This window comes from Coregonus lavaretus (genome assembly GCF_964263955.1).
Source record: "Coregonus lavaretus genome assembly, chromosome: 9".
NCBI lineage: Eukaryota > Metazoa > Chordata > Actinopteri > Salmoniformes > Salmonidae > Coregonus > Coregonus lavaretus.
The window spans coordinates 6,962,666-7,092,432 of NC_139996.1; the positions used below are offsets into that span (position 1 = coordinate 6,962,666).

At 44.7% G+C, this 129,767-nt stretch overlaps 4 protein-coding genes across 13 annotated transcripts; 2 read left to right on the forward strand and 2 right to left on the reverse strand.

Annotated features, from left to right (window-relative positions):
• Positions 1 to 13,391: 13,391 nt before the first annotated feature.
• LOC311135104 (transcription initiation factor TFIID subunit 3-like) lies at positions 13,392 to 24,140 on the reverse strand. Of its 4 annotated transcripts, none has more exons than XM_084168979.1 (7): positions 23,786 to 24,140; positions 22,779 to 23,030; positions 20,719 to 22,538; positions 20,440 to 20,522; positions 17,102 to 17,351; positions 16,102 to 16,208; positions 13,392 to 14,927 (listed from the first exon to the last, which is right to left on the reverse strand). In XM_084168979.1, the coding sequence occupies exons 1-7, from the start codon at positions 23,949 to 23,951 to the stop codon at positions 14,813 to 14,815; spliced, it is 2,793 nt and encodes a 930-aa protein (XP_084025105.1). In that variant the 5' UTR covers positions 23,952 to 24,140; the 3' UTR covers positions 13,392 to 14,812. The 4 variants fall into 4 exon arrangements, with proteins under 4 accessions (XP_084025105.1, XP_084025104.1, XP_084025107.1 ...); XM_084168978.1 differs by having other exon boundaries at positions 17,087 to 17,351; XM_084168981.1 differs by lacking the exon at positions 13,392 to 14,927 and having other exon boundaries at positions 16,130 to 16,281.
• Positions 24,141 to 24,192: 52 nt separating this feature from the next.
• On the forward strand, positions 24,193 to 49,411 carry LOC311135123 (rab GDP dissociation inhibitor beta-like). The gene is made up of 11 exons (XM_084169017.1): positions 24,193 to 24,362; positions 24,858 to 24,965; positions 25,567 to 25,666; positions 25,783 to 25,917; positions 27,190 to 27,388; positions 28,098 to 28,229; positions 28,507 to 28,606; positions 32,146 to 32,317; positions 32,645 to 32,789; positions 47,848 to 47,902; positions 48,052 to 49,411. The coding sequence occupies exons 1-11, from the start codon at positions 24,318 to 24,320 to the stop codon at positions 48,205 to 48,207; spliced, it is 1,347 nt and encodes a 448-aa protein (XP_084025143.1). The 5' UTR covers positions 24,193 to 24,317; the 3' UTR covers positions 48,208 to 49,411.
• On the reverse strand, positions 48,649 to 77,930 carry LOC311135101 (uncharacterized protein). 7 transcript variants are annotated; one of them, XM_084168968.1, is made up of 23 exons: positions 77,707 to 77,767; positions 77,269 to 77,487; positions 76,468 to 76,616; positions 74,351 to 74,446; positions 74,052 to 74,124; positions 66,856 to 66,947; positions 66,244 to 66,381; positions 65,768 to 65,892; positions 65,618 to 65,634; positions 65,393 to 65,492; positions 65,046 to 65,140; positions 64,538 to 64,641; positions 64,349 to 64,421; positions 64,182 to 64,253; positions 61,267 to 64,092; positions 59,732 to 60,602; positions 59,083 to 59,548; positions 55,012 to 58,959; positions 54,698 to 54,823; positions 54,417 to 54,570; positions 54,057 to 54,162; positions 50,638 to 50,819; positions 48,649 to 49,376 (listed from the first exon to the last, which is right to left on the reverse strand). In XM_084168968.1, the coding sequence occupies exons 2-23, from the start codon at positions 77,297 to 77,299 to the stop codon at positions 49,276 to 49,278; spliced, it is 9,945 nt and encodes a 3,314-aa protein (XP_084025094.1). In that variant the 5' UTR covers positions 77,300 to 77,487; positions 77,707 to 77,767; the 3' UTR covers positions 48,649 to 49,275. The 7 variants fall into 7 exon arrangements, with proteins under 7 accessions (XP_084025094.1, XP_084025097.1, XP_084025098.1 ...); XM_084168971.1 differs by having other exon boundaries at positions 77,211 to 77,487; positions 77,707 to 77,744; XM_084168972.1 differs by having other exon boundaries at positions 59,732 to 60,044; positions 60,225 to 60,602; positions 77,269 to 77,744.
• A 40,565-nt stretch (positions 77,931 to 118,495) lies between these two features.
• On the forward strand, positions 118,496 to 128,138 carry LOC311134843 (ankyrin repeat and SOCS box protein 13-like; the record flags this gene model as incomplete). The annotated part of the gene is made up of 7 exons (XM_084168622.1): positions 118,496 to 118,511; positions 124,614 to 124,676; positions 125,690 to 125,889; positions 126,446 to 126,596; positions 126,953 to 127,087; positions 127,396 to 127,587; positions 127,902 to 128,138. The coding sequence occupies 7 exons, from the start codon at positions 118,496 to 118,498 to the stop codon at positions 128,063 to 128,065; spliced, it is 921 nt and encodes a 306-aa protein (XP_084024748.1). The 3' UTR covers positions 128,066 to 128,138.
• Between the last annotated feature and the right edge of the window lie 1,629 nt (positions 128,139 to 129,767).

Below are 129,767 nucleotides of genomic sequence, written 5' to 3' on the forward strand. Positions count from 1 at the left end.
CTCAATTAAGGGGCTTTATTGACATGGGAAACATATGCTTACATTGCCAAAGCAAGTGAAATAGATATTAAACAAAAGTGAAATAAACAATAAAAAATGAACAGTAAACATTACACTCACAAAAGTTCCAAAATAATAAAGACATTTGTCTATATACAGTGTTATAACGATGTGCAAATAGTTAAAGTACAAAAGGGAAAATAAATCAACATAAAAATGGGTTGTATTTACAATGGTGTTTGTTCTTCACTGGTTGCCCTTTTCTTTAAGGCAACAGTTCACAAATATTGCTGGTGTGATTGCACACTGTGGTATTTCACCCAATAGATATGGGAGTTTATCAAAATTGGATTTGTTTCCGAATTATTTGTGGGTCTGTGTAATCTGAGGGAAATATGTGTCTCTAATATGGTCATACATTTGGCAGGAGGTTAGAAAGTGCAGCTCAGTTTCCACCTCATTTTGTGGGCAGTGTGCACATAGCCTGTCTTCTCTTGAGAGCCAGGTCTGCCTACGGCGGCCTTTCTCAATAGCAAGGCTATGCTCACTGAATCTGTACTTAGATTTCCTTAATTTTGGGTCAGTCACAGTGGTCAGGTATTCTGCCACTGTGTACTCTCTGTTTAGGGCCAAATGGCATTCTAATTTGCTCTGTTTTTTTGTTCATTCTTTCCAATGTGTCAGGTAATTATCTTTTTGTTTTCTCATGATTTGGTTGGGTCTAATTGTGTTACTGTCCTGGGGCTCTGTGGGGTCTGTTTGTGTTTGTGAACAGAGCCCCAGGACCAGCTTGCTCATGGGACTCTTCTCCAGGTTCATCTCTCTGTAGGTGATGGCTTTGTTATGGAAGGTTTGGGAATCCCTTCCTTTGAGGTGGTTGTAGAATTTAACAGCTCTTTTCTGGATTTTGATCATTAGCAGGTATCGGCCTAATTCTGCTCTGCATGCATTATTTGGTGTTTTACGTTGTACACAGAGGATATTTTTTGCAGAATTCTGCATGCAGAGTCTCAATTTGGTGTGTTGTCACGGTTTCGGCCGAGGCTGCCTCTCTTCCTTGCTCGGGCAGGCTTTGGCGTTCGTCGTCTCCGGAATACTAGCTGCCACCGTTGAATGTTTCTGTGTTCGTTTGCTTTTGTCTGATTGTTGTACACCTGTTTCTCGTTTAGTGTAATTAGTGTCCTATAAGTTCTCGTTGTGTTTTGCCTAGTGTTGTGTGTTATTGTTTCCACTGTCTTGGTTGTTGCCAGACGTATTGTGCATTTTGCTCGGTTGAGCTGTTCCTCCATAGTTTGGAGTGTTTTCGTCGCACCTGTTTGTGCGCGCGTATTTGTTTCGCCTGCGTGCGGAGTTTCGCCTTCGGGCTAGTTAGTGTTGGTACTGTGAGTATTTTCACTAAAGTCTTTGGAATATACTTCTGCGTCCTGCGCCTGATTCCACCACCACACCCACCTACTACATCCTTGACAGAATAACACACCTTTAAGTATGGAATCAGCAGGAGCCGCAGCAGCCCAGGCGACGCTGGAGGAAAAGGTCCGGGAACAGAGGGACCAGATCCTGCAGATGGGGTCCGCCCTGCAGGAGGTGATCACCACCATCCGAGGCTGGGGAACGCCTCCACCGCCATCCTCTCTGCCAGCACCATCGGCCAGTCAGCCCGTTCCCGCTCCGGAACCCAGGGGAGTTCGACTCTCGCTCCCGAGAGCCTACGACGGGACCGCGGTCGGGTGTCAGGGATTCCTTCTCCAGGTGGAGCTGTACCTGGCCACCGTGCACCCGGCGCCCTCGGGACATGAGAGCGTGTCCGCCCTGATCTCCTGCCTTTCCGGGAAGGCGTTGGAGTGGGCCAACGCGGAGTGGAGGAGGATCGACGCGGACACCATCACCTACGACGAGTTCTCCCGCCGCTTCAGGGCGGTGTTTGACCATCCTCCGGAGGGGAAAGCGGCGGGGGAGCGTCTGGTCTTCCTCCGGCAGGGGAGGAGGAGTGCCCAGGAGTTCGCCCTTGAATTCCGTACTCTAGCGGCGGATGCAGGGTGGAATGAGCGGGCTCTCATCGATCACTACCGATGTAGTCTTCGCGAGGACGTCCGTCGGGAGCTGGCCTGTAGGGACACCAGCCTCTCGTTCGACCAGTTGGTCGACATGTCCATCAGGCTGGATAACCTACTAGCTACCCGCGGACGTTCCGAGGGGGGCCCGTCCATTTCACCCTCCAGCGCCTCCGAGCCGTGCCCCATGGAGCTCGGGGGCGCTGGCGCTAGAGAGAGGAGGGGTCGGCTTACAAGGGGGTCCATCTCCTGCACCAACTGTGGTCGGGGAGGACACACCGCGGCTAGGTGCTGGGGATGGCCTCCTAGGGGAGACAACGACAGGTCCCGCACTGGGGATTCCTTCCAGGTGGGTAGGCGCCCCACTCACCCAGAGCTCTCTGTTGCACATTTCTGTATACCTGTGCGTTTTCCACAGGTAGCACCTCATTCCCAGCATAAGGCGCTGGTAGATTCAGGCGCAGCTGGGATCTTTGTTGATAAGAAGTTTTGTTTAGCCTTAGGGATTCCCCTTCTCCCTGTTGATGTCCCTTTCCCCGTTCATGCCCTAGATAGCCGTCCGTTGGGTGCGGGCTTGATCAGGGAGGTCACTGCGCCACTTAGGATGTGTGCGCAGGGGGGTCATCAGGAGATGATTCAGTTATTTCTAATCGACTCGCCTGCGTATCCGGTGGTGCTGGGCATGCCCTGGTTAAGTACCCACAACCCATCTATTTCGTGGCGGGAGAGAGCTCTGATGGAGTGGTCTGCCCAGTGTGTGGGTCGATGTTTGGGCGTTTCCGTAGGGGCTACCTCGGTGGAGAGTCCAAACCAGGTGCCCGCATTGCACGTTCCTCCTGAGTATGGGGATTTGGCTATTGCATTTAGTAAGTCGAGGGCGACGCGGTTGCCGCCCCATAGGCAGGGAGATTGTGCGATAGACCTCCAGGCAGGAGCTGCGCTCCCACGGAGCCATGTGTATCCTCTGTCTCAGGAGGAGAAGAAAGCTATGGAGACTTACATAGACGAATCTCTGAGACAAGGATACATACGGCCTTCCACTTCCCCTGCGTCCTCGAGTTTCTTTTTTGTGAAGAAAAAACGATGGTGGTTTACGCCCGTGCATCGATTATCGTGGTCTCAATCAGATTACGGTGAAGTACAGTTATCCACTCCTGCTGATTGCGACCATGACTGAGTCATTGCATGGGGCGCGTTTCTTCACTAAATTAGATCTCAGGAGCGCGTACAACTTGGTACGCATCAGGGAGGGCGATGAATGGAAGACAGCCTTTAGTACCACCTCGGGCCATTACGAGTATCTGGTAATGCCATACGGGTTGATGAACGCTCCGTCAGTTTTCCAATCATTCGTGGATGAGATCTTCAGGGACATGCAGGGGCAGGGGGTGGTTGTGTACATAGATGACATTCTCGTGTACTCGCCTACCCGTGTCGAGCATGTGGCCCTGGTGCGCAGAGTGTTGCGGAGGCTGGTGGAGCACGACCTGTATGTTAAGGCAGAGAAGTGTCTGTTTTTCCAGGAGTCGGTCTCCTTTTTGGGGTATCAGTTGTCTGCGTCAGGGGTGAAGATGGAGGTAGACCGGGTGTCGGCCGTGCGTAATTGGCAAACACCAACCACTGTGAAGGAGGTGCAGCAGTTTTTGGGGTTTGCGAATTACTACCGGAGGTTTATCCGGGGTTTTGGACAGGTGGCAGCTCCCATCACGTCTCTTTTGAAGGGGGGTCCGGTGCGTCTGCAGTGGTCGGCCGAGGCGGACAGGGCGTTTGGGAGGCTGAAGGACCTGTTTACCTCGGCCCCGGTGCTGGCGCATCCGGATCCCTCTTTGCCGTTCCAGGTAGAGGTGGACGCGTCAGAGGCCGGTCTAGGAGCCGTGCTTTCACAACGGTCTGGCGCGCCACCTAAACTCCGCCCCTGTGCTTTTTATTCTAAGAAGCTCAGTCCGGCGGAGCGGAACTATGACGTAGGGGACAGGGAGCTGTTAGCCGTGGTACAGGCCCTAAAGGTGTGGAGGCACTGGCTTGAGGGGGCTCAACACCCTTTCCTCATTTTGACGGACCACCGTAACCTGGAGTACATCCGGGCAGCGAGGAGGCTGAACCCTCGCCAGGCAAGATGGAATATGTTCTTGACCAGGTTTACATTTAAGATCACGTACATCCCTGGGTCACAGAACGGTAAGGCAGATGCGCTGTCTCGGCGGTATGACACGGAGGAGAGGTCCGTGGAGCCCACTCCCATACTGCCGGAGTCGTGTCTGGTGGCACCGGTAGTGTGGGAGGTCGATGCTGAACTCGAGCGGGCGTTACGCACCGACCCTAGTCCACCGCAATGCCCTGAGGGTCGGAAGTACGTTCCGCTCGAGGTTCGGGATCGATTGATCTATTGGGCTCACACGTCACCCTCCTCTGGACATCCTGGTATCGGCCGGACAGTGCACTGTCTTAGTGCCAAGTACTGGTGGCCCACGTTGGCGAAGGATGTGAGGGTTTATGTTTCCTCCTGCTCGGTGTGCGCCCAGTGTAAGGCGCCTAGACATCTGCCTAGGGGTAAGTTACTACCCCTGCCCGTTCCACAACGACCATGGTCTCACCTCTCGGTGGATTTCCTTACTGACCTTCCTCCTTCACAGGGGAACACCACTATACTGGTCGTTGTGGACCGGTTTTCTAAGGCCTGTCGTTTGCTCCCCATGCCGGGCCTTCCTACTGCCCTGCAAACCGCCGAAGCACTATTCACCCATGTGTTCCGGCACTACGGGGTACCCGAGGATATTGTGTCTGATCGGGGTCCCCAATTTACCTCCAGGGTCTGGAGAGCCTTTATGGAGCGGTTGGGGGTCTCGGTGAGCCTCACCTCGGGTTACCACCCGGAGAGTAATGGGCAGGTGGAACGCGTGAACCAGGATGTGGGTAGGTTTCTTAGAACATACTGCCAGGACCGGCCGGAGGAGTGGGCAAGGTACGTTCCCTGGGCCGAGATGGCCCAGAATTCCCTACGCCATTCCTCCACTAACCTAACCCCTTTTCAATGTGTGCTAGGTTACCAGCCGGTTCTGTCACCTTGGCAGCAGAGCCAGATCGAGGCTCCTGCGGTGGATGAGTGGGCGCGGCGCTCGGAGGAGACATGGAACGCTGCACATGTCCACCTGCAGCGGGCCCTCCGACGTCAGAAGGCGAGCGCCGATCTCCACCGCAGTGAGGGACCGGTGTACGCACCTGGTGATCGAGTCTGGCTCTCTACCAGAAACCTGCCCCTCCGCCTGCCCTGTCGGAAACTGGGTCGGCGGTTTGTAGGGCCATTTAAAGTCCTGAGAAGGTTGAACGAGGTGTGTTACAAATTACAACTACCCGTTGAATATAAAAGTATTAAGCCCTCGTTCCATGTGTCTCTTCTCAGGCCGGTGGTAGCTGGCCCACTCCAGGAAAGTGAGATCAGGGAGACTCCTCCGCCCCCATTGGACATCGAGGGGGCACCGGCGTACTCCGTGAAGTCCATCTTGGATTCGAGACGTCGGATGGGGGGTCTCCAGTATCTAGTGGAGTGGGAGGGGTACGGTCCGGAGGAACGGTGCTGGGTGCCGAGGAGAGACGTTTTGGACCCGTCTCTCCTGACGGAATTCCATCGTGGGCACCCGACGCGCCCTGCTCCGCGTCCTCTTGGTCGTCCCCGAGGCCGGAGTCGGCGCACGTCTGGAGCCGCGCGTCAAGGGGGGGGTACTGTCACGGTTTCGGCCGAGGCTGCCTCTCTTCCTTGCTCGGGCAGGCTTCGGCGTTCGTCGTCTCCGGAATACTAGCTGCCACCGTTGAATGTTTCTGTGTTCGTTTGCTTTTGTCTGATTGTTGTACACCTGTTTCTCGTTTAGTGTAATTAGTGTCCTATAAGTTCTCGTTGTGTTTTGCCTAGTGTTGTGTGTTATTGTTTCCACTGTCTTGGTTGTTGCCAGACGTATTGTGCATTTTGCTCGGTTGAGCTGTTCCTCCATAGTTTGGAGTGTTTTCGTCGCACCTGTTTGTGCGCGCGTATTTGTTTCGCCTGCGTGCGGAGTTTCGCCTTCGGGCTAGTTAGTGTTGGTACTGTGAGTATTTTCACTAAAGTCTTTGGAATATACTTCTGCGTCCTGCGCCTGATTCCACCACCACACCCACCTACTACATCCTTGACATGTGTGTCCCATTTTGTGAATTCTTGGTCGGTGAGCGGACCCCAGACCTCACAACCATAAAGGGCAATGGGTTCTATAACTGATTCAAGTGTTTTTTGCCAGATCCTAATTGGTATGTCGAATTTTATGTTTCTTTTGATGGCATAGACTCTCAGATTGTTCACAGCTTTGTGGAAGTTACCTGTGGCGCTGATGTTTAGACAGAGGTATGTATAGTTCTTTGTGTGCTCTAGGGCAACGGTGTCTAGATGGAATTTGTATTTGTGGTCCTGGCAACTGAAACCTTTTTTGGAACACCATTATTTCTGTCTTACTGAGATTTACTGTCAGGGCCCAGGTCTGACAGAATCTGTACAGAAGATCTAGGTGCTGCTGTAGGCCCTCCTTGGTTGGTGACAGAAGCACCAGATCATCAGCAAACAGTAGACATTTGACTTCAGATTCTAGTAGGGTGAGGCCAGGTGCTGCAGACTGTTCTAGTGCCCTCGTCAAGAGGGTGGGGCTTAAGCTGCATTCCTGTCTCACCCCACGGCCCTGTGGAAAGAAATGTGTGTGTTTTTTGCCCATTTTAACCGCACACTTGTTGTTTGTGTACATGGATTTTATAATGTCGCATGTTTTTCCCCCAACACTACTTTCCATCAATTTGTATAGCAGACCCTCATGCCAAATTGAGTCAAAAGCTATTTTGAAATCAACGAAGCATGAGAAGATTTTGCCTTAGTTTTGGTTTGTTTATTTGTCAATTAGGGTGTGCAGGGTGAATACGTGGTCTGTCGTACGATCATTTGGTAAAAAGCCAATTTGACATTTGCTCAGGACATTGTTTTCACTGAGCAAATGAGCTAGTCTGCTGTTGATGATAATGCAGAGGATTTTCCCAAGGTTGCTGTTGACGCATATCCCACGGTAGTTATTGGGGTCAAATTTGTCTCCACTTTTGTGGATTGGGCTGATCAGTCCTTGGTTCAAATATTGGGGAAGATGCCAGAGCTAAGGATGATGTTAAAGAGTTTAAGTGTAGCCAATTGGAATTTGTGGTCTGTATATTTTATCATGAATCTCTCTCTCTCAGTCTTTCTTACTCACTCACATGCTCATCATACCCTAAAGTGACAGGGTCAGTCTGTCTGGTGATTTCATGTGTTCACTAGCACTGCAGGTAAAGTAAAATAACTACCAGCAGCTTTACCTTTCTACTAGTGGGTGCACTTTCAGATGGATCTGTTTCTGAAAACACATTCTGAAACTGCTGTCGGTCTGTGTCTTGTTTTCCATTGCTTTGTGGAAATGAAAGCTCCATCCATAGGTATTGGTTCTGGGTATTGGTAGTTTTTTGATAAATAAACCGGCTTTGAATTACGCTTTCATTGGGTCATTTAAACACCCTCAGAGGAACAATTTATGATGGAACAGATGACCCGGCAACAAGACCCGGCAACGAGCTGTGACCGTATGAGACTTGACACCCAACAGCACGGGGGGGAGAAAGAGGGAGACATCTTAACTACCCAACACCATAAGAGGCATTTGGCTAAGATTATCGACAGGACTGAACAGTCATTGTCATCACGAGAGGAGGTCAAGCATTCCGATAACCTCGTTTCTCCTGACGCCTCCATCTCCCTGTAGGTCTAAGGTCTCACATATCACACAGGAGAGGATACGGTTTGCTTGTAAAAAAGGATTTGCTCGACATTTGACATTATTCTTACATTAGCAGGGAAGAGCTTGTACAAGTCCAGTTCAATTTCAAATGCCAAATTTGTTTACAAAATGTTTACGCTACTCTCTCTCTCTCGCTCCCTCTGTTTACACTTTCGGTAACAGTGACTTGACTTAAACCCTGCACATATAATGCTTCATGGGTTTTTATAAGCATGTATGAGCCTACCACACTTTCTAGAAAGAAAGGCATTTGAAGAAATTGTTACACGTTCAATGATCTATGTATTGTTCAATGAATGCATGTTGTATAACCTGATAAAGCTGGCAGAGAGCCGCCATGAAAACACTTTTATTTATCTGTACAAACCAGTTGGTTAATGACCTTATCTTGCAAGAGAACACTTTTTTACTTCTCTTTTTCCTGTTTCGCTTCCTCTATGATTTCTTCACATCAGAAGACTGTCTCTTTCCTGTTCGAGGACCAGCTGTGGCACACACACTTTCACTCTTTATCTCACAACACTCGCTATATGCAGAATTACATTTTTAGAGCACTCACCGACACTATCCACCCACCCACCCACCACCCATACAACACAACACAGCCCAAGCATGACAGTATAATGCATCAGTTCTGCTTTCTGCCTGGCCAAACATTTCAATTTACTGTGAAGATTTCAACAAGATTTGGAGCCCACATCATCTGACTCAAGCAGTCTAAAATAGACCTAAATGAAACGCCCAGCGTGAGCTGTACCGGGTTGTGACAGACAGGCAGGCAGACAAACTGGCAGAGAGACAGACAGGAAGGCAGAGAGAGAGACAAACAGACAGAAAGGCAGAGAGACAGACAGGCAGGCAGAGACAGACAGACAGGCAGACAGACAGGCAGACAGACAGACAGACAGACAGACAGACAGGCAGAGAGACAGACAGGGAGGCAGACTGAGACAGACCGCGAGACAGACAGACAGTCAGAGAGACAGACATAGGTAGAGACAGAACGGAAGGCAGACAGAGAGAGAGACAGACAGGAAGGCAGACAGAGAGACAGACAGGCAGAGACAGACAGACAGGCAGAGAGACAGACAGAAGAAAGGAATAGTGTAGGTGTCTCCTTAAAGGTGCAATCTGCAATAGTTAGTTGTTCAATGGCTATTTCAATTAATTATATATTATATACCCATTGGGAGTACAGATTACAGATTCTGGTTTTAAATGTCATCAAGATGCAAGTTACAAACCAATTGCCTAACTAATGGAGAGACATGATATTTAAAATACTGCCTGTTACTATGGTGATGATTTCGCTGCTTGCATGGTGTTGCTATTCCTATTATATACTGTATATAAAAGGATTAGATATCTGGAGAGCGAAATGTAACATTAACATGAATCCTATTAAAGACTGCAAAACAAAAACCCAGGTTTTTTTCATTGCTCTTTTCAATCAAACATTGCTAACAGCACATGCCATTTTTAACTACAGGCAGAAGAGTAACAACATGAGGTAGGCCTCATTATGGTCCGATCAGAAATCAATTTACTAGTCTATTATAATCCCGTGGTACCGGTGGTTTGTTGAGTCATGGGAGAAGAAGAGACAGACGCTACAAAAGCAACTGGACTTTCATGATTACAGTTCAAAGGCAGAAAGTGAAGTGGTCCACATGGGCCAAACTATTCACCAGAGACGTTCTTTCCCGTTTCTACATTCATTATTTGGGAGCACATTATTTTTTTTTTTGAATGCTGTGCACAAAATGAATTCCACTTCTTCACGCCCCAGAATCCAAAACATTGGATAAGAGCTCCTCTCTCAATGTCTTGGCATGTGAAGAAGCCTGCCAGTTCCTGCATTAAGAATGACACCATGTGGTCATATGGAGAAATGCAACATTTTCAGAATTGCTGTGTAATGGAACATGTACCTGTGCTGCACAGTACCTGACAAACCTTTAAATTGGCAAAAAACTAAATACTATGTATTACCACACCAGGAAGATATTACTTCTTAAACATTATACCTACCCTAGGCTTTTTAAGTCTTATAAAAATACTTTATGAAGGTTCATACATGTCTATAACAAGTAATAAAGCGTTTTACCTGTTGTGTTTTTATTATTTACCTGGTCGGCTTTAAGTAAAGTGTTACCGGATAGTTTACAGTAGGCTCTACTTAAACGTTCTGCGCTAGATAGTACTACTTGAACATTCTAGTAGGCTCCACTTGGGGCGGCAGGTAGCTTAGTGGTTAAGAGCGTTGTGCCAGTAACCGAAAGGTCGCTGGTTCTAATCCCCGAGCCTACTAGGTGAAAAATCTGTCGATGTGCCCTTGAGCAAGGCACTTATCCCTAATTGCTCCCGTAAGTCGCTTTGGATAAGAGCGTCTGCTAAATGACTAAAAAAAATAAAAGACAAAAAAATTACCTTGAGCATTCTACATGAGGTGTTTCTTGAATATTATACACTAGGCTATACTTATATTATACACAGCAGTCTGTTTCATCTCTTTGCCAACTCCTTATGGAAGGGGACTGTGGACCTACATAAGGAGTTGGCATTACTTGAACACTTCTTTTTGGCTTTTTTATGACTCCATACTCCTCAGACAATACAAATCCAATGACAGCAAAAATGACACACTGCTTCTTCATCCAAACATTTCAGAGTAATTTAACAAATTCAACTTCACTGTTTTGTTAAAATATTTCCACTGTATTTTCATGAATTAAATGCATCAAAACAAAACAAACTAAATAAAAATTATCTTAGGGAAAAAGGGTGAGAATTGCACACAGAACAATCAAAGTAAAAAATGAACGAAGGAAGATAGAAGAGGTAAATGATATCAACCTGAATCATTACAAGGATAGATGTGTACAGATGAAGATGACCAACTACACTTTCCATTTTTTGGATGGCAATGAGATTAACAGACTGTTAGGCTTTAATAGTTGAAATATCAGCAAAATTAGATACCTTTACAACGAGCACAGCCACAGTATAACTCTGATCGGGAGACAATCTATATGAAGAAAAAATTATAATACAAACTTTCATTTAAAAAAATATACATAAATTACAGAAAATCATTCAAGTTAAAAACCAATAATCTGGAAATGGATTTAACAAATCAGAATACGAGTCCTAAGAACAAAATGCATGTGGCTTGGTTGGAAGTTGGTATTTACATACAAAGGCAGTCACCTTTATATACAATCCCCCATGTATTTATTTGGACAGTGAAGCTAAAACTTTTAATTTGGCTCTATACTCCAGCATTTTGGATTTGAGATCAAATGTTTTCTATGAGGCGACAGTACAGAATGTCACCTTATATTTGGGGGTATTTTCATATATCTGTTTTACCATTAAGAAATATAAGCACTTTATGCATTTAGTCCCCCCATTTGAAGTTGTCATAACAAGTACAGTATTTGGACAAATTAATTTATAGTGTATTACATTTAGTCAAAAGACTGACTCTACAAACTTGTTGGATGCATTTACAGTTTGTTTTGTTTGATTTGGATTATGTTGTGCCCAATAGAAATGAATGGTAAATAATGTGGTGTCATTTTGGAGTCACTTTTATTGTAAATAAGAATAGAATGTTTCTGAACACGTATACATTAATGTGGATACTACCATGATTACAGATAGTCCTGAATGAATCGTGAATAATGATGAGTGAGAAAGTTAAGAGGCATAAATATTATACCACCTCATAAAATGCTAACCTCCCCTGTTTTTGTCAATGGTTAGAGGTTAGCATGTTTTAGGGGCATGATCTTTGTGAATCTATAACTTCCTCACTCATCATTATTGACAATTCAGTGATGATTATCCGTAATCATGGTAGCATCCACATTAATGTAGAATATTGTTATTTACAATAAAGGTGATTCTAAATTGACACAATACATTATTTACCATTGATTTCTATTTGACACAACATAATCGGAAACAACCAAAACAAACTGCAAATGCATCCAAGAAGTTTGTAGAGTCACAAGCTTGATGTAGTCATTGTGTGCTAGAAATATGGGACCAAATACTAACCTTTTTAATAAATGTAATACACTATAAGTGAATTTTTTCAAAATACTTACGACACCTTCAAATGGGCGGACTAGATACATAAAGTGCATTAATTTCTATACAGTAAAACAGATATGTATGAAAATACCCTCAAATAAAATGGGACATTCTTCACTGTCACCTCATATACACTACCGTTCAAAAGTTTGGGGTCACTTAGAAATGTCCCTGTTTTCGAAAGAAAATTATTTTTTTGTCCATTAAAATAACATAAAATTGAGCAGAAATACAGTGTAGACATTGTTAATGTTGTAAATGGCTATTGTAGCTGGAAACGGCTGATTTTTGATGGAATATCTACATAGGCGTACAGAGGCCCATTATCAGCAACCATCAGTCCTGTGTTCCAATGGCACGTTGTGTTTGCTAATCCAAGTTTATCATTTTAAAAGGCTAACTGCTCAATAGAAAACCCTTTTGCAATTATGTTATCACAGCTGAAAACTGTTTTGCTGATTAAAGAAGCAATAAAACTGGCCTTCTTGAGACTAGTTGAGTATCTGGAGCATCAGCAATTGTGGGTTCGATTACAGGCTCAAAATGGCCAGAAACAAATAACTTTCTTCTGAAACTCTTTCTTCTGAAACTCGTCAGTCTATTCTTGTTCTGAGAAATTATGGCTATTCCATGCGAGAAATTGCAAAGAAACTGAAGATCTCGTACAACGCTGTGTACTACTCCCTTCACAGAACAGCGCAAACTGTCTCTAACCAGAATAGAAAGAGGAGTGGGAGGCCCCAGTGCACAACTGAGCAAGAGGACAAATACATTAGAGTGTCTAGTTTGAGAAACAGACACCTCACAGGTCCTCAACTGGCAGCTTCATTAAATAGTACCCGCAAAACACCAGTCTCAATGTCAACAGTGAAGAGGCGACTCCGGGATGCTGACCTTCTAGGCAGAGTTGCAAAGAAAAAGCCATCTCTCAGACTGCCCATCTTAATCTTTTCTTTTTATTGGCCAGTCTGAGATATGGCTTTTTCTTTGCAACTCTGCCTAGAAGGTCAGCATCCCGGAGTCGCCTCTTCACTGTTGACATTGAGACTGGTGTTTTGCGGGTACGATTTAATGCTGCCAGTTGAGGACCTGTGAGGCGCCTGTTTCTCAAACTAGACACTCAACCTAATGTATTTGTCCTCTTGCTCAGTTGTGCACTGGGGCCTCCCACTCCTCTTTCTATTCTGGTTAGAGACAGTTTGCGCTGTCCTGTGAAGGGAGTAGTACACAGCGTTGTACAGGATCTTCAGTTTCTTGGCAATTTCTCGCATGGAATAGCCATAATTTCTCAGAACAAGAATAGACTGACGAGTTTCAGAAGAAAGTTATTTGTTTCTGGCCATTTTGAGCCTGTAATTGAACCCACAATTGCTGACGCTCCAGATACTCAACTAGTCTCAAGGCCAGTTTTATTGCTTCTTTAATCAGCACAACAGTTTTCAGCTGTGCTAACATAATTGCAAAAGGGTTTTCTAATGATCAATTAGCCTTTTAAAATGATAAACTTGGATTAGCAAACACAACGTGCCATTGGAACACAGGACTGATGGTTGCTGATAATGGGCCTCTGTATGCCTATGTAGATATTCCATTAAAAATCAGGCGTTTCCAGCTACAATAGCCATTTACAACATTAACAATGTCTACAATCTATTTCTGATTAATTTTATGTTATTTTAATGGACAAAAAAAATGCTTTTCTTTCGAAAACAGGGACATTTCTATGTGACCCCAAACTTTTGAACGGTAGCGTAAAACATTTGATCTCAAATCCAAAATATAGTATAAAGCCAAATTACACATTTTAGCTTCACTTTCCAAATAAATATGTAGGGGAGTGTACATTACATATTTAATGATACTGCAGCAGAAAACCGGGAGGGGGGATTTTAAACAGGCAGAATCTGAATCGGTCATTCAGTTTGATATTATTGACCTATGTGACAATACTAGCCTGGTTCCCAGATCTGTTTGTGCTGTCTCCAACTCAAGCCAATAGCCATAGGAATTGGCAAGACAGCACACACATATCTGGGACCAGGCTATGACAATACTAATGAAACAACAAGAATAATGTGGCAATGGATGAATGTAGACTTTTCTCTATACCCTGCTCTCTTTGACAACATTGAACTCAACAGTTATCCATTTGTAGCCATGATGATTGAAAAGCATGATCTCCGTGATGACATCGGAGCACCTGAACATTCCTTCCTGAACGCTGGGCTCCCACATCAACAGAGGCTGCGTCCCAATTATCTACCCTTCTCCCGAAGTGGGCACTTGCACAGTCCCTTTCGTGGATTGAACAATCTCCTGGAGCACCTTTCCCCATCATGGATTTAACAAATGGTTGAAACTCCTTTCAGCCATTGCTTACACCAATCCAAGCATTTTAAATCCATGACGTGGAGGGTGCTAGTGCACACCGGCAGAAGGGTAGAGAACCAGGACGCAGCCTTAAAAGCCCCCCCCCCCCCCCCCCGAAACACTTTACAGAAGGGAGGGGAAGGAAGCATAGTAACCATGGAGCCCACAGGAGAACGGAGGTTGGATATGTGCTGGTTAAAGAGTCTGTTTTTCTTTTCTTTTCTTTTTTCTTCTACAGAGTCACACACGGCGCTATCATATCATTGGCTGATCATGTCAGTCACTAAAATCATCAGGAGGTGTGAATGTCCCATCTGTCATGTTGATTTACTTCTTTCTTTGTTTGTTTACAGCAGTGCCAGGAGTGTTCTAAAAGGATGGTTTGAAGAAGCAGACAGTCCAGCGAATGAAAAGTACCAAGTCCAAAGTGAGCTTTGTTTTGCAAAGTCTCTCTCAATGCACTTTGTGTTTCCTCTTCTTGTGTTTTTTGTCCTTCTTCTTGCCGGCACACTTCACACAGAACCACTGCTGGTCCTCGGGAGGGGCTGAGACCATCCCGACACAAGGCCTGGGGGGAGAAAGACGGAATCAGTGAGTGATAAAAAGAAGGGATCAAAAAGGGATAGTTAGAGAGGATCAGCTTTCCCCAGCGTAGGAACAGTGGCTAGTTACTGCTGTAGAACCATAGTGAGGAACATTGACTAGTTATTACTGTAGAACCATAGTGAGGAACATTGACTAGTTATTACTGTAGAACCATAGTGAGGAACATTGACTAGTTACTGTAGAAACATAGTGAGGAACATTGACTAGTTACTGTAGCGTAGCTGTAGAACCATAGTGAGGAACATTGACTAGTTACTGTAGCGTAGCTGTAGAACCATAGTGAGGAACATTGACTAGTTACTGCTGTAGAACCATAGTGAGGAACATTGACTAGTTATTACTGTAGAACCATAGTGATGAACATTGACTAGTTATTACTGTAGAACCATAGTGAGGAACATTGACTAGTTACTGTAGAACTATAGTGAGGAACATTGACTAGTTATTGCTGTAGAACCATAGTGAGGAACATTGACTAGTTATTACTGTAGAACCATAGTGAGGAACATTGACTAGTTATTGCTGTAGAACCATAGTGAGGAACATTGACTAGTTACTGCTGTAGAACCATAGTGAGGAACATTGGCTAGTTACTGCTGTAGAACCATAGTGAGGAACATTGACTAGTTATTGCTGTAGAACTATAGTGAGGAACATTGACTAGTTATTGCTGTAGAACCATAGTGAGGAACATTGACTAGTTACTGCTGTAGAACCATAGTGAGGAACATTGACTAGTTATTGCTGTAGAACCATAGTGAGGAACATTGACTAGTTACTGCTGTAGAACCATAGTGAGGAACATTGATTAGTTATTACTGTAGAACCATAGTGAGGAACATTGACTAGTTATTGCTGTAGAACCATAGTGAGGAACATTGACTAGTTATTGCTGTAGAACCATAGTGAGGAACATTGGCTAGTTATTGCTGTAGAACCATAGTGAGGAACATTGACTAGTTATTGCTGTAGAACCATAGTGAGGAACATTGACTACTAGTCAATGTTCCTCACTATGGTTCTACAGCAATAACTAGTCATATCAGCTGGACTGAACCAGAGTAAATGAATGAATGAATAAACAAATGAATGAATTAATGGATGGATGGATTAATTAATCCAAACCTCTCTCTTACCAGTGGTACCAGTCATCGCAGTCATCACAGCCGATCATGGGACTACCGTCGTCACGTTTGTTACAGCCAGGACAGATCCAGATCTGGTTTCCCCACTCATCACGGATCTACAGGGGAAACAACATCTTAGCAACAACACACTCAGGAGTAGAATATCTGGCTTCCCCACTCATCACGGATCTACAGGGGAAACAACGTGTTAGCAACAAGACAGAATATGCATCGCATAAAATAAAAATGTTTATTATGTATGCCTATGTATACTGAGTGGACAAAATATTAAGAACATCTGCTCTTTCCATGACACTGACCAGGTGAAAGTTATGATCCCTTATCGATGTCACTTGTTAAATCCACTTCAATCAGTGTAGATGAAGGGGAGGAGACAGGTTAAAGAAGGATTTTTAAGCCTTGAGACAATTGAGACATGGATTGTGTATGTGTGCCATTCAGAGGGTGAATGAGCAAGACAAAAGATTTAAGTGCATTTGAACGGGGTATGGTAGTAGGTGCCAGGCGCACCGGTTTGTGTCGAGAACTGCAACACTGCTCAACAGTTTCCTATGTGTATCAAGAATGGTCCACCACCCAAAGGACATCCAGCCAACTTGACACAACTGTGGGAAGCATTGGAGTCAACTTGGGCCAGCATCCCTGTAGAATGCTTTCGACACCTTGTAGAGTCCATGCCCCGATGAATTGAGGCTGTTCTGAGGGCAAAAGGGGGTGCAACTCAATATTAGTGAGGTGTTCTTAATGTTTGGTATACTCAGTGTATATCCATTACCTGTTACTATCCGGAGCAATGGAGAACACTCTCAAGACTATGTATGCTGCAGTTGTGCTCTTCAATAAAACATATTTCAAACAGATAGGAGTAGATAGACATGAGATATGCATGAGTGATAAAGGGGGTCTGGGACCCTCAGGAATAGACAGAATAGTCAAGAGAGATAGATGAGTAATGAAGTGGGGTGGGACTCACCACGTATGTACTGACAGTTTCAGTGACCACGCTGCGTACAAATGTTTTGCCGGAGGACAGCATTGATGCAGGTGACAGCATGGCAGGGGGAGGGTTGTCAGGGGGAAGATGGGATGCAGGAGGTGCCAACGAGGGTATCGGGGGGAGGATTGGAGGAGGTGGCGGCAGCTGAAGGCGACTGCCGGGAACAGATTTGGTGGTGGGGGTCTTGGGTGCTGGAATCTTGGGCGGTGGCTCGGAATTCGGAACCACCTTGCTGATAACTCTGGAGATGGAAAGAGAGAGAGAGAGAGCGAGAGAGAGAGAGAGAGATCAGAGCCAATGAGAAATGACTTCATGCGAGTAAAAAATACAGAGGCCCTGAACCACATAGGACCAGACACAGCACTTGTTTTGTACATCTATGTATGTAGGTGTTCCTGTGTCAGTGTGTGCTGTACATGTTTGATGCAGCTGTATGCTGCAGCCAAATTAAGTTAAAGGTGCAATATGTAGAAATTGCTCAGCCATTTCCTGGTTGCTAAAATTCTAATAGTTCACATAATTTCAAGCAATGTATAGTGTAGAGAATCATTGTACTATCTAAACCGCTGTGAAATATATTTTCAGTAACCAAAAATATTGTATTTTCAGCTGTTTGAAGCTTGTGTACAAAATCGAAAGTAAAAGACGCAAAAACGAAACTTAAGAACAGGAAGTATAGAAATAGCGCACATAGAACATATCTACCGCTTCTTAGACTCGCTCAATGCAAATGACAGATGTACAACTCACATTTCAATGGGAATTTGGTCGGGTCGCCCAAAAAGGGACATTTACAGTATTCAGACCCCTTGACCTTTCCCACATTTTGTTTTGTTACTGCCTTATTCTAAAATGGATGAAATCATTTTTCCCCTCATCAATCTACACACAATACCCCATAATGACAAAGCAAAAACAGGATTTTTTAAATTTTTATTTTTATACGGAAAGATCACATTTACATAAGTATTCAGACCATTTACTCAGTACTTTGTTGAAGCACCTTTGGTAGCGATTACTGCCTTTGAGTCTTCTTGGATATGACGCTACAAGCTTGGCACACCTGTATTTGGGGAGTTTCTCCCATTCTTCTCTGCAGATCCTCTAAAGCACTGTCAGGTTGGATGGGGATCGTAGCTGCACAGCTATTTTCAGGTCTCTCCAGAGATGTTCGATCGGGTTCAAGTCCGGGCTCTGGCTAGGTGTCTCAAGGACATTCAGAGACTTGTCCCGAAGCCACTCCTGTGTTGTCTTGGCTGTGTGCTTAGGGTCGTTGTCCTGTTGGAAAGTGAACCTTCGACCCAGTCTCAGGTCCAAAGCACTCTGGAGCAGGTTTTCATCAAGGATCTCTCTGTACTTTGCTCCGTTCATCTTTCCCTCGATCCTGACTAGTCTCCCAGTCCCTGCCGCTGAAAAACATTCCCACAGCATGATGCTGCCACCAACATGCTTCACCGTAGGGATGGTGCCAGGTTTCCTCCAGACGTGAAGCTTGGTATTCAGACCAAAGAGTTCAATCTTGGTTTCATCAGACCAGAGACACTTGTTTCTCATGGTCTGAGAGTCCTTTGGGTGCCTTGTGGCAACTCCAAGCAGGCTGTCATGTGCATTCTACTGATGAGTGGCTTCTGTCTGGCCACTACCATAAATGCCTGATTGGTGGAGTGCTGTAGAGATGGTTGTCCTTCTAGAAGGTTCTCCCATCTCCACAGAGGAACTCTGGAGCTCTGTCAGAGTGACCAAGGCCCTTCTCCCCTGATTGCTCAGTTTGGCCGGGCGGACAGCTCTAGGAAGATAATTGGTGGTTCCAGACTTCTTCCATTTAAGAATGATGGAGGCCACTGTGTTTTTGGGGACCTTCAATGCTGCAGACATTTTTTGGTGCCCTTCCCCAGATCTGTGCCTCGACACAATCCTGTCTCGGAGCTCCATGGACAATTCCTTCGACCTCATGGCTTGTTTTTTGCTTTGACATGCACTGTCAATTGTGGGACCTTATATAGACAGGTTTCTGCCGTTCCAAATCATGTCCAATCAGATTAATTTACCACAGGTGGACTCCAATCAAGTTGTAGAAACATCTCAAGGATGATCGATGGCAACAGGATAACCCTGAGCTCAATTTTGAGTCTCATATCGATCATAGCCTACTGCTGGAAAAACGTATGTGATATGGCTTTACACCCCCTGCTATAATGTGGATAAAGAGTTACTTGTCTTAACAGAACACAGAGGGTGTTCTTTAATGGAAGCCTCTCAAACATAATCCAGGTGGAATCAGGAATTCCCCAGGGCAGCTGTCTAGGCCCCTTGCTTTTTTCCATCTTTACTAACGACATGCCACTGGCTTTGAGTAAAGCCAGTGTGTCTATGTATGCGGATAACTCAACACTATACACGTCAGCTACTATAGCAACAGAAATAACTGCAAAACTTAAAGAGTTGCAGTTAGTTTCGGAATGGGTGGCAAGGAATAAGTTAGTCCTGAATATTTCCAAAACTAAAAGCATTGTATTTGGGTCAAATCATTCACTAAACCCTAAACCTCAACTACATCTAATGAATAATGTGGAAATTGAGCAAGTTGAGGTGACTAAACTGCTTGGAGTAACCCTGGATTGTAGACTGTCATGGTCAAAGCATATTGATACAACAGTAGCTAAGATGGGGAGAAGTATGTCTATAATTAAGCGCTGCTCTGCCTTCTTAACAACACTATCAACAGGTCCTACAGGCCTAGACTACTGTTCAGTAGTGTGGTCAGGTGCCACAAAGAGGGACTTGGGAAAATTGCAGTTGGCTCAGAACAGGGCAGCACGGCTGCCCCTTAAAAGTACACGGAGAGCCAACATTAATGACATGCATGTCAGTCTCTCCTGGCTCATAGTGGAAGAGAGATTAACTTCATCACTGCTTGTTTTTGTAAGAGGTGTTGACAAGCTGAATGTACTAAGTTGTCTGTTTGGAATACTGTTTTATATGTAATGTAAGTGCTTTAATATGTTTGGACCCCAGGAAGAGTAGCTGCTGCCTTGGCAGCAGCTAATGGGGATCCCTAATAAATACAAACAGCAAAGGGCCTGAATACTTACATAAATAAGGTATTTATGTTTTTATACATATGCTAAAATTTTAAAAACTTTTCGCTTTGTCATTATGGGGTATTGTGTGTAGATTGATGAGGATATATATATATATTTTTTTTTAATCCATTTTAGAAAAAGGCTGTAACGTAACAAAATGTGGAAAAGGTCAAGAGGTCTTAATACTTTCCAAATGCACTGTAAATGGACTAATAAAGTTGTATTGATTTGAATTGAGAAACTTACATTTTGTCCTGTCCAGCCCCCACCCTCAGGGTCAGCCTGGGGATGACAGGAGACGGGACAGTCACTGGAGTCTCCACCCTCACCTAGAAGAAGAAGAAGAAGAAGAAGAAGAAGAAGAAGAAGAAGAAGAAGAAGAAGAAGAAGAAGAAGAAGAAGAAGAAGAAGAAGAAGAAGAAGAAGAAGAAGAAGAAACGTGTTATTGTGTGTGTGTGTAAGATGCTTCACTAATGTTTTATAAAATGCTACACTACAAACCAATACTGGGAAAAGACAAGTTACCTTTTCTAGCCTGATCCTCTCTTTTTCCTTCTCTCGCTTCTTCTCCTCTTTATCTCTCTCCTTCTCCCTCTCCTTGTCTTTATCTTTCTTCTTCTTCTTCTTCTTGTCTTTCTTCTTGTCCTTCTCCTTGCTCTTCACATCCTTGTCCTGGAGGATGGGGGGAAGAGGGGGCAACATGGAGGGGATGCGGAGACACGTGGACGGGCTGAACCGGACAGGCATGTCACCCAAACTGAATGGGGTGAGGGAGGATATCTTCTGCCTGTCCTTACCTTTGTCCCGCTTGTCTTTGTCCTTCTTGCTCTTCTCCTTGTCCTTCTTCTTGTCTTTCTGTTTGTCCTTCTCCTTCTTGCCGCTGCCATCCCCTCCATCTCGGGACTTGATCTTGATCATGGATCCTTCCGGACTGCCGAACCCTGACCTCTGACCCTGGAAGTGTTCCCCGAGGTCGTCCTTGTTTCCAATGTCCTTCCATGGCATCTTGGCCTCTTTGGAGAAAGAATCTTTGCTCTTCCCCCTGTTCTTATCCTTGTTCTTCTCTTTCATCTTCCCCCTGTTCTTATCCCTCTCTTTATCTTTTGGTTTCTCTCCTTTATCCTTCATCTTTGTCTTGAGCTCCTTCTTCAGTTTCTTCTTGATGTCAGCCGAGGAGACGAGCTTGTTCTTCTCCTGGTACATCTTGAGGAGGGGTTCCGGGGTCGGGGGCGAGGCGGACGCTGAGGTGAGGTACGATTCGTCCTGGGGTTGTCCTGCCGAGGGACCCCCCTGGTTCACCTTGCGTATGACCTCGTTGATGGAGTCGTCCATGGTCCAGTTCCCGGGGCCGCCACCTGTGCTGAGTTGTAGTGGCGTGGACGTGTCTTTACCAAGGCTGTTGGCATCCAGTGAGAGCTTAGGCGTTCCTCCTGGCTCCATGATAGTGAGCCTCCGGGGAGAGGAGAAGCCATCGCTCTCCGACTCGCAGCCCGACGAGAAGGCGAAGGGGTCGGGCTCCCGCTCGGCGCACGCCCTGGCGATCACAGCGTCGATGGAGTCGTTGATATCGGCGTTGTCGGTGCCAGGTTCGACGAGTTTACCTGAGATGAAACCCGCCAGCTCGTGGTCCTCCAGGCTTTGTACGTGGATGTTCTCCTTCCCCATCCTCTCGCTGAGGGCTGACAGTGGCAGCCTCTGTAGGCCAAGGGCCTGAGCCTCCGACTTGCCCTGGGGGTGAGACCCAGACTTGGCTCCAGAGCCCATCTTGGGGCTCTTGGGACTTTTAGGGCTCTTGGTCTGGCCAGGGGACTTTTTCCTTTCCTTGGAAGATTTAGGCGAGCAGATGGGGCTGCCTGACATAGCCCCACCAGCATTGACCCCCTTGGGGGACTTAGTCCGTGGCCTGCCAGGGGATGAGCCTTTTGGCCCTTTGCGGCCTTGACCGCCATGAGACTTATGATCCGAGTGTCTCCCGGGGGTCACCGGCTGGGGTCTGAATGACGTTGGAGGCCCAGGTGTCTCAGGGGACAGAGACATTGAACCCAGGCTGTCATGAGAGTGAGAGGCCATCATGCCTGGAGGAACACGTTGGGGGTTGAGGGAGGTGAGGGGCTCCCTGGGCTCCATGCTCCAGTCGGGGCTGAAGCCAGGGTGCATGCGAGGCCTCTTGGAGGTGGGCATCATACCCATGGCAGCGTCGGGGCTGTCCAGGTGTCTCTTCACAGGGTGGTTCTCATCATTCACTGCCTCGTCATCATCCATATCCTCATCGGTATCGTCCAGCGGGACCTGCATGGCCTCGGCAGAGGTGCCCATGTCAGCCAGGGCTTCCTCCTCCTCCTCTTCTACAGGTGAAAGAGAACACTGAGTTAATCAATCACTCAGTCTTCCAGGGTCTGATTGGCATTGAATTAAAGGAGGAAGATAAAAACCATCTGTCTATCAAAACCCCATTAACACACAAATACAAACAGAAGCATACACACACTCCCTATCTCATGACATTCTCTATACACTGCACAACTGTTCTTCATAGAGGTAAGTTGTGCCACACAAACACACACACATAATGCTACAGCCCTTACCTTCCTGTAGTGAGACCAAGGGTGGCATATAATCTGGAACGTAGTCCTTCCTCTCCTCTGCGTCCCCCCGGAGCCCCACTCCAGGCTGAGGGAACTGCAGCACGTTGTTCTTGCTTAGGGGGAATAGGGGCGTCTGCTGGGCGAAGCCTACAGGCTCCAGGTTGTGGACATAGTCCTCCAGCTCAGACAGACTCACCCCCAGCAGCCTGAATGCCTGGCCTACGTCGTCCAGCACTGGGTCTGTTCGCCCATCTAGGAATAAACAGGAGTATGCATGAGACATCGCACCGAAAGGTCTTCTTTAACATGTATCTTACTAAGGGTCAAACCCAAGGAGTGAGACTGAATGGACAACAAGGATAATTTCATGCAAGGACTTACATACAGTATATCCTTTGTCATATGGATCATCCTCTTTCTTAATCATGGTTTGATTGAGCCAAAATGAAGATTAGCTAAACCATTAGCTATTATGTCTTCAGCAAATAGTTCATTTTCTGTAATTTTATCCCCAAGGGAAAGACGTGACAATTATTGACAAACCTACTACATTTCTAGGATAGTATTTTCTTAAAAGTCATTTCTAAATGAGATACCACACTGGGTTCCTTCTCTCCCATGTTGAACACTCCCCTATGTTGACATCTGAGCTAACCATTTCAGACACAGCATGACCGGTTTCAACTGAGAAACACAAATACACATGGCCAAAACATACAAAATGTACACAATTGAGCTAACTACACAGATACATACATGCAATACTTAGAAAATGTATACTCGCAAACATAACTAAGTCTGGTCATTGATTACATCATGTGGCTAACTAACATAGTTGGTTAGCAGCTAGGCTATCTTTACTGTACATGTCTCTGACAAGCTATTAGCACTAACGTTAGGCCTCGATTGGAGGGGGCGCTAGTCACCGAGCCGGGAATAAACAACGTGATCCAATACCTAGCCAGATCACTCACGTCAAGTAGACATGTCGGAAATACAGTACTTACAGAGCTCCGAATATCGATGACAACCCCTGGCCAACTGCTGGATATATCTGTGCAGAACATCGGAAAGCAGGTCGCAGGCGGTGAGCTGCACCGCATCCCAGCCCAGCGCTTGGCAGATCTGCGCCACCGACACACGCAGCAGCGAGCGGGCATAGCTCTCACACATCTCACTGACTTTAGTAACGGTCCTTGCTTCGTCAATCCCTACTATAAAACATCATCCTGTTCTTCATGATGCATGAAATACATGCAGGTCGCGAACAAAACGCTCGATGAGGGTTAATTTTGACATCTATTCGTGTAAATATGTTGACGCTCTCGCCAGAGCCGCCATCTTGTTTCCACCGACAAAACCATCCTAGAAAACGTTGATTAGACATGCGCAAAAACATGGGACAACCCACTAAACAAGGGTACGTTCGCAGGGATCACTACCTGCCCTGCGCAGCCGGAAAACTTCTCAACTATCAAACAGCCATTCCATTTTCACTGACAGAAAGAACCGTAGGAATAAAGTAAAGGACACTCAGCTATGGATGAAGAATATGATGTTATCGTTCTCGGGACCGGCTTAACGGTGAGAAAATGGACAAAGCAATAGTACGAACTTCCAATAGTCGAAGCATGCTCATGCATGACATTTCACAGCTAGGCGTGTAGGCTAATCTGTAGGCTGTCATGGCTAACTAGTGCTAAATTAGCTTGCTTGCTCTTTTGTTAGATATCCATTTTAAGTTATTTTCAGAAATGTGTGTACTTTGTTTCTCATTAGTGTTATATGTGTGTGGTGATACTTTCCACAGTCTGCAACAAGTGACAGCTCACATACAATATCTAGTATTTCCTGTTATTTTCCCTAGAGTAAAATGTAGTTAACGTTAGCTAGTTGGCTACGCTATGCAGCTAGTTGGCTACGCTATGCAGCTAGCTAGCCAGTTTAGCTAGTTGTGTTGTTAGCTGTTATACTGTTTACATTGTTCTTTAAACATCTGTCTAAAACATACAATACCGCCTTTATACATCTCTTTTTGTGTAACTAACTTACCTATCTGACTTCTATTTATTTCTAAAGGAATGCATTCTGTCTGGCATTATGTCAGTGAAGGGGAAGAAGGTGCTTCATATGGACAGGAACTCATACTATGGAGCAGAGAGCGCTTCCATCACACCACTAGAAGACGTAAGCAAAGGCACACAAGATTACCTTTTTCATACTATCACGCCTGTTCTGTTTTCTTTTTACATCTTCCCTTCAGGCAACTAGGGTCAATCCTTAACTAGGCCAGCCCAGTAATTGGCTCAACTCAGATCAGTAGTGTGGAAAAGGTATTAACCTGGGGTGTGTTCATTATTCGAATTCCGTTGCAAAACGTTTACTCTAGGAAGCAACCGGAACGAAACGGGGAGGAACGTACCTTGAACTTGTCCAATAGAAACTCGTTTCCGTTGCAAAACGTTTTCCGTTTGTAGTAAACAAAATGTTTTGTAATGGAATCCAACTAATGAATACACCCCAATGGTTGAAAAACAGCCCCTATCATGTGGTGCTATCACACAAATATAGAGTAACATGTTATATTATCCATGTTGTCACACAGATATAGAGTAAGTAACATGTTATATTATCTATGCTATCACATCTCATTGTTATAGTTGAGGCACAGCTGAGTTTGAGCTACTCAAAAACTGACAGCTCTATGTTTAACTGTCAAAGAAACTAAGTAATGAATTACATTGAATGAAGTAATAAAAAAATGTTTTTTCTTCTTGTCCCCCTCCAGTTGTACAAGCACTTCAGCCTTCCAGGTAAACCTCCGGAGTCCATGGGAAGAGGCCGGGACTGGAGCGTGGACCTCATCCCAAAGTTCCTGATGGCCAATGGTAGGAAAGCAATATGGCATTCTAGATATAATACTGAGTGCAGGGTTGTGTTCATTAGCCACGGGGGTGTCATTGCATGCCCTAATGACCATGACCCATGTCTCTGCTCTACCCAGGTCAGCTGGTGAGGATGTTGCTGATCACTCAGGTCACCCGTTACCTGGATTTCAAGGTGATCGAGGGCAGCTTCGTCTACAAGAAAGGAGCCATCTACAAAGTGCCTGTCACTGAGACAGAAGCACTGGCCTCCAGTGAGTATACACGAAGTGGACAAAACATTATGAACACCGGCTTTCCATGCCATAGACTGACCAGGTGAACGCTAAGATCCCTTCTTGATGTCACTTGTTAAATCCACTTCAATCAGTGTAGATGAAGGGGAGATGACAGGTTAAAGAAGGATTTTTAAGCCTTGAGACAATTGAGACATGGATTGTGTGTGTGTGTGTGCCATTCAGAGGATGAATGGGCAAGACAAACAATTTAAGTGCCTTTGAACGGAGTATGGTAGTAGGTGCCAGGCGCACCGGTTTGTGTCAAGAACTGCAACGCTGCTGGGTTTTTCACGCTCAACAGTTTGCTGTGTGTATTAAGAATGGTCCACCACCCAAAGGACATCCAGCCAACTTGACACAACTGTGGGAAGCATTGGAGTCAACATGGAACAGCATCCCTGTGGAATGCTTTCGACACCTTGTAGAGTCCATGCCTCGATGAATTGAGGCTGTTCTGAGCGCAATAGCAGGGGGTGCAACTCAATATTAGGAAGGTGTTCTTAATGTTTTGTACACTCAGTGTATAGCAATGGGTTTCTCAGATGCTTATTCCTATAATATATGCTATGCCATTAAGCAGACCCTTTATTCAAAGAAACTTACAGTACAGTGAGTGCATAAATTTTTTTGGTATGTGTATGCTATCTTCTCAGTTGCTTAATGTGGATGACCTATGCTCCCCAAGGAGAAAAGGTTTTAAGTCTAGTTAAAATATAATAATAATAATAATAATAATATGCCATTTAACAGACGCTTTTATCCAAAGCGACTTACAGTCATGCGTGCATAATTTTTTTTTTTGTGTATGGGTGGTCCCGGGGATCGAACCCACTACCTTAGCGTTACAAGCGCCGTGCTCTACCAGCTGAGCTACAGACAGTGAAGTCCATCACATCCTGGCCCAGGCTGAACTTCTTGTATAGGTCACGCATCGTCGACTTGTTGGGATCGACACCCTCCATGGTTTTGGGATCGTTCAAGTCGTAGTTGGCAACGAAGATCAAGAAGTTCCTAAAACTATTAACTTATGCTATGTACCACTTAACCAAAGCTTTAATCCCAAGCGATTTACAGTATTAGTGAGTGCATCAATTTTTTTTGTATGTGTATGCGATCTCCCATAGGAATTTAAACCACAATTGAACCCACAACCTTTCAACTGAACCAAACAGGACCACATTCTTAGTCTCATTTCAGACAACAGCAGCCTTTTCTATTTCTGTCTCACTGACTTTTCTGCCCCCTCAGGTTTGATGGGGATTTTCGAGAAGAGGCGTTTTAGGAACTTCTTGATCTTCGTTGCCAACTACGACTTGAACGATCCCAAAACCATGGAGGGTGTCGATCCCAACAAGTCGACGATGCGTGACCTATACAAGAAGTTCAGCCTGGGCCAGGATGTGATGGACTTCACTGGTCACGCCCTCGCTCTCTACAGGACAGACGAGTAAGTGGCTTTGTCTGAAATTACCCTATTCACTATATATAGTGCACTTCTTTTGACCAGGGCCCATAGGATGGCAGATAGCCTAGCGGTTAGAGCGTTGGGCCAGTAACCGAAATGTCGCTAGTTCGAATCCCCAAACAGACAAGGTGAAAAAATCTGTCGATGTGCCCTTGAGCTGTTGATAATGGCTGACCCTGGCTGTGAACCTATTTCCCCAAAAAACATTTCCAATTCAAAAGTGTATAATACACACTTGTACATGTGTGAAATAGGACAAATATAAACACCCACATTATTATAATTATATAGGGAATTGGGTGCCATTTCTGACACAGCCAGAGACTGCAGTCGTCACCACCACTACTTGAGTTGAGATGTCACGCAGGCCTTTTCACTCACTCTGCCACTCGTGTATCAGCATTACTATATATATGGATGTTTCTTGTGGTTTTATTTATTGTTTTCTTTAGTATTATTTATTGTGAGCGCTCGGACGAGTACGATTTTTAAATGTTTTCTACACTATTGGAAACTTGAATGATGGGAATTAATAGGATGGGTGACTGTCCACTGTGTTCAGGCAGGTACAAATACTTCAAGAAGTGTCAAATCTAAAATATGTAACATTTATAAGCATTTTTTATGGCTTATTCATAAACATTTTAACAAAGTAACCGTGTTACAATCTAGTATTTGTTTGATCCCTCAGCTACCTGGATCAGCCCTGCATCGACACTATCAATAGGATCAAGTTGTACAGTGAGTCTCTGGCCAGATACGGCAAGAGTCCTTACCTCTACCCTCTCTACGGCCTGGGGGAGCTGCCACAAGGCTTTGCCAGGTAAGATGACTTTGTCCCCGCCCTGCTATTATGTAATTGTTCCTGATTAATCAGGAATTCCTGCTTTTCTGACTCTGTCCTCTTCAATACATACTAGAACTGAAGTTTACCTACTCCCAAACCAATATCCTACTGATTTCAGTTGTCCTGATCATAGAAATAAAATCTCATTCTAGTTCTGTGATGCTGATTTGACTGTTTTTAGCCTTATGCTTAATTAACCTATCCCATGCTCCACTATTCACCAGTGTCTTTGACTTGACCTCTCTCCCTCTAGGTTGAGCGCTATCTATGGTGGGATCTACATGCTGAACAAGCCCATAGAGGAGATCGTTATGGAGAATGGAAAGGTGGTGGGGGTCAAGTCAGAGGGAGAGGTGAGATTCTATCACATTTTTGCCTCCTGTTATAATTAAGCAATAAGTCCCGAGGTGGTGTGGTATATGGCCAATATACCACGGCTAAGGGCTGTTCTTATGCACGACGCAATGCAAAGTGCCTCGATACAGCCATTAGCCATGGTATATTGGCCATATATCACAAATCCCCGAGGTGCCTTATTGCTATTATAAACTGGTTACCAATGTAATTAGAGCAGTAAAAAAAAAAATGGTCATACCCGTTGTATATGGTCTGATATACCTTTGGTCATGTAGTATATGTGGACACCTGCTCGACCAACATCTCATTCCAAAATCATGGGCATTAATATGGAGTTGGTCCCCCCTTTGCTGCTATAACAGCCTCCACTCTTCTGGGAAGACTTTCCACTAGATCAGGGGTGTCAAACTCATTTTAGCTCAGGGGCCACATGGAGGAAAATCTATTCCCAAGTGGGCCGGACCGGAAAAATCATGGTATATATAACTAAAAACAACAACTTCAGATTGTTTTCTTTGTTTTAATACGATCAACATACAACATAAAGCTGGAGCCTGAGGACAGTGTGTCCAAAATAGTACAAGCACAACATCACTATTAATCATAAAACACGTCAAGTTTATTTGAAAATTCTAAAGAAAAAGAACACACAAACACACAATGCCTCAGTGATTAACAGAACTGTTTCACAGATCACAGAACTATATCAGGGGGTCATTTCTCAGGCAGAAATGTAGATACAAAGAATGAAATCCTGTTCCCCAAACAAGTGCAAGAACCACAGAGTCAAGAATAGGTTAAATATACAAATAAAATAAAAACAATTAAAAACAATAGCACATCAACATAAAAACATATAAACATAAAGCTGGAGCCTGAGGACAGTGTGTCCAAAAGCACAACATCACTATTAATCATAAAACACCTCAAGTTATTTGAAAGTTCTGAGGACAAAGAACACACAAACACACAATGCCTCAGTGATTCACAGAAGTATATCACAGATCACAGAACTATATCAGGGTGTCTCATGTAGCACTTTAAGTGGGGTTGCATAGTTTATTTGACTCCTGATACCTGGCATCTTTTAGCTTTCACCAGCGCATCAATATCAGGCATCACATCCTGAGTGGCAGCCAACTTCAGGATGTGATTCAAGTGCTTGTGCGTGAGCCTTGAGCGCAGCTTTGTTTTATTTATGCTCATTACAGAGAACTTGCTCACAAAGATATGTGGTTCCAAACATGCACAACAGTTTTGCAGCGAGGGCTGTCAAGTTGGGGTAACCTGGCAAGAGATTCTGATTAAATGTGTCCAAGCCAGCTGCGGCAAATTTGCCCTTCAAATCCGAGTCACACTGCAAGTCTATTTCAAGTTGGATGCTGACGGGCAGATCAAAGGGATTCACAGTGAATGGCGAGCAAAAAACGTTGGAAGTCTTTCTCCAGTTCACCAAAAATCTGAAAGCGTTGCTCAAACTCCCGTAACAGTCCCGTTATTTTATCTTTGAACCGCTTCATGTCTGCCACATGTTGGGTCGCGCACACATTTTTCAGACAGGGGAAGTGAGCTGCATCACCACCGGCAAGTTGCGTCTCCCACAATGACAGCTTCAACTTGAAAGAACGTATGCTGTCATAATACTGCGTGACAACTTTGTTGCGCCCTTGCAGCTGTTTGTTCAAGTTATTCAGGTGCTCTGTAACATCCACCATAAATGCAAGGTCCGGCATCCATTCTGCGGAATGAAATTCTAACACTGGTTTGCCCTTTTCTTCCATGAACTGTTCACTTTCTTCTCGTAAATCAAAGAAACGCCTCAGCACCTCGGCTTAACCATCTTACCTCAGTGTGGTATGGCAGGCCATAGATGTGGTCTTTCTCTCTGAGAAGGCTGTCAAACTGACAGTGATTCAGGCTTCTGGATCGGATGAAATTAACAGTTTGGATGACCACCTTCATGACGTTATCCATCTTTAATGACTTGCAACACAAAGCCTCCTGGTGCAAAATACAGTGAAAAGTCCAAAAATCACGTCCTCCATTTGCAGATTGCACTTTCTCTCTGAACTTTGTCACAACGCCTGCTTTTTTCCCGATCATTGAGGGCGCACCATCTGTAGCCAGGCTGACAGCGCGGGACCAGTCCACTCCGACCCTGTCCAGCGCGCCGACGAGTGCGGTAAAAATATCAGCTGCTGTCGTTGTATCTGTCATTGGCACCAACTCCACGAACTCCTCGGTGACGGTCAATGTGTCATCAACTCCGCGGATGAAAAAATGGCCAGTTGTGCAACATCTGTAATGTCCGTGCTTTCATCAATTGCAACCGAAAACGCAATAAATGACTTTACTTTTTGCTTCAACTGGCTGTCCAAATCCACTGAAAGATCGGAAATCCTGTCTGCAACTGTGTTTCTTGTCAGGCTGATATTTGCAAAAGCCTGCCGCTTTTCAGGGCACACAATCTCCGCTGCCTTCATCATGCATGTTTTTACAAATTCACCCTCACTAAATGGTTTTGAAGCCACTGCGATTTCATTAGCAATGAGGTAGCTAGCTTTCACTGCAGCGTCACTGATGTCTCGGCTGTGAGTAAACACAGACTTGACTTACTTGCTCTGCCCCGGTATAAACAGTTTGCTTGCTTAACACAATTGCTATTGCGCCATCCAGTGGACGCAATTGGAACAGCAGTTTATTTTATTGAAAAATTGCAGCGCATTTTTATACTTTACAAAATCATCTCGCGGGCCGGATTAAAGCCGTTTGCGGGCCTGATCCGGCCCGCGGGCCGGACGTTTGACACCCCTGCACTAGATGTTATTGGTGTGGGGACACATTAATGAGGTCGGGCACTGATGATGGGCGAGTAGGCCTGGCTCACAGTCGGCGTTCCAATTCATCCCAAAGGTGTTCGATGGGGTTGAGGTCAGGGCTCTGTACAGGCCAGTTCTTCCACACCGATCACGACAAACCATTTCTGTATGGACCTCACTTTGTGCACGGGGGCATTGTCATGCTGAAACAGGAAAGGGCCTTCTCCAAACTGTTGCCACAAAGTTGGCAGCACAGAATCGTCTAGAATGTCATTGTATGCTGTAGCGTTAAGACTTCCTTTCACTGGAACTAAGGGGCCTAGCCCGAACCATGAAAAACAGCCCAGACCATTATTCCTCCTCCACCAAACTTTACAGTTGGCACTATGCATTCAGGCAGGTAGCGTTCTCCTGGCCGAATCCACTAATTTGAAGGGTTGTCTACATACTTTTGTGTGTATATATAGTGTACCACGGCTATCAGCCAATCAGCATTCAGGGCTCGAACCACCCAGTTTATAATGATTTGTTTTCTATCAGTTCTTCATGGTGAATGTCTAATGGCAGTGTATACAACTGACAAAATTTGAATGGTTCCAGATGGCGGTTGGCTAACCATGCCTTACCCTAAACATAAACTTAACCCTTACCCTAACCTAACCCACCCTCACCTTAATTATAACCCTAAACTCTACTATCTCGCCTTTCCTCTCCAGATAGCCCGCTGTAAGCAGCTGATCTGTGACCCCAGCTACGTCATGGACAGAGTCAGCAAGGTCGGCCAAGTGGTCCGTATCATCTGCGTCATGAGCCACCCCATCAAGAACACCGGCGACGTCAACTCCTGCCAGATCATCATCCCTCAGATCCAGGTCAACAGGAAACATGGTGAGACCCCTCGATACTAGGGTATCTAGCCTACATAAGGACTTCGTAACACATTCATAACCCATACATACAACATACATAAGCGTTTCATAAATTCTTGTGTGTGAAATGAAGTTGCCACTGTTGTGACTTTTTGAATGGCTGTGTTCATTAGGCACCAAACGGAAGAAAACAAACTGGGAGCGACTACCTGGAAGAAACGCAAATGTTCTGCTTTTTTCAGTTTTCAAAAACGCTTTGTTACTTTTTACGCCCTACTGAACACAAGGCAGTGGAGCTTAGTGAGGGTGTATGATATGACACGGGTCTCTTCTGTTTTTATGGCAGACATCTACGTGTGTATGATCTCCTCGGCCCACAACGTGGCAGCGCAGGGCAAGTACATTGCCATCGCCAGCAGCGTAGTGGAGACCAACGACCCAGAGAATGAACTCAAGCCGGCCCTGGATCTCCTGGAGCCCATTGAACAGAAGTAAGCCTTTGATTCTATGTTGCTGTGCTGTACTGTACTGTACCATAAGATACATGTTATACTACTGTACTGTTATACTGTTACACTAGTGTCTAGTAAAGGGTCTTCACTGATATTTTCAACCTCTCCCTGACCCGGTCTGTAATACGAAATTGTTTTCGAGTAGACCACCGTAGTCCCCGTGCCCAAGAACGCCAAGGTAACCTGCCTAAATGACTATCGCCCCGTAGCACTCACATCTGTTTCCATGAAAGGCTTTGAAAGGCTGGTCATGGCTCACATCAACACCATCATCCCAGACACCCTGGACCCACGCCAATTCGCATATCGCCCCCAACAGATCCACAGATGACGCAATCTCCATTGCGCTCCACACTGCCCTCACCCACCTGGACAAAATGAATGTCTATGTAGGAACGCTGTTAATTGACTACAGCTTAGCATTTAACACCATAGTCCCCTCCAAGCTCATCACCAAGCTCAGGACCCTGGGACTGAACACCTCCCTCTGCAACTGGATCCTGGACTTCCTGACGGGCCGCCCCCAGGTGGTGAGGGTGGGCAACAACACATCTGCCATGCTGACCATCAACACGGAGGCCCCTAAGGGGTGTGTGCTTAGTCCCCTCCTGTGCTCCCTGTTCGCCCACGACTGCAAGGCCGCGCATGACTCCAACACCATCATCAAGTTTGCGTCAGGACAACAAACCTTCCATCAACATCAGCAAGACAGAGGAGCTGATCGTGGACTACAGGAAACTGAGGGGCGAGCACGCCCCCATCCACATCGATGGGGCTATAGTGGACCGGTCAAGAGGTTCAAGTTCCTCGGTGTCCACATCACTAAGGAATTAACATGGTCCACACACACCCACACAGTTGTGATGAGGGCACGACAGCACCTCTCCCCCTCAGTAGGCTGAAAAGATTTGGCATGGGCCCTCAGATCCTCAAGTTCTACAGCTGCACCATTGAGAGCATCTTGACTGGCTGCATCACCGCTTGGTACGGCAACTGCAAGGCACCTGACCGCAAGGCTCTACAGAGGGTGGTGAGTACGGCCCAGTACATCAATGGGGCCGAGCTCCCTGCCATCCAGGACCTTTATACCAGGCGGTGTCAGTGGAAGGCCCCAAAAATTTTCAGACTCCTGCCACCCAAGCCATAGACTTATCTCTGCTACAGCACGGCAAGTGGTACCAATGCACCAAGTCTGGAAACAACCGCTGAACAAGACTGCTAAATAGCTAATCAAATGGCTACCCGGACTACCTGCATTGACCGTTTATTTAAATTTTACTAACGCTCTTGCACTGACTCTAAGCACACATACTGGACTCAACCAACACACACGTACATACTTACACTGACACCCCAACACACGCGGACATTAAGTATTCATACCCCTTGACTTATTCCACATTTTGTTGTGCCTAAATTCTAAATGGATTAAATAGATTATTTTTTTACCCATCTACACACAATACCCCATAATTAGAAAGTGAAAACATGTTTTAGAAATGTTTGCAAATTTATTGAACGTGAAATACAGATATCTAATTTACTTAAGTATTCACACTTTGTAGAAGCACTTTTGGCAGCGATTACAGCTGTGAGGCTTTCTGGGTAAGTCTCTAAGCGCTTTTTACACCTGGATTGTGCAACATTTGCCCATTTTTATTATTTTACAAATAAGCTTTGTAGTTGAGGACTTGGTAGACTGTATATTCTGTAGGGTTAGGTTTTACTTAGCACTATGTGTTCTCTCCCAGGTGCTGGTAAGGGCACAGACGACAGACCGGTATGATTCCAGTTGAAGTTGTTTAATGACGCTGATTCACAGAGCAGTGATGGCACAGCACAGTACAGTGTATGGCTTGACAATTGTGTTAACCAAGAGTTTGTGTGTGGTTCTGAAAAAGGGGAAATTAAATACAATAGTAAACGGCAGGTATAGGCTTAATACAACCTCCAATTACATAAGCTATACATAATATGGCTACAATAGGTCATCTGCTGCACAGGGCAATACAACATGGCTGTGACTTCACTAATGAATGATCAGAGGAGTGCAACTAAACAGAACTACTGAGCAGCACCATCATCCTCACACAACTGCATGAACTTTGCTAACAAAATACCCACATAATTTCTACAGAATACATCCAAATAACCACAGGGCATATAAGACTAGCCACTGAAATGCTAAATGTCTGAAATGAGATTACAAACTCGCGGCAAAAACACTAATTAGCATAACAAAGGAGTGCGTCCACAACACATGAATTGTAATAAAATATGAACTCACATTTCTGAAGGATGCACACTAGCCTTGACTAAAACAAAGAATGCTAACTAGAGGTAATCACAGGAGATGGCTGGAATTTATCACGGCTTGTGTACTTTCTCTAGTTATTTCCTTCTCCTCAGTTAGAGATCGCCCAGCATGCTGTGCTCCACATCACCGCTGGGCGGAGCTACAGCGCTCCTATGATGAACTGATATTTACTCTCAATAGTCTTTCGTACAAGCTCTTTCAAATTGGTTAATGATAATTGCTAGACAACCATTTTCAGATCATGGCATAGAGTTTTAGTTTTTTTAAATTTATTTTACCTTTATTTAACTAGGCAAGTCAGTTAAGAACAAATTCTTATTTACAATGACGGCCTACACCGGCCAAACCTGGACGACGCTGGGCCAATTGTGCGCTGCCCTATGGGACTCCCAATCACGGCCGGTTGTGATACAGCCTGGAATCGAACCAGGGGGTCTGTAGTGACGCCTCAAGCACTGATATGCAGTGCCTAAGACCACTGCACCACTCGGGAGCCCAATTGTCCTGCTGAAAGGTGAATTTCTCCCAGTGTCTGGTGGAAAGCAGACTGAACCAGATTTTGCCAGTGTTTAGCTGGTCCGCCCAGGCCACAGGCTTGGTCGAGGATAGCAGTGGTCGATACGCAAATCGGGTTCTCGGTAGGTCCAGGTCCAACAGCCAACAGGTTAGTCCAAACAATCCAGGTCATACACGGTAAATCCAGCCGATTTATATATTGTCACTTTTCTCTTTTCTTGTGGTTCACAGATCCACAGCCACTTCCTCTCTCTCTCCCTTCCTGGTTTGTCTTGACCCCTCGTATGTGGGTCGGCCCCACCTTGCAAGCGTTCCCCTTGCTTTTGGGGATTGTAGTTTTTGGCGTTCTGCCATTTTGTGATCTGTAGTTCTTGTCGGGGTGGCCATTTCAGTGAGAGGGCAGAGCCCGTTTATTAGTTCTGCCCTCACATATCTGCCATTTAACACTCTGCCCCCTTCTTTGCCACACATCTCCCCCCCCCCTAGCTTCGACCCCCTAGGTTGGGCTACCGCAGCAAAATAGGCATGCATGCGGGATAACCCATCCACATTTCCCATTTCCTTCCCTGCTCTGTGTTTTGAGTCAAAGTGAAACGGTTGGAGATTCAAAAACCACCGCATCACCGAGTGTTCTTCTCTTTAGCCCTATGCATCCAGGTGAGTGGGGCATGGTCACTGATGAGGGTGAAGTGGCACCCTAGCAGGTAATATTTCAGGCTTTCAAGAGCCCACTTTACTGCCAGCGCTTCTTTCTCAACGACTGAGTAGTTGGCCTCCCGTGGTTCCAGCTTCCTGCTTAAAAACAGGATGGGGTGTACCACCCCTTCTAGCTCTTGGGAGAGCACGGCTCCCAACCCGACCTCTGAGGCATCCGTCTGAACCACGAACTCGCGCTCGAAGTCTGGTACCACCAGCACTGGATTAGAGCAGAGAGCCTCCTGTAATGTTCTAAATGCTTTGGTGGCCTTTTCATCCCATTTTACCATGTTTGGCCCTCTGGCTCTAGTCATGTCGGTGAGTGGGGTGGCCACTGTGGCATAATTTGGGATTAATTTCCGGTAGTAACCTGTCAACCCTAGGAAGGCTGGTTTACTGGTTTTGGCCATCCTCTAATTGCCTCAACCTTCTTCAGTTGGGGTTTGATTAACCCTCTTCCCACGGTGTATCCCAGATACTCGGTTTCCTCTAACCCCACATTTCCTCTAACACTTGGCAGGGTTCTCTGTGAGCCCTGCGTTCCTAAAGGCGTTTAGCACTGCCTGTACCCGGGGTAAGTGGGATTCCCAATCTGGGCTGTAGATCCCCCACATCATCTAAATAGGCTACGGCATAAGCTCTGTGCGGTTTTAGGACCTGGTCCATTAGCCGTTGAAAGGTGGCTGGGGCCCCATGTAAGCCGAATGGCATGACGGTGTACTGAAACAAACCGTCAGGGGTTACGAAGGCTGTCTTTTCTTTGGCTTTGGGAATTTGCCAGTAACCTTTTGGCTAGGTCCATGATCGTAATCTACCGAGCTTTACCAATTTCCTCCAATAGTTCATCTCCTCAGGGCATGGGGTAGGCATCAAACTTGGAGGTTTCATTTACCTTAGAAAATCATTACAAAACCGCAAAGACCCATCGGGTTTGGAGACCATCACAATTGGGCTAGACCACTCACTATGTGACTCTTCGACCACTCCAGCTGCCAACATTTTCTCAGTATCTGCTCTAATCGCGGCTCGGGTACCCGATATGGCCTCATGCTCACTTTTCTCTTTGGTAGGGAAACAATATCATGAGCCGTAACCTCAGTTCGTCCTGGTATCCCTGAAAACACATCTGTTTTTCTGGATCAGGGTCTTTACTTCCTGTACTTGTGCTGGGGACAGAGTAGGTGAAACATGCACTTCGGCTGCCTCCTGAGTGGGTGTGGGGTAAGTGGCAATTAGTGTTTCTGCATTTTACATATTTAGCGGACGCTCTTATCCAGAGCGACTTAGTTAGTGAGTGCATACATTTTTTCATACTGGCCCCCCGTGGGAATCGAACCCACAACCCTGGCGTTGCAAGCGCCATGCTCTACCAACTGAGCTACATGCTTTTAACAGGTTTATGTGATAGATCTGTTCTGGGGGCCGACGACCTGGCTGTCGGATCCGATAATTAACTTCTCCTATTTTCTCCAGCACTTCATACGGTCCTTTCCATGTGGCTAGTAGTTTACACACAGTGGGGACCAGCACTAACACCTTATCTCCCGGTTGAAATTCCCTCAGGGTAGCCTGCCGCTGGTGCTCTTGTGCTTGCCTCGTGCTCTCTGACAATGGGCGTGACTGTGGCTATCCTGTCTTGCATTGCCGTGACGTGCTCTATAACACTAGTGTAAGGGGTGGCCTGGTGCTCCCAGGTTTCGTGGACGATGTCTCAGATTCCCCGGGTGCGCCTCCCATATAATAGCTCAAAGGGTGAAAACCCCAGCGAGGCTTGGGAAACCTCTCTAATGGCAAACATCAGATACGGCAACATGAAATCCCAGTTTTTTTTATCGATTACCTTCCTGAGCATTGACTTCAGGGTGCGGTTGAATCTCTCAACCAACCCGTCCGTCTGAGGATGGTAAACCGATGTCCTCAACTGTTTCACCTGCCACAACTTACAAAGATCCGCCATAAGGCGGGTCATAAAGGGGGTCCCCTGGTCAGTAAGGATCTCATTTGGAATCCCTACCCTGGTGAACAAAAGCACTAACTCCTTGGCAATATATTTGGAAGCCATTATCCGAAGGGGAATGGCTTCTGGGTAGCGAGTGGCATAATCTAGGATGACCAGAATGTATTGGTGCCCTCTGGCAGATTTGGGTAGTGGGCCCACTATATCCATCGCTATCCTCTCAAATGGCGTTTCGATTATGGGGAGTGGCACTAACGGGCTTCTAACAAATCAAATCAAATCAAATTTTATTGGCCACATGCGCCGAATACAACAGGTGCAGACATTACAGTGAAATGCTTACTTACAGCCCTTAACCAACAGTGCATTTTATTTTTAATAAAAAAGTAAAATAAAACAACAAAAAAGTGTTGAGAAAAAAAGAGCAGAAGTAAAATAAAATAACAGTAGGGAGGCTATATATATACAGGGGGGTACCGGTGCAGAGTCAATGTGCGGGGGCACCAGCTAGTTGAGGTAGTTTAAGTAATATGTACATGTGGGTAGAGTTAAAGTGACTATGCATAAATAATTAACAGAGTAGCAGCAGCGCAAAAAGATGGGGTGGGGGGGCAGTGCAAATAGTCCGGGTAGCCATGATTAGCTGTTCAGGAGTCTTATGGCTTGGGGGTAGAAGCTGTTGAGAAGTCTTTTGGACCTAGACTTGGCACTCTGGTACCGCTTGCCGTGCGGTAGCAGAGAGCACATTCTATGACTAGGGTGGCTGAAGTCTTTTACAATTTTGAGGGCCTTCCTCTGACACCGCCTGGTATAGAGGTCCTGGATGGCAGGAAGCTTGGCCCCAGTGATGTACTGGGCCGTACGCACTACCCTCTGTAGTGCCTTGCGGTCGGAGACCAAGCAGTTGCCATACCAGGCGGTGATGCAACCAGTCAGGATGCTCTCGATGGTACAGCTGTATAACTTTTTGAGGATCTGAGGACCCATGCCAAATCTTTTCAGTCTCCTGAGGGGGAATAGTCTTTGTCGTGCCCTCTTCACGACTGTCTTGGTGTGTTTGGACAATGATAGTTTGTTGGTGATGTGGACACCAAGGAACTTGAAGCTCTCAACCTGTTCCACTACAGCCCCGTCGATGAGAATGGGGGCGTGCTCTTTTTTTCCCTGTAGTCCACAATCATCTCCTTTGTCTTGGTCACGTTGAGGGAGAGGTTGTTATCCTGGCACCACACGGCCAGGTCTCTGACCTCCTCCCTATAGGCTGTCTCATCGTTGTCGGTGATCAGGCCTACCACTGTTGTGTTGTCGGCAAACTTAATGATGGTGTTGGAGTCGTGCCTGGCCATGCAGTCATGGGTGAACAGGGAGTACAGGAGGGGACTGAGCACGCACCCCTGAGGGGCCCCGTGTTGAGGATCAGTTTGGCAGATGTGTTGTTACCTACCCTTACCACCTGGGGGCGGCCCGTCAGGAAGTCCAGGATCCAGTTGCAGAGGGAGGTGTTTAGTCCCAGGATCCTTAGCTTAGTGATGAGCTTTGAGGGCACTATGGTGTTGAATGCTGAGCTGTAGTCAATGAATAGCATTCTCACGTAGGTGTTCCTCTTGTCCAGGTGGGAAAGGGCAGTGTGGAGTGCAATAGAGATTGCATCATCTGTGGATCTGTTGGGGCGGTATGCAAATTGGAGTGGGTCTAGGGTTTCTGGGATAATGGTGTTGCTGTGAGCCATGACCAGCCTTTCAAAGCACTTCATGGCTACAGACGTCAGTGCTACGGGTCGGTAGACATTTAGGCAGGTTATCTTAGTGTCCTTGGGCACGGGGACTATGGTGGTCTGCTTGAAACATGTTGGTATTACAGACTCAGTCAGGGACATGTTGAAAATGTCAGTGAAGACACTTGCCAGTTGGTCAGCACATGCTCGGAGTACACGTCTTGGTAATCTGTCTGGCCCTGCGGCCTTGTGAATGTTGACCTGCTTAAAAGTCTTACTCACATCGGCTACGGAGAGCGTGATCACATAGTCATCCGGAACAGCTGGTGCTCTCATACATGCTGGTCGGGGAGCTGTTAACTGGCATTCGGGGCACTCTCCACAATGTCGAGCCACCTCAGCCTGAATTCCTGGCAAGTAAAACCTCCTCACAATCCTGTCTCGGGTTTTATCGATACCAAGGTCCCCCCCCCCAGAATATGCCCATGAGCTATGTCCAGTACTGTTCTCCGGTACCGGGTGGGGACCAACAACTGTTCCACCACATCAAACCCTATTTTTGAGACTCTGTACACCAAACCCTTTTTCATGATGAAGTGGGGGAAACTATTAGGCATCATCCCATCATTTATGGGGGTACCATCCACGACCTGCACATCTGCTCTGGCTTGCTGCAGGGTTGGATCCTGGGTCTGGGCCGTCCTGAAATTAGGGACCCTGCCAGGTCTGTTGGTTCTAGATAGTCGCCCTCTGAATCCGGCCCCACTAGTACTGGGCTGCTCATTATTGACGGGGTCTGCCCCTTCTTCCTCATCCTCCCCTACTAGCACCTGTGAGGTTGGCCCCTGAAAAAACTTCTATTTTCTTGGCTTTGGTTGAGGGCTAGATGCTACTTCCTGCTTGGTCAGGAAGTAGCATCTATATATCTATATAATATGCCTTTCTTTTGGCCTAACCTCGCAAAGTTAGGAAAGTATCTACCCAGTATTACATCATACGGCATCTTCGGGACCACGCCGACCTCATAATCCAGCAACCTGTCCTCAGTTTGTATGCTCACTAAGGCTGTGAGATACGGACAGGTATCCCCATGAATTCACGTAACACTGACATCCTGACTTTTATCCAGTTTATGAGTCGGCACTAGGTCTGCAACGACCAAGGTTAACATACTGCCGGAATCAAGCAGGGCTGCAACCTCTTTCCCTTCAACCCTCACCATGCACATATGTTCGTTTCTTGGTCTTTCAAGTACAGTGGTTACCACAGGACATGCATACCATATATCAGTTTCTTATTTTCCACCGAGGTTACATTGCATTGGCTCTTCTTTAATAGGGCAGCAGGCCGCAATATGTCCCGGTCGATTACAATTGTAACAGATAATATGGTTTCGGGTGGGGGGACCCCCTCAACCCCCTGTTCCGGTTTTCGGCTTTTGCCGGAGTGTCTCACCCCCAGTCTGGTTCTTTCCTCACAGCCCCACGCTGCTCTCTTCCCCCTCCCAATGCTGGAACAGTCTTACCCGGTCCGCTGGTTCGCCTGGGCCTGGGAAATGGGGATTTTTCCTCCTGTGCCTGCTCAGCTGTTTCTGCCGTACAATACCGTTCAACCAAGGCCACGAGATGGTCGGCGGAAAGTACTTCGTTCTGGCCAACCCATCGTCGAACTTCTCGGGGTAGACCTCGCTGAAACTGGTTGAGTACGACGGTCTCGACGACCTCGGCGGATGAACGGGTCTCCGGTTGCAACCATTTCCGTGCCAGGTGAATCAAGTCGAACATCTGTGTTCGAGGGGGTTGTCCAGGTCTGTAGGCCCACTGGTGGAAGCGATGTGCCCTCACGGTATCGGTCACTCCCAGTCTAGTCAGAATCTCTCCCTTTAGTTTATCATAGTCCTGTGCATCTTTCAACTCCAGGTCGAAATACGCTTTTTGAGCGTCCCCTGTCAGGTATGGTGCCAGAAGCCCTGCCCATTCTTCTTTCGGCCACTTCTCTCTCTCTCTGCCATCCTTTCGAAGGTGGTGAGGTATGCTTCCACATCATCCTGCTTTGTCATCTTTTGAAGAAAATGATTGGCCGACCTCTGGGTATTTGTAGCTGGTAACTGAGCTCCAGTTTGGGCCGCTAGCCCCTGCAGGCCTTCTCTTAACTCCCGGGTGTTTCTCTCTTGCTCCTCTCTGAGCAGCTGGTTGGTGTGGTGCTGGACCTGCAGCGTGTCCTGATGCATTCGTATCGCATCCTGATGAGCCATTTGTTGAGCTCTAGTTGCCTCTTGTTGGGCTAACACTGCTTGTAACAGTGCCTGTATGGCTTCTTCCATACTAATTTTCCCAGAGCGAACTGAACGAAACAAACAACCACAAAAAAAAAAAAAACTGACTCCCCTTCGGAGTGCTAACTGATATTATTTTGTATTTTTTTTGGTACCTAACCGGCGGTATGGATTGTCCATTTATCCGGTTCAAACGACAATGTGCCAATTCTCCACCACGTGTGACAATCCTCTTCAAGGTTAGGAGAGTTTGTACACAAATTCAGCGGGAGACCGTCACCAAAATCACCATAGAGGGAGTTATTTTGAACAGGACAGTACCTGTATGTTGGTTTCTCTGTCCTGGTCCGCCCAGGCCACATGCTTGGTCGAGGATAGCAGTGGTCGATACGCGAATCGGGTTCTCGGTAGGTCCAGGTCCAACAGCCAACAGGTTAGTCCAAACAATCCAGGTCATACACTGTAAATCCAGCCGATTTATAAATTGTCACTTTTCTCTTTTCTTGTGGTTCACAGATCCACAGCCACTTCCTCTCTCTCTCCCTTCCTGGTTTGTCTTGACCCCTTATATGTGGGTCGGCCCCACGTTGCGAGTGTTCCCCTTGCTTCTAGGGATTGTAGTTTTTGGCGTTCTGCCATTTTGTGATCTGTAGTTCTTGTCGGGGTGGCCATTTCAGTGAGAGGGCAGAGCCCGTTTATTAGTTCTACCCTCACATATCTGCCATTTAACACTCTGCCCCCTTCTTTGCCACACACTATTATTGCACACAGAGTGAGTCCATGCAACTTATGTGACTTGTTAAGCAAATGTTTTCTCCTGAACTTATTTAGGCTTGCCATAACAAAGGGGTTGAATACTTATTGACTCAATACATTTCAGCTTTTCATTTGTAATTAATTTGTACACATTTAGAAAAACAACATATTTCCACTTTGACATTATGGGGTATTGTGTGTAGGCCAGTGACAAAAACATCTACATTTCATCTATTTAAAATTTGTCTGTAACACAACAAAATGGGGTGTGAATACTTTCTGAAAACACTGAAAATCTTTTGTCTTGCCCATTCGTCCTCTGAATGGCACACATACACAATCCATGTCTCAATTGTCTCAAGGCTTAAAAATCCTTATTTAACCTGTCTCCTCACCATCATCTACACTGATTTGAACTGGATTCAACAAGTGACATCAATAAGGGATTATAGCATTCACCTGGTCAGTCTATCATGGAAAGAGCAGGTGTTCCTAATGTTTTGTACACTCAGTGTGTCTATCTAATCTCTTTAACTCTGCATTGTTGGAAAAGGACCCGTAAATAAGCATTTTACTAACCACGTTTCCATCCAGTTTTTATGCGAGTAAAGTCATACAGTATTTAAAAAATATGACGGAAACAGGACGTTTCGGTACAATTTTATAAATACAGACACAATTTATTTATTTGACATGGTGGAATCTTTTTGTGTCTGTATAATTAATTATGCGAGAAATGTTGGTTGGAAATGCCTTTTTTATGCGCAAATATTGGCGCAGCGGTCTAGGGCACTGCATCTCAGTGCTTGAGGCGTCACTACAGACCCCCTTGTTCGATTCCAGGCTGTATCACAACCGACCATGATTGGGAGTCCCATAGGGCGGCGCACAATTGGCCCAGCGTCGTCCGGGTTTGGCCGGTGTAGGCCGTCAGTGTAAATAATAAGTTGTTCTTAACTGACTTGCCTAGTTAAATAAAGGTAAAATAAATAAATAAAATATCGAAGTAAACTTAACGCGATAATATGGTGTGTGGTCCTCCCATTACGACTCGGGAAACCATGCAGTTTATTAGGCTACAGATGAAATAAATTATGATTAACTTCACAGTGATCTTGATACTCCTTTCCAATAAATATCGAGGGTCTTTATTCTGGTGACCTGATGATCGTTGCTTGTTTTTTGACAACAACAAAAAATATTCTCGCTTTTAGCCCTAATCTCATCATGTAGACTAGCCTTACCCGTACAGCATACCTGCACTGTATCTACGAGCTGTTGGTTAGAGCGCATGTGTCAAGGCCAAAGTAAGCACATTTGCTATTAAACTTAACCGTTTTTGTGAGAGAACTATCGGTAGAGTTGAAAATGCAAATGCGATGGAAACACATTGAACTTTATTCTGTAAATGAAAACTTGGAGCCAATGAATAGGCTGATTGGCACGTTTTTCTGATGCTCTTTAGAAAAATGATATTTTAGTCTTTGAGGTGTTTCCTGAACGGTTTCTGCGTTTGGTTAATGATGTTTGTCCCCCATGAGACACTGTAGATGCGGAGGCCTCTTTCACTTCCTCAAAATACCCAGAATGAATCTAAGATAACTCAACTCAAGAAATCTGTAAATAATGTTGACGTTTTTGCCAAAGATGTTTTAGTTGTGCAATTTTACATCCAGCTAAGGTGTCTGGTGCTGTATTTCTCAAATAAGAAAATGCGCGACGTGTTGTATTATGTAAACAAAGTCGGAGTTGCTGTATATGCTATTGGATAGAGGGTAATCACCGCATCTGTTCACCCCATGTTCGTGGGCAAAGGGACATCATCAAATCAAAACCCAACCTTCATTTACCAGTTGTGACGCACAATGTTCCAAACTCCGTGTTAGACGAGACTGACTTTATATAGGGGTGGCAGGTAGCCTGGCGGGTAGGCGCGCTGGGCCAGTAACCAACAAGGTAAACATCTGTCGGCAAGGCAGTTAACCTACTGGTCGCCAGGCGCCAAATACGTGGATATCGATTAAGCAGCCCCCCGCACCTCTCTGATTCAGAGGGGTTGGGTTAAATGCGTTTGACACATTTCAGTTGAATGCATTCAGTTGTACAACTGCCTTGGTATCCCCCTTTCCCTAACCAAAATTGTCCTATTTACATTTTGTAGTCAATTTTGACACCTGAATCTGTTTCTGACTCATATCGATTGCACATAGGCACATAGGCCGTTTTCAAAGGGATTAATTGATTTTTAAGTTTAGCTTTAAGTGGGGAAATTATAAACCAACTGCCAAGCCCAATTTAACTGAGGGGTTTGGCAGAATTGGCACCACACACAGATTATGAATTTGTTGGCTCCCTAAACTAATGCCTAGGCTTTCCACAGCCAGTTAATCCAGTTAATGCAGAAGTGAGAAATTTGGAAGAGGCTGTGAAACCTCACACTGTTTTTTTTATAGGTTTATTGGTTTAAAGTTCCAACACTGCATAATTTAACTGAGGGGTTTGGCAGAATTGGCACCACACACAGATTATGAATTTGTTGGCTCCCTAAGCTAATGCCTAGGCTTTCGCACAGCAGGCTAACACAGTCTTGTGGCACACAGGTACAGTTGAAGTCGGAAGTTTACATACACTTAGGTTGGAGTCATTAGAACTCGTTTTTCAACCACTCCACACATTTCTTGTTAACAAACTATAGTTTTGGCAAGTCTGTTAGGACATCAACTTTGTGCATGACACAAATAATTTTTCCAACAATTGTTTACAGACAGATTATTTTACTTATAATTCACTGTATCACAATTCCAGTGGGTCAGAAGTTTACATACACTAAGTTGACTGTGCCTTTAAATAGCTTGGAAAATTCCAGAAAATGATGTCATGGCTTTAGAAGCTTCTGATATGCTAATTTACATAATTTGGGTCAATTGGAGGTATACCTGTGGATGTATTTCAAGGCCTACCTTTAAACTCAGTGCCTCTTTGCTTGACATCATGGGAAAATCAAAAGAAATCAACCAAGACCTCAGGAAAAAAAATTGTAGACCTCCACAAGTCTGGTTCATCCTTGAGAGCAATTTCCAAACGCCTGAAGGTACCACATTCATCTGTACAAACAATAGTACGTAAGTATAAACACCATGGGACCACATAGCCATCATACCGCTCAGGAAGGAGACGCGTTCTGTCTCCTAGAAATGAACGTACTTTGGTGCGAAAAGTGCAAATCAATCCCAGAACAACAGCAAAGGACCCTGTGAAGATGCTGGAGGAAACAGGTACAAATGTATCTATATCCACAGTAAAACGAGTCCTATATCGACATAACCTGAAAGGCCGCTCGGCAAGGAAGAAGCCACTGCTCCAAAACCGCCATAAAAAAGCCAGACTACGGTTTGCAACTGCACATGGGGACAAAGATCGTACTTTTTGGAGAAATGTCCTCTGGTCTGATGAAACAAAAATAGAACTGTTTGGCCATACTGACCATCGTTATGTTTGGAGGAAAAAGGGGGTGCTTGCAAGCTGAAGAACACCATCCCAACCGTGAAGCATGGGGGTGGCAGCATCATGCTGTGGGGGTGCTTTGCTGCAGGAGGGACTGGTGCACTTCACAAAATAGATGGCATCATGTGGAAGGAAAATTATGTGGATATATTGATGCAACATCTCAAGACATCAGTCAGGAAGTTAAAGCTTGGTCGCAAATGGGTCTTCCAAATGGACAATGACCCCAAGCATATTTCCAAAGTTGTGGCAAAATGGCTTAAGGACAACAAAGTCAAGGTATTGGAGTGGCCATCACAAAGCCCTGACCTCAACCCTATAGAACATGTGTGGGCAGAACTGAAAAAGTGTGTGCGAACAAGGAGGACTACAAACCTGACTCAGTTTCACCAGCTCTGTCAAGAGGAATGGGCCAAAATTCACCCAACTTATTGTGGGAAGCTTGTGGAAGGCTACCCGAAACGTTTGACCCAAGTTAAACAATTTAAAGGCAATGCTACCAAATACTAATTGAGTGTATGTAAATTTCTGACCCACTGGGAATGTGATGAAAGGAATAAAAGCTGAAATAAATCATTCTCTCTACTATTATTATGACATTTCACATTCTTAAAATAAAGTGGTGATTTTAACTGATCTAAGACAGGGTATTTGTACTAGGATTAAATGTCAGGAATTGTGAAAAACTGAGTTTAAATGTATTTGGCTAAGATGTATGTAAACATCTGACTTCAACTGTATGTAAGGGATAATCAACGGGCTATATGGTCTAAGGAAAAGTGTGTTCCACTACATGCTAGTGGAGTGGAACTGACCTTCCACAGAGTTGCATTGATTTCCAGAGAACGAATAGAAAGGTGTTCATCTACTGAAGCAGCTAGATAGCTACAGTAGTTGCCATGGTAACTAACCCACCTTAGTAGTTTAGCTAACCAAACCATCAGTCCTAGCTTGCTATTATGAAAGTCTAATTCAACAATACCAATGTTTTCAATTCAACTTTCGCTTTCAAAAGCAGCTCAAACAAAACCTGTAACAATGAACTATAGCCATTTTGAATTCTACCGTGCCGATATACCGTGCGTTATAGGGAAATAATGCATGCTCTAGAATTCCCTTCAAGCCAATCTGAAACGAGTATTCAACAATGCCATGGTACAAACTGTTATACTACTAGGACAGGGGCTCACATCACTGGAACACAATGCTGTAAATACCCTTTTCACACTGTACTGCACTGGCCTGGTAACATGTCCTCCGTTCGTTGATGTTTCTGACCCTGTTGAAACCTTCTCGCCTCAGGTTTGTGAGCATCAGTGATCAATATGCACCAACTGACATGGGAAAAGACAGCCAGGTGAGTGCATTATGTCCTAATCCTCATGTTGGCCTGCTGTTTTCTTTAAAAGCACCAGGAGGCGCAACACCCCCCCCCCCCCCACTAATTTTAAATTCATGGTCAAACTTTCTCTCTTTCCCTTCTATGCTTCTGGGATATCTATGCAGATATTTATTTCCCGTACATATGATGCAACGACCCACTTTGAGACCACCTGTGACGACATCAAGGACATCTACAAGCGTGCGATGGGCACTGAGTTTGACTTTGCAGAGATGGAGCGCACAAAGAACGACATCTTTGGAGACGCGGGTGATCAGTGATGGTATAAGTAACATGTTAGTGTCCAGACAACTCCAAATCTTAACAAACTGGTTTATAATCCAAATGTATTGTTGGAATCTGTATCAATGACCCTTTAAAACAACGGAAATATGTTTTACTAATAGGCGGACAATTTGTGGTGGCTGCGTTTGTAGGCTAATTCGTTTGACAGTTGGTTAAAAACATGCATTGATCTCATTGCGTGTCATCATGAAGGTGTCTTCACTTTCTGACATGTGAATGTCGCCAAATAATTGGTTTTATTCAGGGGTTTATACGTAGACAATATAAATGTGATATAAATTGTATTTTTCCATAAGGCGCTATTCTGTGTTAAAGTGAAATAAAGATGTATTTTATCTGAAATAGAGAAAATAACCATGGTCACTCTGTTTTTTTGCGTGGCTGTGGCCCTTTGGCCCCAAAGAAAAGATGGGGAACACTGTCAATTTCTTTATATCGCAAAAGTACAATGAATGTCTTTACAAATAAATACACAATTGAACAAATATAACACAGAAGCAGATGGCATCGTTAATCTATACAGAATCTATCTGTCATAAAATTATTAAGAATAAATAAATCTACATGAAATTTAAAGGCAACGATGCAATGATTTACACAAAGGAACCAAAACGTTGATCTAAGTAAATGTTTTGAAGGTCAAGACTTTAAAACAACCACAATAACATGAATATAAAACAGCCTTGATATAAACAACTTTTTTTTTTAATTCATTTTTTTGTATTCTTACACTACAATGATTTAGATCAGGGTTAGATCGTCGGTATGTATCAAACTTCTGAGCCAACTCCCAAGAATCCCCTAAAAAGCAGATTTTGGAATAGAAATGTTTATTTCTTAAAGGGGTCACCCCTTCTGAGTGGTTCCTCTTGAGGTTTGAAGGTTTCCTTATAGAGTTTTTCCTTGCCACTGCTCATTGGAGTCTTGGTCGGGTTAATTTAAATCACTTTGACAGCTTTGTGACAACTAAAAAAGGGCTTTATAAATAGAATGTGATAGAATTTTGATGTACTGAGGACTTCTGTGGACGGTGCCCCATCAGCTTAAGAAATTGTGCATGTGTCACTCTGAGAAATCAGCAGGAAAGAGTTAATATTCATTGTGAAGATCCCATGTTTTGCAAATGCTTTGTCTGCCGTTGTGTCTGCAAAATAAATAAATGAATTATGTCAGAAACGAGCATTCTTGCGACTAAGAATCCCCATGTACACTGAACAAATATATAAATGCAACATGTAAAGTGTTGGTCCCATGATTCATGAGCTGAAATAAAATATCCCAGAACTTTTCCATATGCACAAATAGCAAAACATTTTTACATCCATGTTAGTGTGCATTTCTCCTTTGCCAAGATAACCCATCCACCTGACAGGTGGGGCATATCAAGAAGCTGATTAAACAGCATGATTATTACACAGGTGCACCTTGTGCTGGGGACAATAAAAGACCACTCTAAAATGTGCAGTTTTGTCATACAACACAATGCCACAGATGTCTCAAGTTGAGGGAACATGCAATTGGCATGCTGACTGCAGGAATGTACACCAGAGCTGTTGCCAGATAATTGAATGTTCATTTCTCTACCATAAGCTGGCTTTGGCAGTACGTCCAACCGGCCTCACAACCGCAGCCATGTGTTTGGCGTCGTGTGGGCAAACATTTTGCTGATGTCAATGTTGTGAACAGAGTGCCCCATGGTGGCAGTGGGGTTATGGTATGGGCAGGCATAAGCTATGGACAACGAACACAATTGCATTTTATCTATGGCAATTTGAATGCACAGAGATACCGTGACGAGATCCTGAGGCCCATTATCGTGCCATTCACCCGCCGCCATCACCTCATGTTTCAACATGATAATGCACGGCCCCATGTCGCAAGGATCTGTACACAATTCCTGGAAGCTGAAAATGTCCCAGTTTTTCCCATGGCCTGCATACTCATCAGACATGTCACCCATTAAGCATGTTTGGGATGCTCTGGGATCAACATGTATGACAGCATGTTCCATGTCCCGCCAATATCCATCAACTTCCCACAGCCATTTGAAGAGGAGTGGGACAACATTCCACAGGCCACAATCAACAGCCTGATCAACTCTATGCGAAGGAGATGTGTCGCGCTGCATGAGGCAAATGGTGGTCACACCAGATACTGACTGGTTTTCTGATCCACGCCCCTACATTTGTTTTTTTAAGGTATCTGTGACCAACTGATTCATATCTGAAATCCACAGATTAGGGCCTAATGAATGTATTTAAACTGACTGATTTTCATATATGAACTGTGACTCAGTAAAATCTTTGAAATTGTTGCATGTTGCGTTTTTATATTTTTGTTCAGTATATTTATTAGCTACATACGTAATCTTAACGAATGCTGTATAGGAAATTCTGATATCTCACCAGTTATAAATACAGGTAGACGAGCCGATACATTCTGGACCTGCAGGCGAACTAGACAGTGGAGATAGTTGGGTCGTTCCCTTGAAATGACGTCACATTCGTGGTAGGGTAAGACCTCCACCATTCCAGCCTCCTGGCAGACGTCCATGAAGATTTTTTTGCCCTGTGCTTCAGCACTAGACCTGTAGAGGGAGGAACGAGCAGTTAGGATCTTTACGGGATCATTAGTTCCCTTGAAATATAAAGTTTACTTTGCATTTGATTTGAATCTTGGACAAAGTCCATTTTATATTTCAAGGGAACTAATGATCCCTTAAAGATCCTAACTAACCATTAGAATTGTTCATTACACTTTTTATTATTCTGTTTGCAAAATTGTATTGTTTTACTTTAAAGTGTGTTGCGATTTTAAATGGACTTTAAAATTAAGTTTGATTTTATTTGGATTTGATACAGGTCTAGGGCAGGTAGTCAAAGACTCTGCATTTGATTTGAATCTTGTACAGAGTCTTTGACTACCTGCCCCTAGACCTGTATCAAATCCAAATAAAATAAAACTTAATTTTAAAGTCCATTTAAAACCGCAACACACTTTAAAGTAAAACAATACAATTTTGCAAACAGAATAATAAAAAGTGTAATGAACAATTCTAATGGTTAGTTAGGATCTTTACGGGATTATTAGTTCCCTTAAAATAGAAATATTTACTTTGGCAGAGATTAAATGAAATGCAGTGTCTTTGATGATCTGTGCACTGCAATCGACTTTTAATGGGGATTTCTGCTTGAGCCGACATCTGTGGCATTTACATAATTCTCTAAAATATCAAGTCATTACATTTTGTCAGCCGTGATTGTCAAGCAAATAACTGCTGGTCTCACGGTAATTGACCGTTAATTAACATAAACACATGTAGCATCTCCTGGCTTCCATGCATAGCCTACAAGCCACTGGTGCAGACCTTTGGAACATCTACATTAAAAAAAAGTCTAATAAATCCATGTAATATAGCCTACACCATCACAACAAAATCCATTATTTATTTTAGACAGGTCTAAAGAAACATGATATGAAGAAAATGTAGTCTATTTCAGAAGAACAGAATAGCATACTCTGAGTTGTCCTTATGTTAGGCCCTGATCTGGCTATGCCATATGGCTGTGGGCTACACTAGTTCATATAGCAGACAAGAATTGCTTAGAATTCCGCTGCATTATTTTATAGTATGAAGAATACAATTGAACAAAGCTGAATAAATAGAAAGGATATTTTCTCCAAACGATTTGAGGCAGTGCGCACATGCGGTTATTCTGTGTTGAGCGGTTAACAAATAAACAGGTCCTCCTATATGCTTAATTTAGAGTTATTTATGCAACTTTAGTTGTGATACAAACTTTGGGCTATATGTTTAGATTTTTAATACATTCTAAGGATGATTTGAAAAAAGTCACATGAAAGGCATGAGCTCTGCTTAGTTATTTGCGCAGACTGTACACACTTCATCAGTCTCTCATTCACAATTTGACAAGCACTTGATAATGCCTCGAATTTCCCGGTGGCATCCCCCTAGTGTGTCCGTAATGCCCCCTAAAAGAATCCATGCCTTTTGCGGCCAGTGGCCGTTGTGCCCTTGGGCTGAATATAATAATTACAATTCCCTTCTCCCCGGCTGTGTGTTCTGAAGCACCTCTCACTCACATGGCTCTCAGATATCTCAATTCTTATTAGCCAATGCCCGTCACGTGATCGGGTTTTTCTCACAGGCATCTATTGCAGCTCCTAAGTAGGCTACAAGTGAAGACAGACATCTTCTTATCGAATTCCTAGGTGCATATTGAAGATGTTAGAAGAACTGTCCACATTTTACTTTTCTACAACCCACACAAGTGGCTCAGGTAGTGCAGCTCATCCAGGATGGCACATCAATGCGAGCTGTGGCAAGAAGGTTTGCTGTGTCTGTCAGCGTAGTGTCCAGAGCATGGAGGCGCTACCAGGAGACAGGCCAGTACATCAGGAGACGTGGAGGAGGCCGTAGGAGGGCAACAACCCAGCAGCAGGACTGCTACCTCCGCCTTTGTGCAAGGAGGAGCACTGCCAGAGCCCTGCAAAATGACCTCCAGCAGGCCACAAATGTGCATGTGTCTGCTCAAACGGTCAGAAACAGACTCGATGAGGGTGGTATGAGGGCCCGACGTCCACAGGTGGGGATTGTGCTTACAGCCCAACACCCTGCAGGACGTTTGGCATTTCCCAGAGAACACCAAGATTGGCAAATTCGCCACTGGCGCCCTGTGCCCTTCACAGATGAAAGCAGGTTCACACTGAGCACGTGACAGACGTGACAGAGTCTGGAGACGCCGTGGAGAACGTTCTGCTGCCTGCAACATCCTCCAGCATGACCGGTTTGGCGGTGGGTCAGTCATGGTGTGGGGTGGCATTTCTTTGGGGGGCCGCACAGCCCTCCATGTGCTCGCCAGAGGTAGCCTGACTGCCATTAGGTACCGAGATGAGATCCTCAGACCCCTTGTGAGACCATATGCTGGGGCGGTTGGCCCTGGGTTCCTCCTAATGCAAGACAATGCTAGACCTCATGTGGCTGGAGTGTGTCAGCAGTTCCTGCAAGAGGAAGGCATTGATGCTATGGACAGGCCCGCCCGTTCCCCAGACCTGAATCCAATTGAGCACATCTGGGACATCATGTCTCGCTCCATCCACCAACGCCACGTTGCACCACAGACTGTCCAGGAGTTGGCGGATGCTTTAGTCCAGGTCTGGGAGGAGATCCCTCAGGAGACCATCCGCCACCTCATCAGGAGCATGCCCAGGCGTTGTAGGGAGGTCATACAGGCACATGGAGGCCACACACACTACTGAGCCTCATTTTGACTTGTTTTAAGGACATTACATCAAAGTTGGATCAGCCTGTAGTGTGGTTTTCCACTTTAATTTTGAGGGTGACTCCAAATCCAGACCTCCATGGGTTGATAAATTTGATTTCCATTGATAATTTTTGTGTGATTTTGTTGTCAGCACATTCAACTATGTAAAGAAAAAAGTATTTAATAAGATTATTTCATTCATTCAGATCTAGGATGTGTTATTTTAGTGTTCCCTTAATTTTTTTGAGCAGTGTAGTAGGCCTTGCCTATAGAAAGCTGATGGGATACTCCTCTTTATAAGAGGCCATCAAAACTCTTGTTTTCTCACGCAATTGCATAGCCTATAGAATTGTTGCACAACATGAGCTCATGGGATCTCATGAAGTGTTTGATTTGATTTTCGATGACATTTGCATTGATGTCAGAGTGATTAGCGGGAGAATAGACTGCTGAGTACCAGGCAGTTAGCAAGTTTGGTAGGCTACTAATGACCATCAGCAGCATCAGAGCAGTTTGTACAAGTGCAAGAATAAGCTTACCGTGCGTTCTCTTTCAGCTTCCGGCTGTCTCTGTAGTGCAAGAGCCATTTCCACTTCCCCTTTTTACTCAGCCCCTCCAGGAAACCAGACATTTTCTTAATGTTACCTGAGAGAGAGCGAGAGAGTTACTCAGCGACTCGCACATCCATGCAATGTTGGGAGGGGACATCATAGCCTGGCCCCAGATCTGTTTTCATGCCAAACATCAGCCATAGGAGTTGGCAAGATAACACAAACTGATCTGGGACCAGGCTAGGGACATCATAGTTGCTTGTAGAGATTGACCATTGTGAAAACATAATGAAAAGTAGACAATGCACTTCTATATATGGTCTCTTGCAAATCGTGAAGTGTCCATACTGAGACTCAGTGTGTCCAGAGCTGCTCCCTCAAACACCACAAAACCGCCTTTGCTGAAGAGTTCTTGGTGGGTCAGGTTCACGATGTCATCAGGACGGTCGATACCAGCAAACAACACATTCTGAGACTTCTTCAACTCAAGCAAGTGAGGGACCTGAGGGTAAAACAGAAATATCCAAATGACAACGTATACTGACTCAAAAGGCTGGATTTCGAACCTGGATTGGTTATCCGGGAGTTTGGGATACTTTTATAAGTCTACAATGGTATGACAGTCTTACCTCACAAATGTGTTCAGCAATATCTTCGTTCCTTAAGATGATGTGTAGAGGGCACGATGGACTATCCTTTCCAAGGCAGAATTGAGACTGTTCTACCGCAATGTGGCCCTCTGCTTCTAACAGCTCCTACAAAAATAGAATGCTTGTTTTTAAACATGGCGGAAGAATGAAGTTTGGCTTTCATTGTTGTACTAATGGTTTTCATAGACTGGTCCCAGATCTGTTTGCGCTGCATAGCCTATGTTGAGTTGAGTTGGCAAGACGGCACAAACTGATCCAGGACCAGGCTAACATGTTTACTACGTTCATCTTACCTTTGTCTCTCTGAAGAATGGGTCAGATGATGTCACCAGTATGTAGAACCTGAACTTGTTCTTACATGACTGCCTCACAACAGAGTTCAGATTATCATGCAGGCTGTCATACATGTCCTCCTTCATCTGCCCACTGAAGTCTTTGTCTTTGCCTGGGGGTCGAGACTTTGGCGAACTGTTTCTCTTTGCTTCTTCCCTCTTGAGTCTCTCAGTTCTGGATGGGTACTTTCTGCCTGCGCAGACCTCAGTCATCATAGCATTGTATGCCTTGAAACTATCCACAACCAGATCTGAAACTTTTACATGCGTCATCTCACTGCCCTTTGTATAGGAGAGTTTCTTAAGATGCTGATGTTCTTTATCTGTTTCTTCAGGCATAGCCATCCTTTCGGGCATCTCCACTCTGATATTTTGCCCTGAAAGTGACGGTATCGCCTCCCAGTGCTCCTCAGAGCCGTCCTGATCCTCCTGCAGACTGGAGAAGCGCACTGTCACAGCCGGGCTACAGGTGGAAGCTCTTTCTTCTACGTTTGACCTGCGGTGTCTCGATCGGTTGTACCTGCTGCTGCTACTCTTCCTTTTACGTTTTAGAATCTGGTTCATTTTCTCTGAGAAGATGAGGGTCTCCAGATCCATAGATGACTGAGTGAGATCAGATTCATCAGCGTTATGTGTACCATCCCACCTCTTCGAGAACTCCAGAAAACTGCTCGAGCCCCGTCTGTTAGAGTCAGGAACTGTCCGTGTGTGCATGCTTGCTGTAGTTTTCAAAACGGGATAGTTTTCATAGGTGATTCTGTTTCCTTTGTGATCCAAAATGGTAACTAAGCTTGGCTTTGCCACTGAGGTGTCTTCTTCCTCGGTCATATCCATCTGGCTGCCACTCCTCTTAGCCCTACAATACTTTAACCACTCCTGTTGGTTCTCTTCCATACGGCAAAGTCTTTTGTCTGATTCTCCAGACTGGAAGGTGACCGACGAGGAAGTGCCTTGCTTGCTGAAGTCCAAAACCTCATCAAATTCACTTTTCTCCCATTCCTGAGACTGGCGTAAAGAGTTGATGAAGTCAAGTTTTGTTTTATTCAACCGGGATTTACTTCTTAAATGTTGGTCATCTGATATCCAATTGGTCTCTAAACTGGATTCAATGTTGTCTTGATCTACAGAAGGCGCCTCGTTTTCACCCACAACATCATCATCTGCCACAACATCCTCATAATCTTGCAAAATTGCAATCTGTCTCATCTCTGTGGCATACAGTGTGTTATAAGGGTGAGCATTAGTGTTTGAGCAGACAGGGGTATCGGTTTGTTTGCTTTCTAGAACATCTGAAGACATAGGGTCAATATCTGTTTGTCCTTCTTCCCAGTTGTACTGTCCTCTGCTGTCCTCACTCTTCCATAGATTCACAGCCATGGCAGGTTGCTGGCTCTGTGGCTGGGGCTGAGTAAAACTGTGCACTGAAAGGTTCTGAGAAGCTGCTGTAGGTCCACTGGCCACTGGAATACTCCGACAGGTGGACTGTAGGATGAGCTCACTTGAGGCAGGACTCAAGCAAGTCTCTCTTTCTAAAGCGATTTCACTAAAGTCCCCAGTTAACGTTATTTCTGTCGTTTCATTGGATAGAACTTCAGGGTGGATTGATGGCACAGAGAAGGCGGCTTTCTCTGTTAAGGAGCATTGGTTGATGGGAGACGAGTAAGAGCGTGAATGAGCATACAGGTCTGGTTCAACAGCGGTAAGTCGCACATTTGAATATGGATCGTAATCGCTTCTTTCCTTGAAAGAAGTTGAGGGAGTGTTGAGAGGTGTGCTAGTGGCGATTGGCTTCTTGCGGGGATCAGCCAATACTTGAGAGAACTGATTATCAATGGCTTCCAGATTATTTGGTTTGTTATTGTTGCTGGATTTACGCAGCTCGTGCAACCTAGTAGCAGCCCTAGCTTTGTATAGACTAAGACTTGGTTCATGTGGTTCATGATGAGCCTTTTCATTTTCAATGAGCGCAAGACCACTATCGAGGTTGGGAGTGTTGGTGTCTGTCGCATTGGGCAGCAAAACAGTCTTTGGTGTGTTGTGGTCATAAGAAAATCCTGGAACGAAAGGTGTCTCGTCTTCTGTAGGAGTTGGGCATCTGCTGTGACCTTCCCCAGTGCTGAGGGGTTTGCTGTCCCCATAGGCATCGCAGATGGCCAAGGAGCCACTGCAGATGTCAGGAATGGGGATGTAACCATCCAGCACCTCATCCACAGTAGGGGTTGGGCATCTACTGACAGATTCCGTTCCCTTTGGAACTAATTTTGTTAGCATTTCACCTGATAACACATTAGCCCTATCACAGACTGTGATCAGTGTCTCGTTCTGACTTGGGTGAGTATCATGCACCTCTGTGTGTGTGATATCCTTGCTATCCTTCTCTACTCCAATAAATGGCATTTCTACCTGACTTCGCTCTATCTCTGATGCCTCACCTATTGAATGTAGAACCTCTGTGTGTGTGTGTGTGATATCCTTGCTATCCTTCTCTACTCCAATAAATGGCATTTCTACCTGACCTCGCTCTATCTCTGATGCCTCACCTATTGAATGTAGAACCTCTGTGTGTGCAATGTCTTCTCTGGGAATCGGTGGTATTTCTACCTGGCCTGTCAGTATTTCTGATGTCTCGTCTTGAGAATGTTGGGACCCTGGCGGGAATGTTGTTGAACTTTGACCCTGCATTGACTCTTTTTCCTGATCTTTAGTTTCTACATTGACATCAGCCTCATTTATTTTACGTTTAGCCTCTCCTAAAACATTATTGGACTGAATGAGTGTGTCAAACTCGCCTACAAAAGGTATGTTCCCATCGCATACTGGAAATACTTGCGTGGGCAGTAGCTCATCTTTACATTTAATCTCACTGTGCATCTCTGGCAGTTCTCTGGTAGTGCCAACAGAAACATCCCCACCCTGCTCCATTGGTAGTGCCTCATCTGTGAAACCATTTATTTCATGCACTACAGTGGGTTCTTCATCTATGTACAGCTTGCCATTACATTTCACAGGTAGTGTCGTAGCTCTTGGATCATTTCCACCATGCACCACTGTCAGTGTTGCTTTTTGGGAATAATTTTCAGTATGTGATATCTCTGGTGGTGCCTCAGCCACAGACGTGTTCCCATCACACACCACAGCTCGAGCTTTATCTCCTGAATCTTCTCCACAATTCACCGCTGGTAGGGCCTCATCTCTGGTATCATTCCCATCCTGCATTGCAGTTTGCACCTGGTCTTTGGTGTTTCCATCGTCTCTGGGAACATTTTCACTGTACACTGCTTTGAGTGCCTTATCGTTATCAGTGAAATCCTTCCCAACATGCACAGCAGTTTGTGCTTTAGCGATTTCCTTGTTTGTGGTATCTTTCCCAACATGCACTGCTTCTGGTTTTGCGGCTTCAACAGAATCCTTGACGTTGTGATCTACTTTGCGCATCTCTGCTTTTGACTCACTACCATCACAGATGGCAACGTGCGCCCCATCTCTGGGTTCATTTGCGTTACGCTCAACTGTGTCAGCCATATTGGCAGCATCACCATCCATCTGCACTTCTGTGTATGGCATCGTTTTGACCAAATCGTTATCTTTCAGTTGTTGTACCTTATCGACATCTTTAGAGCCCATGGTTTTAAGACCTGCTGCGTTTTGTTCTCCATCTCCCGTCACCTCCTCCTTTTTGTCTTTGCCATCCAAAACCTCAGCAATTCTTTGAGTCTCCAGGACCTTTTCTTGATGAATGTACACACTTGCTGTCTGTTCACACAAAAGTATGTACGATCCATCACTTTCCAAAGTTGTTCTGTAAGGGGACACACCATTTTGGAGGGTACCCTTGCTGTCATTCTCATGGTTGTTGGTTTCATAGTCTTCATCATCATCATCATCCAGTTCCACACAGTCTCTGTAAACCTGTAGAGAAACAGAACAGCAAGATAAACAATTAATCATTGCAAAAAATATATATATAATGTCTACAAAAGATTCAGTTGAAAACATCTGTGCTTTAAATATATAATATATTTGTTTTCCAACCTTTAACTCAACACCTGTACTTCGTTTTGGAAAAGAGATGGTTTCCTTGTGCAGGCCAGTTGCTGGTAGGTATACTGGAGGATTGTTTAACTCTATTCTCTGCTTAGACTCTGTGTCTAGAGAGTCTAGCACAGTTGAGGTTGTTTTCATTGAAAGGTCCAATACCTCAGGTTCCAGGCTTAAAGGTTGTGTTTCTTTTTTACCCATGTTACTAAGGTCCAGAACTGTAGGTTCTGGTATCCTGGAGAGGGCTATATAAGCAGGGGAACTTGTCTTGGTCTCAGGTGGAACCTGGGCTGGTACCATTCCATGAGCCACTTCTGTAGAATCCTTTTCTTCCAAACATGTTAGACTTGAGTCTGCCCGGCAGAACCTAGCAGTGGACCTGCTGTAGAAAAGACCTATCCACATGTGGATAATGAGCTGAACCTGTTCCTTTGTGTCCTTAATGTCAAAATCCCATGGGCTGTACAGAGAGGGATGAAGAGAAGGGACATACTTAGCAATTCTAGTCAAACAATTGTGAGTAATATAGTCTCAGCTTTTGGTCTCTAGCAAACTCTTCACTTATCCTTTCTTCTACCTACTAGATGCATAACTAATCAAACTGAAGACATTAGTATTGAAGTTAGTGATTGTAAGTACATACCCATGTAGCGCTCTAGTAACTGTTTTATCCTTAGGGTCGTTGGTAAACTTGCTGTCTGAACTAAAGTCATAGTTTTCCATCCACAGCCTTGTCACTTGAACTGAGCCATCTTTTTCAATGAACCGCCGGAAGCGATGGAACTTCTGCCTGCATCCGATTCCTTTGCTCAGGGATTCCGGAGTCAATCCGGGTTCCTTCCTGTTCTGGTCCTGCTGCTGACACAGGAAGGCCCGTAGTGCTTGAGTTCCGTCAGCAGAGATATCCTTGCGATGCTGCTGAAGTCCCTCCGAAATGGGGACTTCAAGGCTTGAACCTGACAAACCCAATAGTAGAGAGGATGGTGGTAGTGAGTATGAATGCTCTTGTGAGACTAACACAACCCGCTCCCCACTCCCCACCACCAGCCCCTTGGGTGACGGAGGCTGAGAGGGGAGTTTAAGCCTAGCAGCAGAAGGGTGCTTCAGCAGAGCATGAAGGACAAACTCTGGCTCACCATCTGGCTCATGAGGAGAGACACCATCTTTGACACTGTTGTCACTTATCACCAAACTTGGGCGGCCATCTTGTTTCTCAAGAGCCTTTGGGTCTTTTGACTGTTGTTCCAGTACTTTGTCATTACTGGTACTGAGGGCCAAATCGGCCAATAGGGTCAGAGAATCTGCAGGTGTGTATGATGCAGCACTGGCACCTTTGCGGGGCCTACCCCTACTGACAACACGCCTGACATCCGGGTCAACACGCCTGACATCCGGGTCAACACGCCTGACATCCGGGTCAACACGCCTGACATCCGGGTCAAGTGTCAGTAGTTGGGAGGATATAGCTACTTTCTCACTTTCTAAAGAAGCTGGTGTTTGATAGTGCAACCACCCTGTAGAAACAAAAGAAAAGACAAAAGAGACAGAAGGAACGGCATGAAAACAAAAACACAAAGTAGCGCATGGTGATGATTAATACCTAAGTAGCTGTAAAGCAGTCCCCTGCATGCAAATGGATTAGTAAAGATGATCTTTGAAACTGATTAATTTTTATATATATATATTTTTTTTTTTAAAGCTGATAATGTTTATTTCTTGCAATGGTAAGAAATATCATTGCCAACCAACTGAACCTAATTTAAATATGATCTGTAATAAATGTAACTTTATGTTCAACTGGGGGACCGCAGCAATAGGGGGGCAAACAACACACAGCAAGACGAGGCAGAGGAGGCGGCAAGAGGTCCCAGATCTGTTTGTGCTGTCTTGCCACGTGCGTTACAATGACCATAGGAGTTGGCCAGATGGCACAAACTGATCTGGGACCAGGTCAGCAAGAGGCTATTAGCACATTACTTCAGAATGCCGCTTTGCAGTTCAGATGAAAAAGGAAATATAGAAACAGAATCATCAGGAATTCAAGACAACTGGATTATTTCAGCATATTTCAACATTTCAGCACATATATTAACTGTAATCACAACTCAAAGATGAAGAACATTGCTATCTAATTTAGCATTTGGTTTATGACCATATGACTTCCCAAAATAAACTTACATTTTTTCCTCATGGAGTCTGCGAGCATGTGTTTCTTTTTGAATGGTCTCATCTGACCTGTCAAGGGGATTGTTGTTGAAGGTGAGCTGGGCAAAGCCTCAGACGTTTGGCCAGATGTGGCTTGAGGTGGGACCAGGCCCAGTCTGCTCTGAATATCTTCCTTTAATGGAATATCACTTTTTTCTGGAGATTTGTGTGCATTATTATGCAACTCCGTAGGAGTCAAGCCCAATGCTAGTGCAAACTTTTGGTCTAGGCCAAATGTCTGTTCCTTTGCAACTTCAACAGCACCTGTGGTTCTGTCCGGGCTAGCTTTGTTGATGTTACTCAAATTAAATGTTTCCGTTTCATCCATGCCAGTATCAGCCTTGCTTTTCTTCTTCAAGGGTGATGTTTGATCTTCTGAAACAGGATTGATGGGTTTCTTCCTCTTTCCCCCTCTTGAAAGAACTGTCTTTAGTTGACTGAGGGATATTGCGACATATTGACGCTTCTTTTTGTGTTTTCCTGAGGAAGGAGAATCCGTGTCTTTGTTCGGGACCAGTTCTGAGGGATTCCGAGAGGCCATCTTGCCTAGATCAGCCATTTTGACCTCTGGCAGACTGTCTTTACTGTCTAACATCCCTATGGGCAAATCTTTGCTCTTGTCTGACTTGTTCAACTCTAGGCTAGGTCCATCTCCTGTTTCTATGGGTTGGGGGACTTTGATACAAGCTTCAACCATCATCTCGTCAGCACATTGTTTGTGATCTAACACTTTCCCCTTAACTTTCAAAGAATCTATATCCTTGGCGATAACTTCTGAACCGTGAGGGACAAAAATTCTACCACATTCGGAGATGATTGCCTTCAAGTCCCACCGTTCTGTCTTCTTTTTCAATGGATGGTCGTCATCAATCAAATCCATACTTTCTTTATTTCTCAATGGGTGATAGTGGATTAAATCCTTGCTTTTCATTTTCAATGGGGGATCTTGGATTAAATTGATCAGTTCCCTCTGCATTTTCAATGGGTGAACTTGGGTTACATCCATCCTTTCCTTATTTTTCAATGGGGAATCTTGGATCAAATTCATCAGTTCTCTTGGCATTTTCAATGGGTGAACTTGGGTTACATCCATCCTTTCCTTCTTTTTCAATGGGGGATCTTGGATCAAATTCATCAGTTCTCTTGGCATTTTCAATGGGTGATCTTGGGTTACATCCATCCTTTCCTTATCCTCTTTTTCTTTCTCTTCAAAGTCAGCCACCGTAGACCTCAAGACCCTTTTACCCAATCCGCTAAATCTATGACGTTTCCTTGGCCGTTTCCTCCAATCAGATATAGGGAAATTACTGACCTCTGGGGGTTTTGAAGGCTGATTGGCCTTGCCACGTTCCGCATTTAGAGCACTGGAGGAGTTATTTGTGGTGGACTCTGTGTTGATCAAGTCAAGGTTCTCATTGTGAGGTAAAACAGTTGCAGTTCCTTCAGTGGCAGTGATGACTAACAATGTTGGGAGGTCACCTGATGCAGGTGAGGTTGAACCCCCTGTCACCTCTGTGGCCTTTGTCATCACTCTCATACTTGCTATCCCAAAAGCCTTTGCTGACACTGCAAGCTGGGAAAGATCAGAGGGAAACTCCTCTTGCCCCTCCTTCTGAGGCAAAGTTCTCACATTCTCCTCTACTCCTGCCTCTGGTGTGTTACTGTTGGGCTTGGTTGTTAGGGCTGGACCAGGTTTCCTCAAGACCTCTGCAGAGACTGGAGACTGTGAAACACCAGAGGGCATGTCTTTTTGCACCTCCTTCGGGTGCAAGTTCGTCTCTTCATTCGCTACTCCTACCTCTGGTGCGTCACAGTCTGCCTTGCCCAACGCTGCCAGGTCAGCTTTCCTCAAGTCCTCTGCAGAGACTGCAGGCTGTGAAAGATCAGAAGGCACCTTCTCTTGTACTTCAACTTGGACCTCCTCTGGGTTCAAACTTGTCCCTTCACCCTCTGTTCCTACCCCTGGTGCATTACAGTCGGCCTTGGTCTTCCCAGTGTCATCTGCTGACACAGCAGGCTGAGAAAGATCAGAGGGGAGCTCCTTCTGCACCTCCTCCTGCACCTCCTTTGGAAGCAAAGTTGTCCCTGGTGCATTACTGTCTGCCTTGTTCAAGCCAGGTTTCCCAAAGTCCTCTGCAGGGATTACAGGCTTGGTAAGATCAGAGGGCAAACTTTCTTGCAAGTTCTTCCCTTCGTCTGCTCCTTTGTCCGGCGCATTACTGTCTTCCATAGTCTTACCAGGTTTCTCGAAGGCCTCCGTAGACACTGCAGGTGCTTTACTAAAGTCTGCTGCTGTGTCAGCTGTGTCTCCTGGGGACTCTCCCCCTGACTGCTGCTCCTCTGGGCCACCCAGACTAGCAGGACTCATGGGGGGCCCCTCTGGAGATGACAGACAGTAGTAGACGTCATCATCCGGCTCGTCTCCTCGCTCCTCTCGCCCTGCCACCAGAAGCTCCGTGGCCCTGGACACCGAGAGCTCGAAGGAGCCCGGCTGGTGGAAATAAGATTTGAGACGTTTCCATCCCATCTCAGTCCACTTGGGGGCAGAGTAGAGGTATTTGAGGGCATCGGGAACATCAAACTGATCTGGGAAGATGCTGGCCTCCCTGGATGGACTGATGGTAAGCCCAGGGTGGATGAGGGAAACGTAGCTCTGGATATGCTGCTCTAGTAAACCACGTAGCTCCCCGCTCTGTGAAGGGAGGCACTTTTCCACCTCGGTCTCTGCGTAGTTCAGTGCCGGCACCACCTGGAGGCACTCTGGTGAGAGGAAGGGCTTCTTGCAGCAGACCTTGGTGTCTGTGGTAAAAAATAAAAATAAATCATTACATAAGGATACATTACAAAAGATTAGATAAAATCACTACTGTATACAAGGGCCTTAATACCTCTATGTATAGCTCTGGAGTCCGGAAACACAAACATCCCCTGCAATACCTCTGGCTTCTTGGACCCAGCATCTGGAAATATACCATTATAATGTAATGTTAGATATTTAGCTTCTATCTATAATATATCTAAATACAGTATGTTGTGTATACAGGTTCTGTCTTACCTTCATATGTGAGGAAGTGAGATGAATGTAAGAGTATCAGAAAACCACGATCATTCAGTTGTATTGTGAGGGCCTGTTAGTAAAAAACCATTTTTATTTATTTAAATCAAAGTCTGACAAGGCAACAATGAACTGCATTCCGTTCTTCCAAGAGTCTGTGAGCCGACTTTAAAAACAACGAAGGCTCACCAGGTCTTTCTCCTTGAGCTCCTGTGTGACCAGAGAGAGAGAGGCGTCCTCAGCCTCACTGGGCACTAGCTCATAGAGACTGCAACCCATTCCTTCCAGAGACACTGAAAAACAGTACAATTCAATACAATAAAGCACTCCTAGTGTGTTAAGTTTATTGCAAGAAAAGACAAAATACAGGAAAAAAATTGTGATCATTAGACATTCAGCATTCCATGGTAAAGAACAAAGCTAATATAATAATATGCCATTTAACAAGACACTTTTATCCAAAGTGACTTACAGTCATGCATGCATACATACATTTAACATGTGGGTGGCCCCGGGAATCAAACCCATAATCCTGGCTTTGCAAGCGCCATGCTCTACCACTGAGCCATACACACGCAATAAAGTGTGTTGTCAAAGATGAATAAATAAACTGTTCCATCTTTATTAAGATGAGCAACACCTAAAAATGAAACCCCTTTTGAGTACATTTACATTTTAAACATGAACATGAGTGTACCTTCACCGGAGAAGCAGGTTTCAAATATACCCTTCGGTAATTTCTGCCTCAGATCTGACATTTGAATTGCTCTGTCAACTGCCATCATTGTTGGACTGCAATCAAAAAAAAGGAAGGAAGTATAATTCATGTGACATTTTCAGGTTTTGTTACCACATGAAAGAAAACGGAATAAAGCGGGGAGTTACTGAAACTTGTTTTTTGTTTTTCCGTTGCCTAACGTTTTTCTATGGTGTGCCCTACTGAACACGACACACATCAAGTCAATTGGAGAGATATAGAATATAATTTTAAGACATAGCATCGGGAGTGACCGTGCTACCTTCACAGGGTAGCATTGAACTTACAGTTTAGCTGGGATCAGGGGTCCTGTGCTGGACTTCAGACCCACATGGTAGATCTGGGAGCTGATTTGGAGTTGGCCCCTCCACGGGTAGTAGTGAAAGACTGTAATCGTATTCCATTACCATTATGATTACCATAACCAGTGTTACAATACAACAGGTCTAATTCATATCGATAACACACTAGACATAGACACATTGATAAGTAGCCATCAGTTCATTGCTCACCTGGTTTTTCTTCCTCACTAAAAAGACGGAGACAATTTTGGGGGGGGATTAATCATAACAATAACACTTTAGTTCCTTTTCACCTAATATTTTCTATTGAGCATAATGTTGTTTGTTACAAACCCCATGAGGGGAAAGAGGGAAGTTTACCTTTTCTCCTGCTCCTCTGATGCGGGTGTCTTGGTATCCCAATAGGAGAAAGCCACGATAGCGAATGGGCAAACATGGCTGGGAGGCTGGACTTCCCCGCCAACAGGCAGCTCATACATGTAGTACTGAAAGACCAACACAAATCTCTTCAGCTTTGCTATTGTACTGTATTGTACTGTATTGTATTGTACTGTATTGTACTGTATTGTACTGTATTGTATTGTGTTGTGTTGTATTTATCACTACTGTATCTGCAGGTGTATTTGATCAACTTTGCTAAATACCTGCGGCAAAAAGATTAATAATACATTATATTTTTTTTTCCCGTTAGAGGTAGCTTACTAAATACATTTGTTAGTTTTATTACTTTGACACACTGAGTGCATATTTGACAATTGAAGGCAACAGAACACACCGTGTGAGAAGGAGGGATGGAGGATAGAGGGATGGTGGTGAAAGGAGGGGCGGAATCTCACCTGTGTTCTCTCGAAGGCCAGGAAGGAGCTGGTGTTGGCTGACACAGCACTGAGATGTTCTGATACATGACAGTCAAACCCATTAGAGGGAGAGGTGTAGTTTACTGTGTAGTTCTCTGTCACCTCTCTGACCCTGCCCTGTAGAACCCCACAAAAAGAGAGAGAATTCAATTGCAAGCCCTTTCAACTAATCAATCAAATGTATTTATAAAGCAGTCGTCCCCAAATATATTAATCAGCTGTCGTCCCAAATTGCTTTACAGGAACCCGGCCTAGACCGCAAACAGAAGCAGAAGCACAGTGGCCAGGAGGCAGAAACCTTTGAGAGAAAGGAGGTTACCCAACTGTGAGGTTTCACAACGTTATGCCCCTGTGGCCGGTTCTGACTAGAGGGAGTACACCATCGACCGGAAGTGGCTTTTTCGTAGCAGGTTAGGAGAATTTACGCAGTAGGTTAGGAGAATTAACGTGGCAGGTTAGGAGACTTAGGATAATGTTAGGAAAAGGGTAACGGGTTAAAATGCTCTCCTAACCTGCTACAAAAAGTAACTTCCGGTCGTAGCTGTACTTCCTCTAGTCAGCACCCCTATGGCTCTGCTGCTTTGTAAATACCTTGGTGAGCCTGATGATGGCGATATATCCAGACTTCCCGTGGTACCAGCGGTTTAAGTCCAGGCAGTCCGAGTACTTGGACACGTACACACCTGAGTTAACAAGAAAAGACACGCACACACCTGAGTTAAACAAGAACATTCACATCATTGACAAGTCTGTTCCCACAGCAACAACATGGGGTGGTGAGTGTGCCAGCATCCCCCCTCCTCTCTCTGATAAAACCAAAGCAACAATATTCGGTGTAGAATAAGGCATTAACTAAATATTTGTAGTACAAGGAATAGAAATGTAGGTTACTAGGTTTATTACATTCAAATATTTTATTTGAGAAGTGGAAATATGAATATTATTATAGGGGAGAGTGAGGAAAGTTGAGCCAAAGGGTTTATTGAGCCACCCCTTGTTTCTAGGAAACCATAAACAACATTAATCATGTGACCATCATTGACAAGTCTGAAGAAACTACATGGAAAAAGTGGTAAGCAAGTTAGATCCAGAAAATAGTTTTTCACAAAGTCAAATTAATTCATTGTGTTTGAGGTTTCATTATGCTTGTATCTAAACCAAAGTAGCTTGCTAAACATATCAATAATCTTGTGGAACGGTTTCATGGGCTTAGTAGCCTCAAATGCAGAGAACTTGCCTACGAATTGGCACAACGAAACAACATCCCTGTCCCAGAAAACTAGTCAAGAAATGTAAGCATACATTTAAGATATACAATTGACTATACCACACCCCTATTCCATGAATTAAACTTTGACCCACCAGCACAATCACCCACTTACCCCAAGGCAGCTCAACCTACCCTGTCCCTGTGCTCAATTTACCCCATACCTGGGGTAAGATGTGCCAAGAGACCACTTCTTTTTATGAGAAGCTATGATTTCAAAACAGTAATGTTTACATTAATTCTGATTATTTCCAGGGATACACAACATCAAGTCCGCTATCAAGTCCGCTATAAGTCAAAGCTACAATATGTCACTTTTTGGGCGACCCGACCAAATTCACATAGAAATGTGTGTTATAGATCTGTCATTCTCATATAAAGCAAGTCTAAGAAGCGATATATATGTTCTACGTGCTCTATTTCTATGCTGCCCGTTCTTAAGTTTAGTTTTTGCGAACTATTCCAATTTTAGCAACCAGGAAATGGCGGAGCGATTTCTGCATAGTGCCTCTTTAAATATACAGTGGGGAAAAAAAGTATTTAGTCAGCCACCAATTGTGCAAGTTCTCCCACTTAAAAAGATGAGAGAGGCCTGTAATTTTCATCATAGGTACACGTCAACTATGACAGACAAACTGTGGGGGAAAAAATCCAGAAAATCACATTGTAGGATTTTTAATGAATTTATTTGCAAATTATGGTGGAAAATAAATATTTGGTCACCTACAAACAAGCAAGATTTCTGGCTCTCACAGACCTGTAACTTCTTCTTTAAGAGGCTCCTCTGTCCTCCACTCGTTACCTGTATTAATGGCACCTGTTTGAACTTGTTATCAGTATAAAAGACACCTGTCCACAACCTCAAACAGTCACACTCCAAACTCCACTATGGCCAAGACCAAAGAGCTGTCAAAGGACACCAGAAACAAAATTGTAGACGCGCACCAGGCTGGGAAGACTGAATCTGCAATAGGTAAGCAGCTTGGTTTGAAGAAATCAACTGTGGGAGCAATTATTAGGAAATGGAAGACATACAAGACCACTGATAATCTCCCTCGATCAGGGGCTCCACGCAAGATCTCACCCCGTGGGGTCAAAATGATCACAAGAACGGTGAGCAAAAATCCCAGAACCACACGGGGGGACCTAGTGAATGACCTGCAGAGAGCTGGGACCAAAGTAACAAAAGCCTACCATCAGTAACACACTACGCCGCCAGGGACTCAAATCCTGCAGTGCCAGACGTGTCCCCCTGCTTAAGCCAGTACATGTCCAGGCCCGTCTGAAGTTTGCTAGAGTGCATTTGGATGATCCAGAAGAGGATTGGGAGAATGTCATATGGTCAGACGAAACCAAAATAGAACTTTTTGGTAAAAACTCAACTCGTCGTGTTTGGAGGACAAAGAATGCTGAGTTGCATCCAAAGAACACCATACCTACTGTGAAGCATGGGGGTGGAAACATCATGCTTTGGGGCTGTTTTTCTGCAAAGGGACCAGGACGACTGATCCATGTAAAGGAAAGAATGAATGGGGCCATGTATCGTGAGATTTTGAGTGAAAACCTCCTTCCATCAGCAAGGGCATTGAAGATGAAACGTGGCTGGGTCTTTCAGCATGACAATGATCCCAAACACACCGCCCGGGCAACGAAGGAGTGGCTTCGTAAGAAGCATTTCAAGGTCCTGGAGTGGCCTAGCCAGTCTCCAGATCTCAACCCCATAGAAAATCTTTGGAGGGAGTTGAAAGTCCGTGTTGCCCAGCGACAGCCCCAAAACATCACTGCTCTAGAGGAGATCTGCATGGAGGAATGGGCCAAAATACCAGCAACAGTGTGTGAAAACCTTGTGAAGACTTACAGAAAACGTTTGACCTGTGTCATTGCCAACAAAGGGTATATAACAAAGTATTGAGAAACTTTTGTTATTGACCAAATACTTATTTTCCACCATAATTTGCAAATAAATTCATAAAAAATCCTACAATATTCTCATTTTGTCTGTCATAGTTGACGTGTACCTATGATGAAAATTACAGGCCTCTCTCATCTTTTTAAGTGGGAGAACTTGCACAATTGGCAGCTGAATAAATACTTTTTTCCCCCACTGTATGTATACAGAACAAAAATATAAACACAACATGCAACAATTTCAACGATTTTACTGAGTTACAGTTCATATAAGGAAATCAGTCAATTTAAATAAATTCACTAGGCCCTAATCTATGGATTTCACATGACTGGGCAGGAGCAAAGCCATGGGTGGGCCTGGGAAGGCATAGGCACACCCACTTGGGAGCCAGGCCCAGCCAATCAGAATTAGTTTTTCCTCACAAAAGGGCTTTATTACAGACAGAAATACTCCTGTTCCATCGGCTCTCCGGGTGGCTGGTCTCAGACGATCCCCAGGTAAAGAAGACGGATGTGGAGGTCCTGGGCTGGCGTGGTTACACGTGGTCTGCAGTTGTGAGGCCGGTTGGACGTACTGACAAATTCTTTAAAACGATGTTGGAGGAGGCTTATGGTAGAGAAATGAACATTAATTTCTCTGGCAACAGCTCTGGTGGAAATTCCTGCAGTCAGCATGCCAATTGCATGCTCCCTCAAAACTTCAGACATCTGTGGCATTGTGTTGTGTGACAAAACTGCACATTTTAGAGTGGCTTTTTACTGTCCCGAGCACAAGGTGCACCTGTGTAATAATCATGCTGTTTAATCAGCTTCTTGATATGCCACACCTGTCAGGTGAATGGATTATCTTGGCAAAATAGAAATGCTCACTAACAGGGATGTAAACAAATTTGAGAATCAAATTTGAGGTAAATAAGCTTTTTGTGCGTATTGAAAATGTGGGATATTTTATTTCAGCTCATGAAACATGGGACCAATACTTTACATGTTGCGCTTATATTTTTGTTCAGTACAGATATCTTTGTTAGAAAGAATACTATATGCTGAGTGAAAAAATGGCTCAACATACCCCACTTTCCTCTATTCTTTTTATTGAATAAATGCATCACACAGCCAAAGGGATTTGGTTAATTGGTGAATGTGTTATATTGTAGTATATTGAGTATTGAGTTCGGGCCGTATGTTTGACACCCCTGGTCTAAGATATTTTCAATGCGTAGGACTTCCAATACTTTGGTGCCAACTGCCAAGCCCAACACACAGCCAGTTAATGCAGAAGTGAGAAATGTGGAAGAGGCTGTGAAACCTCACACTGTTTTTTTATAGGTTTATTGGTTTACAGTTCCAACACTGCATAATTTAACTGAGGGGTTTGGCAGAATTGGCACCACACACAGATTATGAACTTGTTGGCTCCCTAAGCTAATGCCTAGGCTTTCGCACAGCAGGCTAACACAGTCTTGTGGCACACAGGTACAGTTGAAGTCGGAAGTTTACATACACTTAGGTTGGAGTCATTAAAACTCGTTTTTCAACCACTCCACACATTTCTTGTTAACTAACTATAGTTTTGGCAAGTCGGTTAGGACATCTACTTTGTGCATGACACAAGTAATTTTTCCAACAATTGTTTACAGACAGATTGTTTAACTTATAATTCACTGTATCACAATTCCAGTGGGTCAGAAGTTTACATACATGAAGTTGACTGTGCCTTTAAACAGCTTGGAAAATTCCAGAAAATGATGTCATGGCTTTAGAAGCTTCTGATAGGCTAATTGACATCATTTGAGTCAATTGGAGGTGTACCTGTGGATGTATTTCAAGGCCTACCTTCAAACTCAGTGCCTCTTTGCTTGACATCATGGGAAAATCAAATGAAATCAGACAAGACCTCAGAAAAGACAATTGTAGACCTCCACAAGTCTGGTTCATCCTTGGGAGCAATTTCCAAACGCCTGAAGGTACCACGTTCATCTGTACAAACAATAGTACGCAAGTATAAACACCATGGGACCACGCAGCCGTCATACCGCTCAGGAAGGAGACGCGTTCTGTCTCCTAGAGATGAACATAGTTTGGTGCGAAAAGTGCAAATCAATCCCAGAACAACAGCAAAGGACCCTGTGAAGATGCTGGAGGAAACAGGTACAAAAGTATCTATATCCACAGTAAAACGAGTCCTATATCGACATAACCTGAAAGGCCGCTCGGCAAGGAAGAAGCCACTGCTCCACAACCGCCATAAAAAAGCCAGACTACGGTTTGCAACTGCACATGGGGACAAAGATCGTACTTTTTTGAGAAATGTCCTCTGGTCTGATGAAACAGAAATAGAACTGTTTGGCCATAATGACCATCGTTATGTTTGGAGGAAAAAGGGGGTGCTTGCAAGCTGAAGAACACCATCCCAACCGTGAAGCATGGGGGTGGCAGCATCATGCTGTGGGGGTGCTTTGCTGCAGGAGGGACTGGTGCACTTCACAAAATAGATGGCATCATGTGGAAGGAAAATGATGTGGATATATTGAAGCAACATCTCAAGACATCAGTCAGGAAGTTAAAGCTTGGTCGCAAATGGGTCTTCCAAATGGACAATGACCCCAAGCATATTTCCAAAGTTGTGGCAAAATGGCTTAAGGACAACAAAGTCAAGGTATTGGAGTGGCCATCACAAAGCCCTGACCTCAACCCTATAGAACATGTGTGGGCAGAACTGAAAAAGTGTGTGCGAACAAGGAGGCCTACAAACCTGACTCAGTTACACCAGCTCTGTCAGGAGGAATGGGCCAAAATTCACCCAACTTATTGTGGGAAGCTTGTGGAAGGCTACCCGAAACGTTTGACCCAAGTTAAACAATTTAAAGGCAATGCTACCAAATACTAATTGAGTGTATGTAAACTTCTGACCCACTGGGAATGTGATGAAAGGAATAAAAGCTGAAATAAATAATTATCTCTACTATTATTCTGACATTTCACATTCTTAAAATAAAGTGGTGATCTTAACTGACCTAAGACAGGGATTTTTTACTAGGATTAAATGTCAGGAATTGTGAAAAACTGAGTTTAAATGTATTTGGCTAAGGTCTATGTAAACTTCCGACTTCAACTGTACATGCTACGGATATGTGGTTAGATGTTCCCTTTCCTTATCATTTAATCTAAGCAAAGAAACCTGTATCATGTTGATTCTCCTACCGGTGACAAAACAGGAAAAACGAGTTGAAGCACATAAGAAGTGACAAGTGAAGAAACAATAAGTGAATGAAAAGGGCTGACAAAAAGTCCTCTTATACTGCTACAGAAAAAAATATGCTTAAACTCTTACAGGGTTTCTATGGCGATCTCATACACATCTAGAACTGTAAACTTTGAAGGTGACGAAACAGAACACTAGTCCACACAAGGACTTTGACCACTGTTTCCTTCCTCCATAACTACGGCAGTTATCTCAATCTGGGCCTAGTAGATAAAAAAATAGCTGACTTTGTCCAACCGTAGACAATCTTACACCACCCTCCCCCTTTTCCACTAGGGCCTGCCCCCGCACACAGGCTTGCTCACTGTGTAACCTGAAGTAGCGTATACTTCTATTGAGGAATTCTAACTTCAAACAAAGAAAGATATTTACCAGAGTTTCATTGTATGTAAGTTCAGAGCTAAACTCTCATAACATTCCTAATAATCTGTTGATAAAGTAGAATTCTCCCTCATTGTCATTTTGCAGACGCTCTTATCCAGAGCAACTTACAGGAGCAATTAGGGTTAAGTGCCTTGCTCAAGGGCACATCGACAGATGTTTCACCTAGTCGGCTCGGGGATTAGAACCAGCGACGTTTCGGTTACTGGCACAACGCTCTTACCCACTAAGCTACCTGCCGCCCCAGGTAAAATCTAATTTCTCCATCATTCAAACATTTTTACTGCAGGCCCCTAAGTATTGACTAACGCTACTCTCTGGTCCTAGCAAACACTACTAGAGTTAAGTTTCACTGGTCTCTCCTTCCACTTTCTCTTTACACTGTCATGTCTGTAAAGCAGTTTCATTTTCAAAAGCAGAGCGACACTTGACCAGAAATGTACTGAAACAGTACACCTGAAACAGTACACCTGAAACAGTACACCTGAAACAATACACCTGAAACAATACACCTGAAACAGTACACCTGAAACAGTATACCTGAAACAGTACACCTAAAACAATACACCTGAAACAGTACACCTGAAACAGTACACCATTATCTAAGTAAGCAAACTTCTTTAAATCTCACTACTTATGCTTTGACTTGTCTTTAGTCGTATAGTGCACACTCAAATAGCATTAGTTTAGGGGCGTGGCTAGAGACCACTCCATGTCATGTAGTATGTGAGTTCCCTCTATATTTAACATGTAAAAGCTTAGAACTGCCCCATTGTTTAGTTGAGGCCTTGTTCGATGACGTGAAAAGGTTTCAGTTGAAATAGTTCAAACCAGTTTTCCTTAACCCAAGACAGGCTGTTCTTGTTATTGACTTGTCCTAGTGTATTTAACTTCCGTGCTGTGGAACTGAAAACCCAGGCGTCTTGTCTGATATCTCGTTATTTACTCAATATGGCGCAGCTCATTTACCCTTTGAAGGATCTCCAAGCGTTGAGCATGTGCTGTGTCCAGGGACAACACCAGTTTCTCCCACTTTATTTGCCTTTAGAATAGAAGAATAGTGATTATTAGAGACCAGTAACTTTGATTACGATGTTTTTTCTATGACACAAAGTTAGATATGGGTTTCTCCATAAAATAAATGTTTTGGGAGAATACATTGTGTGTATTTGCCTTTTAAGTGTTCTACAGAGATAGAGATGTATAAATGGCTATAAACATTTGTGTGAGATATTACGCGGGTCATCATTGAATTATTTATTTGTTACCTTATTTTCGTCGTCAAACAGCAAGAAGCCATAGGACTCCTCCAGTTCCTCCTCTGAGTATCCCATGTCTCTCCTCTTTGTTCGGAAGGCCTCATACTGTCAAAAAACAAGCAAGAGTTTAGCCTATCTCAAATAAAATAATATTGTATTTGTCACATGCACCGAATAAAACAGGTGCAGATTTTACCGTAAAATGCTTACTTAAGAGCCCTTTCCCAACAATGCAGAGTTAAAAATAAGACAAATAAAAAATTATAACACAAGAGGAATAAAATACACAAGAATAAAGCTATATACAGGGAGTACCGGTACCAGATCAATGTGCAGGGGTACGAGGTATTTGAGGTAGATATGTACATAGGCAGGGGTAAAATGACTAGGCACCAGGATAGATAATAATAAGAGTAAAACATTTAAATAAAAACAACATCCTACTGACATTAAGTTAATTGCTTTTATGATGTACAGTGGGGGGAAAAAGTATTTAGTCAGCCACCAATTGTGCAAGTTCTCCCACTTAAAAAGATGAGAGAGGCCTGTAATTTTCATTATAGGTACACGTCAACTATGACAGACCATGCAGATCTCCTCTAGAGCAGTGATGTTTTGGGGCTGTCGCTGGGCAACACGGACTTTCAACTCACTCCAAAGATTTTCTATGGGGTTGAGATCTGGAGACTGGCTAGGCCACTCCAGGACCTTGAAATGCTTCTTACGAAGCCACTCCTTCGTTGCCGGGCGGTGTGTTTGGGATCATTGTCATGCTGAAAGACCCAGCCACGTTTCATCTTCAATGCCCTTGCTGATGGAAGGAGGTTTTCACTCAAAATCTCACGATATATGGCCCCATTCATTCTTTCCTTTACACGGATCAGTCGTCCTGGTCACTTTGCAGAAAAACAGCCCCAAAGCATGATGTTTCCACCCCCATGCTTCACAGTAGGTATGGTGTTCTTTGGATGCAACTCAGCATTCTTTGTCCTCCAAACACGACGAGTTGAGTTTTTACCAAAAAGTTCTATTTTGGTTTCATCTGACCATATAACATTCTCCCAATCCTCTTCTGGATCATCCAAATGCACTCTAGAAAACTTCAGACGGGCCTGGACATGTACTGGCTTAAGCAGGGGGACACGTCTGGCACTGCAGGATTTGAGTCCCTGGCGGCGTATTGTGTTACTGATGGTAGGCTTTGTTACTTTGGTCCCAGCTCTCTGCAGGTCATTCACTAGGCCCCCCTGTGTGGTTCTGGGATTGTTGCTCACCGTTCTTGTGATCATTTTGACCCCACGGGGTGAGATCTTGCGTGGAGCCCCAGATCGAGGGAGATTATCAGTGGTCTTGTATGTCTTCCATTTCCTAATAATTGCTCCCACAGTTGATTTCTTCAAACCAAGCTGCTTACCTATTGCAGATTCAGTCTTCCCAGCCTGGTGCAGGTCTACCATTTTGTTTCTGGTGTCCTTTGACAGCTCTTTGGTCTTGGCCATAGTGGAGTTTGGAGTGTGACTGTTTGAGGTTGTGGACAGGTGTCTTTTATACTGATAACAAGTTCAAACAGGTGCCATTAATACAGGTAACGAGTGGAGGACAGAGGAGCCTCTTAAAGAAGAAGTTACAGGTCTGTGAGAGCCAGAAATCTTGCTTGTTTGTAGGTGACCAAATACTTATTTTCCACCATAATTTGCAAATAAATTCATTAAAAATCCTACAATGTGATTTTCCGGATTTTTTTCTCTCAATTTGTCTGTCATAGTTGACATGTTCCTATGATGAAAATTACAGGCCTCTCTCATCTTTTTAAGTGGGAGAACTTGCACAATTGGTGGCTGACTAAATACTTTTTCCCCCCACTGTAAATGTGTACTTAATGACTGAATGGACAGCACAAAACAACTTAAGTAATACACAAATATACTATCAAGTATTACACAGATATGTAACAGTACATATACTAGCATGTACTGTCAAGTATTACACAGACATTATCATGTAATAGTACATATACTATCCTGTACTAAGTATTGCACAGATACTATACACTGGACTCTATGGGCAGAGTCAAGGCCGGGGTACCGTACACCAAAGTTTACCATGTACTATAATGAAATACTGACCCGTTCCTGCAGAGTATCATTGTTTATCAAGAAAGCAGAGTTGTATCTGAAAGACTGCTTAGACTCCTTGTACATGTACGAGTTTTGCAGTGGAGGCCGAATGCTTTTGTCGAAGTTCTTCGAACCTGGTAGCACAGGTACCAACACACCTGGAAGTTGCAACAGGAACAAGGTTAAAAAATGACTACTGTAGAGTTGCAAACTCGTTCTGTTTTTACCAAAAGGTGCCATGCATTTTATTTTATATTCTATGCATCTTGTGTTTATTACTACCATACTGATAAATTCTATTCTATGCATATTGCATTTGTAAATAACATATTGATATATTCAATTATTATTTTCTATTATATTCCATTCTATTTAATTATATTCTAGGTGTCTTGCACTTTTAACAACCATATTGATTATATTCTACATATATATTTTGAGGTAGGTCTAACATTGGTGAGCATATTGTTAAAAAACTATATAAAAATATTTATGCAAAAATAAAAAAAAATGTTTTACCAATGATTAAAATGCATTATCTGGACTGATAGCTAGAGTCTCGCCCATGTGAACACATTATTCTCGCTGCTAACGAATTACAATGGCAGTCAATTTATTTCGACCAGTATGCGCACTTGATAAAATCCTTCAAACTGTAAATACTGTAATACTCTTGGCTAAACTAAAACCAATGATGTATGACTAAAACCAATATTGTCGAGTTGGTCAAATTTGTAATTATTAATACCAACCATTATAGAAAAGTGATATAACAAATAGTGATTGACCAAAAACATTGCTCGACGTCACCTTCTCTCACGGCACCATTCTCGATTTCCATGGTTGGAAATGTTTTAAATCAGTTTGTCTCTTTTTCTCTGGACTTTCGCAGACAACCTCTGTCTTCCATTGACATTCCGACACTTTTAATTTGTCTATTCCAAGGAAAATGTTGCCAATCCATATGAGCGATTTGGCGTAATCTTCGTGCCAAAGTCAAATCTCAACATTGTCAGTGAGTTTGGTAGGCTGAGGAAAAATATGTTGCAACCAGGAAGTAAGAAAAAGTACAAGGAAAAACTTCGCCATTAGAACACACTTCGATATTTTGTGTTTTTTTTCTGAGCCTATGCTCAGATAGGTTTTACATATAGCTTATGTATAATGACCAAGTAATGTAATCCTAACTAAACGTGAAGTAGTGAAGTATTGCTTCCAAAAAAGAAACAGAAACTTAGCTGTAACTACCTGCATCCATTTCGAGACTGCTTCGCTTTCATTTGTTCACTCGGTTACCGCTAGTAGACGCAGATATGGAAGCCCGTTCCCGCCACCCCCACAAAATAATCTGACTACGAGTTATGAGATAATTATAAAATAGTAACTCATAATTATGAGATAGTAAATCATTATTTTGAAATCTGTATCACATTAATCCAATGTGCACCAGGCCCTTCTCGGCTTTCAAGTGTACATTTATGTATATTCTATTGTTAATCACATGCGTGGGAGGGAGTGTTCGTGGTGATATTGTTCCATATTAATGGGTTGGAGCTTTATGTTGACGTGAGTTGGTGCCTGCTTGATGACATTACATTTTAGTCATTTAGCAGACACTTACAGGAGCAATTAGGGTTAAGTTCCTTGCTCAAGGGCACATCGACAGATTCTTCACCTAGTCGGCTCGGGGATTAGAACCAGCGACCTTTCGGTTACTGGCACAATGCTCATAACCACTAAGCTACCTGCCACCCCTGGTTAACATCAGATTTAAAGGAGAATTTCACAATTTAGGACCCTGAGCTGTATTTTAAATGTAAATTGCATGTTTTAGAAGTTTCAGACACTTTTTTTTTCGATTTTCGAAAAATAATTAACAATAACACCAAAATACGTATTTCATGATGCAGGTCTTCAGATGTTGTACACATTAAATTGTGTCATGCCGAACTTTATCCACAACGTCATAATCCATTTTGTTGAACTGGAGCGATAATTCCTGGCATGCATGTACTTCCTTGTTACTCTCGCTACTGTGTACGTGTAAATATGGGGCATGCTACCGGCACTGGTACTAGGTAGCTAACTAACTAGTTACGTTGTCAGTCAGTCACTCACAAGACCATCCAGGCGTTTAGACAAGGAGACTGAAGTAGGATTTGTTGTTAGGTTATTTGCTGAATATTGTTGAAAATGGTTTGCAGATGTGCAATCTCAACATGCGACAATGCAATGAGAAAACACATTCTGATAACTTTTAACGGACTTCCTTTGGATGACCCAGATGTACTTTTTTTGGCTAGTTGTTCTGCAAAGACGCATAAACACTCCCATCCAGAGACTTTGTGCGTTGGATCTACGGGTTTGTAGCGAGCATTTCTCTGATGAGTACTTCTGTAAACCACTAACAACAAGAAAAATCCTTGGTAAAATACATATATGAAGAAAACAACTATACCAACCACTGAAGGACGTCGCCGCGCAGGTCAAGATACCAGCAGAAATTGAAATCCAGGTAAGATATATGCTATAAAGTTAGCTAGCTAGCTTGAAGGAGTTCCCACATATGCTGAGCACTTGTTGGCTGCTTTTCCTTCACTCTGCGGTCCAACTCATCCCAAATCATCTCAATTGGGTTGAGGTTGGGTGATTGTGGAGGCCAGGTCATCTGATGTATCACTCCATCGCTCTCCTTCTTGGTCAAATAGCCCTTACACAGCCTGGAGGTGTATTGGGTCATTGTCCTGTTGAAAAACAGATGATTGTCCCACTAAGCGCAAACCAGATGGGATGGCGTATCGCTGCAGAATGATGTGGTAGCCATGCTGGTTAATTATGCCTTGAATTCTAAATTAATCACAGACAGTGTCACCAGCAAAGCACCCCCACACCATAACACCATCACACCTCCTCCTCCATGCTTCACGGTGGGAACCACACATGCAGAGATCATCCGTTCACCTTCTCTGCGTCTCACAAAGACACGGCGGTTGGAACCAAAAATCTCAAATTTGGACTCATCAGACCAAAGGACAGATTCCCACCGGTCTAATGTCCATTGCTTGTGTTTCTTGGCGCAAGCAAGTCTCTTCTTCTTATTGGTGTCCTTTCTTATTGGCAGACTAAATAGCCTTGGTTTCTCAAATGACTGCCTCGCCTGGTTCACCAACTACTTCTCAGATAGAGTTCAGTGTGTCAAATCGGAGGGCCTGTTGTCTGGACCTATGGCAGTCTCTATGGGGGTGCCACAGGGTTCAATTCTTGGGCCGACACTTTTCTCCGTGTATATCAATGATGTCGCTCTTGCTGCTGGTGACTCTCAGATCCACCTCTACGCAGACGACACCATTTTGTATACATCTGGCCCTTCATTGGACACTGTGTTAACAAACCTCCAAATGAGCTTCAATGCCATACAACAATCCTTCAGTAGCCTCCAACTGCTCTTAAACACTAGTAAAACTAAATGCATGCTTTTCAATCGAACGCTGCTGGCACCCGCCCACCCGACTAGAATCACCACTCTTGACGGGTCTGACCTAGAGTATGTGGACAACTACAAATACCTAGGTGTCTGGTTAGACTGTAAACTCAACTTCCAGACTCACATAAAGAATCTCCAATCCAAAGTTAAATCTAGAATCGGTTTCCTATTTCGCAACAAAGCCTCCTTCACTCATGCTGCCAAACATGCCCTCGTAAAACTGACTATCCTACCGATCCTTGACTTCGGTGATGTCATTTACAAAATAGCCTCCAACACTCTACTCAGCAAATTGGATGTAGTCTATCACAGTGCCATCCGTTTTGTCTCCAAAGCCCCATACACTACCCACCACTGTGACCTGTACGCTCTTGTTGGCTGGTCCTCACTACATGTTCGTCGTCAAACCCACTGGCTCCAGGCCATCTATAAATCACTACTAGGCAAATCCCCGCCTTATCTTAGCTCATTGGTCACCATAGCAGCACCCACCCGTAGTCTGCGCTCCAGCAGGTATATCTCACTGGTCATTCCCAAAGCCAACACCTCCTTTGGCCGCCATTCCTTCCAGTTCTCTGCTGCCAATGACTGGAACGAATTGCAAAAATCTCTGAAGCTGGAGACTCTTATCTCCCTCAATAACTTTAAGCATCAGTTGTCAGAGCACCTTACCGATCACTGCACCTGTACACAGCCCATCTGAAATTAGCCCACCCAACTACCTCATCCCTATATTGTTATTTATTTTGCTCTTTTGCACCCCAGTATCTCTATTTGCACATAATCTCTTGCACATCTAGCATTCCAGTGTTAATACTATTGTAATTATTCTGCACTATAGCCTATTTACTGCCTTACCTCCATAACTTGCTACATTTGCACACACTGTATATATATTTTCTGTTGTATTTCTGACTTTATGTTTTCTACCCCATATGTAACTCTGTGTTTTTTTATTTATTGCACTACTATGCTTTATCTTGGCCAGGTCGCAGTTGTAAATGAGAACCTGTTCTTAACTGGCTTACCTGGTTAAATAAAGGTGAAATAAAAAAAATAAAAAAAATAGTAGTGGTTTCTTTACAGCAGTTCGACCATGAAGGTCTGATTCACGCAGTCTCCTCTGAACAGTTGATGTTGAGATGTGTCTGTTACTTGAACTCTGTGAATCATTTATTTGGGCTGCAATTTCTGAGGCTGGTAACTCTAATAAACTTATCCTCTGCAGCAGAGGTAACTCTGGGTCTTCCTTTCCTGTGGCGGTCCTCATGAGAGCCAGTTTTATCATGGCACTTGATGGTTTTTGCGACTGCACTTGTAGAAACTTTCAAAGTTCTTGAAATTGTCCATATTGACTGACCTTCATGTCTTAAAGTAATGATGCACTGTCGTTTCTCTTTGCTTATTTGAGCTGTTCTTGCCGTAATATGGACTTGGTCTTTTACCAAATAGGGCTATCTTCTGTATACTAACCCTACCTTGTCACAACACAACTGATAGGCTCAAACGCAATAAGAAGGAAAGAAATTCCACAAATTAACTTTTAAGAAGGCACACCTGTTAATTGAAATACATTCCAGGTGACTACCTCATGAAGCTGGTTGAGAGAATGCCAAGAGTGTGCAAAGCTGTCATCAAGGCAAAGGGTGGCTACTTTGAAGAATCTTAAATATAAAATATATTTTGATTTGTTTAACACTTTTTTGGTTACTACATGATTCCATATGTGTTATTTCATAGTTTTATTCTACAATGTAGAAAATAGTACAAATAAAGAAAAACCCTGGAATGAGTAGGTGTGTCCAAACTTTTGACTGGTGCTGTATATATATATATATATATATATATATATATATATATATATATATATATATATATATACAGTATAAATACTGAACTAAAATATAAACACAGCATGTAAAGTGTAGGTTCAATGTATCATGAGCTGAAATAAAATATGCCAGAACATTTCCATATGCACAAAAAGCTTATTTCTCTTAAATGTTGTCCACGAATTTGTTTACATCCCTGTTAGTAAGCATTTCTCTTTTGCCAAGATAATCCACCCACCTGACGGAAAGATATGGCATTTAGAAGCAAACCGGATGGACATCATGAAAATAATCGGAGAGGTTGAGAGTAGAAGAAGTTTAGGAGCAAAAAAATAAATAAATATATATATATATATATATATATATATATATATATATAGATATATAGATATAGAATTATTGTAAAATTAATTCTGTCCATAAGGTGTAGATAGTAAGTATAGACCGGAAGTAGAGGCCTGGGCGTTGTTGTTCACTAATTTACTCCAAGTAGGGAAAGGATGGTGGGGTTGAAAAGTAATAAAGGGGAATATATATATAAAAAAATTTAAAAACATGGGGGATTGGAAGTGATGCAGACAATTACATTGATAGAAGATACAATCTATCTGCAATATTAAGCTGATCCATCCCCCCGGAGAAAAAAAAAAAAGATAATCCACCCACCTGACGGGTGTGGCATATCAAGAAGCTGATCTAAACAGGATGATCATTACACAGGTGCACCTTGTGCTGGGGACAATAACAGGCCACTCTAAAATGTGCAGTTTTGTCACACAACACAATGCCGTGTATGTCTCAAGTTTTGAGGGAGCATGCAATTGGCATGCTGACTGCAGGAATGTCCACCAGAGCTGTTGCTAGATAATTTAATGTTCATTTCTCTACCATAAGCCGCATCCAAAGTCGTTTTAGAGAATTTGGAACTTCCAACTGGCCTCACAACCGCAGACCACGTGTAACCACGCCAGCCCAGGATCTTGACATCTGGCTTCTTCACCTGCGGAATCGTCAGAGACCAGCCACCCAGACAGCTGATGAAACTGTGGGTTTGCACAACCGAAAAATTTCTGCACAAACTGCCAGAAACCATCTCAGGGAAGCTCGTCTGCGTGCTCGCCATCCTCCCTCCCCTTCTCTCCTTCCATCTCCCTCCCTCTCCTTCTCTCCTTCCATCTCCCTCCCCTTCTCTCTTTCCATCTCCCTCCCTCTCCTTCTCTCCTTCCATCTCCCTCCCTCCATCTCCCTCCCTCCTTCCATCTCCCTCCCTCCCCTTCTCTCCTTCCATCTCCCTCCCTCCCCTTCTCTCCTTCCATCCCCCTCCCTCCCCTTCTCTCCTTCCATCTCCACCCCTATTTTCTCTCCTTCCATCTCCCTCCCTCCCCTTCTCTCCTTCCATCTCCCTCCCTCCCCTTCTCTCCTTCCATCCCCCTCCCTCCCCTTCTCTCCTTCCATCTCCATCCCTCCCCTTCTCTCCTTCCATCCCCCTCCCTCTCATTCTCTCCTTCCATCTCCCTCCCTCCCCTTCTCTCCTTCCATCTCCCTCCCTCCCTCTCCTTCTCTCCTTCCATCTCCCTCCCTCCCCTTCTGTCTGTCTGTAAGTGAGCTGTCTTGTAGCGGGGACCTCTCCTCTGTTGAGACCTGTGCCGTACCTCCTCCCTCCTCCTCCTCCTCCGCCGCCTCCTCCTCCTCCTCCTCCTCTTCCTCCTCCTCCTCCTCCTCCTCCTCCTCCTCCATCCCTCCATCCCTCCATCCCTCCCTCCTCCCACCTTCCCCCTCCTCCAGGGTGCTGACCTGACTGCAGTTCGGGGTCGTAACCGACTTCAGTAGGAAAATGCTCACCATTGATGGCCACTGGCACACTGGAGAAGTGTTCTCTTCACAGATGTGGTGTCATGTGGGCGAGCGGCTTGCTGATGTCAACGTTGTGAACAGAGTGCCCCATGGTGGCGATGGGGTTATGGTAAGGGCAGGCATAAGCTACGGACAACGAACACAGAGATACCGTGACGAGATCCTGAGGCCCATTGTCATGTCATTCATCCGCCGCCATCACCTCATGTTTCAGCATGATAATGCACGGCCCCATGTCGCAAGGATCTGTACACAATTCCTGGAAGCTGAAAATATCCCAGTTCTTCCATGGCCTGCATACTCATCAGACATGTCACCCATTGAGCATGTTTAGGATGCTCTGGATCGACGTGTACGACAGCGTGTTCCAGTTCCCGCCAATTTCCAGCAACTTCGCACAGCCATTGAAGAGGAGTGGGACAACATTCCACAGGCCACAATCAACAGCCTGATCAACTCTATGCGAATGAGATTTGTCAAATGGTGGTCACACTAGTTACTGACTGGTTTTCTGATCCACGCCCCTACCTTCTTTTTAAGGTATCTGTGACCAACAGATGCATGTCTGTATTCCCACTCATGTGAAATCAATAGATTAGGGTCTAATGCATTTATTTCAATTGACTGATTTCCTTATATGAACTGCAACTCAGTACAATCATTGAAATTGTTGCATGTTGCGTTTATATTTTTGTTCAGTGTATATAGTTATCAGAAATAATAATATCCATACTGCTTATTAAAACAGTTATCAGTAATTATTTAGCTTATATGTATAAAGACTGATTTGGCATTGTCTTGTTGCTTATGTGTTTTTTTTGTCACATGAAACCTCAAGTGAATTGACCACTGCTCCAAGTCAGCCAGAACCAACCCATGAAGTTGCAGCACAAGTGAGTGGATTACATTGTACTCTTACAAGCTTTTCGGATTTCAACATATGTTAGAATTTGTAGACCTTACATCTTACACCTTAGATCAGTGTTTCCCAACTCCGGTTCTCAAGTACCCCCAACATCACACATTTTAATTGTAGCCCCGGATAAAAACAACTGACAGGCAACCACTGCTGCAGGTAAACAACTGACAGGCAACCACTGCTGCAGGTAAAATGTGATGGTTTTGAAATGGATAGGTCATGGATTTTATAAAGGGCCATGGTGACTGGAGACATATGGTCTAGGATTAAGGAGAACCTAATCACATTGTCATTGTTTTCAAATCTTTGTAGGCTTGGTAAAAGTTACACAATTTCACTATTTTCCCAGTACTGCTTGTCACTGTCATTGTACACACATATTGTGTAATCGTATCTTTAGGAAAGGTAGACACCAGGCAGACTTGGTGTGTAAATCTTACATCTAAGTGAAAAAATTGCTAATTGTTGTTTAATTTCTCCTCAGGCTCACCCAGGTACAGTATGGTTTTCCCAAAAGCAAACCAAAGCCTGAGTTGCTAAGAAAATTTACGAGCCAACAAAACAGACCTTCCTGTTGGACCTGTTAGAGCATGTGCTGAAAAGACGACTTGGACAACTTCCAAGACAACCACCCAAGAACATAGCCAGTGTTCCAAGACAACCACCCAAGAACATAGCCAGTGTTCCAAGACAACCACCCAAGATCATAGCCAGTGTTCCAAGACCAGATAAGGCCGAGACTGTAGCTGTACACCGGTCCAGATTCTGACTCCTGCCCCTTACCTCTGTAGCTCGAAAAGAAAACGTTCTCACCCTGGTGCCAACACCCCACTGAGACTTCCTGCTCCCTAATCACAGCCACCACACAAGTGGTAATCAAAACCGGTTTAGGCCAACTTGGATGTCTTTTTTTGATTTACAGAATAGTAGCAAATTACTCAAGTCAATGTCACGTGCACAAGTACAGTGAAATGCCTTTCTTGCAAGCTCTTATCCCAACAATGCAGTAATCAATAACAATGTAGTACTATAAAATAAAGTAAGGTAGAACAAAAACACGAGAAACAGAAATAAGGAGAAGGAAAAAGTAAGAAGCTATATACAGGGCCAGTGTCAGTACCATATTTACAATGTGCAGGGATACTGGAGTGGTAGAGGTAGATATGTATAGGGGTAAGGTGACTAGGCATCAGGATATATGATAGACAGAGTAGCAGCAGCGTATGATTGTGTGTGTGTGTGTGTGTTGGAGTGTCAGTGTGTGTGTGTGTTGGAGTGTCAGTGTGTGTGTGTGTTGGAGTGTCAGTGTGCGTGAGTGTTGGAGTGTCAGTGTGTGTGTGTGTTGGAGTGTGTGTGTGTGTTGGAGTGTCAGTGTGTGTGTGTGTGTGTTGGAGTGTCAGTGTGTGTGAGTGAGTAGCGTGTTGTTCACAGGAGACTTGGCAATAAAATATCACACACACACACACACACACACACACACACCTGTTGCTACTGCGCAACTACCTATGCAACATTATACAACGGGTGGGTCTAATGCTCAATGCTGATTGGTTAAAACCGCATTCCAGCCAGTGTCTATTCCACCTGCTAAATCTATGACGTTAAAGTGCCTATTTACTCTGTTCCATCTGACTGCGCAATCCACTGTCTCATCAGCCCAGCCAGGCAATTTATAAACTTGATCTCCCCTATAAAAAGCATTTATCTCACGTTTCCTTTAGACTAACATTTAGTTTTCAACAGCGGAGATTTGTATAAACCTTGCTGTCTGTCTCTCCGGCATTTGCAACATGGTTTCAAAATTCAAATTCGATCTCCAGCTGTCCCATAGTAATGAACATGTCGGGACGAGAGCGACAGGCAGGCAGCGTTTCTCAGCCATTCGAAATCATGAATCAGCTGGCATTATTTTAATGGATATACACAAAGAAATGTCAATTGAAAAAAGTTAAAAAAGAAACAAAGCACAGCTAGTTTGCAGTCTTTCCAGCTTCAGTTTGAAGTGATTGTGTTAGCTGTGTTGTTGGCTAGCTCCTCTGAACAACAGTGTCCTGACGAGAGAGCAAATGTTCTATGCCAGACGAAATTGTGCCTCATTAGCTAATTATTATGGATGAATCCAAATAAATAGAAAAGAGCTTAAACAAATGCAAATGCAGCTACTTTACTGTTATTCTGGCTGCACTTTTTGACGTGACTGTAAGTTAGCCGTAGTTGGCTAGCTAGCAAGCAAGGGATAAGAACGTTGCCAGCCAGTATGGCAATGGAACATTTAGAACGAACGACTGTCAATAGATCTAGAACAAAAAGACTGAACGACTGGGTCGCGTCTCTAGCCGAACCGATAGAACGAACGACCAGCCGGCTTGGGTAGCAACCCTAGATTTGTGTCGGGACTATATCTTGTGGAAGGATAAAATTGTATGAATAAAATCATCAACCTAACGTTTTTTTATACAAATATGTAAATCATTATTTGAATATGTTGGTAACCCGTTGTATAAAAGTGATAATGCCCTCGAAGCCGGTGTTTGGAGGATATATTGGCACAGTTTACCAGCCCTCGATGAACAACTCCCATGCCAACATATCCTCCAAAAACCGGCTTCGAGGGCATTATAACTTAAATAACTTACTTGACTCAACTGCAATGTACCCACCCAACCTACTGTAAGCATTATTACTATATATTTTACTGTTCAAATCCAGTAGTTTTATCCTACCAACCACCATCTAGCTAGCCCATGCTACTGTACTGCACTGATACTGTAGAGAATCCCATCTGAACCCTCTCTCTTTGACCCAGGGAGTAAGGGAGTGTTTGTGACTATCTCTGGAACTCTCCCAGAAGGCTCCCTAGTAACCTCCCTAACAACGGAGGTTTGAATTGCCCTCTATTGCGAAACAATAGTCAGGCTCTGGTTGGGGGATGGTAAGCTACTTGATGCAGCCTGAAAATCACAAAACTCCCAGGGTAAGAGAGAGGGTTCAGAGGGGATTTTCTACAGATACTGTCAATATATTATTATGTATTTCATCTGTGAAATAAAACTCTTATACATGTTCTTCATTCCTCAATTGGAAATGTAAAAGTTTACAATGTATTATTTCCCCTCAGAAAACAATTAGAAGTGATTATACTGTTTTTGGTCTTGTTATACATCCATAACACAGGTGTCAACACTTTTTTGGTTACTACATGATTCCATATGTGTTATTTCATAGTTTTGATATCTTCACTATTATTCTACAATGTAAAAAATTGTAAAAATAAAGAAAAACCCTTGAATTTGTAGGTGTGTCCAAACTTTGGACTGGTACTGTATGTGATGGGATGTATAGACATTATGGACAGTATGTGGATAGAATATATAGTATATCTGAAGAATACATGGATAGAATAGTATATGTACAGCAATAGTTGAATATGATGGACTTGACTAGAATACAGTATATACATATGAAGTGGGTAAAACATTATGTAAACATCATTAAAGTGACTAGTGTTCCATTATTAAAGTGGCCAGTGTCCCATGTCTATGTACATAGGGCAGCAGCCTCTAAGGTGCAGAGATGAGTAACCGGATGGTAGCCAGCTAGTGACAGTGACTAAGTTCAGGGCAGGGTACTGGGTGGAGGCCGGCTAGTGATGGCTATTTAACAGTCTGATGGCATTGAGAAAGAAGCTGTTTTTCAGTCTCTCGGTCCCAGCTTTGATGCACCTGTACTGACCTCGCCTACTGGATGATAGCAAGGTGAACAGGCCGTGGCTTGGGTGGCTGAGGTCCTTGATGATCTTCTTGGCCTTCCTGTGACACCGGGTGCTGTAGATGTCCTGAAGGGCAGGCAGTGTGCTCTGGTGACGCGTTTGGCTGACCACACCACCCTCTGGAGAGCCCCGTGGTTGCGGACGGTGCAGTTGCCGTGCCAGGTGGTGATACAGCCTGAAAGGATGCTCTCAATGGTGCATCTGTCAAAGTTTGTGAGAGTCTTAGGGGCCAAGCCATATTTCTTCAGCCTCCTGAGGTTGAAGAGGTGCTGTTGCGCCTTCATCACACTGTCTGTGTGGGTGGACCATTTCAGATTGTCAGTGAAGTGTACGCCAAGGAACTTGTAGCTTTTCACCTTCTCCAATGCGGCCCGTCGATGTGGATGGGGGCGTGCTTCCTCTACTGTCTCCTGAAGTCCACGATCAGCTCCTTCATTTTGTTGACGTTCAGAGAGAGGTTATTTTCCTGGCACCACTCCGCCAGGGCCCTCACCTCCTCCCTTAAGGCTCTCGTCATTGTTGGTAATCAGGCCTACCACTGTTGTGTCGTCTGCAAACGTAATGATTGAGTTGGAGGCGTGCCTGGCCACGTAGTCATGGGTAAACAGGGAGTACAGGAGGGGGCTGAGTATGCACCCTTGTGGGACCCCCGTGTTGAGGATCAGCGTGGCTGAGGTGTTGTTGCCATTAATTCCTGAAGAATGTAAATTAAAATTTGCCTCGTGAGCAACGGTCTTACCCCAACAGAACAAAAATATGAGCCTGTTTACTTCGTTGTTTGTAAACAATTATATTGATCTCATGGATGGTCAGTCATTGCATCCATATGTAAGAGTCCTTGCATCCCACGGAGCACCATTAAATCCATTATTAAAAAATGGAAAGAATATGGGACCACAACAAACCTGGCAAGAGAGGGCCGCCCACCAAAACTCATGGACCAGGCAAGGAGGGCATTAATCAGAGGCAACAAAGAGACCAAAGATAACCCTGAAGGAGCTGCAAAGCTCCACAGCGGAGTTTGGAGTATCTGTCCATAGGACCACTTTAAGCCGTACACTCCACAGAGCTGGGGTTTACGGAAGAGTGGCCAGAAAAAAGCCATTGCTTAAAGAAAAAATAAGCAAACACGTTTGATGTTTGCCAAAAGGCATGTGGGAGACTCCCCAAACATATGGAAGAAGGTACTCCGCTCAGATGAGATGGCTTTTTGGCCATCAAGGAAAACGCTACGTCTGGCGCAAACCCAACACCTCTCATCACCCCGAGAACACCATCCCCATGCTGTGGGGCTGTTTTTCATCGGCAGGGACTGGGAAACTGGTCAGAATTGAAGGAATGATGGATGGCGCTAAATACAGGGAAATTCTTGAGGGAAACCTGTTTCAGTCTTCCAGAGATTTGAGACTGGGACGGAGGTTCACATTCCAGCAGGACAATGACCCTAAGCATACTGCTAAAGCAACACTTGAGTGGTTTAAGGGGAAACATTTAAATGTCTTGGAATGGCCTAGTCAAAGCCCAGACCTCAATCCAATTGAGAATCTGTGGTATGACTTAAAGATTGCTGTACACCAGCGGACCCATCCAACATTGAAGAATGGGCAAAAATCCCAGTGGCTAGATGTGCCAAGCTTATAGAGACATACCTCAAGAGACTTGCAGCTGTAATTGCTACAAAAGGTGGCTCTACAAAGTATTGACAAAGTATTGACGCTCAAGTTTTCTGTTTTTTTGTCTTATTTCTTGTTTGTTTCACCCAAAAAAATATTTTGCATCTTCAGTGGTAGGCATGTTGTGTAAATCAAATGACACAACCCCCCCCCCCCCAAAAAAAAATCAATTTTAATTCCAGGTTGTAAGGCAACAAAATAGGGAAAATGCCAAGGGGGGTGAATACTTTCGCAAGCCACTATATGTGATAATGCTGTTAATTGACAACAGCTCAGCATTCAACACCATAGTGCCCTCCAAGCTCGTCGCTAAGGTCCTGGGGACTGAACACCTCCCTCTGCAACTGGATCCTGGACTTCCTGAAGTTCCTCAGTCCACATTACTAAGGTTCTATCATGGTCCAAACACACCAACACAGTCATGAAGAGGGCACGAAAACGCCTCTTCCCCCTAAGCAGGCTGAAAAGATTTGGCACGGGCCCTCAGATCCTCAAAAAGTTATACAGCTGCACCATCGAGAGCATCTTCACTGGCTGCATATAACCGCTTGGTATGGCAACTGCTTGGCATCCGACCGCAAGGCGCTACAGAGGGTAGTGCGTACAGCCCATTACATTACTGGGGCCACTGCTCCATGCCATCCAGGACCTCTATACCAGGCGGTGTCAGAGGAAGGCCCAAAAAATTGTCAAGTAGTCCAGCCACCCAAACCACAGACTGTTCTCTCTGCTACCGCTCGGCAAGTGGTACCAATGCACCAAGTCTGGAACCAACAGGACCTTGAACAGCTTCTACCCCCAAACCATAAGGCTTCTAAACAAGACTGCTAAATAGATCATCAAATGGCTACCCAGACTACCTGCATTAACTGTTTTGTTTCACTAACTCTCTTGCACTGACTCTATGCATACACACTGGACTCTTTGCACACACACAAACACACACACACACTCTACATACACACACACGCACATAACATGCACTCAGATGCATAGTGACGCCACACACCACACACACTTTCACACTCCCCATACACGCTACTGCCACTGTCTATTATCTATCCTGTTGCCTATTCACTTTACCCCTACCTAGATAGTGCCTTCAGAAAGTATTCACACCCCTTGACTTAAAAAAAAAAAATGTTGCCTGGATTTAATCTAGATTTTTTTTTGTCACTAACCTACACACGATACTCCATAATGTCAAAGTGTAATTATGTTTTTCAAAATGTTTACAGATGTATTAAAAAACGAAAAGCTGAAATGTCTTGAGTTAATAAGTATTCAACCCCTTTGTTATAGCAATCCTAAATAAGTCCAGGAGTAAACACATTTGCTTAACAAGTCACACTGACAGGAGTAGTAGGTTAAGGCCCAGTTCTCTGTGACATTTTAGAGACACACTTGCCTTCGCCCACCCACACACTTCATGAAGAAGTTTCACTTTCACACAGAAATGGAGAACAAAGAAGAATGAACGTTGAGAGGGAATTGATTAAAGAAAAGAAGAAGAAGAAGAAGAAGAAGAAGAAGAAGAAGAAGAAGAAGAAGAAGAAGAAGAAGAAGAAGAAGAAGAAGAAGAAGAAGAAGAAGAAGAAGAAGAAGAAGAAGAAGAAGAAGAAGAAAAAGAAGAAAAAGAAGAAAAAGAAGAAAAGTAATGGGGGTAATAAGTTTGGTTGGAGTAAGATTAGAATTGGGGTAGGTGTTAGCCTCAATGAATTAGCAGAAAGAAAAATGGAGGGTATAAAGGAGGCATGGTTTTGGAGACGAGAGAACTCTCTTTGAGCTTGCTAGAAGAACCTGTCGACTGCTGGAAGATTTTTTTGCTGTAGGTTTTTTAGCTTAAAATGCATTTTTACTATACTTGGTTTTTATTTTTAAGGTTACCTTATTGATAGAAGTGTGTTAAAGTAGTTGTTTGAGTTTTTAGACGCCATCTGAGGGATTGATCATCCTGAGGGGGGAGCCAAAAAGCTCTATAGAAGGTGACTTTAATTTATATTCCTATGAAATCTCCTGACTTACTTAATGATAAGTTTATAAGATGGACTTTATCGATTTCTGGATGCATTACACGAACACAGACATTCTTGTTTTCTCAGAGACTTGGTTAAATTATTCAATCATGGATAAGGACATTGACATTGCTTTTTTTTCACCTTTATTTAACCAGGTAAGCCAGTTGAGAACAAGTTCTCATTTACAACTGCGACATGGCCAAGATAAAGCAAAGCAGTGCGATAAAAACAACAACAACACAGAGTTACATATGGGGTAAACAAAACATAAAGTCAAAAAATACAACAGAAAATATATATACAGTGTGTGCAAATGTAGCAAGTTATGGAGGTAAGGCAATAAATAGGCTATAGTGCAAAATAATTACAATTAGTATTAACACTGGAATGCTAGATGTGCAAGAGATTATGTGCAAATAGAGATACTGGGGTGCAAAAGAGCAAAATAAATAACAATATAGGGATGAGGTAGTTGGGTGGGCTATTTTCAGATGGGCTGTGTACAGGTGCAGTGATCGGTAAGGTGCTCTGACAACTGATGCTTAAAGTTAGTGAGGGAGATAAGAGTCTCCAGCTTCAGAGATTTTTGCAATTCGTTCCAGTCATTGGCAACAGAGAACTGGAAGGAATGGCGGCCAAAGGAGGTGTTGGCTTTGGGGATGACCAGTGAGATATACCTGCTGGAGCGCATACTACGGGTGGGTGTTGCTATGGTGACCAATAATCTAAGATAAGGCGGGGATTTGCCTAGCAGTGATTTATAGATGGCCTGGAGCCAGTGAGTTTGACGACGAACATGTAGTGAGGACCAGCCAACAAGAGCGTACAGGTCACAGTGGTGGGTAGTGTATGGGGCTTTGGAGACAAAACGGATGGCACTGTGATAGACTACATCCAATTTTCTGAGTAGAGTGTTGGAGGCTATTTTGTAAATGACATCGCCGAAGTCAAGGATCGGTAGGATAGTCAGTTTTACGAGGGCATGTTTGGCAGCATGAGTGAAGGAGGCTTTGTTGCGAAATAGGAAGCCGATTCTAGATTTAACTTTGGATTGGAGATTCTTAATGTGAGTCTGGAAGGAGAGTTTACAGTCTAATCAGACACCTAGGTATTTGTAGTTGTCCACATACTCTAGGTCAGACCCGTCGAGAGTAGTGATTCTAGTCAGGTGGGCGGGTGCCAGCAGCGTTCGATTGAAGAGCATGTATTTAGTTTTACTAGCGTTTAAGAGCAGTTGGAGGCTACTGAAGGAGTGTTGTGTGGCATTGAAGCTCGTTTGGAGGTTTGTTAACACAGTGTCCAATGTTTAGATGTGACAGTGTCATGAGAATTTCTATCTCTAATTCAACCTAAGCTTGAATCATTACCAGAGGTTGTAAGGCTCTGGTTTTAATCATAAATGATTCAAGGTCCACAACCAGCAAGAATGATCTGTATTTTTATTCATGGAGAGCTCTGGCGCCAAAACCCATACACTCCTGTTTTATACCTCTTGACACAGAAAGGCACTTTGCTCCGCCCACCTTTAGGAGGCTTTCTTAAACAGTTTCCACCTTCTCCTTCACCCTGGAATGTTTAGTCTCGCCCCCCTCTGTTAGTGGGTTGATACTACATTATAATTATAACACAGTTTACACATTTATACTGTATTTGGGGTGAAATCCTTTAGTAATTATTCTTAAAATACAAATTAATCTAACAGACAGGCAGAGAAAAGGTGGATGGGTGGTGATGTATGTGAAATCGACTTTTGTAGCATCATGTGCACTTAATATCACTATACTCCAGAAATGTGAAATCCTGGTTTTAGATGTGACCATGAGCCAAAACGTGTATGTATTTGTTGCTGGAGTGTATAGGCCTCCTGCTGCTTTAGTTGATGCGATTAGTATCATAGCTGAGCATTTAAACCCTTTTCTATCATCTGAACTGGTGGTCTTAGGTGACTTCAACCTGGACTGGCTGACACCTATCTCAGATCACTTTAAGAACATTTGTCTTGATCTTAATCTAACCCAGCTAATCACGAAACCCACCCGGTTAAATGTGAAAAATCTAGATAGATCCTCATTAGATTTAATTCTCACAAATAACCCCCATAAGTACATGTCTTTTGGTGTGTCCCCTGTAGCTCAGTTGGTAGAGCATGGCGCTTGCAACGCCAGGGTTATGGGTTCGTTTCCCACGGGGGGGCCAGTATTAAAATGTATGCACTCACTAACTGTAAGTCGCTCTGGATAAGAGCGTCTGCTAAATAACTAAAATGTGTGTTTGCTAGTGACATTAGTGATCATTGTCCTATAGCCTGTATTAGAGATACTAGACAGCATAATTCGGATCCCCATATTATTAGGAAGATACATTTTAAAAACTTTTCTCCCCAAGCGTTTATGCATGACTTGTACTTTTCGGAACTTTCCTCCATCAAGTGTATACCTGACCCTGAATTAGCTCTTGAGCATTTCTCATCTATTTTTATATCACTGGCAGATAAACATGCACCTTTTAAATGCTATAGACTAAAAAACAGATAAAATCCCTGGTTTTCTACAGAACTTTCAGATGTCTTTAGAACAAGAAATCATGCCTGGGCCAAAGCTAGACTAACTGATGCTGTTGTGGACTGGCAGCTTTTCAGGCAACTGAGAAATACATGCACGTCCTTAGTAAAAAAGGCTAAAGCAAGCTACTTCCTATGTTGTATCGCTGACTCTGCTGGTGATCCCTCTACATTTTGGAAAACAGTTAAGGCGCTAAAGTGTGGAAATTCCTCTCCTGCCCTACCCAAGCAAGTTATACTGAACTCTGACATCATTATTGAAAAAAATGAGATAGGTCATGCTTTTAATCAACATTTTATTTCCGCTGGTTTTTTGTTTGAAAGAAATATTGGTTTAATAGACCCGGTTCAGTCAGTAAACTGCTCATCCCTCTCCCAGCCGCTAGACGAATTGATAGAGGACCAAACAACCCCCAGTGAATCCTTGTACTCTCTGGAGCAACTGTCTGCTTCTAATGTATTGGAACAACTACTTATGATTGTTTTTACATAAATCTACTGGGGCGGATATGTATGATCCCTTCTCATTACAGTGTAACAAAGTGAAAATGTAGAGTTTCCATCAACCTCGCGCGCAATGTAGACATCCAATTTGTAAATCGCTCTGGATAAGAGCGTCTGCTAAATGACGTAAATGTAAATGTAAAGAACGCCGCAGTTCGCGGTAGAGTGGTGGGGGAAACCATTCGCTTCAGGAAAAGGGGTGATATAAATAAAGTTTCCTTTAATTTTGTGTTACTGAATTCATAAAAATATTTGCTGCCATTGTAGTAAGGTTGGTAATACGAGAGGTCTTAGGACTTACCATTTTTTGTACTATTTTCTTTTGAAAGAACAACTAGTGGGTTTTGAGTGCTTCTCCCCTATTTGGGAAGTTGGTCTGCCTGCTCCTCAGTCTGAGAGAGATATTCTGAGTGCAGGTTCGTGTCTCCTTCCTCTGTATATAAAAACAGTTTTAAACTGTATAACATAAGTGTTTTTGGAAAACTGGTTCATATATCCTAAAGTCAATAGCAAATGTGGCTATGTATATATTTATTTTGCCGTTAATGTATTGAAGACCTATTTCAGCAAGTTAACCAAGTTCTATATCGTGGAGCTCCGCCCCATAGGGGAGCTCTGCTCCTAGTGGTTTACCCTCTGCCCTAAGGCAGCAGCAGCCTGAGACAAAATTATGCACACACCTACAGCCAATAGGAGTACAGGTGTCCCTATAAGAGGGGGTGCCTCCCCTCAATCAGCCTCCCTTTTTCTTCAGCGACTGGATGACTAGACTGAAGAGCCAAGAAGAGACGAAGCACGAAGACTCAGGACGAAAACGCCGTTGATATTCCAGTCATCAACGTCGTCTAAATGAGCACACCGGGAGATTTTCCACCCCCAAAAGCTCTTTTCAGAGCTCAGTGCAGATGCACTTCCATGGCGGCCGGTGACCACCACGACTTATGTTTCGTGTGTTTGGGATCCCAGCATGCCAAGGAAGGCGTCTGCAGTCCCCCGAATTGCTTCTCCTGCGCCCTCCTTTCTTTAAAGGAGAGGAAGCAGCGTTGGGCGTTTTTCAGGGAGGACATCCCCCTTGAGGATGTGTTGTCGATACTAGCCTCTGCTTCAGAGGCGTCGTCCGACGGCGCAGACTCGGGGGAAGATAGGGATTTTGAGGAAGGGTCTGGCATTCCAATGGAACAGTCGGACCCCGTCCCTCATACTTTCAAGCCCCCCTTTCCTTTGGAGAACAAGAGGGGATACGAGCTCTGAGAGATCAGAAGCTCTCTCTTTCGCTGCAGCCTCTCTGAGAGCGGATTTTCCGGGTCTCATTGAGAGAGCTGCTCAACGGCTGGCAATAAAGCTGCCCCCTCTTCCCTCCGCACCGGAGGTTGATATGATGGAGGGCGGTCCTTATTCCAGGCCAAGGAAGGCGGCAGAGCCAGTGGCTCCTGCCATGCCTTCTTTGGCTAGGTACGTTGGAGGCTCGTGGGAGGCACCTTTAGCGGCGCATTCGCCTGTAAAAGCGTATCTCCCATTCACGAGAGTGGAAGGAAGGCTTCAGGGTCAGGGAATCCCCAGGTTAGAGAGCGCCATGGCGGCGTATCTCGTACCGGGTTCGAGCCCTTGGCCCTCTTCCAAGAAGGCCACGTTGCCATCCCAGAAGGACCGACTCACAGCGTCGCTGTTAGAGAAGTCTTTTGGGTTGGGAGCCCAAGCTGTAGCAGCAGCTAACAACATTGCCCTCTTGGCGGCCTCTCTGTCCCGTTTAACCACGGGTAAGACAGAGATGGCACCGGAGGAGGTGGAGGAGGCGTCCAGAATTTCTGGCGCCATACTCCACCTTACACAGGCGCCCGCAGTCTGCGCGGGGAGATCCATGGCCACTTCGGTGGTCGGGGAATGACACCTCTGGTTGTCTTTGACTTCCATGAAAGAGGCAGACAGGACGTCTCTCTTGAACGCCCCCCTCTCTGACGACGGCCTCTTTGGGGTCGCAGTCAAAGAGGCGACGGAGCGTTTTTCGAAGTTGGAGGAGGAGAAGAAGCAGTTGGCCAAGCACCTGCCGTTGGCAGGACGACTCGGCCCCCCTCCTCCCCAAAGGCCATCTACCTCCGCCCCTCTAAGTAGACCGGGGTCTACGACGAGGCGGCGTAATCGGCGTCATCCGGCGGCCACGAGCAGCAAGGGAGCGGGCTCGGCCCTCCCAGCAGCTACGGTAGCCCCACTACAGCCGGCGAGGGAGGTGACGAGGACGCCGACCTGGCCCTCCAAGGGAGGCAAGAGGAGGCGTACGTGACGGGACGCGGGGGAGAGGATGGAGGACGCATCGATGGTGTCGAACGTGCCCACTGTTCCCCCCCACCCTTCGGTTGAAGGGACGGGTGCTGATGTAAATGCTTTTGTTGATGTGTTTAATAAAGAGTTGGCTCCACCTGACTTTGTCAAAAAAGAGCCTCTTTTCCATAATACGTCCGAGAGCGTTCAAATCTCACCCTCTCTTCCTTACCACTCTAAGAGCCGTTCAGCCCACCGAGGGTGCGTTGCTGAACAGGCACTAAGAGTAGGTATCCAGAAGACCTCAATCAGGTCGTCACATCACACTTCACGTATAAGAAGTGCTTTACATAGAAGGCAGCAGTCCCGGTCAGATTCTGACATGAGGACGCAGCCGCTATTTGGGGACGGCGCACTAGTACAGACTAAGGTCTCCACTAGTACGAGCCAGACCCATGCTGCGTTCACGGAGGGCCCGATTACCGCGGTCACCAAGGTGCCCAGAGTATCGGCGCCCCCAGGCATTGTAACACAGCAGCTATCTGGGGACGGCGCATTATCGCAGACCAAGGTCTCGGTTAATGCGATTCAGACCCATGCTACGTTCACGGAGGGCAGGATTACTAGCGTTATGGGTATAACCAAAGTATCAGCTCCCCTGACAGAACGAGCCAGTACTCACCACACTGAGCGTGAATCAACCCACCAGGGGTGCAGAGTTGAACACACACAGAAGGTGAAAGTTAAGAAGGTATCAAGGCGCCGCCTTGTTTTACCTCATAGAGACCTCATACTACAGACTTCTAGGAGTACTGTAGTGAAGGGCTCTGATAGCGAATTGCAGTCACCTAAGATGACGCAATCGCTTGCTGGGGATGGTGCCCTGCCGCAGGCTGTGGCCTCGGTCAGCGCAATTCAGACCCGCGATGCGTTCAAGGAGGGCAGGAATACGACGGTTACGGGTTTAACCGACGTCCCTACTCCTCTTTCTTTCTCAGAACGCATTTCCTCTCCCTTTCACGGGAGGCCCACCTTGGGCTGTTCCCCCACTTCAATGTTGGGGAACAGTGGCGGTAAGGGCCATAGAGGAATACAGGTCCTTCCTACTGGATGCACCACAGCTTCGCGCCCAGCCACTTTCTCTGCATTGCTGGCAGTGGCGAAGAAGCTGCACCCTCTCACGCTGGCTAGTGTCACGGTTTCGGCCGAGGCTGCCTCTCTCCCTTGTTCGGGCAGGCTTCGGCGTTCGTCGTCTCCGGAATTCTAGCTGCCACCGATTTATGTTTTCATGTTCGTTTGCTTTTGTCTGTTTGTGTCACACCTGTTTCTGTTTTACGTGATTAGTGTCCTATAAGTTTCTCGTTGTGTTTGTCTTGTGTTGTGTGTGATTGTTTTCGTCAGTGTAGTGTTTGCTCGGTTGAGCATATTTCTCTCCACTGCGCTGGAGCTCGTTTGCACTTGTTTCGTGCACTACTTATTTTGTCGCACCTGTTTGTGCGCATTTTGCCTACACGCCTTGGGCGTAGTTTAGCTGTTGGGCTTTGTTGCCCTGTTGCCTGTGTTTGGGTCGGAATACAGCTTTTGGAACCTACCGTCTGCGTCCTGCATCTGATTTCCTACACCACACCTACACACGCCCTGACAGAATCACACACCACACCCATGGAATCAGCAGGAGCAGAAGCAGCCCAGACAAGACTGGAAGCCCAGGTTCGGGATCAGCAGGAGCAACTCCTGCAGATGGGGAACGCCCTGCAGGAGGTTATTTCCACACTCCGAGGCTGGGGTTCGCCTCCACCACCGCCCGCCCAGCCAGCACCATCGGCCAGCCCGCCCGTTCCAGCACCGGAACATCGAGGAGTCCGACTATCTCTCCCGAGGGCTTACGACGGGACAGCGGCTGGGTGTCAGGGGTTCTTGCTCCAGGTCGAGCTGTACCTGGCCACAGTCCATCCGGCACCTTCAGGGCATGAGAGCGTGTCCGCCCTAATCTCCTGCCTGGCCGGTAAAGCGTTGGAGTGGGCCAACGCGGAGTGGAGGAAGATCGACGCCACGACCATTACCTACACCGAGTTCTCCCGCCGCTTTAGGGCGGTGTTCGACCATCCCCCGGAGGGGAAAGCGGCGGGGGAGCGTCTGGTCTTCCTTAGGCAGGGGAGGAGGAGTGCCCAGGAATTCGCACTCGAATTCCGTACTCTAGCGGCAGATGCAGGGTGGAATGATCGGGCCCTCATCGATCTCTACCGATGTAGCCTCAGATAGGACGTCCGTCGGGAGCTGGCCTGTCGGGACGCCAGTCTCACTTTCGACCAGCTGGTCGACATGTCAATTAGGTTGGATAACCTATTGGCTACCCGCGGACGTCCTGAGGGGGGTCCGTCCATTCCATCCTCCAGCGCACCCGAGCCGTGTCCTATGGAGCTCGGGGGCGCTGGCGCTAGAGGTAGGAGGAGTCGGCAGAGTGGGGGGTCCATCCACTGCACCAACTGTGGTCGGGGAGGACACACCGCGGCTAGGTGCTGGGGATGGCCTCCTCGGGGAGATGACGACAGGTCCCGCACTGGGGATTCCCTCCAGGTGAGTAGGCGCCCCACTCACCCAGAGCTCACTGTTGCCCATTTTTGTATGCCTGTGTGTTTTCCGCAGGTGGCACCTCATTCCCAGTGTAAGGCGCTGGTAGATTCAGGCGCGGCTGGGAATTTCATTGATAAGAAGTTTTGTTTAGAGTTAGGGTTTCCCCTTCTCCCTGTGGAAGTTCCTTTTCCCGTTCACGCCCTAGATAGTCGTCCGTTGGGTACGGGCTTAATCAGGGAGGTCACGGCGCCACTTAGGATGTGTGCGCAGGGGAGTCATCAGGAGATAATACAACTGTTTCTGATTGACTCTCCTGCGTATCCGGTGGTGCTGGGCATGCCCTGGTTAAGTACCCATAACCCCGTTATTTCGTGGCAGGAGAGGGCTCTGAAGGAGTGGTCTGCTCAGTGTGTGGGTAGATGTTTGGGCGTTTCCTTAGGGGCTACCTCGGTGGAAAGTCCAAACCAGGTGCCCGCATTGCACATTCCACCTGAGTATGGGGATCTGGCTATCGCGTTTAGTAAGGCGAGGGCGACGCGATTGCCACCCCATAGGCAGGGGGATTGTGCGATAGACCTTCAGGCAGAGAAGTGTCTGTTTTTCCAGGAGTCGATTTCCTTCTTGGGGTATCAGTTGTCTGCGTCAGGGGTGAAGATGGAGGTAGACCGAGTGTCAGCCGTGAGTAATTGGCAAACACCAACCACTGTGAAAGAGGTGCAGCAGTTTTTGGGGTTTGCGAATTACTACCGGAGGTTTATCCGGGGTTTTGGGCAGGTGGCAGCTCCCATCACGTCTCTCTTAAAGGGGGGCCCGGTGCGTCTGCAGTGGTCAGTCGAGGCGGACAGGGCTTTTAGGAAGCTGAAGGACCTGTTCACCTCGGCTCCGGTGCTGGCGCATCCGGATCCCTCTTTACCATTTCAGGTAGAGGTGGACGCGTCTGAAGCCGGTATTGGCGCCGTGCTGTCCCAACGGTCAGGTGCGCCACCTAAACTCCGCCCCGTTGCCTTCTATTCCAAGAAGCTCAGCCCGGCGGAGCGAAATTATGACGTAGGGGACAGGGAGCTGTTAGCTGTGGTCCAAGCCCTTAAGGTGTGGAGGCACTGGCTTGAGGGGGCTCAACACCCTTTCCTCATTTTGACGGACCACCGTAACCTGGAGTACATCCGGGCAGCGAGGAGGCTGAACCCTCGACAGGCTAGATGGAGTATGTTTTTGACCCGTTTCTCTTTTAAGATCACCTACATCCCTGGGTCACAAAACGGTAAGGCAGATGCACTGTCTCGGCGGTATGACGGGGAGGAGAGGTCCGTGGAGCCCACTCCCATACTGCCGGAGTCGTGTCTAGTGGCACCGGTGGTGTGGGAGCTCGATTCTGAGCTCGAGCGGGCATTACGCACCGACCCTAGTCCACCACAATGCCCGGAGGGTCGGAAGTATGTTCCGCTCGAGTGTCGGGATCGATTGATCTATTGGGCTCACACGTCACCCTCCTCTGGACATCCGGGTATCGGCCGGACAGTGCACTGTCTTAGTGCCAAATATTGGTGGCCTACGTTGGCCAGGGATGTGAGGGTTTATGTTTCCTCCTGCTCGGTGTGCGCCCAGTGTAAGGCGCCTAGACATCTGCCTAGGGGTAAGTTACTACCCCTGCCCGTTCCACAACGACCATGGTCCCACCTCTCGGTGGATTTTATAACTGACCTTCCCCTCTCTCAAGGGAATACTACACTCCTGGTCGTTGTGGATCGGTTCTCTAAGGCCTGTCGTTTGCTCCCCATGCCGGGTCTTCCTACTGCCCTACAAACCGCCGAAGCACTATTCACTCATGTGTTCCGGCACTACGGGGTGCCCGAGGACATTGTGGCTGACCGGGGTCCCCAATTCACCTCCAGAGTCTGGAGAGCTTTTATGGAGCGGTTGGGGGTCTCGGTGAGTCTCACCTCGGGTTACCACCCGGAGAGTAATGGGCAGGTGGAACGCGTAAACCAGGATGTGGGCAGGTTTCTCAGAACATACTGCCGGGACCGGCCGGAGGAGTGGGCGAGATATGTGCCCTGGGCTGAGATGGCACAGAACTCTCTTCGCCACTCCTCCACCCAACTAACCCCTTTTCAGTGTGTTTTAGGGTACCAGCCGGTTCTGGCACCATGGCATGAGAGCCAGATCGAGGCCCCCGCTGTGGATGAGTGGGTGCGGCGCTCGGAGGAGACGTGGAACGCTGCACACGTCCATCTGCAGCGTGCCATACGTCGACAGAAGACGAGCGCCGACCTACACCGCAGTGAGGGGCCTGTGTACGCACCTGGAGATCGAGTCTGGCTCTCTGCCAGAAACCTGCCCCTCCGCCTGCCCTGTCGGAAACTGGGTCGGCGGTTTGTAGGGCCATTTAAAGTCCTGAGAAGGTTGAACGAGGTTTGTTATAGATTACAGTTGCCAGTGGAGTATAAATGTATTAACCCCTCGTTCCATGTGTCCCTTCTCAGGCCGGTGGTAGCAGGCCCGCTCCAAGAACATGAGATCTTGGAGACCCCCCCGCCCCCGTTGGACATCGAGGGGGCACCGGCGTACACCGTGAGATCCATCTTGGATTCTAGACGTCGGAGAGGGGGTCTTCAGTATCTAGTGGAGTGGGAGGGGTACGGTCCGGAGGAGCGGTGCTGGGTGCCGAGGAGAGACATCTTGGACCCGTCGCTCCTGACGGAATTCCATCGGGGGTATCCGACGCGCCCTGCGCCGCGGCCTCCGGGTCGTCCCCAAGGCCGGAGTCGGCGCGCGTCTGGAGCCGCGCGTCAAGGGGGGGGTACTGTCACGGTTTCGGCCGAGGCTGCCTCTCTCCCTTGTTCGGGCAGGCTTCGGCGTTCGTCGTCTCCGGAATTCTAGCTGCCACCGATTTATGTTTTCATGTTCGTTTGCTTTTGTCTGTTTGTGTCACACCTGTTTCTGTTTTACGTGATTAGTGTCCTATAAGTTTCTCGTTGTGTTTGTCTTGTGTTGTGTGTGATTGTTTTCGTCAGTGTAGTGTTTGCTCGGTTGAGCATATTTCTCTCCACTGCGCTGGAGCTCGTTTGCACTTGTTTCGTGCACTACTTATTTTGTCGCACCTGTTTGTGCGCATTTTGCCTACACGCCTTGGGCGTAGTTTAGCTGTTGGGCTTTGTTGCCCTGTTGCCTGTGTTTGGGTCGGAATACAGCTTTTGGAACCTACCGTCTGCGTCCTGCATCTGATTTCCTACACCACACCTACACACGCCCTGACAGCTAGAACAGACGTTGCAGAAGGGTTATGCTCTCCAATTCCACCGGACCCCACCCCCGTTCAGGGGAGTGGTGGAGACGGTGATGAAAACGCCAGACAAAGTGGCCGCTCTGATGACAGAGATTACGGAACTTTTGGCGAAGGAGGCGGTGACAGTAGTTCCCCGGGAGCAAAGGAACAAAGGGCTATATTCGCCTTATTTCCTAGTGCCCAAAAAGACGGGGGGAGTGAGGCCGATTTTGGATTTACGCATTCTCAACGAGAGCATAACCAAACGGCCCTTCCGAATGCTAACGACAAAACGTCTGCTGGAATGTGTCCAGAGAGGGGACTTTTGTACGAGCATAGACCTAAAGGACGCGTACTTTCATGTGCCGGTTCAGCCGCGTCACAGGAAGTTTCTGCGGTTCGCCTTTCAAGGGGTGGCGTACGAATACACGAGGATGCCATTTGGGTACGCCCTGGCACCTCGCACATTTTCCAAGTGTGTGGAGGCGGCATTGGAACCGTTGCGTCGTCAGGGAATACGGCTACTAGCCTACCTGGACGACCTACTGGTTCTCGCCCCATCAGCAGAGCTGGCGATCACTCACACAACACAGACAGTGATGCATCTCACAAGTCTGGGGTTCGCTGTGAATTGGAAAAAGAGCGCGCCCTGGCCCACTCATCAGATTGTCTACCTGGGGATACAGCTAGACACTGTGAGGATGAGGGCTCGAATTTCGGACCCCCGAAGGGTAGCCTTGTTGCTAGCCCTAAGGAAGTGTCGTCCGAATCACACGGTGACGGCGCTGTCGATCATGTCACTTTTGGGTCTCATGTCGTCAGCCCACTCTGTGGTTCCGCTGGGACTCCTGCACATGCGCAGGACGCAGCGATGGTTCGCCCAACTAAGACTAGACCCATTGCGTCAACGTCATCGGTTGGTGGTGGTTCCCCTCTCGCTCAGTGCAGACCTAAACTATTGGAGAAACTCGCGCGTTCTCACGCACGGAGTCCCGATAGGAAAGGTGTCCTCTCACATCCCAGTATTCACGGATGCGTCCCTGACGGGATGGGGAGGGACATGTCAGACACAAGCGATAGGAGGTGTGTGGCCTCAATCAGGTCGTCACATCAACCTACTGGAGTTGGAAACGGTTCGACTGGTTCTGACCCACTTCGCGTCTACCCTTCAGGGTCGCGATGTGCTGGTCTGGTCAGACAACCGGACCACAGTAGCCCACATAAATCGCCAGGGTGGAGTCAGGTCTCCTGCTCTCCATCGGGCGGCAGAGGAATTGTGGCTGTGGGCTCACGAGCACCTTCGCTCATTGAGAGCAGCACACATTCCGGGCTACTTGAACGTAGGAGCAGACCTCATGTCAAGAGGGGGTCCTCGAGACGACGAGTGGTGTCTGCATCCAGACATTGTTCTCCAGATTTGGGAACAATTCGGGAGAGCCGAGGTGGACCTATTCGCGTCACGCGTGAACGCGCAATGTCCTCTGTGGTTCTCTCTGAGGGAACAGGACGAACCGCCACTGGGAAGGGACGCCTTTGCGCACCAACCGTGGCCGAGAGTTCTCCTGTATGCATTTCCTCCGCTGTCCTGCATTCTCCCACTGCTAGCCAGGGTGAGGTCAGGGGGGCTGTCAGTGATACTGATAGCGCCCGATCGCCCGGGGGCTCCGTGGTTTGCGGAGATGAGTCAGATGTTGATTGCGCCACCTTGGCCAATTCCACATCGACGGGACGCGTTGTCTCAGGCGGCTGGCACGATAGGGAAATTGCCCATAATCGGCCAACCACTGAAGGCCTGGCTGCTGAGAGGGACAGGCTAGAGCGCCGTGGGTTATCTGATGCAGTGATCAGGACCATACAGGGTTCACGTGCCAGTTCCACTTCTAAGAGGTATGCCAGTAGATGGAACGTGTTTTCACGAGGGTGTGTCACACAAGGTGTGGACCCCATGAGCTGTCAGGTGGAGAGTATTCTCTCTTTTCTGCAGCTCATGTTTGATAAGCAAAAATCGCCTGCCACGATTAGAGTGTTTGCAGCAGCGATTTCAGCTTGTCATGAGGGTTTTGGCAGAGACAATGTCTTTAGTCACCCTCTAGTGAAACGCTTCCTATTAGGAACGCGGCGGCTTAGGCCAACACCTAGAGTCACGCTTCCTCAGTGGGATTTGGCTTTGGTACTCGAAGCGCTATGTAAGTCGCCGTTCGAGCCATTGAATCAAATACCCCTCAAGATGCTGTCTATTTACATTTACATTTACGTCATTTAGCAGACGCTCTTATCCAGAGCGACTTACAAATAGGTGCATTCACCCTAAAACCACTTTACAATATCTTTTTATTTATTAATTTTTTAGGGGGGGGGGGGTAGAAGGATTACTTTATCCTATCCCAGGTATTCCTTAAAGAGGTGGGGTTTCAAATGTCTCCGGAAGGTGGTGAGTGACTCCGCTGTCCTGGCGTCGTGAGGGAGCTTGTTCCACCATTGGGGTGCCAGAGCAGCGAACAGTTTTGACTGGGCTGAGCGGGAACTATGCTTCCGCAGAGGAAGGGGAGCCAGCAGGCCAGAGGTGGATGAACGCAATGCCCTCGTTTGGATGTAGGGACTGATCAGAGCCTGAAGGTACAGAGGTGCCGATCCCCTCACAGCTCCATAGGCAAGCACCATGGTCTTGTAACAGATGCGAGCTTCAACTGGAAGCCAGTGGAGTGTGCGGAGAAGCGGGGTGACGTGAGAGAACTTGGGAAGGTTGAACACCAGACGGGCTGCGGCATTCTGGATGAGTTGTAGGGGTTTAATGGCACAGGCAGGGAGCCCAGCCAACAGCGAGTTGCAGTAATCCAGACGGGAGATGACAAGTGCCTGGATTAGGACCTGTGCCGCTTCCTGTGTAAGGCAGGGTCGTACTCTCCGAATGTTGTAGAGCATGAACCTGCAGGATCGGGTCACCGCCTTGATGTTAGTGGAGAACGACAGGGTGTTGTCCAGGGTCACGCCAAGGCTCTTCGCACTCTGGGAGGAGGACACAACGGAGTTGTCAACCGTGATGGCGAGATCATGGAACGGGCAGTCCTTCCCCGGGAGGAAGAGCAGCTCCGTCTTGCCAAGGTTCAGCTTGAGGTGGTGATCCGTCATCCATACTGATATGTCTGCCAGACATGCAGAGATGCGATTCGCCACCTGGTTATCAGAGGGGGGAAAGGAGAAGATTAGTTGTGTATCGTCAGCGTAGCAATGATAGGAGAGGCCATGTGAGGATATGACAGAGCCAAGTGACTTGGTGTATAGGGAGAATAGGAGAGGGCCTAGAACTGAGCCCTGGAGGACACCAGTGGTGAGAGCACGTGGTGCGGAGACAGCTTCTCGCCACGCCACTTGGTAGGAGCGACCGGTCAGGTAGGACGCGATCCAGGAGTGAGCCGCGCCGGAGATGCCCAGCTCGGAGAGGGTGGAGAGGAGGATCTGATGGTTCACAGTATCAAAGGCAGCAGACATGTCTAGAAGGACAAGAGCAGAGGAGAGAGAGTTAGCTTTAGCAGTGCGGAGAGCCTCCGTGACACAGAGAAGAGCAGTCTCAGTTGAATGACCAGTCCTGAAACCTGACTGGTTTGGATCAAGAAGGTCATTCTGAGAGAGATAGCAAGAGAGTTGGCTAAAGACGGCACGCTCAATAGTTTTGGAAAGAAAAGAAAGAAGGGATACTGGTCTGTAGTTGTTGACATCAGTGGGATCGAGTGTTGGTTTTTTGAGAAGGGGTGCAACTCTCGCTCTCTTGAAGACGGAAGGGACATAGCCAGCGGTCAAGGATGAGTAGATCAGCGAGGTGAGGTAGGGGAGAAGGTCACCGGAGATGGTCTGGAGAAGAGAGGAGGGGATGGGGTCAAGCGGGCAGGTTGTTGGGCGGCCTGCAGTCACAAGTCGCAAGATTTTATCTGGAGAGAGAGGGGAGAAAGAAGTCAAAGCATAGGGTAGGGCAGTGTGAGCAGGACCAGCAGTGTCATTAGACTTAACAAACGAGGATCGGATGTCGTCAACCTTCTTTTCAAAGTGGTTGACGAAGTCATCCACAGAGAGAGAGGAGGGAGGGGGGGGGGGGGGGATTCAGCAGGGAGGAGAATGTGGCAAAGAGCTTCCTAGGGTTAGAGGCAGATGCTTGCAGTAGCTTAGTGGGTAAGAGCGTTGTGCCAGTAACCGAAAGGTCGCTGGTTCTAATCCCCGAGCCGACTAGGTGAAAAATCTGTCGATGTGCCCTTGAGCAAGGCACTTAACCCTAATTGCTCCTGTAAGTCACTCTGGATAAGAGTGTCTGCTAAATGACTAAAAAAAAAAAAAAACATTTAAAAAATGCTTGGAATTTAGAGTGGTAGAAAGTGGCCTTAGCTTTGACTACAGGTAAGCGGGTCAGTGATTTGTCAGTGATTTGTGTGCTCTTTCGACGAGACCTGACTGCTTGGCCATCAATGGTGACCTGAGCAGAGCAGTGTTACGTCCTAACCCGGCATTTGTGCCGAAGGTTATTAAGAGTTCATATAGGTCACAGACCGTGGAGCTGTGGGCTTTTTCTCCTCCTCCTCATAGAGAGAGGAGTGAGGAAAAGCTCCATCGCCTGTGCCCGGTACGCGCTTTGGCGTGTTACGTCGAGCGCACAGCAGCGATTAGGTCATCGCCTCAGTTGTTTGTGTGTCACGGTGCGGCTGCACTAGGTAGACCACTTTCAAAACAGAGGTTGTCTCATTGGCTTTGTGAAGGCATTGAGACAGCTTATGAGGCAGCGGGGCGGCAATTGCCTCAGGGTATCAGAGCTCACTCCACTCGTGGAGTAGCGGCTTCTACTGCCCTTTTCAGAGGAACAGGAGTAGAGGATATCTGTAGAGCAGCATCCTGGTCGACGCCGTCTCCATTTATCCGTTTCTATCTCTTAGATATGTCTTCTAATTCTCTGGCTCGGTCTGTACTCAGCATAGCTGAAGGGAGATATTGAGCTAGGAAGAGAGGGAAAAGCAGGACTATGGACAGGGTTTCCATCAGGTCCGCTTTGGATAGGAAAACATATTTTGTGGCATGAATCCTGACTGACAGGGTCAGTACAGTAGAGGCATGCGTTGATTAACAGGATGTGAGGTCATCTATCTGCTTGTTCAGTTAGTATGACTCATGTTTTTGTTCCTGCCCACTAATCTCTGGGATTCCATTGAGTGAGTGAGGCGGTCTACCGCGTTTACAATGTAGAGTGACACTTGGTGTCATTCCATTAGTGGTCGGTAGTGTTTTCACAGGATATTGAGGCACATCTATCTGCTAGTACAGATTAGTATGGCTTCTATTCTGGTGATCTGCCCACTAGTCATTGGCATTGCCATTGGACTAGGTGGGGCGGGTCTTTAACCGATGACGCGGTATATTGTGACGCCCGTAGGGGTTTTTAGTTGCAGTACTGCGGGACTCGGTTGCAGCCATTGCTAGGCCTGACTTTCTCGTTTCGATGGGAAGTGTTAGGCTCGGCAGGGAGTACATTTTGGAGCGCTACGCTCCGCCTTAAACCACTAGGAGCAGAGCTCCCCTATGGGGCGGAGCTCCACGATATAGAACGATTAGTTACCGGAGTGTAACTCCAGTTCTATGAGTGGAGCGGAGCCCCATAGGACTTAAGGCCCTGCCGACCCTCTCTAGTCTCGCTGAAGAAAAATATCTCGGGAGGCTGATTGAGGGGAGGCACCCCCTCTTATAGGGACACCTGTACTCCTATTGGCTGTAGGTGTGTGCATAATTTTGTCTCAGGCTGCTGCTGCCTTAGGGCAGAGGGTAAACCACTAGGAGCAGAGCTCCCCTATGGGGCTCCGCTCCACTCATAGAACTGGAGTTACACTCCGGTAACTAATCGTTTTTGCTGGCTTAGCTAGCCATGTTGATGATGAGCTAACTAGCAACGTTGGTCACTACACTACAACGTCACGCTAGCTATTGCCAGCAGGTGATTTGCTAGCAGGTGACTTATTGAAATTAAGTGAATGTTTATTTTCTTACTACCTTAAAAGGTTTATATAAAAGGGTTGTACTTGTGCTCTGTATTTATGGATTAATATTACTTAACATTGAGGGTATGTATCACTACTGTTGCTCCTATCTAAAATATATATTGTGTCCTACCTAACCAGTGAACGTGTAGCTGTGACCGTCCTGTCAATGCCTGTCATCACTGTTTGATATCTTTTACTGAAGATAAAAACTGAGTCAACCTGAAGTGTGGGTGTCCGTCTGGGGGGGATATGTGAAGTTGGTTACAACATACTTATGTCATGCAATAAAATGCAAATTAATTACTTAAAAATCATACAATGTGATTTTCTGGATTTTTGTTTTAGATTCCGTCTCTCACAGTTGAAGTGTACCTATGATAAAAAGTACAGACCTCTACATGCTTTGTAAGTAGGAAAACCTGCAAAATCGGCAGTGTATCAAATACTTGTTCTCCCCACTGTATGTATATGTATATATACGTACCGTTTAAGTCGGAAGTTTACATACACTTAGGTTGGAGTCATTAAAACTCGTTTTTCAACCACTCCACAAATTTCTTTTTAACAAACTATAGTTTTGGCAAGTCGGTTAGTACATCTACTTTGTGCATGACACAAGTCATTTTTCCAGCAATTGTTTACAGACGATTGTTTCACTTAAAATTCACTGTATCACAATTCCAGTGGGTCAGAAGTTTACAAACACTAAATTGACTGTGCCTTTAAACAGCTTGGAAAATTCCAGAAAATGATGTCATGGCTTTATAAGCTTCTGATAGGCTAATTTGAGTCAATTGGAGGTGTACCTGTGGATCTATTTCAAGGCCTACCTTCAAACTCAGTGCCTCTTTTCTTGACATCATGGGAAAATCAAAAGAAATCAGACAAGACCTCAGAAGAAAAATTGTAGACCTCCACAAGTCTGGTTCATCCTTGGGAGCCATTTCCAAACGCCTTAAGGTACCACGTTCATCTGTACAAACAATAGTACGCAAGTATAAACACCATGGGACCACGCAGCCATCATATCGCTCAGGAAGGAGACGCGTTCTGTCTCCTAGAGAGGAACATACTTTGGTGCGAAAAGTACAAATCAATCCCAGAACAACAGCAAAGGACCTGGTGAAGATGCTGGAGGAAACAGGTACAAAAGTATCTATATCCACAGTAAAACGAGTCCTATATCGACATAACCTGAAAGGCCGCTCAGCAAGGAAGAAGCCACTGCTCCAAAACCGCCATAAAAAAGCCAGACTACGGTTTGCAACTGCACATGGGGACAAAGATAGTACTTTTTTGAGAAATGTCCTCTGGTCTGATGAAACAAAAATAGAACTGTTTGGCCATAATGACAATCGTTATGTTTGGAGGAAGAAGGGGGTACCTTGCAGGCCGAAGAACACTATCCCAACCGTGAAGCACGGGGGTGGCAGCATCATGCTGTGGGGGTGCTTTGCTGCAGGAGGGACTGGGGCACTTCACAAAATAGATGGCATCATGAGGAAGGAAAATTATGTGGATATATTGAAGCAACATCTCAAGACATCAGTCAGGAAGTTAAAGCTTGGTCACAATCGGGTCTTCCAAATGGACAATGACCCCAAGCAGACTTCCAAAGTTGTGGCAAAATGGCTTAAGGACAACAAAGTCAAGGTATCGGAGTGGCCATCACAAAGCCCTGACCTCAATCCTATAGACAATTTGTGGGCATAACTGAAAAGGTGTGTGCGAGCAAGGAGGCCTACAAACCTGACTCAGTTACACCAGCTCTGTCAGGAGGAATGGGCCAAAATTCACCCAACTTACAGTGAGGGAAAAAAGTATTTGATCCCCTGCTGATTTTGTACGTTTGCCCACTGACAAAGAAATGATCAGTCTATAATTTTAATGGTAGGTTTATTTTAACAGTGAGTGACAGAATAACAAAAACAAAATCCAGAAAAACGCATGTCAAAAATGTTATAAATTGATTTGCATTTTAATGAGGGAAATAAGTATTTGACCCCCTCTCAATCAGAAAGATTTCTGGCTCCCAGGTGTCTTTTATACAGGTAACGAGCTGAGATTAGGAGCACAGTCTTAAAGGGAGTGCTCCTAATCTCAGTTTGTTACCTGTATAAAAGATACCTGTCCACAGAAGCAATCAATCAATCAGATTCCAAACTCTCCACCATGGCCAAGACCAAAGAGCTCTCCAAGGATGTCAGGGACAAGATTGTAGACCTACACAAGGCTTGAATGGGCTACAAGACCATCGCCAAGCAGCTTGGTGAGAAGGTGACAACAGTTGGTGCGATTATTCGCAAATGGAAGAAACACAAAAGAACTGTCAATCTCCCTCTGCCTGGGGCTCCATGCAAGATCTCACCTCGTGGAGTTGCAATGATCATGAGAACGGTGAGGAATCAGCCCAGAACTACACGGGAGGATCTTGTCAATGATGTCAAGGCAGCTGGGACCATAGTCACCAAGAAAACAATTGGTAACACACTACGCCATGAAGGACTGAAATCCTGCAGCGCCCGCAAGGTCCCCCTGCTCAAGAAAGCACATATACAGGCCCGTCTGAAGTTTGCCAAAGAACATCTGAATGATTCAGAGGAGAACTGGGTGAAAGTGTTGTGGTCAAATGAGACCAAAATGGAGCTCTTTGGCATCAACTCAACTCGCCGTGTTTGGAGGAGGAGGAATGCTGCCTATGACCCCAAGAACACCATCCCCACCGTCAAACATGGAGGTGGAAACATTATGCTTTGGGGGTGTTTTTCTGCTAAGGGGACAGGACAACTTCACTGCATCAAAGGGACGATGGACGGGGCCATGTACCGTCAAATCTTGGGTGAGAACCTCCTTCCCTCAGCCAGGGCATTGAAAATGGGTCGTGGATGGGTATTCCAGCATGAAAATGACCCAAAACACAAGGCCAAGGCAACAAAGGAGTGGCTCAAGAAGAAGCACATTAAGGTCCTGGAGTGGCCTAGCCAGTCTCCAGACCTTAATCCCATAGACAATCTGTGGAGGGAGCTGAAGGTTCGAGTTGCCAAACGTCAATCTCGAAACCTTAATGACTTGGAGAAGATCTGCAAAGAGGAGTGGGACAAAATCCCTCCTGAGATGTGTGCAAACCTGGTGGCCAACTACAAGAAACGTCTGACCTCTGTGATTGCCAACAAGGGTTTTGCCACCAAGTACTAAGTCATGTTTTGCAGAGGGGTCAAATACTTATTTCCCTCATTAAAATGCAAATCAATTTATAACATTTCTGACATGCGTTTTTATGGATTTTTTTGTTGTTATTCTGTCTCTCACTGTTCAAATAAACCTACCATTAAAATGATAGAATGATCATTTCTTTGTCAGTGGGCAAACGTACAAAATCAGCAGGGGATCAAATACTTTTTTCCCTCACTGTATTGTGTGAAGCTTGTGGAAGGCTACCCGAAACGTTTGACCCAAGTTAAACAATTTAAAGGCAATGCTACCTAATACTAATTGAGTGTATGTAAACTTCTGACCCACTGGGATGTGATGAATGAAATAAAAGCTGAAATAAATAATTATTTCTACTATTATTCTGACATTTCACATTCTTAAAATATAGTGGTGATCCTAAATGACCTAAAACAGGGAATGTTTACTAGGATTAAATGTCAGGAATTGTGAAAAACTGAGTTTAAATGTATTTGGCTAAGGTGTATGTAAACTTCCGACTTCAACTGTATATATAAACAGTACCAGTCAAAGGTTTGGACACACCTACTCATTCAAGGGTTTTTCTTTATTTTTACTTTTTTCTACATTGTAGAATAATAGTGTAGACATCAAAACTATGAAATAACACATATGGAATCGTGTAGTAACCGAAAGCGTGTTAAACAAATTAAAATATTTTCAAAGTAGCCACCCTTTGCCTTGATGGCAGCTTTGCACACTCTTGGCATTCTCTCAACCAGCTTCATGAGGATTACTTTTCCAACAGTCTTGAAGGAGTTCCCACATATGCTGAGCACTTGTTGGCTGCTTTTTCTTCATTCTGCGGTCCAACTCATCCCAAACCATCTCAACAACAGTGTCACCAGCAAAGCACCCACACACATCACACCTCCTCCTCCATGCTTTACGGTGGGAACCACACATGTGGAGATCATCCGTTCCCCTACTCTGCGTCTCACAAAGACACGGCGGTTGGAACCAAAAATCTCACATTTGGACTCATCAGACCAAAGGACAGATTTCCACCGGTCTAATGTCCATGGCTCGTGTTTCTTGGTCAAAGCAAGTCTCTTCTTATTGTTGGTGTCCTTTAGTTGTGGTTTCTTTGCAGCAATTCGACCATGAAGGCCTGATTCATGCAGTCTCCTATGAACAGTTGATGTTGAGATGTGTCTGTTACTTGAACTCTGTGAAGCATTTATTTGGGCTGCAATCTGAGGTGCAGTTAACTAATGAACTTATCCTCTGCAGCAGAGGTAACTCTGGGTCTTCCTTTTCTGTGGCGGTCCTCATGAGAGCCAGTTTCACCATAGCGCTTGATGGTTTTTGCAACTGCACTTGAAGAAACTAAATTTTCCGTATTGACTGACCTTCATGTCTTAAAGTAATGATGCACTGTTGTTTCTGTTTGCTTATTCGAGCAGTTCTTGCCATAATATGGACTTGGTCATTTACCAAGTTCTGCTCGTGGCAATGTCATTTCGCTGAGTGTACCTTTAAATAAGATGATTTTAAAATAGAAAATAGAATGACGAAGCTGTGATACATTATCCTAAATATAAACCCTCAATTTAGTGAATAACATTGGTGTTTAATAGTGTTTCAGCATGAAATATCCTTTCAAAAAGGTTTTACACACATTTATGTATTTTATTTATGTATTTGTTGTCAATGTTTTGGCGTCAAACTGGTGGCAGTTGTGAAAAAAGTTAATATTTGGAAGAGTTGCCGAGCTAATTGAAAATATAATAATAATAATTGTTGATTTAGATGCTTTTTTCATTAATGTGGCTATTTCTTCTTGAACCATAAGGTCTATCTACTAGAAATGAATGGACAATATGGACACAGATAAAAAAAAGTAATACTATATATACAAAATAAATAAAGTTATTAAAGTATAAATTACCAAAGTTACGATAGATTACCATATCTTTTCTGTTACACTGAACAAAAATATAAACGTAACATGTAAAGTGTTGCTCAACTTTTTGGGTGATTTCTATTCTTAGTGATAATTTTGTATGCTGATAGTTGCTTCAGGGTTATTGTGTCTATAAAGATTGTAGGATCAGTCCAACCATTATTTAATTCTGATTTATGTACATTTTCATAGAAGCTTTAAACATTTTTATTAATAGCATTGTTGTTTCTAATTAAAGCATTTGTATCCTTATCCTGAATAAAGAACAGTCCAACCCATTGGGTATCTCACCGCACTCTTATATGCCAGGTCTTGAAATATTCAGATAGACAGATTAAAAGTCAATTTATATTTTGAAACTTCTGACAGCCAACTTTCTAACTCCGCCCAACTTTTGGGCTTTATAGCACTCCCAGAAGGCATGAAATCATTGAGTCACTTAAATGTTTATTCCCCCCCCCCCCATTGGTAGTTACAGTCTTGTCCCATCGCTGCAACTCCCGTACGGACTCGGGAGAGGCATGCATCCTCCGACACACGACCCTGCACTGCTTCTTGACACACTGCTCGCTTAACCCATGTGTCGGAGGAAATTCCATACAACTGGTCGACCGACATCTGCTTGCAGGCGCCCAAACCCTCCCCTAACCACACTGGGCCACAATTGTGCGCCACCTCATGGGTCTCCCCGTCATGGCCGGCTGTGACACAGCCTGGGATCGAACCTGGGTCTGCTTTAGACCGCTGCGCCACTTGGGAGGCCCGAGTCACTGTTAGTTTTACACTTAAGTACATTTGTGAATTTAGTCTTTTCTATAATAAATTCTGTACATAAGTTTATACTGGATTAAGCATACATTTTTGTTAACTGTAATTCCGTTAGTTTTGTTCCAACACTCCCTCCTTCTTTTGCCAATATCAGTTCTATTTATGTCTTGGTTCCAATAGTTTAAAAAAAATTCTGAGATTGTCAGTTGGATAGGCTTTCTACAAGGTTTTGTATATCTTACCTATCATATGAGTATCATTTTCTGACTCAAATAGGATTTCCTCAAGATTGCTCTGATGTCCAAAAGATTTCAAATCGAAATGTCTTGATATTTTGTGTCCTGTGTAGCTCAGTTGGTAGAGCATGGCGTTTACAACACCAGGGTTGTGGGTTCAATTCCCACGGAGGGCCAGTATGAAAAATGTATGCACTCACTATCTGTAAGTTGCTCTTGATAAGAGTGTCTGCTAAAATGAGCCAAAAAAAAATATCTATATATAAAACTTTTAAGTTGCATGTATTTGAAAATGTCTACATTGGTCAGTCCAAAATTGCTTTTTAATTCTGTCATAGAAATACATGTATTTCCTGTTACCAAGTCATTTATGGTTTCTATACCTTTAGTTTTCCATGTGGGACAATTTATCTGTGAATTCTGAAAACCTATCCAAGGATTGTTCCATAGGGGTGTGTTTTTAGGGAGTGAAATTGGTTATTGTAGAATGTGTTTCATTTTCTTCCATATTGTTATAATGTTCCTAACTATGAGGTTGTTAATGTTCTTAGCCCCATCCTTTGAAAACAGACATGTGAAAAGATTCTAGGGATGAACATTTGCATCTTCAATATGTACCCATTGTTCCTTTTTAGTGCATTTAACAATATGTCGCAAGTAAAAGCCTTGTGTGGCAAGTTGATACAATTCCAAGTCTGGAAGGTTAAAACCACCCTCAGACTTCGGTAACATGTAAAACGTTCCTATTTGTTCTATGAGTTTTATTTGCCCGTATAAAGTCTGTAATGGGAGCCATGCCATTCTAAAGAGGTTGATTCTACCTGTAAGATTTATGGGAAGATTGTTCCATTTAATTAGATCGGCCTTCATGTTGTTGAATGGGATAAAGTTTATCTTTATATATGTGTTGTTTGTTGTCACTTATTAAGCATCCTAAGGATTTTATAGTTTTTTGTGGTCCTTTTAAGGATTGCTGTAGAGCATGAGTGATATTTTTTTCCTATTGCCATTCATTCTGTTTTTTCACGCTAATTTTATATCCTGAGATTTTTTTGAACTTGAAAATATTTTTTACGAAGTGCGGCATTGAGTTTTCAATATTAGTCAGGTATGTCAAGATATCGTCGGCATTTATGTTTACCGATACTGATCAACCTGTTAGGTTTGGTCCTGTATAATTCTTTCAGCAAGCGGTTCAATTGCCAGTGCAAACAGGAAGGGGGAGAGTGTACATCCCTGTCTCGTGCCCCTTTCTAAAGCAATTTTATCAGATAATGTATTATTTGTGTATATTGTGTATATTTATATAATATTTTTATGAAATGTATTGTTTCAGTTGTAAAGTTGAAGGCTTCCAAAGTTTTGAATAGAAAAGGCCATTCAAGACAGTCGAAAACCTTTTCGGCATCAACAGCCATTATTGATCAATCTATATCATGTTTTTTAGCATACTGTATTATACTGAAACATGTTCTTGTATTTGTTTGTGTCTATTTTTAATAAACCCTGTTTGATTATTAATATGCATCAAGTCTGGTAAGACTTTTGCCATTCTGTTGCTTATGAGTTTTGTTATTATTTTATTGTCTCAATTTAATAAATGTATGGGTCTATAATCCGCAGAGGACTCTCTAGATTTTTCTGGTTTTAAGATAACTGAAATGACTGTTTGATACATGGAACTCGGAATCACTGAATTGAGTGACATTTGAGTAAATAGGGGCGCTTCTTTGTCCCAGAATATTAAATAATTTCTATGGGAAAACCGGTATGGTCGGCTTTCCTATAGAATTATATTTGACATTCTGGGACAAAGTAGCGTAATGGTGCTTTTCTCCACATTAATGTTTTAACAGTGTCTTATACAGTGCATTCGGAAAGTATTCAGACCCCTTGACTTTTTCCACATTTTGCGAAACAGGTTTTTTGAATTTTTTGCTAATTGAAAATATGATTTTTATTTTGCTTATTTAGATAAGTATTCAGACCCTTTGCTGAGAGACTCAAAATTGAGCTCAGGTGCATCCTGTTTCCTTTGATCATCCTTGAGATGTTTCTACAACTTGATTGGAGTCCACCTGTGGTAAATTCAATTGATTGGACATGATTTGGAAAGGCACACAACTGTCTATAAAAGGTGCCACAGTTGACAGTGTATGTCAGAGCAAAAACCAAGCCGTGAGGTCTAAGGAGACATCCGTAGAGCTCAGAGGCACAGATCTGGGGAAGGGTAGCAAAAGCATTTCTGAAGCATTGAAGGTCCCCAAGAACACAGTGGCCTCCATCATTCTTAAATGGAAGTTTGGAACCACACAGACACTTCCTAGAGCTGGCCACCCGGCCAAATTGAAGAATTTAGATTTACATTTTAGTAATTTAGCAGACGCTCTTATCCAGAGCAATTTACAGTTAGTGAATGCATACATGTATTTATTTTTTCATACTGGCCCCCCGTGGGAAACAAACCCACATCTCTGCCGGCCAAACCCTCCCCTACCTTGGACCAATTGTGCACCGCCCATGGGTCTCCCGGTCGAGGCCGGCTGCGACAGAGCCTGGACTCAAAACAGGATCTCTAGTGGCACAGCTAGCACTGCGATGCAGTGCCTTAAACCACTTCGCCACTCGGGAGTCAGATTGTAGCAGTTCGATGGTTTTGGTGTGCTTTGAGAGTATTTTAGCTCAGTTTTATTTTAAATAAAAAATGTATACAGTCTTTTTTCTTATCTTTATCAATGGTGCCAATAATTTCGGTCATGACTGTAAGTTAGTAACGATGTTAGGTAATGCAAAAGAGCTTTATAATTTAACATAATGCAATGTTTTGACCTATGTGACGTCAAAGACGGCCATCCTACTTTCTGATAGAGAATACATTGATGAGTGCTAAACCTGTCGCCTGTGATAAAATGGAGTGTGCTATGGTAAACTGCATCTAACGGCTTTAATGAAGTGGCGGCTACATTCATGTCGATGATGTCGCCATATTCTAGGACCGGTAGGAACATTGACTGAATGATCTGCTTTCTACTATTAAGTGAGATGCATGAACCCTTTTTCTATAGAAGAAGCCCATTTTCATTTACAGTTTCTTAGTTAAATTAATCTATGTTTTTTAAAGGACAACTTATCATCTATCCAAATACCCAGATATTTGCAAGTAGGGACACGATCAATATGGGCACCATCCAAGGTACAGATGCTTAAATCTTTCAAGTCATGTTTATGCTCTCTAGAAAACAACACATACAGTGGGGGAAAAATGTAATTAGTCAGCCACCAATTGTGCAAGTTCTCCCACTTAAAAAGATGAGAGAGGCCTGTAATTTTCATCATAGGTACACGTCAACTATGACAGACAAAATTAGAAAAAAAAATCCAGAAAATCACATTGTAGGATTTTTAATGAATTTATTTGCAAATTATGGTGGAAAATAAGTATTTGGTCAATAACAAAAGTTTCTCAATACTTTGTTATATACCCTTTGTTGGCAATGACACAGGTCAAACGTTTTCTGTAAGTCTTCACAAGGTTTTCACACACTGTTGCTGTTATTTTGGCCCATTCCTCCATGCCGATCTCCTCTAGAGCAGTGATGTTTTGGGGCTGTCGCTGGGCAACACAGACTTTCAACTCCCTCCAAAGATTTTCTATGGGGTTGAGATCTGGAGACTGGCTAGGCCACTCCAGGACCTTGAAATGCTTCTTACGAAGCCACTCCTTCGTTGCCCGGGCGGTGTGTTTGGGATCATTGTCATGCTGAAAGACCCAGCCACGTTTCATCTTCAATGCCCTTGCTGATGGAAGGAGGTTTTCACTCAAAATCTCACGATACATGGCCCCATTCATTCTTTCCTTTACACGGATCAGTCGTCCTGGTCCCTTTGCAGAAAAACAGCCCCAAAGCATGATGTTTCCACCCCCATGCTTCACAGTAGGTATGGTGTTCTTTGGATGCAACTCAGCATTCTTTGTCCTCCAAACACGACGAGTTGAGTTTTTACCAAAAAGTTCTATTTTGGTTTCATCTGACCATATGACATTCTCCCAATCCTCTTCTGGATCATCCAAATGCACTCTAGCAAACTTCAGACGGGCCTGGACATGTACTGGCTTAAGCAGGGGGACACGTCTGGCACTGCAGGATTTGAGTCCCTGGCGGCGTATTGTGTTACTGATGGTAGGCTTTGTTACTTTGGTCCCAGCTCTCTGCAGGTCATTCACTAGGTCCCCCCGTGTGGTTCTGGGATTGTTGCTCACCGTTCTTGTGATCATTTTGACCCCACGGGGTGAGATCTTGCGTGGAGCCCCAGATCGAGGGAGATTATCAGTGGTCTTGTATGTCTTCCATTTCCTAATAATTGCTCCCACAGTTGATTTCTTCAAACCAAGCTGCTTACCTATTGCAGATTCAGTCTTCCCAGCCTGGTGCAGGTCTACCATTTTGTTTCTGGTGTCCTTTGACAGCTCTTTGGTCTTGGCCATAGTGGATTTTGGAGGGTGACTGTTTGAGGTTGTGGACAGGTGTCTTTTATACTGATAACAAGTTCAAACAGGTGCCATTAATACAGGTAACGAGTGGAGGACAGAGGAGCCTCTTAAAGAAGAAGTTACAGGTATGTGAGAGCAAGAAATCCTGCTTGTTTGTAGGTGACCAAATACTTATTTTCCACCATAATTTGCAAATAAATTCATTAAAAATCCTACAATGTGATTTTCTGGAAAAAAAATTCTCAATTTGTCTGTCATAGTTGACGTGTACCTATGATGAAAATTACAGGCCTCTCTCATCTTTTTAAGTGGGAGAACTTGCACAATTGGTGGCTGACTAAATACTTTTTTTCCCCACTGTACTTGGTTTTTCCCGCATTCAATAAGGGTATTTTGTAAAACAATGAAAGCAAACTGTATGTCAGAGAGAGCCTGGTCAACAGTAGGGACAATAGAATACAGAACAGTATGCACACACAGGTGCAGGTTAAAAAAAATCACAGACAAACAAATATTGTTAATGTACACATTAAAAAGTACTGTACCCAGATTAGACCCTTGAGGGACACCTTTTGTTATATTTAGGAAGCTTGACTGAACACCATCAGTAGATAGGCTATACATTGGCTTCTGTCAAATAGTTTTTAAACCAATTACATGTGGCATGATCTAAGCCAATTGAAGATAGCCTCTGAATTAACAGTGAATGATCAACAGTGTCGAAAGCCTTGCAAAGGTCAATAAAGAGGGCACAACAATGTTGTCTCATATCCATACAGTTTACTACATCATTTACTACAAGGGATGCAGCAGAGATAGTGCTATGACCTGGTCTAAAACCAGACTGATGAACATTAAGAATACATTTCATAGATAAGAAAGATCTCAGCTGAGAATTGATGAAGGATTCTAATATGTTTGCAAGGCAAGAAAGTTTTGGAATAGTTATCATGGAACAGATCAGAATGTTTAGCTTAACATTTTGATAAACTATACTTTTTTCAAATTTTAAGTGCAGCAATGCGCACACGCCGGCAGGCCTATGCGCAAAAGTTCCAAAATACAATTTGCGGGAAAAAATGCACAAGCAAGCGGTTTCGTGGACACAGATGGAAATATCCATTAGAAATGTAGAAAGAGGGGAGATCTAAAGATGCAACAAATATCATGGGTTGCTAATATGACTAGCCTTTGGTTGCTAGACAAGGAAAGAAAGTTAATTTGAAAACCAATAGAACAGGAGAGTGCATATGAGGAAGTCTTTATAAAATAATTGCCTCCACGTTTCTATGGTGGGATTTTGGCTATAGGCTACTTTGAAGCAAGGTAAGACATGCCTCATAATATGAAGTAAAATGTCCAGGTTTCAAACAATTAAGGAACAGGAAAACCTAACCGTCTTCTGATAGATGGAAAGGCTTTCCCAAAAACCTTCTCAATTAAATGTTAACTAGCTACAAAGTAGATCATGATTATTTGCATCAATCCAGTTGCTACAGAAACACTACATTTAAGTCATTTAGCAGACGCTCTTATCCAGAGCGACTTACAGGAGCAATTAGGGTTAAGTGCCTTGCTTAAGGGCACATTGACAGATTTTTCACCTAGTCAGCTTGGGGATTAGAACCAGCGACCTTTCGGTTACTGGCACAACGCTCTTACCCACTAAGCTACCTGCCGCCCCAACTACAGAAACCAAACAACAGTGCTAGGTGCCTGCACACTTGAATAAATGGGTAACTACACTCCAAAATCTACATTTCTTAGATGTTTTCCAGACCTTAAATGTGGGCTGATGTGGTTTAAGCATTGTTATGGACATCTATTTTTTTTCCTCTATAAAAAAAAACACAGTGTGACTTTGAGAGCAAAAAACCTGAAAAAAAAGTTTACAACCACATTTATCTGTTTTAATAGTAGGACTACTATTAGCCTACAACACAGTACAGCTTGGATTGGCTGACTGTGAAAGACCAATATGGGATTTATAATTTTATGTCATTCAAAGTGTCACATTTTGTCATATAATTTTTCACACAGGGCGCCTTTCCGTCGCCGGACGGGGCGTTTGGGAAATGTTTGGCAAACTTAAGAGTGCCACTTTTCAAGGCACCACTACACCACTGGTTATTTAAGTCACAACCGGTCACCTCCTTTGTGAGTAGGGAGTAGACTGCATGAGCCGCCTTCCAAAGTTACACTGTATATACAGAAGTATGTGGACACCCCTTCAAATTAGTAGATTGGGCTATTTCAGCCACACCCGTTGCTGACAGGTGTGTGAAATCGAGCACACAGTCATGCAATTTCCATAGACAAACATTGGCAGTAGGATGGCCTTACTGAAGAACTCAGTGACTTTCATTGTGGCACCGTCATAGGATGTCACCTTTCCAACAAGTCAGTTCATCAAATTTCAGCCCTGCTAGAGCTGCCCTGGTCAACTGTAAGTGCTGTTATTGTAAAGTGGAAACGTGTAGGAGCAACAACGTCTCAGCCGCGAAGTGGTAGGCCAGACAAGCTCACAGAACGGGAACGCTGAGTGCTGAAGCGCGTAGCGTGTAAAAATCATCTATCCTCGGTTGCAACACTCACTACCGAGTTCCAAACTGCCTTTGGAAGCAACGTCAGCACAAGACCTGTTCGCGGGAGCTTCATGAAATGGGTTTCCATGGCCGAGCAGCCATTGAAAGCCTAAAATCACCATGGACAATGCCAAGCGTCGGCTGGAGTGGTGTAAAGCTCGCCGCCATTGGACTCTGGAGCAGTGGAAATGCGTTTTCTGGAGTGATGAATCACGCTTCCCCATCTGGCAGTCCGATGGACAAATCTGGGTTTGGCAGATGCCAGGAGAACGCTACCTGCCCCAATGCATAGTGCCAACTGTAAAGTTTGGGGGAGGAGGAATAATGGTCTGGGGCTGTTTTTCATGGTTCGGGCTAGTCCCCTTAGTTCCAGTGAAAGGAAATCTTAAAGCTACAGCAGACAATGACATTCTAGACGATTCTTTGCTTCCAACTTTGTGGCAACAGTTTGGGGAAGGCCCTTTACTGTTTCAGCATGACAATGCCCTCGAGCACAAAGCGATGTCCATACAGAAATGGTTTGTCGAGATCGGTGTGGAAGAACTTGACTGGCCTGCACAGAGCCCTGACCTCAACCCCATCGAACATCTTTGGGATGAATTGGAACGCTGACTGCGAGCCAGGCCTAATCGCCCAACATCAGTGCCCGACCTCACTAATGTTCTGCTTTGCTCGAGGGAAATTTGTTGGCGGCTTCTGCTATGCAGAGCTGTCGATGGTGCTGGAAGTTCTGGAACGTCTTGCGACTTTTTCGTGGCATTTTTAGATCTAGCGTTGGCGTTCTTGGCGCTGAAACGTCTTCTACACATTTTGGATTTCCACAAGTTAGTGTGATGTCTTTATTAATATTACCTGGGTCTGGGTCTTCTTCCAGTTAAGTTACTGCAGATGAATGGATGGTTCAACTTTCTTTCAAGTTGGCCCATGCTGGAACCAGAACCATATAAATTATTAAGAAAAATATTTCTGGCTGGAACCATCATTTGTTGCAACCTGGTCTCAGAGCATTTTGTATTATTTTGAAAGCAAATCCAAGACAATCCTTTAGCGTGATATGTTACATTTCATATGGTTACATAAGACAGATGGTTACTTAAGGCAAAAACGAAGGCAGGGTGGTTGGGTAGGCATATAACGCAAATGTCTAGCAACCCAAAGGTTGCGAGTTTGAATCTCATCACGGACAACTTTAACATTTTAGATAATTAGTCACTTTTCAACTACTTACTACTTTTCAGCTACTTTGCAACTACTTCCCCTTCCCCTAACCCTAACCTTAACCCCTTTAGCTAACCCTTCCCCTAACGGTGACCTTAACCCTTTAACCTAACTCCTAATCTTAACCCCTAGCCTAGCTAATGTTAGCCAGCTAGCTAACGTTAGCCACCTAGCTAGAATTCGTGACATATCATACACTTAGCAAATTCGTAACATATTGTACGTTTAGCAAATTCGTAACATATAATATGAATTGTAATTAATAACATATCATATAAAATGGGTGATGGACAACCACAAATGAATACATACCATAAGAAACGTAACATTTCATACTAAATGGAGAGTCTCTCATACAGAATAATGTGAAACGCCCTGAGACCAGGTTGCAACAAACTACATATCCCACAAGCCATTGATGTTCTTTTTAGTTCTGTGCGCTTCTAATTTAAGCCATCATCCACCACTATCAACAACGTTACTGCAGCAATGCTTCCCTGGTCTTCTCTGCGTTTTAAAATGCATCAATTTATTCTACATGACTAGAGGATATAATATCTATAGCTAAATGGAGATTACTCGTGCCAGACCATCGCTGTTTGGAGATATAGGTGAGATGTTTTATTTGTGTCTCGCCTGTCTGTAAGTTCAAAGAGGCTAATGCTCATGACGTAAACTGCATGAACGCTTAACCCACTATCAAAATTATAGAAAAATATTTGTCATGCCTTTCCCTTGTTGAGTATTTTATTTAGCTGGCTTATTCATGCCAATTATTAGAAAACATTATGTTCTTCCTTGTTTTACTAACCTCATTTGAGACCATCCAGCTAAGCTTATTATAACAAGCTAGTGACCGGTGTATTAGAGCATTAACTATTCTGTAGGCTACGTAGGTAGCCAGGGTGATCCTTATATAACTATTCATGAACCTGTATCTATCATTTTGCCGACCAGATCATGAATCTAGCCAATGTTGTCTAGAGTTAATACATTTAAGTTAGGGCTATTCCACTGCATGTCACCAACCATCACATAGACAGACGGTGGACGTCAGCAGTGGGTAAGCCTCGTGGGGAGGGAGGGGCGGGTTTATGACAGGATTCACATGGCGTGAGAGCCGGGCCCTGGACCAATGATTTATTGCCCTGGACCCTGCAAAGCGTTTCAACGATAACTCAAGATCTAGCACAGTGTTTTGTCAGTAACCTTATTCAGTGCTTGACTTGGACTAAAATAGCTGGTGCCGGTAACGTTTATATTTAGGTGCAGCTCCACAATACTTTTGAGCTAATATTCTATAAGAGGTCAAGCAGTAGAACATGTGAGGTGGCGGTACTCAGCTCTGGTGAGCTCCTGCCCAAGTCAAGAACTGACCTTATTTATGCATATATACAGACATAAACTAAAGGCCTACTTTGTGTAATGAGCTCAAGTAATGTTACTGTAAAATATATAATTAACCTCCTCCCTGTTTTATGTCTCTTAGATCAACAGTTATTTGGCAGAATGTGCCTGTACTGTCTGTATCATACAGTGAGCTCCAAAAGTATTGGGACAGTGACAATGTTTGTTGTTGTTTTGGAATGATACAATGACTATGAAGTTAAAGTGCAGACTGTCAGCTTTAAGTTGGGGTTATTTTCATCCATATTGGGTAAACCGTTTAGAAATTACAGCACTTTTTGTATGTAGTCCCCCTATTTTATGGGACAAAAGTATTGGGACAAATTCATTTAAATGTGTATTAAAGTAGTCAAAAGTTTAGTATTTGGCCCATAGTCCTAGCATGCAATGATTACATCAAGCTTGTGACTCTACAAACTTTTTGAATGCATTTGCTGTTTGTTTTGGTTGTGTTTCAGATTAATTTGTGCCCAAATAGAAATGAATGGTAAATAATGTATCGTGTCATTTTGGAAACAATACATTATTTACTATTCATTTCTATTGGGCAAAGTGCCAAAGGGGTGGAGTACAGAGCCAAAACAACAACAAAAATTTGTCACTGTCCCAATACTTTTGGAGCTCACTGTATATAGGAATCCCTTGACTTTTCTCCCTCCCACCCTGCAGCTCATGGCCTGGGGTTCTGGACAGACCGTTCGGCGGTACACGAGGCAGCTGCCCAGGGCAAGGCTCTTCAGCTACAGAAGCTGATCCAGGGAGGGGCAGCGGTCAACATAGTGGCTGTGGACTCCATCACCCCCCTCCACGAGGCCTGCATACAGGGGCAGACACAGTGTGTCCGGTTGCTGCTGGACGCTGGCGCTCAGGTGGGTCAGAGGGCTATTTGTCACTTGTGATAGGTCTGTCGGTAGTGGCACTATTCTGAATATGGGTGGGGGGGGGGGGGGAAACCTTAGGATGGTGACTTATCTGCAGTAACCCCTACATGCAAACAACTGTGACTGTTTCTGTGAGGGGCGAGAGACATTTGAATAGAATCCAAATTACAAATTTGACGGGGATCTAGTACCTGGGACCCTAAGGGTTTTTAGATTTGCTATTACACATTGATTTGTTATAAGATTGTTATAAAATTCACCATCGAGTTCAGATTCTCTATTTAAGGACACTTGGTGGGGGTATCAGTGAACATTTTAAAATGTTGTGCCGTAATGTTGATGTGTGTGTGTGTGTGCCTGCCTGCCTGCCTGCCTGCCTGCCTGCCTGCCTGCCTGCCTGTCTGTCTGTCTGCCTGTCTGTCTGTCTGTCTGTCTGTCTGTCTGTCTGTCTGTCTGTCTGTCTGTCTGTCTGTCCGTCTGTCTGTGTGTCTGTCTGTGTGTCTGTCTGTGTGTCTGTCTGTGTGTGTCTGTCTGTCTCACTCAGGTGGATGCGCGGAACATTGACGGCAGTACCCCTCTGTGCGATGCCTGTGCTGCGGGGAGCCTGGAGTGTGTGAAACTACTCATACAGCACGGGGCTACGGTCAACCCTCCACTGTTCACCTTCTCACCCCTCCATGAGGCCTGCATGGGGGGTACATGTTGTTGATTTTGATTACAACAATGTTCATGTTGTGAGGGGGGGGGGGGGGGGGGCAGCAGTCCTGGACCCCACACACAGCATAAAGAACACACACTGGGATAATGGGGTAATGTGTAGTTTGTCCCCCTCAATACCCAAGTGTCTTAAACTATGACTGACGTGTGTGTGTGTGTGTGTGTGTGTGTGTGTGTGTGTGTGTGTGTGTGTGTGTGTGTGTGTGTGTGTGTGTGTGTGTGTGTGTGTGTGTGTGTGTGTGTGTGTGTGTGTGTGTGTGTGTGTGTGTGTGTGTGTGTGTGTGTGTCTGTGTCTGTGTGTGTGTGTGTGTGTGCGTGTGTATGTGTGTTACAGGTAACTCTGACTGCGTTCAGCTCATGATAGACGTGGGAGCTCTGATGGAGGCCCATGACTGCCACTTTGGGACTCCACTACATGTAGCGTGTGCCAGACAACACTTTGACTGCGCCAAGGTGCTCCTCAATGCAGGTGGGTGGACCACGTTGTGGTAACATTATTTCAAAGTGTTGTTTTGCTCCTGATCTTTCAAAGGCCATTCATGGGAATTTGCTCTCTCAAGTAAGTGCCTAATCTAACCATAAAAATAAGGTGCAACTTGAGAGCCTGAGAAACTTCAGACTTCCATTTGAAAGCATTACACAAATTAAAACCACAACTTGATCTTGAAACTTTGCCGTTAAAACAATGTTCTGATGCAGGTTGTAATCTTCAGAATGTGTGTAACGGTAGGTCTTGACCACTTGCCTTTAAAACCAAACCTTTTCATATTCTCCAAGGGGCAAATGTGAACGCTGCCAAGCTTCACGAGACGGCGCTCCATCACGCAGCCAAAGTAAAGAACGTGGATCTGATCAAGCTGCTGATTGAATTCGGTGGGAACATATATGCCAGGGACAACCTGGGCAAAAAGCCCATCAACTACACAAGTCAAGGGTCTCCCACCAATATCTGCCTAGAGTTCTATGAAAGTAAGTATTTTATTCATACAACGTAGGTAGAAAAGACTAGAAAAGTCTACAGATTATCCCATGTATGAAAATATGACCTTCAAAGAGAGTTGTATACACACCTTTTTCACACTACTGAGCAGAGCTGCACTGCATTACACTAGCCTTGTTATGCATCCACCATAGTTGCTGGAACCGTGCTGGAGAGGACAATGTGAAAATAAAATATTTGAGCTTCACACAATACAATTCAATATGGCACGATAGTGTGAAAAGGGTTAATATAATATCTTAGGGTATTTTATCTCAACTGCCATGTTTTGGCTCTTCCCCAGATACTCCCCTCAGTCTACAGCAGATCAGCAGGATAGCTCTGAGAACAGCACTGGGCAGAAGAGCCCTGGACGACGTGTCCAAACTGGGCTTGCCCAATCGCATCACCTGCTACCTCTCATACCAGCCACCACCAGATCTGGACTTGGACTTTGACTACTTCTAACAAGCCCCGTCTTTTTATGAGTCTGTTTTGTCTTATGCCGAACGATTCCACCACAATTAGCCTGGTCCCAGGTCTGTTTTGTGTTCTTGCCAATGCCAACTCATTGGAATGCTGACATGTTTTAACCAATTAGCATAACAATGGCTGATAGCACAGACAGACTGGCACTCAGCCAAGATGGGAATGCAGATGGATATATTGTTTATTTATAGAATGGCCAAGATGCAGGGTAGTCAGGTCCCAGATCTGTTTGTGCGGTCTTGCCAACTCCTATGGTCATTGTCAGGCTAAACATGCTTTGACAACGACTATAGGAGTTGTTTATACAGTACACTATTTTTTACTATTTTCTACAATAGTGAAGACATCAAAACTATGCAATAACACATATGGAATCATGTGGTAACCATAAAAGTGTTAAACAAATCAAAATGTATTTTATATTTGAGATTCTTAAAATAGCCACCCTTTGCCTTGATGACAGCTTTGCACACTCTTGGCATTCTCTCAACCAGCTTCACCTGGAATGCTTTTCCAACAGACTCGAAGGAGTTCCCACATATGCTGAGCACTTGTTGGCTGCTTTTCCTTCACTCTGCGGTCCGACTCATCCCAAACCATCTCAATTTGGTTGAGATCGGGGGATTGTGGAGGCCAGGTCATCTGATGCAGCACTCCATCACTCTCCTTCTTGGTAAAATAGCCCTTACACAGCCTGGAGGTATGTTGGGTCATTGTCCTGTTGAAAACAAATGATAGTCCCATTAAGCCCAAACCAGATGGGATGGCGTATCACTGCAGAATGCTGTGGTAGCCATGCTGGTTAAGTGTGCCTTGAATTCTAAATAAATCACAGACAGTGTCACCAACAAAGATTTCCACCGGTCTAATGTCCATTGCTCGTATTTCTTGGCCCAAGAAAGTCTCTTCTTCTTATTGGTGTCCTTTAGTAGTGGTTTCCTTGCAGCAATTTGACCATGAAGGCCTGATTCACACAGTCTCCTCTGAACAGTTGATGTTGAGATGTGTCTGTTACTTGAACTCTGTGAAGCATTTATTTGGGCTGCAATTTCTGAGGCTGGTAACTCTAATGAACGTATCCTCTGCAGCAGAGGGCACTCTGGGTCTACCATTCATATGGCGGTCCTCATGAGAGCCAGTTTCATCATAGCGCTTGATGGTTTTTGTGACTGCACTGGAAGAAACGTTCAAATTTCTTGAAATGTTCCGTATTGACTGACCTTCATGTCTTAAAGTAATGATGGACTGTTGTTTCTCTTATTTGAGCTGTTCTTGCCATAATATGGACTTGGTCTTTGCCAAATAGGGCTAGCTTCTGTATACCCCCCCTACCTTGTCACAACACAACTGATTGGCTCAAACGCATTAAGAAGAAAGTAAATTACACAAATGAACTTTTAACAAGGCACACCTGTTAATTGAAATGCATTCCAGGTGACTACCTCATGAAGCTGGTTGGGAGAATGACAAGAGTGTGCAAAGCTGTCATCAAGGCAAAGGGTGGCTATTTGAAGAATCTCAAATATAAAATATATTTTGATTTGTTTAACACTTTTTTGGTTACTACATGATTCCATATGTGTTATTTCATAGTTTTGATGTCTTCACTATTATTCTACAATGTAGAAAATAGTAAAAATAAAGAAAACCCTTGAATGAGTAGGTGTTCTAAAACTTTTGA

Coding starts and splice junctions, on each gene's coding strand:
- LOC311135104 (XM_084168978.1), bottom strand. CDS start 23,951: ATGTGTGAGAGCTATGCCCGCTCGCTGCTGCGTGTGTCGGTGGCGCAG. Junction 22,539..22,778: donor CTTGGTCTCACTACAGGAAG/GTAAGGGCTGTA, acceptor TTTCACCTGTAG/AAGAGGAGGAGGAGGAAGCC. Junction 14,928..16,101: donor TGCGATGACTGGTACCACTG/GTAAGAGAGAGG, acceptor TTCTCCCCCCAG/GCCTTGTGTCGGGATGGTCT.
- LOC311135123 (XM_084169017.1), top strand. CDS start 24,318: ATGGATGAAGAATATGATGTTATCGTTCTCGGGACCGGCTTAACG. Junction 27,389..28,097: donor GCTCTCTACAGGACAGACGA/GTAAGTGGCTTT, acceptor TTGATCCCTCAG/CTACCTGGATCAGCCCTGCA. Junction 32,318..32,644: donor CCAGGTCAACAGGAAACATG/GTGAGACCCCTC, acceptor TTTTTATGGCAG/ACATCTACGTGTGTATGATC.
- LOC311135101 (XM_084168968.1), bottom strand. CDS start 77,299: ATGGAAATCGAGAATGGTGCCGTGAGAGAAG. Junction 74,447..76,467: donor ATGATACTCTGCAGGAACGG/GTCAGTATTTCA, acceptor GTTTTTTGACAG/TATGAGGCCTTCCGAACAAA. Junction 59,549..59,731: donor GTTACTAGAGCGCTACATGG/GTATGTACTTAC, acceptor CTCTCTGTACAG/CCCATGGGATTTTGACATTA.